Source organism: Moschus berezovskii, chromosome 13 (assembly GCF_049115385.1).
Source record: "Moschus berezovskii isolate FMDL1 chromosome 13, NW_MosBer_1.0, whole genome shotgun sequence".
NCBI lineage: Eukaryota > Metazoa > Chordata > Mammalia > Artiodactyla > Moschidae > Moschus > Moschus berezovskii.
Genome location: NC_142472.1, coordinates 48683951 through 48828129, shown reverse-complemented (window position 1 = coordinate 48828129; position 144179 = coordinate 48683951).

The following is a 144179-nucleotide window of genomic DNA, read 5'->3' as shown; positions in this document are numbered from 1 at the left end:
CCCCTTCATGACTCCCTCCCCAAGATTGGTCTCTGTCTCTAAATCCTTTGTCTCTTTTTACATCTTTATCTTTAGTCCTACCTCATTTTGAAGAGATTGGTTTATCTTTCTGGGTATCTGGGGTCCTCTACTAGTGATCAGAAGTTATTTTATGGAATTTGCTCCACATGCAGATGATCTTTTGATGTGTTTATGGTGGAGAAACTGGTCTCCCCATTCTCTTCTCCCACCATCTTGAGTGAAATAATTCTTAATTAAATTTTTATCACAATCAGCTATAATGGACAGATAATAAGTATTTATTCAACTTGTTTGTAAAAGACAAATATAAATTAAAGCAGTCGTATTATAGAACTATTGTGGGATATTTTATTTTGCAAAGAGGAATACAATGGCATCCGCTATCCCACATGTTCTTTTGCATTTCATTAAGTGAAATCTATTTTTTTTCAATCCTCTGAAGTATCAATTTGACTTAGTAACTCACTTGTAACTAATCAAATGTGGCAGAAACCTTGACAGGTAAATTCAGTAATTTGACTTTTGTATATCTGTGAGGTCATTCGACGAGTTGACTCACTGGAAAAGACTCTGATGCTGGGAAAGGTTGGGGGCGGGAGGAGAAGGGGAAGACAGAGAATGAGATGGCTGGATGGCATCACCGACTCTGTGGACATGAGTTTGAGTGAACTCCGGGAGTTGGTGATGGACAGGGAGGCCTGGCATGCTGTGATTCATGGGGTCGCGGAGAGTCGGACACGACTGAGCGACTGAACTGAACTGAACTGAACTGAGGTCGTGGCAATGCTTGAAAACAATGCTTGAGAGACACCAGGGCCAACTGCTGTCATACCCACAGTTAAGGTGGGACTGGCATCTGGTCCCATCACTTCATGGGAAATAGATGGGAAAACAGTGCAAACAGTGTCAGACTTTATTTTTTGGGACTCCAAAATCACTGCGTATGCTGATTGCAGTCATGAAATTAAAAGACGCTTACTCCTTGGAAGGAAAGTTATGACCAACCTTGATAGTATATTAAAAAGCAGAGACGTTACTTTGCCAAAAAAGGTCCTTCTAGTCAAGGCTATGGTTTTTCCCGTGGTCATGTATGGATGTGAGAGTAGGACTGTGAAGAAAGCTGGTCGCCGAAGAATTGATGCTTTTGAACTGTGGTGTTGGAGAAGACTCTTGAGAGTCCCTTGGACTTCAAGGAGATCCATTCAGTCCATTCTAAAGGAGATCAATCCTGGGTGTTCATTGGAAAGACTGATGCTGAAGCTGAAACTCCAATACTTTGGCCACCTCATGCGACGTGTTGACTCACTGGAAAAGACTCTGATGCTAGGAAAGGTTGGGGGCGGGAGGAGATGGGGACGACAGAGAATGAGATGGCTGGATGGCATCACCGACTCTGTGGACATGAGTTTGAGTGAACTCCAGGAGTTGGTGATGAACAGGGAGGCCTGGCGTGCTGTGATTCATGGGGTCGCAAAGAGTCGGACACGACTGTGTGACTGAACTGAACTGAGATCAGTGCCAAGAACAGTGTAATTTTTGAGCCAGCACCATGGGTGAAAAATGACACCCCAGAGTATACTTTCAGGTGAACAGCTCCAGGGCAGGAAAACTCAGTGTCTTTTTTCCCAGTGGGAGTACTCCAATTCTTCCTACCTCTCACCAAGTGTCAGAAACACACCTTAGAAACAGATCATGGCATCTTCGTTCTAACAAATAAGGATAAGGCAGACTCCACTCCTGATAAGGCAAAAATAACTGCAGAGCAAAGGGGAGGCCCTGCTCAAAATTCAGTACAGACTCTGTTCACCAAATCATTTCCTATCAAGGAGATAAGTATCAGCATACACTGATGAAAAAGATGGCAGACATCCATACTAAAAACACCCTTTACACCAAAAAATAGTAAACCGATACAGCCTACACAGGAATGTTCCCACATAAACTTGTTCAGTAGCTCAGTCATGTCCAGCTCTTTGCCACCCCATGGACTGCGGCACTCTGGGCTTCAAAGGCATTGGGAGGAAAAATTCACAGAGCATTTGTCTTTAAAGGCCAGCAGGGTCTGAGGGCTGGAACTCCACAGGGCTTGGAGAAATAGACATCACTATTGGATTGTACATGCAAGACCTCAGGTGCACTGGAACCCAGTACATAGAAATACTTTCATAGGAAGTGGAACTAGACATAACTAGGCATCTGGCAGGATCTCCTGGGGTTGGCTGTAGTTCACTGTGGGTGCAAAAACACTGTTGGTGTATCCCTCAGAAAATTTAGGTTGAAATGAGAATGCCTGGAGGTCTCCATTTCAGAAACAACACCCATTTACACTCAACAGACTAAAGGCTCCAGAGCTTGAATGCCTCAAGCCAAACAAACAGAAAGAAAGCAACATAGCCCATCCTATAAGAAGACAAGCTTCCTAAAATCACCCTGAGTTTTAATTACCTCAAAACACATCCCTTTACATGGTCCTGCCTATGGGAGGGCAGAAAACATTCACTCCCACCAAGAAGCCTGCACAAGCCCCCAGATCAACTTCACCTACCAAAGTTCAGAGAGACAGGAGTTCCTATGATCCTGCAGCGTGAAGAGAGGAGACTACAAACAGAAAAAGTTGACAAAATAAGACGAGAAAGAAATGTGTGCAAGCCAAGGAACAAAATAAAACTCCCAAGAACAGTGAAGAGATACATAACCTATCTCAAAAAGAATATTCTCAATGGTGAAAAATTGAAGGCCTTTCCTTTAAAATCAGGAACAAGACAGGTGTGTCCCCACTCACCACTATTATACAACATAGTTTTGGAAGTCCTAGACACAGGAGTCAGAGAATAAAAAGAAATAAAGAAATCCAGATTGAAAAAGAAGAAGCAAAGCTCCCACGTCCAGTGTCCAGTGTCCTGACTGGTTGCATCAGAAACAGGGTCCTGGGGAGTCTTAAGTTTTAGTCTGGGATGACTTGGGCCGGGTTGATCTTAACTGTTGCTGCCAAAAAGGCATATTTAGCTTTATTCTCATGGTCTTTTTTTTTGTTTGTTTTATCTCTTAGCCTCTTTTTCTCTATTATTGAACACCTTCAAGGCTATTTCTAGGAGGTTTCTTTGGGGGGGCCTCAGGGCCCTTTTCTAGCTGGCATAGTTTTTGGCAAATATTGGGGGCTGACTGGCTTATGAACTGGACATGTAGGTACAGAAGTCTGGTGGGGGTGGAAATATCCAGATTAGTGTATTTTTGGACTGCCTCAGTAAGCCATGAAAGAAAAAGGGCAGGATTTTATCTTTTTTTTTTTTTTTTTTGAGTCACTTTCCTAATCTTATCATAGTTAACATGAATGTGAGAGCTTTTTAGCATTTCTTTTAGTAAACAGATGATCAAATGATGAAGTACCAGATGTTGACATTGCCTGCTTGATATGTCTACCATGGCTCAGTTAAAGGGACTGTATTATCAGTCACCTGATTAGTCCTATCTTGGTTATGGAACTGATCAACATGAGTCTGGTTGTCTGTCATATCCGTGTCTTTTCATCAGGGGTTAAAGTGGCATTTAGGATGCAATAAAGATCATTTTAGGTTAAATGATGTTTGTCTTAGGCGGAGGAATTTTTTTGTATCTAGTAGGATTTTTTGAAAAGAATCTCAACTTTTTTTACAATTTGGCTTATATCAGAAATTGAGAAGGGCACATGAACCCATGTAGGGCCCTCTGGTCCTGCTATCTCTGAGAGGAAAAGTGTTTGTTTCAGGTCCTGGCCAATGCAGGTGGGGGGTGGGGTGGAAATCTCTTTTGGGGTTTTGGAGTCATCACTTCATGTTTTTGAGGAGGAAGGGCTAGAGGATGGGTTCTCATCTCTGGAAGCTTTTTTTTCAGGGCTGTAGGGAGGAAGTTCATCCATCTGGTCAAAATTGGGGGCTAAGGGTTTAGGGGGCCTTTCAGGAGTTTTAGATTTGGATTCTTTTGTAAAGGAGGGGAAGAGAGAGCAGAGGAGGATTTGATAGGTAGAACAGTCTTTGTAGAGAGAAGAACAGCTTTTAAGGTCTCAGAAGGCTTGAATATAGGGGACCTTCAACCATTTGCCATTCTGTTTGAGGAAGTTAGTGAGATCTGATAAAATACTGAAATTGAAAGTCTCGAACTCAGACCAGCGGTTTTGGTTCTCTAATTGGTATTGAGGGCAGATCTGTATACAGAGTTGTTTTAAGCAGTTAGCTTTGAGTTTAGTGAGTGAGAGTGGTCTGAGATTTTTGAGAACACAGGCCAGAGGGTAATCCTTTGGGACAGATTGGCTAGACCCCATAATTGAAAGGCAAGCAGAGGCTCCTATTGGGAATGCGAGTCATCACCCGTAGTTGCAATAGGAGTTAAGAGAAGAGAGCTCTGTGTCGAGGTGGAGCATCCCCTACCATCATCTACAGAGTGGCCCTAGGCCAGATGTCTCCAGGACTCGGAGAGGATTGGGTTCTAGGGGACCTCTAGAACACCATCCGGATCATACCTTAATCTAGGGGCTGGTTTGAGTGAAGTGTTGCATGTAGAGTGGTCGAATGGTAAAAGGCCTCTGTCCTGGAGTTGGTTGGTCTCATGGAAAAGAAAATGTAGAGAAAAGAGGAAGAGAAAGAAAGAGGCTAATATTCTTTGGGTTACGTGGAAAACCAATAAAGCCCTTACACAAGACTTGTACCACTCACGAAGGCACAGGGTGTCCTCTTGAGGACGTCTTGAAAGCCCAGATGGGAAAGTGAGCTTGGCAGCTTCCACACTCTGAAGAGCTGGCCGTGGAGAACAAGAAGGAACCTCAACCTCCTGGGTTTTGACACCAAAAATGTAAGGTATGAAAGTTAGAGAAGGCGAGGTTCAGAAAAAGAACGAGACCGGCATTTTACAGGAACAGATCACCTTTAATGACGCGAGAAGGGGCAGCAGTCAGATTAGCAAGCTGCTGCACTAACCTAAGAAAAGAATAAGTATAATAGGAATGTATGTGGAAAATTGCTGTCTTAAGGGGACCTATTCTTTTCCAAGGTTGTTCGGAGTAGTTATCTCTTAAATGGCTGGGACAAGGAATTTTGGAGATTGGCAAGAGACTGGACCAGCTGGGAGCTGTGCATAATCAACCTTAACGTCCATTTTTTTCTTTGGGTGAGAGAGTTTTTTGTTTTGCATAGAATGGTGGGGAGGACCTGGAGGGGAGTTTTAACTCCAGGCTATTTTGAGCCATGTAACTTTCCTTCATTTATAATTTCAGAATAAATGTTTTATTTGAAAAATATGATACTGTTTGATTTAATCAAATAATTTCAAAAGAATTGGTACAGTGTTTTAAAATGGGTAACCTAGCTCCTAACTTCATACTTGTTCTATATCAAGCTTTCCAAATTTTGATGCATTCATGAACTATTTTACAATTGTGTCAGTTATACCTCAAAAAGGTGAGAATAAGAACAAAATGATATTGCTTTAAATGTGAAAAAGTGATAAAGCCATACATATTCCAAGGGTTTCTATGAGAGCTAAATTGGTAAAGAATCCATCTACAATTCAGGAGACCCCAGTGTGATTCCTGAGTCGGGAAGATCCACTGAAGAGGGATAGCTGCCCACTCCAGTATTCTTAGGCTTCCCTTGCAGCTAAGTTGATAAAGACTTCATCTGCAATGTGGGAAACCTGGGTTGGGAAGATCCCCTGGAAAAGGGAAAGACTACCCACTCCAGTATTCTGGCCTAAGGAATTCCAAAGACTACTCTTTGCGACCCAACAGACTATACAGTTCACGGAATTCTCCAGGCCAAAATACTAGAGTGGATTCAATTCAGTCGCTCAGTCGTGACCGACTCTTTGTGACCCCATGAATCACAGCATGTCAGGCCTCCCTGTCCATTACCAACTCCCGGAGTTCACTCAAACTCAAGTCCATTGAGCTGGTGATGCCATCCAGCCATCTCATTCTCTGTCGTCCCCGTCTCCTCCCACCCCCAATCCCTCCCAGCATCAGAGTCTTTTCCAGTGAGTCACTCGTCACATGAGGTGGCCAAAGTATTGGAGTTTCACTTTCAGCATCAGTCCTTCCAATGAACATCCAGGATTGATCTCCTTTAGAATTGACTGGTTGGGCCTCCTTGCAGTCCAGGGGACTCTCAAGAGTCTTCTCCATCACCTAGTTCAAAAGCATCGATTCTTCGGCGATCAGCTTTCTTCATAGTCCAACTCTCACATTCATACATGACCACGGGAAAAACCATAGCCTTGACTAGATGGACCTTTGTTGACAAAGTAATGTCTCTGCTTTTTAATATGCTATCTAGGTTGGTCATAACTTTCCTTCCAAGGAGTAATCGTCTTTTAATTTCATGGCTGCAATCAGCATCTGCAGTGATTTTGGAGCCCAAAAAAATAAAGACTGACCCTGATTCCACTGTTTCCCCATCTATTTCCCATGAAGTGATGGGACCATGTGCCATGATCTTAGTTTTCTGAATGTTGAGCTTCAAGCCAACCTTTTCACTCTCCTCTTTCACTTTCATCAAGAGGCTTTTGAGTTCCTCTTCACTTTCTGCCATAAGGGTGGTGTCATCTGCATATCTGAGGTTATTGATATTTCTCCCGGCAATCTTGATTGCAGCTTGTGCTTCTTCCAGCCCAGTGTTCCTCCTGACGTACTCTGCATATAAGTTAAATAAGCAGGGTGACAATATACAACCTTGACACACTCCTTTTCCTATTTGGAACCAGTCTGTTGTTCCATGTCCAGTTCTAACTGTTGCTTCCTGACCTGCATACAGATTTCTCAAGAGGCAGGTCGGATGGTCTGGGATTCCCACCTCTTGGAGAATTTTCCACAGTTTATTGTGATCCACACAGTCAAAGGCTTTGGCATAGTCAATGAAGCAGAAATAGATGTTTTTTTGGAACTCTCTTGCTTTCTCCATGATCCAGCGGATGTTGGCAATTTGACCTCTGGTGACTCTGCCTTTTCTAAAACCTGCTTGAACATCTGGAAGATCACGGTTCACATATTGCTGAAGCCTGGCTTGGAGAACTTTGAGCATGACTTTACTAGCGTGTGAGATGAGTGCAATTGTGTGGTAGTTTGAGCATTCTTTGGCATTGCCTTTCTTTGGGATTGGGATATAGACTGACCTTTTCCAGTCCTGTGGCCACTGCTGAGTTTTCCAAATTTGCTGGCATATGGAGTTCAGCACTTTCACAGCATCATCTTTCAGGATTTGAAATAGCTCAATTGGAATTCCATCACCTCCACTAGCTTTGTTTGTAGTGATGCTCTCTAAGACCCACTTGACTTCACATTCCAAGATGTCTGGCTCCATGTAAGTGATCACCCCATCGTGATTATCTTCGTCGTGAAGATCCTTTTTGTACAGTTCTCTGTGTATTCTTGCCAACTCTTCTTAATATCTTCTGCTTCTGTTAGGTCCATACTATTTCTGTCCTTTATCGAGCCCATCTTCGCATGAAATGTTCCCTTGATATCTCTAAGTTTCTGGAAAAGATCTCTTGTCTTTCCTATTCTGTTGTTTTCCTCTATTTCTTTGCACTGATTGCTGAGGAAGGCTTTCTTGTCTCTCCTTGCTATTCTTTGGAACTCTGCATTCAGATGCTTATATCTTTCCTTTCCTCCTTTGCTTTTCACTTCTCTTCTTTTCACAGCTATTAGTAAGGCCTCCTCAGACAACTATTTCGCTTTTTTGCATTTCTTGTCCATGGGGATGGTCTTGGTCCCTGTCTCCTGTACAATGTCACGAACCTCCGTCCAGAGTTCATCAGACACTCTATCTATCAGATCTAGACCCTTAAATCTATTTCTTACTTCCACTGTATAATCATAGGGATTTGATTTAGGTCATATCTGAATGGTCTAATCGTTTTCCATACTTTCTTCAATTTAAGTCTGAATTTGGCAATAAGGAGTTCAGGATCTGAGCCACAGTCAGCTCCTGGTCTTGTTTTCTCTAACTGTATACAACTTCTCCATCTTTGACTGCAAAGAATATAATCAATCTGATTTTGGTGTTAACCATCTGGTGATGTCCATGTGTAGAGTCTTCTCTTGTGTTGTTGGAAGAGGGTGTTTGCTATGACCAGTGCGTTCTCTTGGCAAAACTCTATTAGCCTTTGCCCTGCTTCATTCCGTGCTAAAAGGCCAAATTTGCCTGTTAGTCCAAGTGTGTCTTGACTTCCTACTTTTGCATTCCAGTCCCCTATAATGAAAAGGACATCTTTTTTGTGTGTTAGTTCTAAAAGGTCTTGTAGGTCTTCATAGAACCGTTCAACTTCGACTTCTTCAGCATTACTCGTTGGGGCATAGACTTGGATTACTGTAATATTGAATGCTTTGCCTTGGAAACGAACAGAAATCATTCTGTCGTTTTTAAGACTGCATCCAAGTACTGCATTTCGGACTCTTTTATTGACCATGATGGCTACTCCATTTCTTCTAAGGGATTCCTGCCCACAGTAGTAGATATAATGGTCATCTGAGTTAAATTCACCCATTCCAGTCCATTTTAGTTCACTGATTCCTAGAATGTCTATGTTCACTCTTGCCATCTCCTGTTTGACCACTTCCAATTTGCCTTGATTCATGGACCTAACATTCCAGGTTCCTATGCAATATTGCTCTTTACAGCATTGGACCTTGCTTCTGTCATCAGTCACATCCACAACTGGGTATTTGTTTTGCTTTGGCTCCATTCTTTCATTCTTTCTGGAGTTATTTCTCCACTGATCTCCAGTAGCATACTGAGCAACTACTGACCTGTGGTATTCCTCATTCAGTATCCTATCATTTTGTCTTTTGATACTGTTCATGGGGTTCTCAAGGCAAGTATCCTGAAGTGGTTTGCCATTCCCTTTTCCAGTGGACCACATTCTGTCAGACCTCTCAACCATGACCCGTCCGTCTTGGGTGGCCCCACACGGCATGGCTTAGTTTCATTGAGTTAGACAGGGCTGTGGTCCATATGATCAGATCAACTAGTTTTTTGTGATTATGATTTCAGTGTGTCTGCCCTCTAATGCCCCCTCCCTACACCTACGGTCTTATTTGGGTTTCACTTACCTTGGTCTTGGAGTATCTCTTCACAGCTGCTTCAGGAAAGTGCAGCCGCTGTACCTTACCTTGGACGAGGGGTATCTCCTCAAGGCCACCCCTCCAGACCTTGAGTAAAAACTATGGTAAATATACTACTTGAATTCACCTTTGAAGAAACATGGTCTTTATAAGACAAAATAGTCCTCTTCTGCTGACCATGGGATTTGTATGGCATTTGGACTACACAGTCTGATAGTTTCTGAATCCTGAGGTCTTTGAATTCCAAGTACCTTTTATAAGTTGTTATTATTATTATTTGAGCCCTACAATGACTTTTAAAAAAATATGTTTAATTGGAGGATAATTGATTCACAGTGTTGAGTTGATTTATACCCTACAACAAAGCAAATCAGTCATAATTATATATATAATATCTTCACTCCAACTTGAGCTTTTCTCCCACAATCTTGCCAACCACCATCTCACAAGTCTAGGTCATCACAGAGCTCATTGTGTTATATAGCAACATTCCACTAGTTATCTATTTGCACATTATAATGTATATATGGGGCTTCCCCTGTGGCTCAGATAGTAAGGAATATGTCTGCAATGCAGGAGATCTAGTTTTGATCCCTGAGTTGGGAAAAGTCTATGATATTTTCTCCATTAGTCCCACCCTCTCCTTCTGACTGTATCCACAAGTCTGTTCTCTATATCGATGTCTCTATTCCTTCCCTGCAAATAGATTCATTAGCATACAATATCTTTGTTTCCCTTTCTGATTTACTTAACTCTGTATAACAGGCTGTATGTTTATCCACCTCACTACAACTGACTCAAATTCTTTTCCTTTATTGCTGAGTAATATCCTTTTGTATATATGTACCATAACTTCTTTATCCATCTATCTGTTGAAGGACATCTAGATTGCCTCTATATCCTGGCTATTGTAAGTACTGTTGAAATGAACATTGGGGTAAATTATGTCCCTTTTAATTGTGGTTTTCTCAGGGTATATGCTCATAGTGGGACTTCTGGGTCATATTTTATTTTCTTGGGCTCCAAAATCACTGCAGATGGTGACTGTGGCTATGAAATTAAAAGTCATTTGCTTCTTGGAAGAAAAGCTGTGACAAACTTAGATACCTTATTAGACCAGAGATCAAATTGCCAACATTCATTGGATCATGGAGAAAGCAAAGAAATTCCAGAAAGAAACTTATATTTCTGTTTCATCGACTATGCTAAAGATTTAGAGTATGTGCATGCAGGCTAATTCCCTTCTATCATATCTGACTCTTTGTGACCCTATGGATTGTAGCCTGCCAAGTTTCTCTGTGCTTGGGATTCTACAGGCAACAATACTATTAGAGTGTGTTGCTATGTTCTCCTTCAGGGGCTCTTTCCAACCCAGCAATCAAACCTGCATCTTTTATGTTTTTTGGATTGACAGGAGGGTTCTTTACCACCAGTGTCATCCTTGTGTGGATCACTACAGTCTGGGTCAGTCATAGCTTTACTTTCAAGGAGCAAGTGTCTTTTTATTACCTGTCTCCTGAGAAACCTGTATGTAGGACAACAAGCAACAGTTAGAACCAGACATGAAACAATGGACTGGTTCAAAATTGGAAAGGGAGTACATCAAGGCTGTATATTGTCACCCTGCTTATTTAGCTTATATACAATTAAGTTTAACATGAGATAACAGACTGGATAGTCACATGCTGAAATTAAGATTGCCAGGGGAAATATCAACAACCTCAGCTATGCAGATGATACAATTCTAATGGCCGAAATTGAAGAGGAACTAAAGAGCCACTTGATGAGTGCGAAAAAGGAGAGTAAAAATGGTAGCTTAAAATTCAACATTCAGAAACTAACATCATGGCATCAAGTCCCAGCACCTCATGCCAATTAGATGGGAAAAAGTGGAGACAGTGACAGACTTTATTTTCCTGAACTCCATAATCACTGTGGTGGAAATTGTAACCACAAAATTAAAACACTCTTGTTCTTTGAAAGAAAAGTTATGACAAACCTAGACAGTGTATTAAAATGCAACTGTGCCAACAAAGTCCATATAGCCAAAGTATGGTTTTTCCAGTAGTCATCTATGGATGTAAGAGTTGGATCATAAAGAAGTCTGAGTGCTAAAGAATTGATACTTTCAAACTGTGGTGCTAGGGAAGACACTTGAGAGTCTCTTAGACATCAAGGGGATCAAACCAATAAATCCTAAAGAAATCAACTCTGAATATTCTTTGAAAGTACTGATGCTGAAACTGAAGCTCCAATATTTTGGCCACCTGTTGAAGAGTGTTGACTCAATGCACAGACCCTTGTGCTGGGAAAGATTGAGGGCAGAAGGAGAATGGGGCAACAACAGAGAATGAGATGGTTGGATGACATCATTGACTCGTGGACATGAGTTTAGCAAACTCTGGGAAATAGTGAGGGACATGGAAGCCTGGTCTGCTGCAGTCAATAGGGTCGCAGAGTTGGACATGACTTAGCGACTGAACGGCAACAACACAAAAGTAGTTTAATTTGCAATTTTAAAAAAAATTTCCATCCTGTTCCCTGTAGCAATTGTATTAATTTATGTTCCCACCAATGGCACAAGAGGGCATCAGGTATTTCTCTGTAATTGTTGTGACCTATATTTAGAAATCACTGTGGATGCTGATTGCACCCATGAAATTAAAAGATGCTTACTCCTTGGAAGGAAAGTTATGACCAACCTAGATAGCATATTAAAAAGCAGAGACATTACTTGGCCAACCAAGGTCCATCTAGTCAAGGCTATGGTTTTTCCAGTGGTCATGTATGGATGTGAGAGTTGGACTGTGAAGAACGCTGATCACAGAAGAATGGATGTTTTTGAACTGTGGTGTTGGTGAAGACTCTTGAGAGTCCCTTGGACTGCAAGCAGATCCAACCAGTCCATTCTAAAGGAGATCAATCCTGGGTGTTCGTTGGAAGGACTGATGCTAAAGCTGAAACTCCAATACTTTGGCTACCTCATGCGAAGAGTTGACTCACTGGAAAAGACTCTGATGCTGGGAGGGATAAGGGGCGGGAGGAGAAGGGGATGACAGAGAATGAGATGGCTGATGGCATCACCGACTCTATGGACATGAATTTGAGTGCACTCCAGGAGTTGGTGATGGACAGGGAGGCCTGGCGTGCTGTGATTCATGGGGTTGCAAAGAGTCAGACACTACTGAGAGACTGAACTGAACTGAACTGACAGTTAGAAATCCCGGCCATCAACAGAAAACTGGATAAACGATTTACTTATCCTTATCCATTAGAAGGTAGACAAAATGAAAACCACAATCACAGAAAACTGATCAAACTGATCACATGGACCACAGCCTTGACTAATTCAATGTAACTATGAGCCATGCGGTGTAGGGCCATCCAAGATGGACAGGTTATGGTGGAGAATTATGAAAAAAACATGGTCCACTGGAGAAAGGAATGAGAGACCACTTCAGTATTTTACCTTTAGAGGCCCATGAACAGGATGAAAAGGCAAAAAAGTAGGACACTGAAAGATGAAATCCCCACATCAGTAGGTGTCCAATATGCTACTGGAGAACAGTGGAGAAATAACTCTAGAAAGAATGGAGAAACGGAACCAAGGCAAAACCAACACTCAGTTATGGATGTGACTGGTGATGGAAGTAGTCTGATGCAGTAAAGAACAATATTGCATAGGACCGTGGAATATTTGGTCCATGAATCAAGGTAAATTGGAAATGGTCAAACAGGAGATGACAAGAGTGAACATCAACATTTTAGGAGTTAGTGAACTGAAATGGACTGGAAGGGATGAATTTAACTCAGATGACCATGATATCTACTACTGTGGGCAAGAATAACTTAGAAGAAATGGAGTAGCCATCATAGTCAACAAAAGAGTCCAAAAAGCAGTACTTCAATATAATCTCAAAAATGACAGAATGATCTCTGTTTCTTTCCAAGGCAAATCATTCAATATTACAGCAATCCAAGCCTATGCCCCAACCAGTAATGTTGAAGAAACTGAAGTTGAATGGTTCTATGGAGACCTACAAGACCTTTTAGCACTAACACCCCCCAAAAAATGTCCTTTTTCATTATAGGGGATTGGAATGCAAATGTAGGAAGTCAAGAGATATCTGGATTAACAGGCAAATTTGCCGTTGGAGCATGGAATGAAGCAGGGCAAAGACTAATAGAGTTTTGCCAAGAGAACACATTGGTTATAGCAAACACCCTGTTCCAACAACACAAGAGAAGACTCTACACATGGACATCACCAGATGGTCAATACTGAAATCGGATTGATTATATTCTTTGCAGCCAAAGATGGAGAAGCTCTATGCAGTCAGCAAAAGCAAATCTGGAAGCTGACTGTGGCTCAGATCATGAACGTTCTTATTCCCAAGTTGAGACTTAAACTGAAGAAAGCAAGGAAAACCCTAGACTATTCAGTTATGACCTAAATAAAATCCCTTATGATTATACAGTGTAAGTGACAAATAGATTCAAGAGATTAGATCTGATAGACAGAGTGCCTGAAGAACTATGGACAGAGGTTCATGATATTGTACAGGAGGCAGAAATCAAGACCATATCCAAAAAAAAAAAGAAAAGAAATTCAAAAAGGCAAAATGATTGTCTGAGGAGGCCTTACAAATAGCTGTGAAAATAAGGGAACCTAAAGGCACAGGAGATACAACTAGTCCATTCTAAAGGAGATCAATCCTGGGTGTTCATTGGAAGGACTGATGCTAAAGCTGAAACTGCAATACTTTGGCCACCTCATGGGACGAGTTGACTCACTGGAAAAGACTCTGATGCTGGGAAAGGTTGGGGGCGGGAGGAGAAGGGGACGACAGAGAATGAGATGGCTGGATGGCATCACCGACTCTGGACATGAGTTTGAGTGCACTCCGGGAGTTGGTGATGGACAGGGAGACCTGGCGTGCTGTGATTCATGGGGTCGCGGAGAGTCAGACATGACTGAGCGACTGAACTGAACTGAACTGAACTGAAAGGCACAGGCGAAAAGGGAAGATATACCCATTTGAATGCAGAGCTCCAAAGAATAGCAAGGAAAGATAAGAAAGCCTTCCTCATTGATCAATGCAAATAAATAGAGGAAAACAATAGGATGGGAAACGCTAGAAATTTCTTAAAGAAAATTAGAGAAACCAAGGGAACATTTCATGGAAAGATGGACATAATAAAAGACAGAAATGTAATTAACCTCCAGTTAAAATAAATAAAAAAAATTTTTAAAAAGAAATGGTATGGATCTAACAGAGCTGAAGATATTAAGAAGAGTAGGCAAGGATACACAAAAGAGCTGTAAAAAAAAAAAATCTTCATGACCCAGATAATGATGATGGTGTGATCACTCACCTAGAGCCAGAAATCCTGGAATACGAAGTCAAGATGGCCTTAGGAAGTATCACTATGAACAAAGCTAGTGGAGGTGACGGAATTCCAGTGTAGCTATTTGAAATCCTAAAAGATGATCCTGAGAAAGTGCTGCACTCAATATATCAGCAAATTTGGAAAACACAACAGTGGCCACAGGACTGGAAAAAGTCAGTTTTCATTCCAATCCCAAAGAAAGGCAATGGCAAATATTGTTCAATCACCACACAATTGCACTTATCTTACATGGTAGCAAAGTAATGCTCAGAATCTTCCAAACCAGGCTTCAACAGCATGCGTACCATGACTTGGATATGTTCAAGCTGGATTCAGAAATATCAGAGGAACAAGAGATCAAATTTCCAACATCTATTTGATTATTGGAAAATAAAGAGAGTTCCAGAAAATCATCTGCTTCTGCTTCATTGACTACACCAACACCTTAGACTTTGTGGATCACAACAAACTATGAACATTTCTTAAAGAGTTGGGAATACCAGACCATCTTATCTGCCTCCTGAGAAATCTGTATGGAGGTAAAGGAGCAACAGTTAGAACTGCACTTGGAACAAAAGACTGGCTCCAAATTGGTAAAGGATTCTGTGAAGGCTGTATATTGTCACCCTGCTTGTTAAACTTATATGCAGGGTCCATCAGGTGTAATGCTGGGCTGAATGAATCACAAGCTGGAATCAAGATTGCCAGGAGAATTATCAATAACCTCAGACATGCAGATGACACCCCCCTTCTGGCAGAAAGCGAAGAAGAATTAAAGGGCCTCTTGATGGAAGTGAAAGAGGAGAGTGAAAAAGTTAGCTTAAAATTCAACAATTCAGAAAACTAAGATCATGGCATCTAGTCGGGTTAACAATGGAAACAGTGAGAGACTATATTTTGGGGCTCCAAAGTCACTGCAGGTGGTGAGTGCAGCCATGAAATTAAAAGAGTCTTACTCCTTGGAAAAAAAGCTATGATCAACCTAGACAGCATATGAAAAAGCCCAGACATAACTTTGCCGACAAAGGTTCGTCTAGTCAAAGTATGGCTTTTCCAGTAGTCATGTATGGATGGTAGAACTGGAGTATAAAGAAAGTTGAGCACCGAAGAATTGATGCTTTTGAACTGTGGTGTTGGAGAAGACTCTAAAGAGTCCCTTGGACTGAAAGGAGATCCAATCAGTCCATCCTAAAGGAAATCAGTCCTGAATATTCATTGGAAGAACTGATGCTGAAGCTGAAACTCCAATAACTTGGCCACCTAATGTGAAGAACTGACTCATTTAGGGAGGAGGGAGGTGGGAGGGGGGTTCAGGAAGGGGAACTCATGTACACCCGGGGCGGATTCATGTCAATGTATGGCAAAACTAACCAATGTAATATTGTAAAATAATTAGCAAAAAATAATAATAATAATAATGGAACTGAGTTGTTCATCAACAGAAAAAAAAAAAAAAAAAAAGAGAAAAGACCCTGATACTAGGGATGATTGATGACAGAAAGAGAAGGGGACGACAGACGATGAGTTGGTTGGATGGCATCATAGACTCAATGGACATGAGATTGAGTAAGCTCCAGGAGTCTGTGATGGACAGGGGAGCCTGCCACGTTGCAGTCAATGGGATCACGAAGAGTCGGGCATTGCTGAGTGACTGAACTAAACTGAAAATTTAGAAAGTCATCTTAAAATTTGCACTGGGGTTGATCATATACATGTACTTTTTTATTTCTTCTGGTCTCCCAGAAATCCTTCAGGATCCTTTCTGTAGCACTTGGATCCTCAGTTCAGTTCAGTCGCTCAGTCCTGTCCGACTCTCCGCGACCCCATGAATCACAGCACGCCAGGCCTCCCTGTCCATCACAAACTCCCGGAGTTCACTCAAACTCATGTCCACAGAGTCGGTGATGCCATCCAGCCATCTCATTCTCTGTCGTCCCCTTCTCCTCCCGCCCCAACCTTTCCCAGCATCAGAGTCTTTTCCAGTGAGTCAACTCGTCCCATGAGGTGGCCAAAGTATTGCAGTTTCAGCTTTAGCATCAGTCCCTCCAATGAACACCCAGGATTGATCTCCTCTAGAATGGACTGGTTACATCTCCTTGCAGTCCAACGGACTCTCAAGAGTCTTCTCCAACACCACAGTTCAAAAGCATCAACTCTTCGGTGATCAGCCTTCTTCACAGTCCAACTCTCACATCCATACATGACCACGGGAAAAACCATAGCCTTGACTAGACGGACCTTTGTTGGCAAAGTAATGTCTCTGCTTTTTAATATACTATCAAGGTTGGTCATAACTTTCCTTCCAAGGAGTAAGCGTCTTTTAATTTCATGGTTGCAATCAGCATACGCAGTGATTTTGGAGCCCCCCCAAAATAAAGTCTGACACTGTTTCCACTGTTTCCCCATCTATTTCCCATGAAGTGATGGGACCAGATGCCCTGATCTTAGTTTTCTGAATGTTGAGCTTCAAGCCAACCATTTCACTCTCCTCTTTCACTTTCATCAAGAGACTTTTTAGTTCTTCTTCACTTTCTGCCATAAGGGTAGTGTCATCTGCATATCTGAGGTTATTGATATTTCTCCCGGCAATCTTGATTCCAGCTTGCGCTTCTTCCAGCCCAGTGTTCCTCATGATGTACTCTGCATAGAAGTTAAATAAGCTAGGTGACGATATGCAGCCTTGACGTACTCCTTTTCCTATTTGGAACCAATCTGTTAGCATCAAATACTTAACTTACTTTTTAAACACCTTTAATTTTTCTAATCTATTGAAAATTATCATTACTATGACCTCTTAGCATAGGAAGTAGTCCAGAGGGAGAGAGATCTAATTATATTACATAAACTTATGTCCTTTTTTTATTACTCCAGGTTTTTCCATTGCTCTTTTTTAGTAGTTAACTGTAAATTTAAGGATTCTTAGCATTAATTTTATTTTATATTTGCTTTCTCCAGAGTTTAATTTGAACTGTGATTTATTTATTGTTTCTGCCTATCTATTCTCTTAGCCATTTATTGATCTATATGTTTGTCTACTATTTATTTATTAGCTATGAAATATTAAAACATACCACACCTAAGTAGAGAGAATGATTACTTCACAAATTAATCAACTCACAATCCATCAGTAATTACTTGCTTTAGCTTTATCTAACTTGTTTTATATTTTGTTAGCTTTTCACTGTTGAAATAGATTAGAATGTCTTCTTCTGTATATATTGTCTTTCTATAATAGTTTACATCTCTAAAAAATGGATATTTTATTGCAAAGAAGCATACTGTCATAGCTCATGAAATTAAAAGTACTTTATTGGTGTCATTTGATATCTACTTTAAATTTTTCAGTGGTTACAGAGTATGCATTCATATTTTGATTTGTTTCAGTCAATATTTCAATTGTTTGACTCTATGCCAGGTTAACTTATCCACATATCCACATACCCCTGTGTGTAAGAAATAAAAATTACTTTTAATGGTTTAACTAGATTTTAGCTCTAAAAGAAGAACTTCTTTTAGAAGTTGTGCTATGTTTCACACATTGGTCACCTTCCAAACAATAATTAATTGTCTCATTCTCAGTGATGTTAAGCTTGAATATTTAAATTTATTAACTTTTTAAATAACCTTTTATAAAGAAAAGGCACATTAAGAAGATTTGCTTGAATTAGATTTTCTTAGGACTTCCGAAAACTTCTGATTTTTGGTTCTTCCCACAATTATTACCTCGACCGCTGTAAAGAATAATTTTTCTCATCAGCTAGGGCTCTTTTGTTATCCATAAGTACAGTTACTTCCGAAAAGGCAAGATAAACTTTTAATTATTTACCTTTGCTTGACACTTTCATTACAATATTAGTGATGTAACTACAATCTAGTTGCTTCCCACAGTAAAAGTGGAGTTTTATATATTCAATCTAAGTCAACTTAGGTCATTTTTTAATGCTCAAATCACTTCTTTGATCAAATGAACCTTTTTAGTCTATCTTTGAAATGTTAATTGCTTTGCGGAATAGATATCCTGGTCTCATTTCATACATCTTGACAATACCCAGGATTTGCCGTTTCTTCAAAAGGAGTGTTGGCTCCTTTAGGTGGGAAATATATCTTGTGACCTTCTCAAAGCACTAGTCATGCTTGTTTCTGCTGAGTTATTATTGCTTCTTCGTCTTTACATGGATAGAACGAAACATTTATCTTTTGAAGGATGCAAGTCCCTAAAAATATCTCAAATTTGAATTTTAAGGGGTTTAGTTAAATTATTTAATTTTAAACTTTCTTTGCTGTTATGCTTATGTCTTGGTTCTGAATAGAATTAATAAAGTTCTTTATCTGCATATATGTACATATATATATATGAAGGATAGATACATTTCTAAATATGAAAATAAATACCAACAATAAAACTATAGATTTAAGTAAGCATTGTTCTTGCCTTTTCTGCATGTTAATTTTATGCCTTACTATTTAATTGAATTCTGTTACTCTTTGCAGTCATTTCTTCATATATATTTTTTTTTCCAAAATTTCAGTTTGCTCACTATCACAGAGCTTTATAATTTTTGTATTTCAATCAGTATCTCTACAGTTGTTTTGTCTAGTTACACTGGCTGAAATTCCCAACAACTCTTCATATATTCGTTGCAAAAGCATTTACTATAGTGCAACAGGTGTGGTAAATTTCAATTCATAAGTGTCAATAGCATCTGAATTTTAAAAATTAGATTGACATACAGTTGATTAACAATGTTGTGTTAGTTTCAGGTGTACAGCAAAGTGATTTTATTATATATTTACATGTATTTATTCTTTTTCAAATTATTTTCCCCTTTAAGTTATTACAGAATGTCGAGCAGAGTTCTCTGTGTTATACTGTTTGCTATCTATTTAAAATATATCAGTATCTACTTGGCAATTCCAAATGTTATTTGTTTGCTATCTATTTAAAATACATTAGTGTCTGCTTGGCAATTCCAAATGTCCAGTTGATCTCTCTCCCAACCTTGCTTGTACTACCTCTTTTTTCTTTTTGTAAATTCTCCACCCTCATTTCCTTATATTGTTTCTCTTCTATGCTACCAAAATATTTGTACTTAATTCCTTATATGTCTGATGTCCACACTGCCTCTTTAGGCTGTATTTATTGTTTTTGTTTTTTAACAAGCCTTGCAATTCTTTTGTTGTTGAAAGTAGTGCAGAGTGTACTGGGCTGAAGACACTGAGGTAAAAAAAGGTTTTACTATGAGACTTAATATTAATCTCACTAAGAATTACACTGTGTTTATTGTTTGCTGTATCTTGATACAAAAGCTAAAATTTTCTCTAGTGGTTTTTGTCTCCGTTGTTATCTTTGTGTGTCCCTACAGACACACTGTTTTTTCTTTTGTGTGTGGTGAATTGATACATGTTTTATTTTTAAATAATTTTATATTTAGAGAAGTGTCAGAAAAATAATAGGAAGACTTCTTGTATACACTTTAAACTAGCTACCACTAATGTTAACATCTTTTATAACCATGTACTTTTTATCAAAATTAAGAAATCAATATTTGTATAATAATATTAAGTTAACTAAAGGAAGGCTTTACTACCATTTTATCAGTTTTCCCACAGCAGGCTTTATTTTTTTTTTATTGGAGGCTAATTATTTTACAATATTATATTGGTTAGTTTTGCCATACATTGACATGAATCCGCCCCAGGTGTACATGAGTTCCCCCTCCTGAACCCCCTACCACCTCCCTCCTCCCCTTATCCTCCCTCTGGGTCAACCCCACACAGCAGCCCCGAGCATCCTGTAAAATGCATCGACCCTGAACTGGCGATTCGTTTCACATATGATAATATACATGTTTCAATGCCATTCTCCCAAATCATCCCACCCTCACCCTCTCCCACAGAGTCCCAAAGACTGTTCTATACATCTGTGTCTCTTTTGCTGTCTCGTATACAGGGTTATCATTTCCATCTTTCTAAATTCCATATATATGCATTAGTATACTGTATTGGTGTTTTTCTTTCTGGCTTACTTCTCTCTGTATAATAGGCTCTAGTTTCATCCACCTCATTAGAACAGATTCAAATGCATTCTTAATAATGGCTGAGTAATACTCCACTGTGTATATGTACCAAAGCTTTCTTATCCATTCATCTGCAGATGGACATCTAGGTTGCTTCCATGTCCTCGCTATTATAAACAGTGCTGCAATGAACATTGGAGTACATGTGTCTCTTTCAATTCTGGTTTCCTCGGTGTGTATGCCCAGGAATATGATTGCTGGATCATATGGCAGTTCTATTTCCAGTTTTTTGAGGAATCTCCACACTGTTCTCCATAGTGGCTGTACTAGTTTGCATTAGCACCAACAGTGTAAGAGGGTTCCCTTTTCTCCACACCCTCTCCAGCATTTATTGCATGTAGACTTTTGGATAGCAGCCATTCTGACTGGTGTGAAATGGTGTCTCATTGTGGTTTTGATTTGCATTTCTCTGATTATGAGGGATGTTGAGCATTTTTTCATGTGTTTGTTCAGTTCAGTTCAGTTGCTCAGTCGTGTCCGAGTCTTCGCGACCCCACAAATCAGAGCACACCAGGCCTCCCTGTCCATCACCAACTCCCGGAGTTCACTCAAACTCATGTCCACAGAGTCGGTGACGCCATCCAGCCATCTCATTCTCTGTCGTCCCCTTCTCCTCCCGCCCCAACCTTTCCCAGCATCAGAGTCTTTTCCAGTGAGTCAATTCATCGCATGAGGTGGCCAAAGTATTGCAGTTTCAGCTTTAGCATCAGTCCTTCCAAGAATACCCAGGATTGATCTCCTCTAGTATGGACTGGTTGGATCTCCTTGCAGTCCAGCGGACTCTCAAGAGTCTTCTCCAACACCACAGTTCAAAAGCATCAATTCTTTGGCGATCAGCCTTCTTCATAGTCCAACTCTCACATCCATACATGACCACGGGAAAAACCATAGCCTTCACTAGACGGACCTTGGTTGGCAAAGTAATGTCTCTGCTTTTCGATATACTATCAAGGTTGGTCATAACTTTCCTTCCAAGGAGTAAGCGTCTTTTAATTTCATGGCTGCAATCAGCATCTGCAGTGATTTTGGAGCCCCAAAAAATAAAATCTGACACTGTTTCCACTGTTTTTCCATCTATTTCCCATGAAGTAATGGGACCAGATGCCATGATCTTCATTTTTTGAATGTTGAGCTTCAAGCCAACCTTTTCATTCTCCTCTTTCACCAAGAGGCTTTTTAGTTCCTCTTCACTTTCTGCCATAAGGGTGGTGTCATCTGCATATCTGAGATTATTGATATTTCTCACGGCAATCTTGATTGCAGCTTGTGCTTCTTCCAGCCCAGCGTTCCTCATGATGTACTCTGCATAGAAGTTAAATAAGCAGGGTGACAATATACAGCCTTGATGTACTCCTTTTCCTATTTGGAACCAGTCTGTTGTTCCATGTCCAGTTCTAACTGTTGCTTCCTGACCTGCATACAGGTTTCTCAAAAGGCAGGTCAGGTGGTCTGGTATTCCCATCTCTTTCAGAATTTTCCACAGTTTATTGTGATCCACACAGTCAAAGGCTTTGGCATAGTCAATGAACAGAAATAGATGGTTTTCTGGAAATCTCTCGCTTTCTCCATGATCCAGCGGATGTTGGCAATTTGATCTCTGGTGCCTCTGCCTTTTCTATAACCTGCTTGAACATCTGGGAGTTCACGGTTCACATATTGCTGAAGCCTGGCTTGGAGAATTTTGAGCATGACTTTACTAGCCTGTGAGGTGAGTGCAATTGTGTAGTAGTTTGAGCATTCTTTGGCATTGCCTTTCTTTGGGATTGGAATGAAGATTGACCTTTTCCAGTCCTGTGGTCACTGCTGAGTTTTCCAAATTTGCTGGCATATTGAGTGCAGCACTTTCACAGCATCATCTTTCAAGATTTGAAATAGCTCAACTGGAGTTCCATCACCTCCACTAGCTTTGTTCGTCGTGATGCATTCTGAGGCCCACTTGACTTCACATTCCAAGATGTCTGGCTCTAAGTCAGTGATCACATTATCATGACTATCTTGGACGTGAAGATCTCTTCGGTACAGTAGCCATCTGTATATCTTCTTTGGAGAAATGTCTGTTTAGTTCTTTGGCCCATTTTTTGATTGGGTCATTTCTTTTTCTGGAATTGAGCTGCTAGTGCTGCTTGTATATTTTGGAGATTAATCCTTTATTAGTTACTTCATTTGCTATTATTTTCTCCCATTCTGAAGGCTTTATAGTTTCCTTTGGTGTGCAGAAGCTTTTGATTTTAATTAGGTCCCATTTGTTTATTTTCGCTTTTATTTCAAATATTCTGGGAGGTGGGTCTTGGAGGATCCTGCACAGCAGGCTTTCTTTAAAGTTTTTCCAGATTTGTTTAAATACATAACATTTTATAGTATTAAGGTATATGATATGATGATTTTTATACAGTATATAGTGAAAAATATTTACAATGATAAAACTAGTTAGCATATTCTTTACCTGACATAATTACAATTTTGTTGCTGTTGTTTTCTTGTGGTAAAATTAAAGTTCTACTGCTATAATAACTTTTAAGAATGTAATACAATATTGTAGTAATACTTATCTTGTTGTTCCAGATCCCAGGAACTTATCCATCCTATGATCAATGCTTGTACCTTTCAAAAAATATCTCCTCATTCCCTCCACCTTATCAAAACTTTGTAACCATCATTCTACTTTCTATTTCTGTGAGTTTGTTGTCTTTAGATTCCACATATAAGTGAGATCATACACTATTTGTGTTTCTTTGTCTGACTTATTTCTTTTAGTATAGCACTTTCAAAGTCTCTCCAAGTTGTTACAAATGGCAAGATTCCTCCATTTCTGTGGCTGAATAATATTCCATTATCATGTGACTGCAAGGTCTGTTGGGGTCTTCAGTGGCACCTCTAGGGTCAAGGAACTTGGGATCAGGACAGCTAGTGGTGGTGGCTGGAACCAATGGTGTGCACATATTCAGCAGTATGGGGCCAACTTCAGGGGCCTGTGTAGTATCAGGTACCAATTGCAGGCACACATGTAATGGTGAAGAAGAGGGCTAACAGCAAGGATCAAGGAACAACTGTGGGCACACTGGCAGATGCAAGCTTCTGGCTGTTTGTTTGTACTTCTGTGGCTACAGACTCTCTTCATGGTCACAAGATAGATGACAGGGCACAAGTCCACTTGCCACATGTGTATGCATATGGCAGCAAAGGCCAGTAATGTGTATTGGACCAGGAGTATACAGTGCTAACTGCTGATAAGTCCAGTGATACAGGCAATGACAGGGCATAGGGCTTTATCTAGGCCCAAAGGAACTGTGGGACCCCTATGTCAGTGTACACTTCTGTGACATCACGGTCTTAGGGCACAAAGTGGTAGATGCAAGTGACAAGGGTCTGCCAGGGACATGCAAATGCACAGCTGGGGTGAGCCCAGTGGTGCAGGCAGTGGGGGTCATGGCTGTAGATGTGCACTTCTGTGGTTGCAGAATATCACATGGGCACATAGAAAATGGCAGGGCATATCTCCACGTGGTCACATGGCAGTGGGGCCACTAACAGGGTTCCAGGCTATTGATATACAAGTGTACAACTGGAAGAGCTAGGCCCAATCACACACATAGCAGTGGACGTGGCCATGGGAGGTGAGACCGGTACCTTGCATAAGAACAGTCACAGAGATCTGGACTGACTGGCAGTTAGAGACCCCATTAAAAATGACACTTTCTAGAGATTTAAACACAAACTTGTTCATATTGAGCTGCTAGAAACTCATCAATTATAGTTAAGCTCTACTTTCTCTGTTCTTGGTTCTCACAAAACAGAAAACTTCCGGAAGTTGTGAATCTTTATTTCCTTGTCTGTCTCTCCAACTCTGGGGACAGAAGTTAGACCTGACCTCAGTTATTTTATAAATCTAAGAAACCGTTGCTGTTGTTCAGTCACTCAGTCATGTACATCATTTTGTAACCTCATGGACTGCAGCATATCAGGCTTCCCTGTTCTACACAATCTCCTGGAGCTTGCTCAAACTCATGTTCATCAAAGTGGTGATGCCATCCAACCATCCCATCCTCTGTCATCCCCTTCTCTTCCTGCCTTTAATTTTTCACAGCATCAGAGTCTTTTCCAATCAATCAGCTCTTTGAATCCGTCAAAGTATTGGAGCTTCAGCTTCAGCATCAGTCCTTCCAATGAATAGTCAAGACTGATTTCCTTTATGATTGACTGGTTTGATCTCCTTGAAGCCCAAGGGATTCTTAAGAGTCTCCTGCAACACCACAGTTCAAAAGCTTAAATTCTTGGGTGTTCAGCATTCTTTATGGTCCAACTCACACATTTGTACATGACTACTGGAAAAAAAATAGCTTTGACTAGGCAGACCTTTGTTGGCAAAGTAATATCTCTGCTTTTTAATAAGCTGTCTAGATTTGTCATAGCTTTCATTCCAAGGACAAGCGTCTTTTAATTTCATGGCTGCAGTCACCATCTGCAGTGATTTTGGAGCCCAAGAAAATAAAGTCTGTCACTATTTCCATTGTTTTCCCATCTATCTGCCATGAGTAATGTGACTGGATGCCATGATCTTAGTTTTTTTATTGTTGAGTTTTAAGCCAACTTTTCTCACTCTCCGCTTTCACCTTCATTAAGAGGTTCTTTAGTTCCTCTTCACTTTCTGCCATAAATGTAGTGTCATCTGCATATCTGAGGTTATTGATATTTCTCCCAGCAATCTTGATTCCAGCTTGTGCTTCATCCAGGCTTGCATTTTGTATGATGTACTCTGTACACAATTTAAATAAGCAGGGTGACAATATACAACCTTGACATACTCCTTTCCCAATTTTAAGCCAGCCTATTGTTCCATGTCAAGTTCTAACAGAATCTAAGAAGAGTTGTCTACTTTTAGCTTGTTTTCTAATTTTTTTTCATTTAATGCACAGGGATGACAACTTTCAAGCTCCATACACAATGAACCTAAATCAAAAGTGATTCTGTATATTTAATTCCTTCTCTTTGAAATACTTTGAATTATCTCTGTTTTCCAAGCAGAATTAAATCATATCTCACAAAAGTTAATAGCTATCAATCATATTATATTATCTAAAATTATGATAATACTTACCTAACAAATATTATTATCAGAGGCTCAAAGTAAATCTCTGAAAGAATCACTTTAATATTTTAGTGTTAATAAAAACTTTATTTCCACTAAGTGCAAATATTATGTTTCCAAATTTTAAAGAAAGTTATTCAAGAAGGAAATAGATGGGGGCAGGGAAGAGAAGGAGATAATGAAGAGGAGGGAGGAGAGGAACCAAGAAAAAGAGAATGGAAAGAAGCAAAGGGGGAGAAACATCATAGAAGCTATTGATGCTGGTTATTAATAGGTTACTAGTAGCTTCCAATAGATAGAGGACCACTTCAATACAGGACGATGTCAATAAGTAAGAGATTGATAAAATATATACTGAATATTTAAACTTCATGTTCATTTCCTTTTGGAAAGATAGAGAGAAGTAATACAAAATATAAAGTGTAATTGGATCAGAGGTATGTCTTAGTAGTTGTTTTAAATAGATCATTGTTTTGTTTAAACTGAGATCAAAGGCTGAGGGTCAGAAGAATGAATGATAGTAGGCACGAGAGATTAGACATTTGATAATGTATTCTCCTGGAGGATATGAAGAAGGGTGGATTTGAAAGCATGGTATTTTAAAAAATGATGCTATTAAACTGTTTCCCCTCCTGGGAAAAGTTTACGTGTCTGTTATAAAAGGACACTTTTTCCTTTAGGCAAAATAACTAAAGCAAAACTGAGAGATGTGATTGCTTAACCAAGCATCTGAAGATATGGGGGTTGTCCGTGCACCATTTTTATGCCTATAACCTTGGAAAAGTCCTTTAGTGCTCTCTGTGTTCGTTACCGCATCAGTAATATAAATATAATAAGGATTTGGGGAAGCTTAGTGAGATAGTGTCTCTAATGTGGATTTCAAAATAAATTAAAGAAATTACTTTTTTGCATGTGCAGCCACTGGCAAGAGTGATAAAGTGAACATTTGCGGCAGGTGCTGGGTCAGAGGATCCTTTAGGGAAAAACATTCACACCTTTAAACTTGTGAATAAGCCAACATTAAAAGAACTCTAAATTTGCTATTTAGACATTGTTAACAAACTCGAAATCCATACATGGAAATAATATGGATTATACTTATTAATACAAATCTCATATTCTATTTTAAAAAGCAGGCCAAGTAATGAAAACTTTCCCAGTTTCTACACTTATCACCCTGAAAGAGCATTTAATTTAAGCATAATTATTTAGGAAAGAGTTTTGTTTTAACTTAAACGTAGTTTATTTACAATTTTGTTAATTTCTGCTGTACAGTAAAGTGACTCAATTACACATACACATGCATATTTTTTATTATTCTTTTTCACTATTGTTTATCCCAGGACACTGAATATAGTTCCCTATGCTACAGAGTGAGTGTATAATTCTTAAATTACCATTGAGTTATCTATATTGTATTCTGACTTTATTATCATTTGGGAGTTTTAGGAAAGTTTGTTTTTTCCTTCGTGTCAATATCCCAGGGAAGGATTAAATTGTAAACCAAAATTTGATGGAAGGATTGAGGCTGACAGAGAAAAAATATGATTCATTCTCTTCCTCTGTCTGTCTGTCTCTATCTCAGCCAAGTTTCTCTGGTATGAATTATTAAAAAAAAAAAAAAAAGCTCAAAAAATTGACAAATGCTTGAAGGAAATGGTTGCCTTTGTAACATTGCTGCCAAATAAAATGAGGCCTAGATATATCCATATAAGCTAAATCAGCTCCTGAATTCGAATATGCAATATAATATGTAATTTACACTTAGTCTGTTTTTGCTTCTAATCTGTTTTTCCTTTCTTGATTGCAACTGAGGAAATCTCAAATTTAGGCCACAAGAAAGAAATTCCTTAAAAGAGAAGAGTGATTATTATTTTGAAGAATGGTCTGTGCTGTGTTTGTTTCAGATATGTCTGACTCTTTGCAACCCATGGACTGTAACCCTCTAGTCTCCTCTGTCCATGGGATGTTCCTAGCAAGAATATTGGAGGGGTTGCAATTTCCTTCTCAGGGGAATTTCCTGACCTAGAGATTGAACCTGTGTCTCCTGCAAGACTCTCCTGCATTGGTGGCAGATTCTTTGCCACTTAACCATCTACTGGAAGAGTGGACTACAAAGCAATTTATACAAATTACTCAATGGATAGGATCTTTTTTTTTTTTAATTTTAAAAGAAGATTTTATTAGATTACACCTCATTAAGAGACATTCTTTGCCAACCAAGGTCCGTCTAGTCAAGGCTATGGTTTTTCCCGTGGTCATGTATGGATGTGAGAGTTGGACTGTGAAGAAAGCTGATCGCCGAAGAATCGATGCTTTTGAACTGTGGTGTTGGAGAAGACTCTTGAGAGTTCCTTATACTGCAAGGAGATCCAACCAGTCCATTCTAAAGAAGATTAATCCTGGATGTTCATTGGAGGGACTGATGCTAAAGCTGAAACTGCAATACTTTGGCCACCTCATGGGACGAGTTGACTCACTGGAAAAGACTCTGATGCTGGGAAAGGTTGGGGGAGGGAGGAGAAGGGGACGACAGAGAATGAGATGGCTGGATGGCATCACCGACTCTGTGGACATGAGTTTGAGTGTACTCCGGGAGTTGGTGATGGACAGGGAGGCCTGGCGTGCTGTGATTCATGGGGTCGCGGAGAGTAGGACACGACTGAGCGACTGAACTGAACTGAACTGAACTTAGTTAAGTCCAATTGAAAAGTAGTTTGACATGTTAGGCTGAGGGTTGTTTTTTTTTTTTTTTTAATTGGAGGCTAATTACTTTACATTATTGTAGGTTCTTAAACACCAAAGGTATGAGTAGACATTTGTGGTATAAAAAATGATTAAAAAAATACCACACCTTCAGTTCAGTTCAGTCACTCAGTCTTGTCCAACTCTGAGACACCATTGACTGGAGCATGCAAGGCCTCCCTGTTCATCACCAGCTCCCAGAGTTTACTCAAACTCTTGTCCATTGAGTCAGTGATGCTATCCATCCATCTCATCCTCTGTTGTCCCCTTCTCCTCTCACCTTCAATCTTTCCCAGCATCAGGGTCTTTTCAAATGAGTCAGTTCTTAGCATTAGGTGGCCAAAGTATCAGAGTTTCAGCTTTAGCATCAGTCCGTCCAATGAATATTCAGAACTGATTTCATTTAATATTGACTGCTTGGATCTCCTTGCTGTCCAAGGGACTCTCAAGAGTCTCCTCTAACACCACAGTTCAAAAGCATCAATTCTTTGGCGCTTAGCCTTCTTTATATAGCAACATTCATATCCGTACATGATTACTGGAAAAATCATAAATTTGACTACAGACATTTGTTGGCAAAGTAATGTCTCTGCTTTTTAATATACTGTCTAGGTTGGTCACAGCTTTTCTTCCAAGGAGCTGCAATCACTATCTGCAGTGATTTTTGAGCCACCCTATCCACCCCCCAGCACCAAAAAAAAAAGTTTGTCACTGTTTCCACTGTTTCCCCATCTATTTGCCATGAGTGAAGGAACCAGATGCAGTGATCTCAGTTTCCTGAATGTTGAGTTTTAACCCAGATTTTCTCTCTCCTCTTTCACTTTCATCAAGAGGCTGTTTAGTTCTTCTTTACTTTCTGCCATAACCGTGGTGTCATCTGCATATCTGAGGTTATATAATTCTCCCGGAAATCTTGATTTCAGCCTGTGCTTCATCCAGCCCAGCATTTCTCATGATGTAATTGGCATATGCGTTAAATAAGCAGGGTGACAATATACAGTCTTGACATAGTCCTTCCCTGATTTAGAACCAGTCTGTTGCTCCATGTCCAGTTCCAACTGTTGATTTCTGACCTGTATACAGATTTCTCAAGAGGCAGATCAGGTGGTCTGGTATTCCCATCTCTTTAAGAATTTTCTACTGTTTGTTGTGGTCCACACAATCAAAGTCTTTGGCATAGTTAATAAAGCAGAAATAAATATTTTTCTGGAAATATCTTGGTTTTTTGATAATCCAATGGATGTTAGCAATTTGATCTCTGGTTCCTCTGCCTTTTCTAAGACCAACTTAAACATCTGGAATTTCATGGTTCATGAACTGTTGAAGCCTGGCTTGGAGAATTTTGAGCATTACTTTACTAGCATGTGAGATGAATGCAATTGTGTGGTAGTTTGAGCATTCTCAGCATTGCCTTTATTAGGGACTGGAATGAAAACTGACCTTTTCCAGTTCTGTGGCCACTGCTGAGTTTTCCAAATTTGCTGGCATATTGAATGCAGCACTTTCATAGCATCATCTTTGAGAATTTGATATAGCTCAACTGGAATTCCGTCACCTCCAGTAGCTTTGTTTGTAGTGGTGCTTCCTAAGGCCTACTTGACTTCACATTCCAAAATGTCTGGCTCTCAGTTGGTGATCACACCATCGTGATTTTTCTGGGTTGTGAAGATCTTTTTTGCATAGTTATTTTGTGTATTCTTGTCACCTCTTCTTAGTATCTTCTGCTTCTGTTAGGTCCATACCAGTTCTGTCCTTTATTGTGCCCTACTTTGCATGAAATGTTTCCTTGTTATATCTAGTTTTCTTTAATAAATCTCTAGTTTTCCCCATTCTATTCCCCCCCCCCCGTTTCTTTGTATTGATCATGGAGAAAAGCTTTCTTATCTCTCCTTGCTATTCTTTGCAACTCTGCATTCAAATCCCATACCTTAGATGAGTTTTAAATATTTTAGTTTATTTTAATAATATCATTGGAACTATACATTTTTCCTACACTTGTGCTAATAATGTAATTAGAGAAGAAAGATGTTCCTTGAGTTTGTGATGTGTGTGGCATTATGAACTAAATTTCACAAACCCAAAATAACTCACGAAAACAAAATTCTGGCCAAGGAGATCTCAGATTCAGCCAACTGATGATTTCAGTCCCTTGAAAAATTTAAATTTGTTTTACTTTGCTAGATTATGAACATTTGCTTCATTTGTGCAGTGATAAGTAGTGGAATTACATTTCTAGACCAATATCATAAGTGATATTCTTCCAGAGAATACAAAATATAGTATAATAATAATAATATTAATGAAAATGTCTCTGAGTATGAATTAAAACTAAAGGTGTTTAAATATGGCTTATTTGGTAGTTCATGCCATGAAGGAAAACCTCAGCCTTTGAGATGGTTGCAAACAGACAAAGAAATAAAATTGGTTTCCATAACAGCCACCAAAAAAATAATTTGGAAAGGCAAGTAGTCTCAGGAATTTAAGTAGGAAATTGGCCAGATGAAACAGGACAACTAAGGTTGAAAGCTTTATGAAAATTCAACCCTATAGAAATAATTGTGTAGAAATCTAGGAAAAATATTAAATTCCAAGGCGACTAATGGCAAATGAGTGAAGGAGTTGAAAAGTATGAGGGAGGAATTCTGTGCAATTCAATGTTATGAATAACTTTGTATGAAAGAAAAAACGATCTCCATAAAAGGAAGACATTTTCCAGAAAACATTTGTGGAAATCACTAATAATCTGGCAGAGGACTGACAGAGAAGAAAAATAACTTTATGTGGTTCTCCAAGTCTCAAAGAAGAAAGGAGAATGTCTACTCTGACTCTATGGGATATGTGAAGGTCTCACATCAGTCCAGTTTTAACTTACCTTAGGAGAAAGTGTAGGTAAAGATAAAAGAGTGGATAAACCACAAACTCCTATCTTTAAATGTAAAAAAAAAAAAAAAAAGAGACAGTTTCAACTGGTTTACCTACTACCAAAATTCTTCATGCTCATGTCATCAAATCTACAGCATTTATTCATCAGTAAGTAATAATTCCAAGTTAGTATAGCCTTAGTGCCTATACTAATTTATTGGATTTTGGCTGCTAAATATTCCCCAGGGGACATAATCACCTCGGTTTAGCTAGGTGTAAGTTAACTCTTGGAGGATGATAGGAGAGTCTTGGCCAAAGGACAGTTTAGTGTTTCAGGATAAACTATTCCAGAGGATATTTATTGTGATAATTCCACATGTTAATAAGGTAATGCTCAAAATCCTTCAAGCTAATCTTCAGCAGTACATGAATTGAGAATTTCCAGATGTACATAGCTAGGTTTAGAAAAGGCAGAGGAATCAGAGATCAAATTGCCAACATTTATTGGATCATAGAGAAAGCAAAGGAATTTCAGAAAAAAAAATCTACTTCTGCTTCATTGCGTACACTAAAGCCTTAGACTGTATGGATCACAACAAGCTATGGAAAATTCTTAAAGTGAGGGGAATACCAGACCACCTTACTCACCTCCTGAGAAACCTGTATGCAAATCAAGAAGCAACAGTTAGAACTAGACATGGAACAATAGACCAGATTCAAAATTTGGAAAAGAATACAACAAGGTTGTATATCACCAGCCTTATTATTAAACTTATATGCAGAGTTCTGTTCAGTTCAGTTCACTCAGTCGTGTCTGATTCTTTGCAACTCCATGAATCACAGCACGCCAGGTTTCCCTGTCCATCACCAACTCCTGGAGTTCACTCAACTCACGTCCATCGAGTCGGTAATGCCATTCAGCCATCTCATTCTCTGTCATCCCCTTTTCATCCTGCCCCCAATCCCTCCCAGCATCAGAGTCTTTTCAAGGGAGTCAACACTTCGCATGAAGTGGCCAAAGTATTGGAGCTTCAGCTTTAGCATCAGTCCTTCCAATGAACACCCAGGACTGATCTCTTTTAGAATGGACTGATTGGATCTCCTTGCACTACAAGCGACGCTCAAGAGTCTTCTCCAACACCACAGTTCAAAAGCATCAATTCTTCGGCAATCAGCTTTCTTCACAGTCCAACTCTTACATCCATACGTGACCACTGGAAAAACCATAGCCTCGACTAGACGGACATTTGTTGGCAAAGTAATGTCTCTGCTCTTTAATATGCTATCTAGGTTGGTCATAACTTTCCTTCCAAGGAGTAAGCGTCTTTTAATTTCATGGCTGCAATCAGCATCCACAGTGATTTTGGAGCCCCAAAAAATGAAGTCTGACACTGTTTCCACTGTTTCCCCATCTATTTCCCATGAAGTGATGGGACCAGATGCCATGATCTTATTTTTCTGAATGTTGAGCTTTAAGTCAACTTTTTCACTCTCCTCTTTCACTTTCATCAAGAGGCTTTTTAGTTCCTCTTCACTTTCTGCCATAAGGGTGGTGTCATCTGCATATCTGAGGTTATTGTTATTTCTCCCATCAATCTTGATTCCAGCTTTTGCTTCTTCCAGCCCAGCATTCCTCATGATGTACTCTGCATATAAGTTAAATAAGCAGGGTGACAATATACAGCCTTGACATACTGCTTTTCTTATTTGGAACCAGTCTGTTGTTCCATGTCCAGTTCTAACTGTTGCTTCCTAAGTACATCATACTAAATGCCAGGCTAGATGCATCACAAACTGGAATCAAGATTACTAGGAAGAGCATCAACAAACTCAAATATGCAGATGATACCACTCTAATGACAGAAAGTGAAGAGGAGCTAAAGAGCCTCTTGATGAGGGTGAAAGAAGAGTGAAAACCTGAGTTAAGATTCAACATTTAAAAAACTAAGATCATGGCATCCAGTCCCATTACTTCATGGCAAATGTGCTGTGCTTCGTCACTCATTAATGTCTACTCTTTGCAACCCCATGACCTCTGTCCATAGGGATTCTCCAGGCAAGAATACTGGAGTGGGTAACCATGCCCTCCTTCAGGGGATCTTCCCAACCCAGGTATAAAACCTAGGTCTCTCGCATTGTAGGTGGATTCTTTACTGTCTGAGCCACCAGGAAAGCCCAATAATAGAAAGGGAAAAGGTGGAAGCAGTGGAAGAGTTTTCTTTTTTTTGGGGGGGAAGGGTTCCAAAATAACTTCAAATGGTGACTGTAGCCATGGAATTAAAATATGCTTGCTCTTTGAAAGGAAAACTATGATAAACCTGCTGCTGCTGCTGCTGCTGCCTCTAAGTCACTTCAGTCGTGTCCGACTCTGTGTGACCCCATAGACGGAAGCCCACCAGGCTCCCACTTCCCTGGGATTCTCCTGGCAAGAACACTGGAGTGGGCTGCCATTTCCCTCTGCAATGTGTGAAAATGAAAAGTGAAAGTGAAGTCGCTCAGTCTTGTCCTACTCCTAGCGACCCCACGGACTGCAGCCTACCAGGTTCCTCCATCCATGGGATTTTCCAGGCAAGAGTACTGGAGTGGCTTGCCATAGCCTTCTCTAGACAGTGTATTAAAAAACAGAGATATCACTTTGCTGACAAAGGTCCATATAGTCAAAGCTATGGGTTTTCCAATAGTCATGTTTGGATGTGAAAGCTGGAAAATGAAAAAAAAAAAAGGCTGAATGACGAAGAATTGATGCCTTCGAACTGTGGTGCTGGAGAAAACTACTGAGGGTCTCTTGGACAGGAAAGAGATAAAACAAGTCAGTCCTAAAGGAAATCAACTCTGAATATTCATTGGAAGGACTGGTGCTGAAGCTCCAATACCTGATGGGAAGTTAGATACCATCACCGACTCAATGGGCAGAAATTTGATCTAACTCTGGGAGATAGTGAAAGATGAGGATGCAGTCCATGTGGTTACAAAAAGTTGGACAAAACTTGGTGACTGAATAGTGGATGACTAAATTGTCCGTGTACCTGATAATTCAATTTGATATTATTTCTTCTGATTATTTTCTGTTTACTGTCATTTGATATTTTTTGTTAAAATATGTAAGACTTACTTTACTTATAATCATAGAAAAAGAAGAGGCACAAACTTAAATTCTAGTAGTAGTTTTTAGGGAAAGATTGTCTGAAACTAGGTGGTGATGACAGGGGCAATTATGATGGGATTTTTAAGAAAGTGACTCACAAAACATAGGGCCCACCCAGTCAGTTCCTTTCAAAAATATATGGCTTGTCATCACAATTTCAGAACCCTGGAATTTCACTTTATTCATTTTTTAACATGGTATATATTGCCCATTAATAACTGATAAACTGAGACTAATAATATCGCATTTTGAAGACCAGAGAATAGAGGGTCTCAATTTTAAACAATAGAGTACCTGGTGCTGGACTTATTTATATTATAGATGAAAGTGGACATTAAAATTCTCTAATTTTCAAAAGAAAAACGATAAACAGAATTAAAAAACACTTTTATTTTTACTTGTGAGCAGTATGAGTGAAATTCCACGAGTGGGCACATTAATGGCAGATATGTGTCAATGTGGTGATGTACCATATCAGTTCAGTTCAGTCACTCAGTCGTGTCCGACTCTCCACGACCCCATGAATCACAGCATGCCAGGTCTCCCTGTCCATCACCAACTGCCGGAGTTCACTCAAACTCATGTCCATTGAGTCGGTGATGCCATCCAGCCATCTCATTCTCTGTCGTCCCCTTCTTCTCCCGCCCCCAACCTTTCCCAGCATCAGAGTCTTTTCCAGTGAGTCAACTCATCTCATGAGGTGGCCAAAGTATTGCAGTTTCAGCTTTAGCATCAGTCCTTCCAATGAACACCCAGGATTGATCTCCTTTAGAATGGACTGGTTGGATCTCCTTGCAGTCCAAGGGACTCTCAAGAATCTTCTCCAACAACACAGTTCAAAAGCATCAATTCTTCGGCAACCAGCTTTCTTCACAGTCCAACTCTCACATCCATACATGACCACGGGAAAAACCATAGACTTGACTAGACGAACCTCAGTTGGCAAAGTAATGTCTCTGCTTTTTAATGTACTATCTAGGTTGGTCATGACTTTCCTTTCAAGGAGTACGCATCTTTTAATTTCATGGCTGCAATCAGCATCTGCAGTGATATAGAGAATGTATAATGGGAAGAACTCAAATCTATACTCATCTAAGGGAACTCAAGTATATTACATAAAAGTCTGTTTAAGAATTACTTTACAATACAAAATTTAGTGTACTTAGAAACAAAAATTTAGATATTGAGATGGACAAATATAGAAGATATAATCTTATGGAGTTGTGGTGGCAATGAAAAGTTGGGTTTTTTTGTTTGTTTTTTGTTTTAAAGTATTTTGAGGGTATAAGTTTGAACGTGTTTTGTAGGGAAACTTTTTAGTTCAGATTGTAAATTTATACTATGGGAATCATACCTTAAATATTTTATTTTATATTTTTCATCTTCCACATTATAGTACTCAGTTACTGGATGATTACTTAATTGCAAAGTGTTCTTTGAAAACATTCAAATAAAGGCATTGTCAAGTGGGAAACGAAGACTTAGAAAGTTGTTAACATTATCAAATTATTATTGAATGGAGAACGAAATAAGTTACATTTAAAAGGTCTTGCAAAACAATTTTGAGTCTTGCAAAACTATTTGAATTTATACTCAATACCAAGAGGAGACATAAAATTTTCTGGAAGTAGTCCAGAAAAAGAAAACTGAAATGTTTTAAAAGATTTTGAAGGGCATTATCTCCCATAGGAGCACATTTAGTCAATTAAAACTTAGGTGAAGTCTTTGAGAATGTATGATATCGAGAGACTATATAATCTTATTAATATTTATAAAATCATAAAAGATAAGTGTGAAAAATGTATTTCAACATAATCTTTTCTCATTTCCCTCATTTCTGTTCAGAGTCATAATGAGTAAAAGCCTTAGGAGGTATAACGTACCATCTAATCCATTATCACTTCTTATCTGATACACAATTACTAAATACTATACCAATGCCTGAGATAAGCACTTATTTTAAAGTTGAAGGAAAATGAAATTAATTTTGAAAATAAAGCAGTAGAATTTTATCTCATTTGTCTTCTAAAAATCATTAGTAACAGTAGTCTTTTCTTTTTGGATTATTTCATACACTGGCTTCAATTTACATAGAATGAATTTATTTCTCTTTTCTGTTGGTTTTTGCAAAGGAGGTTGTGTTAGCATGTGCATATCTACTACCATTTTAAATATATCTCATTTATGTACATATCAGTTCAGTTCAGTCGCTCAGTCGTGTCCGACTCTTTGTGACCCCATGAATCACAGCACGCCAGGCTTCCCTGTCCATCACCAACTCCCGGAGTTCACTCAAACTCATGTCCATCGAGTCAGTGATGCCATCCAGCCATCTCATTCTCTGTCGTTCCCTTCTCCTCCAGCCCCCAATCCCTCCCAGCATCAGAGTCTTTTCCAGTGAGTCAACTCTTCACATGAAGTGGCCAAAGTATTGGAGTTTCAGCTTTAGCATCAGTGCTTCCAATGAACACCCAGGACTGATCTCCTCTAGAATGGACTGGTTGGATCTCCTTGCAGTCCAAGGGACTCTCAAGAGTCTTCTCCACAGTTCAAAAGCATCAATTCTTCAGCGATCAGCTTTCTTCACAGTCCAACTCTCACATCCATACATGACCACTGGAAAAATCATAGCCTTGACTAGATGGACATTGGTTGGCAAAGTAATGTATATATAAAACAAATTGGTATCTTTGAAAAACAATATCGTCAGATTTAAAACAATCAGCAACTCAAAGCAATGTTAATTTTGTTTCTTGAATTTCCTTAAGAATGGCTGAAAGTGATTCATGTTTAAGTGTATGGAAAATATGTTCAGGTATTCCAAATATTATTAATGTATATTTGCTTTGTTCTCCCTAGACCTTCTTATGAGTAAGACTTTATATATATATATATTTAAAACTTTCAAGAATGAAATTACTTCAGTAAATAAGTTATTGTGGAGAAATCTTTACCTATATGCTTTTCCGTATTTGTTAAATAACTTGGTCAATATAGTTTGCTGCACAAAGGAGTGCTTATATTTAAAATTTTATATTGTATTGTTCATATGTAAAATCTCAGTGTGAATAGGTACCTGTCAAATTTCTCTGGAATATTGTGTATTCTAACAATATGTAAATATGAATTCATGTTTTTTCAAAATTATCAGTCAATTATCAATTCAGTCGCTCAAACATGTCTGACTCTTTATGATCCCATGAATCACAGCACGCCAGGCCTCCCTATCCACCACGAACTCCCAGAGTCCACCAAAACCCATGTCCATTGAGTTGGTGATGCCATCCAACCATCTAATCCTCTGTCATCCCCTTCTCCTGCCCTCAATCTTTCCAGGCATCAGGGTCTTTTCAAATGAGTCAGCTCTTCACATCAGGTGGTCAAAGTATTGGAGTTTCAGTTTCTATTTTAAAACATTTCTGTATCGCTATTTGGTTATCTCCTCTATGGTCTTCAAATATATGTATGTGTATATGTGTGTGTATAATTAATTTTTAGACCTAAATACTTCACCCCTATAATTATTACTATTTTTATTTATGACATTCCTTATTCCTTTTCTCTCTCTCTTTTTATACATACATAGACATATATATATATAAATATATAGATGCTATATATATATAATTTCAGTAAATCTACAAATATGAATATATTACATATTTATATATATTACATGTCTCTAATGTTCTTTCTTTACTGAATGCACCATCAACTTTCACTCAAAGTGAGTTCCTTGCATTTGGGAGATGAGTATTTCCTAAAATTTCTGACTTCTGTCAGTCTGACTCCCAGATCTTACTAGGTAAACCTTATAGACTATTATGTCTTTTTGCATCAGTTGGAGAAGACTCTTGAGAGTCTCTTGGACTACAAGGAGATTCAACCAGTCCATTCTAAAGGAGATCAGTCCTGGGTGTTCATTGGAAGGACTGATGCTGAAGCTGAAACTCCAATACTTTGGTCACCTCATGCAAAGAGTTGACTCATTGGAAAAGACTCTGATGTTGGGAGGGATTGGGGGCAGGAAGAGAGGAGGACGACCGAGAATGAGATGGATGGCATCACTGACTCGATGGACATGAGTTTGAGCAAACTCCTGGAGTTGGTGATGGACAGGGAGGCCTGGCGTGCTGTGATTTATGGGGTTGCAAAGAGTTGGACACGACTGAGCAACTGAACTGAACTGAATATATATACACACACACACAGACATATATATATATATATATATATATATATTGCAGTGGTCTTAAATACAGTATCTCTAAAGGCAGGTATTTATCTTTGAAATAATACTTATTTCTTGTGATAAAATATACTATTCCTTGATTTCTAGGGCCTTTTCCCCCCCTCTCTGGAAGCTACAAATATATAGTTTAAAATCTTAGTTGAAATAAATCAAGCTTCACTGAGTGCAAAATTTAAATGAATTCCATTAAAACTCTTTAGCTTTATTCAATTTTTTCAGTTTTTCGTCCTTCTTAATTTTCACATTTTAAATAGATTTGTCTTTTTCTTACTTTTATTGTTTACTGTCTCTGTATACTTATAAATATTTACTTTTATGGAGAACTGATATAATTTATAGGTGTAATTCTTAAAATATGAATAAAATGAGCATTCTCATTATTATAAACTGGAATTTCATCTTTCTGTCTCTGGTCTGTTTCATTCAAAATATGTGAAATGTTTGAAATGTGTGTATAAAATCACATTCCCCTCACTCTTTATCTTGTTGTGCATTGATGTGAAATAGGAGTTTAATAAAGGATTCTGCTTCTGGTTAAAATTTAAAAAGCCTCTGCAAAGTGCCATCAAAGATTCTCCTATTAATTAAAGAGATACATGCTAAGATACTTGCCATTTTATAAACTGAGTTGATCAAGAAAATGGTGGAGATACAGCAAACTTACCCTCTCCTACTATATAATGAACTGAAATAAATGGCCTAGAGTAATATAGTTAGAGGGTAATTTTTCTCCAAACCATTTTGCTTACTGCATGCCTCATATTTAATATGTTCTATTGGTGATGGACAGGGAGGCCTGGAGTGCTCTGATTCATGGGGTCACAAAGAGTCAGACACGACTGAACGACTGAATTGAACTGAACTGATGCATGTCTTTTAACACTTGAAACTTTGTGAATGCTGACTATAGAAAGATTGAAAAAAATTCAAAAATGCATGGAGGTATAAGAAAAAATTCCATGTTTATGTTTAAAGTTAAACATGAAACCCAGCTGACATGAAACCCCTAGCTGAGGATCTAAATATTCAGTTTTGTCATCTCAGTAGCATCTTCATATGATCTACAATAAATACTTCTGGACACAAGTTGATGTAATTGGCACCTTTCTGGCATCTAAATTTAGATAGCAGGAATTGAGAAATCTTCATCCCCATAGGTGATTTCTTAAACTTAGGCCTGAGGAATTGTTTCAGTGTCAGATAGGGAAAGCTTCAATTATTACATATGAAAGTAGATTTGTCAACATAGCTTGTCATCTTGGCATTTTTCATGAACACTGAATTCATTTTTAAAATAAGAACTGTGTAGTATAGATACATTATTTATCTATCTTTTGTCTATCTGCTAGCTCTAGTAAACTTTTTTTCTATAAGCTCTTGAAAGCCTTGGGCATTTTATTTTTCACATGTTCTATGTATTGGTACACAGTTAAAGATCATCTACTCTCCTGATTAAGGTGTGTTCAAGATCTTTATGTAGCTCCAAAAGATGCAAACACAAGAGAGATGTGAGTTTAAGTGAAAGGAAAAAGAGCAAATAGGATAGATGTTAAAATGATCTCTAATTTCTAGTTTTGGAGTTGGTCCAAGTTTAGAAGACAAACAAGAGCCAGCTGAGGACAGCTAATACAGAGAATTCCCTCAAGATTCCTGCTTGCTGTGACATTCTATAATCTAAGTCCTCTGATTCTGGAAACACATATTCTTGAAACACATTGTAGAAAAATGACCAGTTGTCAAGACTTTGCACACTGATGTGCTCTAATTATTATTTGGCATATTGGAATAAGTAGAGAATACCATTTGAAAATGATGTCATTAAAAAGCTGCTGATAAATGTTATAAAAAAAAGCCAAACAGCTAAAATTAAAACTAGCCACACCAAACATACCAACTCTTGGGATCACAATTTTTGAGCAACAAGCTCAGAATCAGTGAAATCTTGTTAGTTTCTGGTGTCAATTCTGTTTTCAGCTAGCACCAGTGTGCCATAGATTATGTCTGCAGGTGTATTTTTTCTAGCCATTACTTACTTAATATTCTGCATTTAAGAAGCCTGTTTCTAATTTTCTTTATTTAAAAAGTGAAGTGTTAATAGAGTATTTAAAATTATTATAAGCTGTTTTTCCAACATTTATCAAAATAAATACATCAGTTGCAATAGACAATTAATTAGCAAAATCTCATATCTGATTCATTTTCATGCATTGTACATTATTTAAACTAAGGAAATCAATGGCAAGTGACAGAAAAGTTTCATTGATTTATTAAACCTCAACTATTTGCTATTTGTTTAATCAAAATGAGACTCAAAAATAGTTTATAATATACAGGTTAAATTTTATTATTTTTTTAACTGTTCTGTGACTTCACTACTGTACACAGGCTTTCTATACTTGCAGTGAGTGGGGCTACTCTTTGTTGTGGTACGTTGGCTTCTCACTGCAGTGGCTTCTTTTGTCGTGGAGCACAGGCTCTAGGCATGTGGGTTCAGTAGTTGTGTCTCATGGGTTCTAAAGCATAGACTTAGTAGTGTTGTGCATGGGCTTGGCTGTTCTAAAGCATGAGGGATCTTCTCCGATCAGGGATTGAACTTGTGTCTTTGTGTTGGCAGGCAAATTCTTACTAATTGAACCATCAAGGAATTCCCTAGAGGTTAAATTCTAACAGAGTCTGTGCTTAGTTTGTGGGTGAAAATAATAATAACAATGAGTGCTAAAACAGAACTAGGATTTTCAAGAATTAATTGCAAATTTCATCAGATTTTAGACTCTTTATAAAATAAAACCACTTTAATATTATCTCTGAAATCGCGAAAGCTTACTACATGCAGAGGTGTTTATGAGTATATTTTAATTTTTGAAATATGACCCATGCTTAAACAAAAGAATTCAATATCTTAAGTGATCAGCATTAAAAGTGTTTTTGATGAATATTTGTGGTCTTTTATAAATTCTGGCTTTGAACTTTGATACAACTATTTTCCAGCTTTATGTTTCTCCACATGGCATCTATAGATTAAATTGAATCATTAATCACAATAAACATTTTCTTATAGAGTCTTTAAAGCACTTACTTTGAACTTATATAACATAGAGCTTTAAGTGCAAATAAAATTCCAGTTTTTCTAAAATGTCTTTTTTCTTACTGTAAGGAATTAGCTGTTGGTATTCTCAGCTGCAAACTCTTGACAAAGTGATTACCACCCTATAGTTGTTACAGTCACAGACTGTTAGAAGTAAGAGATTATATATTCTAACCACTCATTTTCCCATTTCACTGTCTATGGGAGCTAGTGAAAGATGGTCCTAGGCATTTCTACCCTTTTCTGTCAGTTAAAAATAATAACCAAATTCATTTCTCCCTGACAGAATGTAATTGAGATATAGGCAATGATTTGAAGAAACACTGAGAATTTTAGTATAAATCAGTTTCTTTTTCTGCACTCCCATCAAGTAAAAAGCTTGATGATTTTCTACTTGTATGAGAAATGTCAGAGAGCATACTTCTGTTTCCCAAAAGTCCTTGGTCACAACCCATCCGTTTGCTGCTGTGTTACCATAACATCTTTTATCATGCTTTGCTCAAGGACACAGAAACTGAAAGACAAAAGATAGAAAACATATAAGTATTTTTCTCAAAGGTGCTGATCATTATATGTAAACAAAGGGCAAAATATATGTCAAAATAGAGCTTCTGCAAACAGATGAAAAATAAAACTAGAGCCTTCAATTTTAGCATTTCAACTACTGAAGATTTTTGATTCATTCTCTGGCTAAATAGAATATACTACCATAAGTATTTAAAAGACACACTATATGTATTTTTAATTGAACATAGCATTTTAATATAAATATACATAGTGAAGACAGTATGTACTTATAGAAGTACAGATATCAGGAGATTTTCCCAAACACTTTATTTTTATTTCTAGGATCACCTTTACAATTTTACTTTCTTGTAAAGGACATGGGTCATATCTCTTGGAGGAAAAGAAGTAAGAAAGGTATCTGGGACAAAGAACATTTACTAGTTGTGTGTAGTTTAGAAAACATAAATAGCAAATAAGCAAGAAAGTTATCCAAAAGTCAGATTTCAATAAAGAAAACATTTGGTATTCCTTACTATATTCTCTTGGGTCCATAAGGAACTTCCTACAATTAACACTTAACAAAACTAATTTATTCAGGAAAGTGAAGCTCCCCAGAAAACATTTGGTCATCAACAGATTACATTGACTCTAATATGGTTATGGAAAGATAAATATAGCCTGGGAACAATATCATGAGCATTGGCTAAACCCACTGGGAACAGATCTTGAGCTATTTCACAGTGGTAGGTGATTATAATTCTCAGTTAAATATCTGAACATTAAAAGGACTACATAATATTTTAGAATTTTTGACTAAAAAATCAAGTGACTTTATCAGATTACATTAAGATATATCATATTTGATTAAGTTGTTAAAAACCATAATGGAGAAAAGTTAGCTAAATATTTTTAAGGAAAAGTTATCCAGTATAGTTCAGTTCAGTTCAGTCGCTCAGTCGTGTCCGACTCTTTGTGACCCCATGAATCACAGCAAGCCAGGCCTCCCTGTCCATCACCAACTCCCAGAGTTCACTCAAACTCATGTCCATCGAGTCAGTGATGCCATCCAGCCACCTCATTCTCTGTCGTCCCCTTCTCCTCCCTCCCCCAATACTTCCCAGCATCAGAGTCTTTTTCAGTGAGTCAACTCATCGCATGAGGTGGCCAAAGTATTGCAGTTTCAGCTTTAGCATCAGTCCTTCCAATGAACACCCAGGATAGATCTCCTTTAGAATGGACTGGTTGGATCTCCTTGCAGTCAAAGGGACTCTCAAGAGTCTTCTCCAGAACCACAATTCAAAAGCATCAATTCTTCTGTGCTCAGCTTTCTTCACAGTCCAAATCTCACATCCATACATGACCACTGGAAAAACCATAGCCTTGACTAGACGGACCTTTGTTGGCAAAGTAATGTCTCTACTTTTTAATATTATATCTAGGTTGGTCATAACTTTCCTTCCAAGGTGTAAACGTCTTTTAATTTCATGGCTGCAATCAGCATCCGCAGTGATTGTGGAGCCCCCCAAAATAAAGTCTGACACTGTTTCCACTTTTTCCCATCTATTTCCCATGAAGTGATGAAACCAGATGCCATGATCTTTGTTTTCTGAATGTTGAGCTTCAAGACAACCTTTTCACTCTCCTCTTTCACTTTCATCAAGAGGCTCTTTAGTTCCTCTTCACTTTCTGCCATAAGGGTGGTGTCATCTGCATATCTGCGTTTATTGATATTTCTCCCAGCAATATTGATTCCAGCTTGTGCTTCTTCCAGCCCAGCGTTCCTCATGATGTACTCTGCATATGAGTTAAATAAGCAGCCTCTTCCTATTTGGAACCAGTCTTTTGTTCCATGTACAGTTCTGACTGTTGCTTCCTGACCTGCATACAGGTTTCTCAAGAGGCAGGTCAGGTAGTCTGGTATTCCCATCTCTTTCAGAATTTTCCAGTTTATTGTGATCCACACAGTCAAAGGCTTTGGCATAGTCAATGAAGCAGAAATAGATGTTTTTCTGGAACTCTCTTGCTTTCTCCATCATCCAGCAGATGTTGGCAATTTGATCTCTGGTTCCTCTGCCTTTTCTAAAACCTGCTTGAACATCTGGGAGTTCACATTTCACATTTTGCTGAACCCTGGCTTGGAAAATTTGGAGCATGATTTTACTAGAGTGTGAGATGAGTGCAACTGTGCGGTAGTTTGAGCATTCTTTGGCATTCCCTTTCTTTGGGATTGGAATGAAGACTGACCTTTTCCAGTCCTGTGACCACTGCTGAGTTTTCCAAATTTGCTGGCGTATTGAGTGCAGCACTTTCACAGCATCATCTTTCAAGATTTGAAATAGCTCAACTCGAATAATCTGTTTAAATATAAATGTCATAAATCTTGGTATTTAATTTTTTAAATTTATTATCATTAGTTTTTCTTTATATATCAATCTTTTTTTTAAATTAGAGGATAATTGCTTTTCAATATTGTGCTAGATTCTACCATACATCTGTTAGTGATTATGGCCTTTATTGTGTTGAGATATGCTCCTGCTGTGCCTACTTTTTGGAAAGATTTTATTATAAATAGGTGTTGAATTTTGTCAAGAGTTTTCTCTGCATCTTTTGAGATGATCATATGGTTTTATCTTTCAATTTTCTAATATTGTGTATCACATTGATTGTTTTGTGTATATTGAAGAATCCTTGAATCCCTGGGATAAAGTCCACTTGGTCATGATATATGATCCTTTTTATGAGTTGTTGGATTCTGTTTGCTAGAATTTTGTTGAGGATTTTTGCATCTACATTCTTTAGTGATATTGGCCCATAAGATTCCTTTTTGTAGCATCTTTGTCTGATTTTGGTATCAGAATAATGGTGGCTTCAGAGAAGGAGTTCAGCAGTTTTCCTTCCTCCACAATTTTCTGGAAGAGTTTAAACAGGATAGACATTTCTTCTCTAAATTTTTGGCAACATTTGCTGTGAAGCCATCTGACCCTGGTCTTTTTTTATTGGAAAAATTGTTAGTACAGTTTTGATTTCTGTGCTTATGATTGGTCTGTTCATACTTTATATCTCTTTTTTGTTCAGTTTTGGAAGGCTATATTTTTCTAAGAATTAGTCCATTTCTTTGAGGTTGTCCATTTCGTTGACATATAGTTACTCATAGTATTCTGTTATGTATTTCCACATTGTCTGTTGTGACTTCTCCTTTTTCATTTCTAATTTTATTAATTGGAGTCTTCTCCTTTTTTTCTTGATGAGTTTGGCTAATGGCTTTGTCAATTTTCCTTATATTCTCAAGGAACTTGTTTTTTAGTTTTATTGCTCTTGGGTATTGTCTCCTTACTTTCGTTTTCAATTTTTTGTGCTCTGATCTTATTGTTCTTTCCTTTTACTAACTCTGGGGTTTTCAGTTCTTCTTTCTCTAGTTTGTTTAGATGTAAGGTTAATTTGTTTATTCAATGTTTTCTTGTTTCTTGAGGTAGGATTTATTGGTATAAACTTCCCTCCTAGCACTGTTTTCAATGCATCCCTTTGGCTTTGAGTTGTCATGTTTTCATTGTCATTTGTTTCCAGGTATATTTTGATTGCCTTCTTGATTTCTTCAGTGATCTGTTGGTTATTCAGAAAAAATGCTAGTGAAGTTCATTGTGTTTTTGCTTTTTATAGTTCTCTTTCTGTCATTTCTGTCTAATCTTGTAGTGATGTGGTCAGAAAAGATGCTTGGAATGATTTAAACTACTTTTTAATTTGTCATGGCTTGACTTGTGGCACAAGATCTGATCTATTCTGAGAATGTTACATGTGCACTTGGGAAAAAAGTGAAATCTACTGTCTTTGGACGACATGCCTTGTAGATATCAATTAGGCCCAACTGGTCCAATATATTGTTTAAAGCTTGTGTTCCTTATTAATTTTCTGTCTGTAGGACCTGTCCATTGTTGTGAGTAGGATATTAAAGTCTTTCATTACTATTGTGTTCCTGCTGATTTCCCCTTTAATAGGTGTTAGTACTTGCCTTATTTTTTGCAGTGCTCCTATGTTGGGTGCATATATATGTTTAGTTGTTTTGTCTTCTTCATAAATTCATCCTTTGATCATTATGTACTATCCCTCTTTGTCTCTAGTAGCAATCTTTTTTAAAGTCTATTTTATCTAATATGAGTATTGCAATTCCTTCTTTCTTTTGATTTCTATTTGCATGGACTATCTTTTTCCAACCCTTCAATTATAGTCTATAAGTGTCCCTAGGTCTGAGGTGATTCTCTTGTAGACAACAAGTACAGGTGTCTTGTTTTTGTATCCATCCATTCAGCCAACCTGTCTCTTTTGGTTGGAGAATTTATTCCATTTATATTTAAGGTAATAATTGCTATGTATGATCCTATTATCATTTAATTTATTGTTTTGACTTTGTTTTTGTAGATATTTCCTTTCTTTTTCATCTTCTGTTGAAAGAATTACCTTTAGCATTTGTTGTAAAGCTGGTTTGGTGGTGCTGAATTCTCTAAACTGTCACTTATCTGTAAAACTTTTGACTTCTCCTTAGAATCTGAATGAGATCCTTGCTTGATAAAGTAATCTTGGTTATAGGTTTCTTTCCTTTTATCACTTTAAATATATCTTACCACTCCCTTCTGCCATGCAGAGTTTCTATTGAAAGTTCAGATGGTAGTCTTTGGGGATCCCCTTTTATGTTATTTGTTGCTTTTCTCTTGCTTCTTTGAATATTTGTTCTTTGTGCTTAACTTTTACTAGTTTGATTAGTGTATGTCTTGGCATATTTCTCCTCGGGTTTATCCTGAATAGGACTCTGAGCTTCCTGGACTTGGTTGGCTATTTCCTTTCCCATGTTAGGGAAGTTTTCAACTATAATCCCTTCAAATATTTTCTCATGCCCTTTACTTTTGACTTCTTCCCTTCAGATGCCTATAATTCTAATGTTACACTTAATGTTGTTCCAGAGGTCTTCTTTCAGTTATTTCCACCATTCTATCTGCCAGCACACTTATCCATTCTTCTGCTTCAGTTACTCTGAATTTTCCCTCTAGTGTATTCCTAATTTCAGTTTTTGTGTTGTTCATTGCTAATTGTTTATTCTTTACTTCTTCTGTCATTGTTAAACATTTAATGATGTTTATTGTTAAACATCTTTTTGACCCATGTCTCCAGTCTATTTATCTATACCTCCATTTTATTTTCAAGATATTGGATCATCTTTACTATCATTATTCTGAATTCTCTTTCAGGTAGACTGCCTATTTCTTCTTCATTTGTTTAGTCTTATGGCTTTTACCATGTTCCTGCATCTGCTGCAGGTTTCTCTGTCTTTTCATTTTATTAATTTACTGTGTTTGGGGCCCCCTTTCTGCAGGCTGGAAGGTCATAGTTCCTCTTAACTCTTAAGTTGACTCCACTGAGTGGGATTGAACCAGTACTTTGTGAAGGTTTCCTGTCTGCGGGGACTTGTGCCTGTGTTCTGGTTGATGGAACTGAATCTTGTCTCTCTGAAAGGCAATGTCATATTCAGTAGTGTTTGGGGGCGTCTATGGGTTTGGTATTCCCATCTCTTTCAGAATGTTCCACAGTTTATTGTGATCCACACAGTCAAAAGTTTTGACATAGTCAATGAAGCAGAAATATATGTTTTTCTGGAACTGTCTTGCTTTCTCCATGATCCAGTGGATGTTGGCAAATTGATCTCTGGTGCTTCTGCCTTTTCTAAAACCTGCTTGAACATCTGGGAGTTCATGGTTGACATATTGCTGAAGCCTGGCTTGGAGATTTTTGAACATGACTTTACTAGCGTGTGAGATGAGTGCAATTGTGCAGTAATTTGATCATTTTTGGCATTGCCTTTCTTTGGGATTGGAATGAAGACTGACTTTTTCCAGTCCTGTGGCCACTGCTGAGTTTTCCAAATTTGCTGGTATATGGAGTGCAGCACTTTCACAGCATCATCTTTCAGGATTTATAATATCTCAATTGGAATTCCATCACCTCCACTAGCTTTGTTCGTAGTGATGCACTCTAAGGCCCACTTGACTTCACATTCCAAGATGTCTGGCTCCAGGTGAGTGATCACGGCATCGTGATTATCTTGGTCGTGAAGATCTTTTTTTGTACAGTTCTTCTGTGTATCCTTGCCACCTCTTCTTAATATCTTCTGCTTCTGTTAGGTCCATACCATTTCTGTCCTTTATCAAGCCCATCTTTGCATGAAATGTTCCCTTGATATCTCTAATTTTCTTGAAGAGATCTCTTGTTTTTCCTAATCTGTTGTTTTCTTCTATTTCTTTGCATTGATCGCTGAGGAAGGCTTTCTTATCTCTCCTTGCTCTTCTTTGGAACTCTGCATTCAGATGCTTATATCTTTCCTTTTCTCTTCTTTTCTTTTCACAGCTATTTGTAAGGCCTCTTCAGACAGCCCTTTTGCTTTTTTGCATTTCTTTTCCATTGGGATGGTCTTGGTTCCTGTCTCCTGTACAATGTCAAGAACCTCCATCCATAGTTCATCAGTGAGAGGGTAACAGGCAGGAAGGCCAGGGGTCTCCAAAGGGAGGAAATGGCCTGCACCTGTCAGACATTTTTATCTTTCTTAAGCGGCAGGAGGAAACAAACTAGCGATATTTTTTTCTTTATACAAATTTAAAAGGAAGTTTCTCTTAAAATACTGTGTTACCATAATGACACCTGGTTTCACCTGAAGTTAACTATTCTCAAACCTTGAGTTAACCAATGCATTTTTCTTATGGAAATGTTGGTCTTAAGATATGTTAATGTACTACACATTTACCCCAGATTCTTATCTTCAAGTCCTTTTCCACAAATGGCTCAGAGCCTACTTGATAAGCCTCTATGTTATACTCAGATATTGTTCCCTTAATCTATGTAAAACAAAACTATTTGTATGGTAATCTGCCCTTCTACAAGATTCAAGCCATTCTAAGCCTTAAGACATTCTTTTCTTTCATTAACAGACTGTTAGTGACTATATAACGTCCAGCTGAAGACTAGCAAGGGGGTACTCTTTCTGCCCCCTTCTGATGTCTATGTCAGAAGCTTTTTCTATCTCCTTTACCCTTTAATAAAACTTTATTACACAAAAGCTCTGAGCGATCAATCCTCATCTCTGGCCCTGGATTGAATTCTTCTCCTCCAGAGGCCAAGATCCCTGTGTCTTTGTGTCATTCCGCAACAACCTTTCATCAGGCACTCAATCAGATCTAGTCCCTTAAATCTATTTCTTACTTCCACTGTATAACCATAAGGGATTTGATTTAGGTCATATCTGAATGGTCTAGTGGTTTTCCCTACTTTCTTCAATTTCAGTCTGAATTTCCCATCACTTCATGGGAAATAGATGGGGAAACAGTGGAAGCAGTGTCAAACTTTATTTTTTGGGGCTCCAAAATCACAGCAGATGCTGATTGAAGCCATGAAATTAAAAGATGCTTACTCCTTGGAAGGAAAGTCATGACCAACCTAGATAATATATTAAAAAGCAGAGACATTACTTTGCCAACCAAGATCGGTCTAGTCAAGGCTATGGTTTTTCCCGTGGTCATGTATGGATGTGAGAGTTGGACTGTGAAGAAAGCTGATCACCGAAGAATTGATGCTTTTGAACTGTGGTGCTGGAGAAGACTCTTGAGAGTCCCTTGGGCTACAAGGAGATCCAACCAGTCCATTCTAGAGAAGATCAATCCTGGGTGTTCATTGGAAGGACTGATGCTAAAACTGAAACTCCAATACTTTGGCCACCTCATGTGATGAGTTGACTCACTGGAAAAGACTCTGATGCTGGGAGGGATTGGGGGTGGGAGGAGAAGGGGACGACAGAGAATGAGATGGCTGGATGCCATCACCAGCTCGATGGACATGAGTTTGAGTGAACTCCGGGAGTTGGTGATGGACAGGGAGGCCTGGTGTGCTGTGATTCACGGGGTTGCAAAGAGTCAGACGCAACTGAGCAACTGAACTGAACTGAACTAAATATTAATTTATATTCATTTAGTAATAACAATATGAACAGCCAGATATAACTATATGTATTAAAATATATGATGTATTTCATTTTATTAATTCAAATATTCATGAACCTAACACTCCAGGTTCCTATGCAATGTTTTTCTTTAGAGCATCAGAATTTACTTCCATCACCATTCACATCCACATCTGGGCATTGTTTTTGTTTTGGTTCTGTCTCTTCATTCTTTCAGGAGTTATTTCTCCAGTATTCAAAAACATATTGAGCACCTATTAACTTAGGGAGTTCATCTTTCAGTGTCATATCTTTTTGCCTTTTCATACTGCTCATTGGGTTCTCAAGACTAGCATACTGAAATGGTTTGTCATTCTAGTCTCCAGTGGACCACATTTTGCCAGAACTTTTCACCATGGCCCGTCCATCTTGGGTGGCACTACATGGCATGGCTCATAGTTACATTGAGTTAGAGAAGGCTGTGGTCCATGTGATCTGTTTTATTAGTATTCTGTGATTGTGGTTTTCATTCTGTCTGCCTTCTGATAAGAGGCTTATGGAAAATTCCTGATGGGAGAGACTGACTGCTGGGGAAACTGGGTCTTGTTATGATGGGCAGGGCCATACTCAGTAAATCTTTGAACCAATTTTCTGTTGATTCGTGGGGCTGTGTTTCCTCTCTGTTTGACCTGAGACCAAACTATAGTAGGGGTAACGAAGATAATGACAACCTCCTTCAAAAAGTCTTGTGCACACACTATTGTACTCAGTGCCCCTGACTCTGCAGCAGGCTATTGTCACCCCATGCCTCCACAAGAGAGTCCTGAACACTCACAGGCAAGTCTGGGTCAGTCTTTTGTGGGATCACTGCTTCTTTCTCCTGGGTCTGGTGCACACAAGGTTTTGTTTGTGTCCTCCAAGAGTCTGTTTCCCTAGTCCTGTGGAAGTTCTGTAGTCAAATTTCACTGGCCTCCAAAGTCAAATTCCCTGCCGGTTCTCAGATCCTTTGCCAAATACCCAGGTTGAGAAATCTGTTAGGGTTCCAGAACTTTCTTATCAGTGCAATAATTTATTTGGTATAATTGTTCTGTAGTTTGTGGGTCATCTGCTCTGTGGTTCTAATGTGCGGCTAATGGCAACCTTCTCCAAGAGGGGTTATGCGACATGCTGCATGACCCAGATCTGCTACACAGATCCCCTGCCCATGTGGCAGGCTGCTGCTGACCCATGCCTCCACAGGAGACACTCATACACTCAGGGCATATCTGGCTCAGTCTCTATGGGGTCTCTGGGTCCTGGTGTGCACAAGGTTTTGCCTGAGCTCTCCAAGCATCACTGCTGGGTATGGGTCAATTTAATTCAGATGACTATTATATCTATAACTGTGGACAAGAATCCTGTAGAAGAAATGGAGTAGCCCTCATTGTCAACAAAAGAGTTCAAAATTCATCATTTGGGTACAATCTCAAAAGCAGCAAAATGATCTTTGTTTATTTCCAAAGCAAACTATTCAATATCACACTAATCCAAGTCTGTGCCCCAACGACTAATACAGAAGAAGTTGAAGTTCAAGAGCTCTATGAAAACCTGGAAGACCTTTGAGAATTAACACCTAAAAAAGATGTCCTTTTCATTATAGGGGACTGGAATGCAAAAGTAGGAAGTCAAGAAATACCTGAAGTATCAGTCACATTTGGTCTTGGAGTACAGAATGAAGTAAAGCAAAGGCTAACTGTTTTGTCAAGAGAACACACTGGTCATAGTAAACACCCACTTCCAACAACACAAGAGTAGACTCTACACATGGATATCATGAGATGGTCAATATCAAAATAAAATTTATTATATTCTTTGCAGCCAAAAATGGAGAAGCTCTATACAATCAATAAAAACAAGACCAGAAGTTGTCTGTGGTTCAGATGATGAACCCCTTATTGCAAATTAAAGACTTAAACTGAAGAAAGTAGGGAAAACCACTAGACCATTCAGGTATGATATAAATCAAATCCCTTACTATTATACAGTGTAAATGACAAATAGACTAAAGGGATTAGATCTGATAGACAGAATGCCTGAAGAACTATGGACAGTTTCATGGCATTGTACAGGAGGCAGTGACCGAAACCATCCCCAAGAAAAAGAAATGCAAAAAGACAAAATGGCTGAGGAGGCCTTACAAATAGCTGAGAAAAGAAGAGAAACTAAAGGCAAAGAATAAAAGGAAAGCTATATCCTTCTGAACGCAGAGTTCCAAAGAATAGCAAGGAGAGGTAAGAAAGCCCTCCTCAATTTTCAATACAAAAAAACCAAAGGAAAACAATAGATGGGAAAGACTAGAATTACCTTCCAGAGAGTTATAGATACAAAGGAAGCATTTCATGCAAAGATGGGTACATAAAAAGACAGAAATGATATGGAACTAAAAAAAGCGTGAAATAAGAGGTGGCAAGAATACCCAGAAGAATTATACAGAAAAGATCTTCAGGACCAAGATAACCACAATGGTGTGATCACTCACCTGACATTCTGGAATGCGAAGTCAAGTGGGCCTCAGGAAGCATCAGGAACAACAAATTAGTGGAGGTGTTGTAATTCCAGTTGAGCTATTTCAAATCCTAAAAGATGATGCTGTGAAAGTGCTGCACTCAATAGGCCAGCAATTTGGAAAAGTCAGCAGTAGCCACAGGACCAGAAAAGGTAGGTTTTCATTCCAATCCCAAAGAAAGGCAATGCCAAAGAATGTTCAAATGACCACACGATTGCACTCATCTCACACACTGGCAAAGTAATGCTCAAAATTCTCCAAGTGAGGCTTCAACATTTAATGAACTAAGAATTTCAAAATGTTCAAGCTGGATTTAAGAAGGCACAGAAATCAAAGTTCAAATTACTAACATTCGTTGGATCATCAAAAAGCAAGAGAGTTCTAGAAAAAATAATCTACTTTTGATTTATTGACTACACCAAAGCCTTTGACTGTGTGGATCACAACAAACGTGGAAAATTCTTCAAGAGGTGGGAACACCTCACCACCTTACCCGTCTCCTGAGAAATATGTATGCTGGTCAAGGGGTAAAAGTTAGAACCAGACATGCAACAATGGACTGTTTCAAAATTGGGAAAGGCATACATCAAGGTGTATATTATCTCCCTGTTTATTTATCTTATATTCATAGTACATCCTGAAAAATGATGGGCTGGATGAAACACAAGCTGGAATCAAGATTGCTGGGAGAAATATCAATAACCTTGTATATTCAGATGACACCAACCTTATGGCAGAAAGCAAAGAAGAACTAAAGATCCTCTTGATGAGAGTGAAAGAGGAGAGTGAAAATGTTGGCTTAAAACTCAATTCAGAAAACTAAGATCATGGCATCCAGTCCCATCATTTCATGACAATTAGACTGGGAAACAATGGAAACAGTGAGAGACTTTATTTTCTTAGACTCCAAAATCACTGCAGATGATGACTGAAAACTTGAAATTAAAAACACGTGCTCTTTTGAAGAAAAGCTATGACAAACCTACTTAGCATATTAAAAAGAAGAAACATTACTTTGCCGACAAAGGTCCTAGTCAAAGCAATATTTTTTCCAGTAGTCAAATACGGATGTGTTAGTAGGGCTATAAAGAAAACTGGGTGCTGAAAAATTGATACTTCTGAACTGTGGTGTTGGAGAGCACTCTTGAGAGTCCCTTGGATTCAAAGGAGATCAAACCAGTAAATCTTAAAGGAAATCAGTCCTGAACATTCATTGAAAAGGCTGATGCTGAAGCTCCAATCCTTTGGCCACCTTATGGGAAGAACTGTCTCATCATACCTTGATGCTGGGAAAGATTGAAGACAGGAGAAGGGAACAACAGAGGGTAAGATGTTTGGATGCCATCACTGACTCTATTGACTTGAGTTTGAGTAAGCTCTGGGAATTTGCAAGGACAGGGAAGCCTGGAGTGCTGCATTCCGTGGGATGACAAAGAGTCAAACACGACTGAGAGAGTAAACTAAAGAAGGATTTACATTAAAACCTTAATTTTAACCTCTGAATTGATTAGAAGATTTGAGTGATATTTTAATTAGCATATTTTAAATTAGATGCTTCTTAATATAAAAATATTGTTCATTTTGCAATTTATGCCACCTTTCACCAATTTCTAGCACAATTTACTTTGCTAAATAATAAGAGCTTGTTTATAATTTGGATGTGCTTTTACTTTACAAAAAAGTAAGAAATCTCAATTAACTAGAGTCAGGAGACCAAAGGGAAAAACTCTTATACCCTGCAGAGATAACAGAACTCCACAGGAAGAAAAAAGACTCATGTGTTTGACTGGCAATGGCCCAGCCAATGAAAAACTTGGACTTTTTAAAATAGTCTTCCCAACTTCATTTTCTTCACTATAAAGAGTTCTCATTTCCTTGCTTTGCTGGGAATTTGCTCAAGGCTCACCATGGTTGCAGACCTTGAACTGCAATTCTCTACTGCTTTTGGGTAAGTCAATTTTTGCTGGAAAAATAATTGGCAGTCTATTTATTTTTAGGCCATCAATTTATTTTTATTGGAGGCCAATTACTTTACATTAATATATTGGTTGGTTTTGCCATACATTGACACGAATCCGCCCTGGGTGTACATGTGTTCCCCCTCTTGAACCCCCCTCCCACCTCCCTCTTCCCCATATCCTCCCTCCAGTTCATCCCCGTGAACCAGCCCCAAGCATCCTGTATCATGCATCGAACCTGGACTGGTGATTCATTTCACATATGATAATATACATGCTATAATACCCTTCTCCCAAATCATCCCACAAGCCAAGGAAACCAGAATTGAAAGAAACACATGTACTCCAATGTTCATTGCAGCACTGTTTATAATAGCCAAGACATGGAAGCAACTTAGATGTCCATCTGCAGATGAATGGATAAGAAAGCTTTGGTACATGTACACAATGGAGTATTTTTCAGCCATCAAAAAGAATGCATTTGAATCAGTTCTAATGAGGTGGATGAAATTGAAGCCTATTATACAGAGTGAAGTCAGCCTGAAAGAAAAACACCAATACAGTTCAGTTCAGTTCAGTCGCTCAGTCGTGTCCGACTCTCCGCGACCCCATGAATCACAGCACGCCAGGCCTCCCTGTCCATCACCAACTCCCGGAGTACACTCAAACTCATGTCCACAAAGTCGGTGATGCCATCCAGCCATCTCATTCTCTGTCATCCCCTTCTCCTCCCGCCCCCAACCTTTCCCAGCATCAGAGTCTTTTCCAGTGAGTCAACTCGTCTCATGAGGTGGCCAAAGTATTGGAGTTTCAGCTTTAGCATCAGTCCCTCCAATGAACATCCAGGATTGATCTCCTAACGCATATATATGGAATTTAGAAAGATGGTAACCTTAACCCTGTATACGAGACAGCAAAAGAGACATAGGTGCATAGAACAGTCTTTAGGCCATCAATTTAAAGTGGCAGTAATGAACAGGAAAAGGAATGGTTTGTAAGAGGAAAGCTTGGTAGACTTGTCCTGACTGTGGACACAAGGAGAGTGACATATGGTTGACAGGACTGCATTGTGTCTGCAAGGTCCATGTTGATGCCAATCATAGAATGCTTCATAGAAAATTGAGGAAGGAACTTTGGCCACCATTGACTCTAGTTTTTCTCATTCTTTTGCTGTGATAGTTGAAATTCTGTGTATTTTTTTTGTTTGTTTATTTGTTTTCAGAATTGTCCTGAAATGAAAGATCAAAGTGAGAAAGAGTCACAGTTAATCAGATAAGCAATTACAGTATAAGAATTATAATGATAAGATTATGATAATGAAAACAATCTACTTATCAATTCATCTATCTAATGTGTAATTATAGGAAAGAAGAGGCTTATGCTTATTCATTTTAGAAACTATCTTGGTCTATCTAATAAAGGAAATCTTTCTCTATGCAGAGAAAATTGGAAGGGAGCTTTCTATCAACTCCTCTATAAAGGAATGGTTGTTTCAGAGTCTGACATCCACTGGGTCAAGACTTATTAGAGTTATAGTGGGGTCACTTTATTAGATGTCAATTATGATTTAAAACACTTCATTCCTCTCTTTCATTCTTCTTTCTTCAAGGATTAATGGAAACCAGGATGTTTCACTTCCAAGAAGTCATATGCTCTCTGTTCAGTCTTCTCTCAGTCAGGAATAGGTACAGATTCTTTCCCAAGTCATGAGCTAGGCAATCAAGACCAGGTAGGAATTAAGCATAAAGGACAAATTATTAATTTCCCTCTTTACTACCAAGGCTAGTGAGGGAATCAAGCCCACAGCTTCATCCTAACACTGTGGTAACAGATTTGAAACTTGTTCAAAGGATTCAGTTATCTTGTTGTTTTGCTTCTGTAGACACAGCAGAGAGTGTGAATCTCACACCTAAGATTTGCATAATATCATGAAAATATACATCATATTCTCCAATATAACTAGCTACGTATATGTACATTTTTCTATACACTACAAGTCAAAGAGGAGAAGGGATAAACATACCACAAAAATACTAGCAGATGTCATTACTAATTAGCTATGATTTCATTCCCACATTATAATAAGCCTGTTAGATACATTGTCTTATTTAATCCACCCAACATTTCTAAATCAATCTCTATATTTACCCTTATTTATTGAATAAGATTATAGAACATCAACATGGTTAAATGATTCACTAAAACCTTGACAGGTGGCAAATGGCAATGCCAAGACTTCAAAACAGTCATTCTGATTCTAGAACTTGTGTTCTCACACTATACTAAACACAGGCCAGTGCTTTTGGCTCAGTGACTCTGAGAAAGCAGCTGCTAAGTGAAGATCTTAGAAGTTTCTCACTGTGATTCAGGAGATAACTTCTGTTCCTTCTGTTTTCTTGCTGGCAAGTGGAGTCATGCACTCCGGTACAGATTTGAAAATGTTTGCTTTTGATCATGACTATCATCTCCATGGGTGAGGTGGGCTGTGACTATGGACAGTAAGGTTGTAGATAACAAACATGACTGGGGCAGAGGTGGGTGTCCAGATTGGTCAGGAGGCATCACAGGCACAGATAATCCTTGACTAAAAAAGAAGGCTGGCAGATTGCTTCCTTACCTCCCAGGCAGCAGGGTTTCTCCTGCCTTAACTTTAGGTCCTGGCATCCAAACAGGTTTCCCTGGATACAGGAGCTTCCCTGCTTAGAGGGATTGAATCATCAAGTGTTTCTGAATTTTTTCAGACAAACTCAAAAAATAAAATGCTCTCTGAAAAATATGAAAGTTTCTATTAGTAAGAAAGTGAGCACACAGATTTTTAGTACATTATATATGACTGTGTCTAGTTTTAGTTATTTTATAGTGATCTTAAATTCAATCTTAGTAAGTTTGTAGTAGAAATATCTATATCTAGTAACACCTCTTTTGTGTATGAAAAATAGTTTTTGAAATATATTGTTTAACAAATCTTTTTATGATATTGCTATATCAGAAATTATCTAAAAATATCAACAGATTCTATTTATTTATCTTTCTAAATAAAGAATGCAAATATAGAACTTGAGCATTTATAATTCTTATTTTCAGAGTATCAACATAGAAATCATGTCTTTTCATTTTTTTCTGTTATTCACAGAACATAAAACATTGTCTTGCATATGTTTTTTTTCAGTATTCTTTGAGATAAATTTGATTTCACCTATTTCTGAGTAAGCAGTGTAAAGAGTAAATCAAATATCATTTCTGCCATTCTGATTGAATACTACTCAGTAATTCTACAGTTTTTGGTTAAATTGACTGGTCCATATATCAAAATTATTATCAAAATTATTATCATTTTGGAAAGAGAAAGATACTTTATTAAGACTACACTCTATTTAGAAAGATGCAAATGATAACCCTGTATATGAGACAGCAAAAGAGACACAGATGTATAGAACAGTCTTTGGGACTCTGTGGGAGAGGATGAGGGTGGGATGGTTTGGGAGAATGGCATTGAAACATGTATATTATCATATGTGAAACGAATCGCCAGTTCAGGGTCGATGCATGTTACAGGATGCTCGGGGTTGGTATGCAGGGATGACCCAGAGGGAGGTTAAGGGGAGAAGGGAGATGGGAGGGGAGTTTGGGAGGGGGAACTCATGTACACCTGGGGCAGATTCATGTCAATGTATGGCAAAACCAACCAATATAATATTGTAAAATAGTTAGCCTCCAATAAAAATAAAAAAAAGAATATATATATATATATATATATATAAAACTACTCTAAACTGAAAATTCCTAGTCAGGAAATTTTGAAAGTGGAGAAATCATAAAGGAAGTATGAGAGTCAGAAAAAAATGATTGTAGTCAGAAATTGGGACTCTACAACAAGAGATTCCCCCCAAAGCAGTGACCAAAATCCATGGAAAACATAAGTTTGACTTGATTTGCTGCAGTAACTTCTTAGGGAATCTAATCTGTTGAACTTAAATGGGGTGAGGCAAAGACAGGTGAGTAGTGTCAACAGAAACTTCTAGGAAATGACAAGATTTGGGTGTTGACAACACTACTTCTTGATAGTATTTTGTTAGGAGAAATTCAACAGATCTCAATTTGTTGGAAAGTGGGCTAAATAAAGCAGTTAATGTTATTGTGACTCCAGACTCTAGATTGGTTCAGGGAGAGTTTGATTCTCAGTAAGTAAAATGGAAAATAATTTTGAAATTTACAGGAATAAATGTTAGGATAGTACAGCTGGATGGATATCTAAGCCCTCTTACTTCTAACTTAGGCATAACAAATATAGGACATTAGTGGTATTCCTGCTGTGGGTGGACCTGACAAATGTCACATAAGTTAGTTGACCATCTGGGATATAACGCAGAAGTGTTTCAAAACTTAAATGATCTCTACTGTATGAAATGACATGTCAACCTCACATAGAGAGTGCATCTGCTACACAGGGACAGTAAGCATGTGTCTAATATGAAAAAAAAAAAAAAGAAAGAAAAAAAAGGTCCTAAGAAACCACATCACATATCTCAATATCTTTTCTTTTGCCTATACCTTTTATTATACATATCTTTGAGCTTAGGAGTAAAGCTTGATACTCTGAAAAATTGCCTAATTTCTGAAATTCTGATTTGACAATTTAATGTTTTATGCCAGCTCAATATAACATATTACAACTAACTAAAATAAGACCTTGTGGTCATTTCCACAATGGGTCATAATCAGCTTTTTCATTTCCTTATAATCACTTCATATCTTATTTTCACCTTTGTCTCCAATTTCATTGATGGGACAGATATATTCCCTTGATTCTATTTCTGTCATGACAGGAAAGATATATTACATTAAATCTTGCATTACCAAGCAGTTATGATTTGAAAATGAGTTATGCAATATGAAAATTACAGTCACTTTCTTTTATTATTTGAAACTAGTATGTATGTCTAATGAAAAGTACAAGCATAATAAAATATCTAACATTATATAGAAAATTCAAGATAGATTTTTTCCTACCTTCCATTTCACCATTTTCATGCTCAGTAACACCCTATTTTGTGTTCTTGGGGTGTATTGACAATTTTGCAGAACTTCTTATGGCTATATTCTCTCCATCCACAGGATGTAGAATTTTCCATCAGTAATGTGTCTCACTTCTTATCCTACTTCATTTCTCAGACTTTTTTTGAGCATCATTGCACATAGAAAGCCTTCTTGAACCACCCACATTAATTTTGAAAATAATTTATTCTTGTTATGTACTCTTACAAAATCAGATGACTCACATGATACTTTTATTTGTTAGCTAATTTATTCAGCCTATATTTATTGAGTACTTTCTATGTACTACATACTGTGTAAGTCACTGATAGTAAACCACTGGAAAGATTCAACACAACAATTTTATGAGTATTTTAATGTTATTTGATCAATGCTTGACGTTCTTATTACATGTTTTAAAATTTTTTACTTATTCATTTATTTTTGTCTGTGTTGGATCCTCACTGAACCAGGCTTCATTCTAGTTGCAGTATGTGGGGGCTATTCTTCATTGCAGTATGCAGGCTTCTCATTGCTATGGCTTCTCTTATTGCAGAGCACAGGCTGTAGGGCACAGCAGTTTCAATCGTGTCATGAGGGCTCAATAGTAGTGGTGCTCAGGCTCTAGAGCACGGGCTCAACACATGTGGCTCACAGAATTAATTTTTCAACAGTATGGGGAGTCTTCCCAGTCCCAGTACTAAACCTGTGTCTCCTGCATTGGCAGGCAGATTCTTTGCCACTGAGACATGAAAATGAAAGTCACTCAGTTGTGTCTGACTCTTGGCGACCCCATGGAATATAGAGTCCTTGGAATTCTCCAGGCCAGAATGCTGGAGTGGGTAGCCATTCCCCTCTCTAGGGAATCTTTCCAACCCAGGGATCCAACCCAGGTCTCCTCCATTGCAGGAGGATTCTTCACCAGCTAGGCCACCAGGGAAGCCCCCGTTATTGTGTTTGTTAAGAGGAACTGGATTTTTATTTAAGAGCAAAGAATTGAATCAGATTTGCTATCCTTGTTCTTCAGCACTAAGTTCATATGTTTAACAAAATAATGGATTCATTTGATTAAATATAATCATATATAATGGGAATTTTCAACTAGTCAAATTAATTGTCTTTGTTTAATTTCAATAAAATCGTCAAACTTATTTTTTTTTCTTTTGGATAACTTTAAGATGACCATCTACCATAATATTTCTCTAATTTATTTGAACAAAATAGCTGAATCAAGAAATCGCAAGATAATCTACTCTCCTTCCTTCTCAGATTGCAAAATTTATAGACTAAAAGATCAAATTCAATCTACAAGAGTCAGGATAAATAATAGTAATTAGAGGAGAAATCAATGAAATTAAGAATTATAAATCAATTTAAAAATCATAGATAAAAATGGTTCTCTAAAAAGATCTGTAAAATTGGAAGCCTCTATATTGGCTAAGCAAGATGAGAGAAAACATAATTATTATTAATATGAGAAGTTAAAGTGGTCTATCACTATACTTAACATGGACAAAAACAGTAAAGGAGTATTATGAACAACATTATCTTCAGGTGTTTGAAATGGAACAATATTTGAAAGATACAATGTAATAAAACATAAAAGAAAAAAAAATTGTGGTTGTTCAGTTGCTCAGTCATGTCCACCTCTTTGTGACCACTTGGACTACAGCATGCCAAAGACATGCCATGTCCTTCACTATCTCCTGGAGTTTTCTCAAACTCATGTCCATTGAATTGATGATGCCATCCAACCATATCTTGGTTTGTTCCATGTTTTGGTAATTATGAATAAAGTGGCTATAAATACCTCTGTGTGCCCTCATCATAGGGCAGACACATGTGCTCCAGGACAGCCTTGGGAGCAGACCTCTGTGGGTAACCCACACACAAAAGTGGAACTGAAAACAAAACTGAGCCCCAGAGGCCATGGAAATAAGGAAGAATGATATTTCTCTTTGCAGATGGTCAAATTGACACCCTGAAATCTGGCTTTGTAGACTCAGTGCGGACAGAACTTCTGAAAATATGAGTTCTTGTGTGGCTGAGACTGACCTAGATTTAGCAGCTGTAAAATTTATGGGCTGTATCATCAAAAAAGCAAGAGAGCTCCAAAAAACATCTACTTTCGCTTTATTGACTACACCAAAGCATTTGTCTTTCCAAAAGAAAACTGTGGAAAATTCTTAAAGAGATGGGAATAGCAGGCCACCTGACCTGTCTCCTGAGAAATCTGTATGCAGGTCAAGAAGCAACAGTTAGAATCAGACATGAAACAACAGACTGGTTCCAAATCGGGAAAGGAGTACATCAAAGTTGTATATTGTCACCCTGCTTATTTAACTTATAAGCGGAGTGCATCATGCAAAATGCCAAGCTGGATGAAGCACAAACTTGTATCAAGATTGCTGAGAGAAATATAAATAGCCTCAGACATGCAGGTGACACCAACCCTATGGCAGAAAGTGAAGATGAACTAAAAGGCCTCTTGATGAAAGTGAAAGAGGTGAGTGAAAAAGTTGGCTTAAAACTCAACATTCAGAAAACTAACATCATGGCATCTGGTCCCTTCACTTTATGGCAAATAGATGGGGAAACAATGGAAACAGTGACAAACTTTATTTATTTTTTTTGGCAGGGTTGGGGAGGCTCAAAAATCACTCCATATGGTGACTGCAGCCATGAAATTAAAAGAGGCTTTCTCCTTTAAAGAAAACCTATGACCAACCTCGATAGCATATGAAAAAGGAGAGACATCACTTTGCCAACAAATGTTTGTTTAGTCAAATTTATGATTCTTCCAGTAGTCACGTATGGATCTGAGAGTTGGACTATAAAGAAAGCTGAGAGCAGAAGAATTGATGCTTTTGAACTGTGGTGTTGGAGGAGACTTTGAGAGTCCCTTGGACTGCAAGGAGACCCAATCAGTCCATTCTAAAGGAAAGCAGTATTCATGGAAGGATTGATGTTGAAGCTGAGACTCCAATACTTTGGCCACCTGATGCGAAGAACTGACTCACTGGAAAAGACCCTGATGCTGGGAAAGATTGAAGGCAGGAGGAGAAGGGGACGACAGAGGATGAGATGGTTGGATGGCATCACTGACTCAATGGACATGAGTTTGAGTAAGCTCCAAGAGTTGGTGATGGACAGGGAAGCCTGGTGTGCTGCAGTCCATGGGGTCACAAAGAGTCTGACATGATTGTGTGACTGAACTGAACTGAACTGAAACTTTATGGGCACATTCATGTGAGTGGTAGGCCAGGCTATAGTCTTAGCTGTCCTCATAGCACCCACAGCAGGTCCAGATCCATTATTGCAATCCTGGGACCTTACTTTGGTAAATTTTTGCTGGTGACTTGGTGATACAATATCCAAAATACAACAAGGCCCTTTGCCAGTATATCCACAGTTAAGATGGGGCCAAGAGCAGTGCCAACAATAGTGGAACCTGAGAGTTTGTATAATGGGAACAGGTGATACAACAGAGCACCTCCCCACATGAGCAGTTCCACAGCTCGGTGGTTTCCCTCTCACTGGGAGTGCTCCAGTCCCACCTGACTCACCACATATCAGAAATAACTAAGAAAAAGATATGTGGCCTTTTACTCGAACAAATATGGAACAGATCCCACCTCTGACAGGGCAGTGAAAACCACAGAGCTAAGGAGAGGCCCTGCTTAATATCTAGAGCAGACTACCATCACTACAACAAAAAATATTAAATCCTTGTAGACTATATAGGGATGAAATTGAAAGTGCTAGTCACTCAGTGGAGTCCCACTCTTTGTGACCACATGGACTGTAGCCACTAGGCTCCTCTCTCCATGGAATTCTCCAGGTAAGAATACTGGATTGGGTTACCATTCTCTTCTCCAGGGTATCTCCCCAACCCAAGGATCAAAACTGGGGTCTCCTACATTGCAGAATGATTCTTTACTATCTGTGTCACCAGGGAAGCCCAAAGAGAGCTCAAGGATCCCTGAATGCCAGGCCTCCTGGAAGAAGTGGGGAAGGTGGGAAGCTATCACCAGGTGACAGACTCACTTTGCCCCCTAAGAGGACACCAAGGGCCCAGGCTTTGTCCAGGAGGGGTGCAGTGCCACTTGGAGAACTGAGGGGGCATCCCCTCTTGCAGCTCCTGTGCTGGTGTATGGAGAGTGGGACTAGGGACATGGGTTTGTTGCTTTGAGGCAGGTAGACACAATCTCAACTTCGCTCAAACAGGAATAGGTGACATGGACACAGTGGCCAACTGGGCCAGGACAGGAAATTTGTCACCACTTCCACATTTTCCCCTTCTATTTGCCATGAAGTAATGGGACCAGATGTCATGATCATACTTTATTTCAATATTTATTTTTTAACCGGCTTTTTCACTCTCCTCTTTCACCCTCACCAAGTGGTTCTTTTGTTCCTTTTTGCTTTCTGCCATTAGAATGTTATCACCCACATATCTAAGGTTGTAGTTTCTCCTATCTTTCTTAATTCCAGCATGTAACTCATTCAGCCCAGCATTTCTCATGTTGTTGTGCTCAGTGTATAAGTTAAAGACACAGATAAATCTGTCGTACTCTTTTCTCAATCTTGCAGTCCGCATGCTAGTGTACCAAGAGAGGGTCTGGTCACTTTGAGGCAGGCAGACACACTCTCATCTTCGCCCCCACAGGAATAGGTAGCACAGATACAGCGGCTGATTGGGCCAGGACAGCTGAACCAGTGAGTTGTTCCATACAGGGTTCTAACTGTTGCTTCTTGACCCACATACAGGTTTCTCAGGAGACAGGTGAGATGGTCCAGTATCCCCATCTCTTTAAGAGCTTTCCATAGTTTATTATCATCCACTCAGTCAAAGACTTTAGGGTAGTCAATGAAACAGAGGTAGATGTTTTTCTGGAATCCCCTTGCTTTCTCTATGCTCAGGTAATGTTAGCAATTTTTTCTCTAGTTCCTCTGCCTTTTCTAAACCTAGCTTGGACTTCTGGAATTTCTTGGTTCATGTAATGCTGAAGCCTATCATACAATATTTTATGCATGACCTTACTAGCATGGGAGAGGTATGTAATTTTCAAGTGGTTTGATCATTCTTTCAGTTCAGTTCAGTTCAGTCATTCAGTCGTGTCTGACTCTTTGCCATCCCATGAATGCCAGGCCTCCCTGTCCATCACCAACTCCCAGAGTTCACTCAAACCCATGTCCATCAAGTCGGTGATTCCATCCAATCATCTCATCCTCTGTCATCCCCTTCTCCACCTGCCCTCAATCCCTCCCAGGATCAGAGTCTTTTCCAGTGAGTCAAATCTTCACATGAGGTGGCCAAAGTATTGGAGTTTCAGTTTTAGCTTCAGTCCTTCCAATGAACACCCAGCACTGATCTCCTTTAGAATGGACGGCTTGAATCTCCTTGCAGTCCAAGGGACTCTCAAGAGTCTTCTCCAACACTACAGTTCAAAAGCATCAATTCTTCAGCGATCAGCTTTCTTCACAGTCCAACTTTAACATCCATACATGACCACTGGAAAAACGATAGCGCTGACTAGACGGATCTTTGTTGGCAAAGTAATGTCTCTTCTTTTTAATATGCTATCTAGGTTGGTCATAACTTTCCTTCCAAAGAGCAAGCGTCTTTTAATTTCATGGCTGCAATCAGCATCTGCAGTGATTGTGGAGCCCAAAAAAATAAAGCCTGACACTGTTTCCCCATCTATTTCCCATGAAGTGATGGGACCAGATGCCATGATCTTTGTTTTCTGAATGTTGAGCTTCAAGCCAACTTTTTCACTCTCCTCTTTCACTTTCATCAAGAGGCTTTTTAGTTCCTCTTCACTTTCTTCTGTAAGGGTGGTGTCATCTGCATATCTGAGGTTATTGATATTTCTCCCGGCAATTGATTCCAGCTTGTGCTTCTTCCAGTCCAGCGTTCCTCATGATTTACTCTGCATATAAGTTTAATAAGCAGGGTGACAATATATAGCCTTGACGTACTCCTTTTCCTATTTGGAACTAGTCTGTTGTTCCATGTCCAGATATAACTGTTGCTTCCTGACCTGCATACAGGTTTCTCAAGAGGCAGGTCAGGTAGTCTGGTATTCCCATCTCTTTCAGAATTATCCACAATTTATTGTGATACACACAGTCAAAGACTTTGGCATAGTCAATAAATCAGAAATAGATGTTTTTATGGAACTCTCTTGCTTTTTCCATGATCCAGAGGATGTTAGCAATTTGATCTCTGGTTCCTCTGCCTTTTCTAAAACCAGCTTGAACATCTGGAAGTTCACGGTTCACATATTGCTGAACCCTGACTTGGAGAAATTTTGAACATGACTTTACTAGCGTGTGAGATGAGTGCAATTATGCGGTAGTTTGATCATTCTTGGGCATTGCCTTTCTTTGAGATTGGAATGAAGACTGACATTTTCCAGTCCTGTGGCCACTGCTGGGTTTTCCAAATTTGCTTGTATATTGAGTGTAGCATTTTCACAGCATCAACTTTCAGGATTTGAAATAGCTTAACTGGAATACCATCACCTCCACTAGTTTTGTTCGTAGTGATTCTTTCTAAGGCATTCTTAGTACTGGCCTTCTTAGGAATTGGGACAAGGATTGACCTTTTCCAGCCCTATGGTCACTGCTGGGTCTTCCAGATTTGCTGACATATTGAGTGCAACACTTTGAAAACATCATCTTTAGGGTTTTGAATAGCTCTCCTTGAATTCCATCACATCTACTAGCTTTATTGACAACAGTATTTCCTAAGGCTCACTTTACTTCACACTTCAGAATATCTGGCTTTGGGTGACTGACCACACCATTGTGGCTATACTGTTCATTAAGATCATTTTTGTATAATTCTGTGTATTCTTTCTATCCCTTCTTGATCTCTTCTCCTTCTACTAGGTCTCTACTGTTTATTGTGCCCATCTTTGCATGAAATGTTCCCTTGATATTTCCAATTTTTCTGAAGAGATCTCTAGTCTTTCTCCTTCTGTTGTTTTCATCTACTTTTGTGTCTTATTTGTTGAAGAAGGTCTTCTTGTCTCTTCTTGCTATTCTTTGGAACTCTGCATTAAGTTGGGTGTACCTTTCCCTTCTTCCTTAGTTTTTGCTTGTTTTCTTTATTCAACTATTTGTAAAGCCTCCTCAAATAATCGCTTTGCCTTCTTGCTTTTCTTTTTCAATAGGATGGCTTTATTTCACTGCCTCCTGTACAATATTATGGAATTCTGTCAATAGTTCTTCAGGCACACTGTTTACTACATCTAATCCCTTGAATCTATTCATCACTTCCACTGCAAAAGAATCCTGAGAGCCCCTTGGATAGCAAAGAGATCAAACCACTCGATCTTAAAGGAAATCAACCCTGATGCTAAAGCTGAAGCTCCATTATTTTGTTCATCTGATAGTGACATTCAACTCATTGGAAAAGTCCCTGACGCTGGGAAAGATTGGGGGCAGAAGGGGAAGAGGGTGTCAGAGGATGAGATAACTGGATTGCATCACTGATGAAATGGCCATGAACTTGGGCAAGCTCTGGGAGATGGTGAGGGACAGGGAGGCCTGGCATACAGCAAACCATGGGGTCACAAAGAGACAGATATGACTAGATGACTGAACAACAACAACAACAACCATATGGTGGACTGATCATCTAGACAAAAATAAAAGGAAATAAGCCTTAAATGAAACATTAGATGAGAGAGAATTAGTTTATGTCTATGAGATATTCCATTTGAAAGCAGCAGAATATAATTTCTTTTCAAGTACACATGAAGCATTTTCTAGGCTAGATCACATCTTAGGTCACAAATCAAGCCTTCCTATATTTAAGAAAATTGAAATTATGTATTTTCTGCCCAAAATGATATGAGACTAGAAATCAATTTTTAAAAACTGCAAAAAACACATGGAGACTGCACAATATGTTCTAAACAGCCAATAGATCACTGAAGAAATCAAAGAGGAAATAAAAAACTACCTAGAGGCAAAACAAAAAAACAAACACAGTGATCCAAATTCTATAGGACACAGGAAAATTGTTGTAAGAGGGAAGATTTTACCAATATAATCTCACCTCTAGAAAAAAAAAAATCAAAGAAACAACCTAACCTTACACCTAAAGCAACCAGAAAAATAAGAACAAATGAAAGTTAAAATTAGTAGAAGGAAAGGAATAATATCAGACTAGAGTTAAAAAAGAAAAAAAAAAAACAGTAGCAGAGATCAATGAAAAAAAAAGTTAGTTCTTTGAGAAGATAAACAAGAATGGGAAAGCTTTAGCTAGACTTGTTAAGAAAATAAGAACACTCAAATCAATAAGATTAAAAATCAAAAATTTGAAGTTACAATGAATACTGTAGAAATACAAAGAATCATAAGACCCTAAGATCAGGAACAAGCCAAGGATGTATGCACTCAACATGCACTCATACCACTCTTATTCAACATCATTTTGAAAGTCATAGTCGTGTCATCAGTGACAAAAAAAATAAATAAATAAAAGTACCCAAATTTGAAAAGAAAAATTAAAACTTCATATGACCTGATTTTATATAGAAAATCATAAATAGGCTACCAGAAAATTACTAGAGCTCATCAATTAATTTGGTAATGTTTCAGGATACAAAATTAATGCACAGAAATAACTTGTTTTCCTATACACTATAAATGAAAGAGCAGAAAGTGAAATTAAGGAGACAATACCGTTTACCATCACATCAAAAAGAATATCCAGAAACTAAGCTATATAAAGAAGCAAAAGAACCTGTTCTCAGAAAACTAAAAGATAATGATAAAAGAAATCAATATTATAAAAATGAATACATAATCCAAAATAATCTACAAATTCAATCTCATTCTTATCAAACTACCATGGGTGTTTTTCAGAAATTAGAGCAAAAATTTTGATAATTTGTATGAAAACACAAAAGATCCTGAATATCCAAATCAACCTTGAGAAAGAAAAATGGAGCTGGAGGGACTCAGATTCCTTGACATCTGGTTATATTACAAAGCTACAATCATCAAAACATTATGGTACTGATTCATGCAGTCACAAAGAGTCACAAAGAGTCGGACACGACTGAGCGACTGAACCGAAGTGAACTGAAAGGGGGGAGGGATAAATTGGAAGGCTATAATTGACATATAAACAGTACTCTATAAAATAGTTAATAAGAACCTACTATATTGCACAGTGAACTCTCTATGCAGTACTCTGTATTGTCATATATGGGATTAGGATATAAAATATGAGTGGATATATATATATATAGAATTATATATATGATTCACTTTCTGTACATCAGAAGCTAACACAACATTGTAAATTAATTGTACTCCAATAAACAATTTAAACTGGAATTCCATAATTTAAGAGATAAGAGACAAATAAGATTAACCAGATTTAAACACAATTTTACTGACATTTTGCAGACATAATTTTGTGCTTAATATTGACTATTGCTAGAATAAGTACAGACCTTTAAAAATGCTTAAGAATAACAATGCAACTATATGTTATTTTACAGTAAACAATTTATGGGAAGCTCTGAGGATGAGGGTCATTGTGTTGCCTCATTGATGGAGAAATTGAGGTTGGAAGATTTCACTGCTTTAACATAAGTGTATAACAGAGGCAGGACCTAATACCAACACCCATAACTTGGTAAACATGATTTGCAATTATTATAGACTCATTTAACAAGTAGCAGCAATATATTGTGATTTTTTTTGAAGAAATAGACTGTAAAGAGGAAATTATAATCACAGTCCAACAGTAAAAAATGTCCAACAGAAAAAAAGAGCAATTGCAGTTCTCGTTTTAAATTCATTTCTTCATATCATTGTCATTCATGAATGCATTTACTAACACATAAATGCTAATATAATTATTAACTTAATATGTGCATTGAATTTCGATATATGCATTGAATTTAACGTGTATTGAATTTAATATGTGTATTGAATTTCAATATATGTATTGAAAGAGTTGTGTCAATTATGATGATGATGATAAAGGGTAATGACTATTTCTTCTTAAATTATGTAAAATATTCACGCTAAATTGAAAATAATAAAAATAAATGTAAATTTATTGTTGATACTTGTGATCATAACATTTTATTTAAAATTGAAAATTTATGTCATTCTAATTCAAACTTTTAACATTTTGAGAAAAAAAAATACAGCATAGAGTGATTAAATGATTTACCTATATTCTTACAGATATTTATTATTATTTACATATCTATCAGAGTTGCTCAATGTAGATACCAATTAAAAGGGTTTATAAGCATAAGAAGTTATCTAAATTAATGTATCTCAAAGTAATTGCAGACATTACTCTTATAGCTTTCTGCTCTTTCTTTCTAGTGCCTGTTGACAACTTAATAGAACTGAAATAGAGCATATTCAGTTAGCCAATGAATCCTAATGTGTTTCTAAGAGTCTGGAAATGAATTAAATATATGAGGGTCATTAATAAAGTGGGCTCTGGACTCAGACTCAGTTATGTTCAGTTCAGTCGCTCAGTCGTGTCTGACTCTCCGCGACCCAATGAATCACAGCATGCCAGGCCTCCCTGTCCATCACCAACTCCTGGAGTTCACTCAAACTCATGTCCACAGAGTCTGTGATGCCATCCAGCCATCTCATTCTCCATTGTCCCCTTCTCCTCCCGCCCCCAACCTTTCCCAGCATCAGAGTCTTTTCCAGTGAGTCAACTCGTCCCATGAGGTGTCCAAAGTATTGGTTTCAGCTTTAGCATCAGTCCTTCCAATGAACACCCAGGATTGATCTCCTTCAGAATGGACTGGTTGGATCTCCTTGCAGTACAAGGGATCTCAAAAGTCTTTTCCAGCACTACAGTTCAAAAGCATCAGTTCTTCGGTGATCAGCTTTCTTCACAGTCCAACTCTCACATCCATACATGACCTGGGGAAAAACCATAGCCTTGACTAGACTGACCTTGGTTGCAAACTAATGTCTCTGCTTTTAAATATGCTATCTAGGTTTGTCATAACTTTCCTTCCAAGGAGTAAGTGTCTTTTAATTTCATGGCTCCAATCAGCATCTGCAGTGATTTTAGAGCCCAAGAAAATAAAGTCTGACACTGTTTCCACTGTTTTTCCATCTATTTCCCATGAAGTGATGGGACCAGATGCCATGATCTTTGTTTTCTGAATGTTGAGCTTCAAGCCCATTTTTTCACTCTCCTCTTTCACTTTCATCAAGAGGCCCTTGAGTTCCTCTTCACTTTCTTCCGTAAGGGTGGTGTCATCTGCATATCTAAGGTTATTGATATATCTCACAGCAATCTTGATTCCAGCTTGTGCTTCTTCCAGCCCAGCGTTCCTCATGATGTACTCTGCATATAAGTTAAATAAGCAGGGTGACAATATACAGCCTTGACATACTCCATTTCCTATTTAGAACCAGTCTGTTGTTCCATGTACAGTTCTGACTATTGCTTCCTGACCTGCATACAGGTTTCTCAAGAAGCAGGTCATCGTATTCCCATCTCTTTCAGAATGTTCCACAGTTTATTGTGATCCACACAGTCAAAGGTTTAAGCATAGTCAATGAAGCAGAAATAGATGTTTTTCTGGAACTCTCTTACTTTCTCCATGATCCAGTGGATGTTGGCAATTTGATCTCTGGTGCCTCTGCCTTTTCTAAAACCTGCTTGAACATCTGGGAGTTCACGGTTCACATATTGCTTGTCTTCAAATCTCAACTCTCCTACTTTCTAACATGAGCTAGTATTATACATATGTTTAAAGTCTTGGATGCCAGAGACAGACTGCCTAGATGTAAAAGCAAGCTTCACAATTTATAAGTTTTGCAGCCTAGAGCAAGTTACAAAATCCTCTGTACTTCATTTTTTCTCCTTTGACAAAATGGAAAACGTAGTAGTACTCACTTCATACAATTTTATGTTCACTTAAAATGAGTTAATATGCTATTTAGGTTGGTCATAACTTTCCTTCCAAGGAGTAAGCATCTTTTAATTTCCTGGCTGCAACCAGCATCTGCAGTGGTTTTGGAGCCCCCCCAAAATAGTCTGACACTGTTTCCACTGTTTTCCCATCTATTTCCCATGAAGTGATGGGACCAGATGCCATGATCTTCGTTTTCTGAATGCTGAGCTTCAAGCCAACATTTTCACTCTCCTCTTTCACTTTCATCAAGAGGCCTTTGAGTTCCTCTTCAGTTTCTGCCATAAGGGTGGTATCATCTGCATATCTGAGGTTATTGATATTTCTCCTGGCAATCTTGATTCCAACTAGTGCTTTTTCCAGCCCAGTGATCCTCATGATGTACTTTGCATATAAGTTAAATAAGCAGGGTAACAATATACAACCTTGACACACTCCTTTTCCTATTTGGAACCACTCTGTTGCTCCATGTCCAGTTCTAACTGTTGCTTCCTGCCCTGCATACAGGTTTCTCAAGAGGCAGGTCAGGTGGTCTGGGAATCCCATCTCTTTCAGAATGTTTCACAGTTTATTGTGATTGACACAGTCATAGGCTTTGGCATAGTCAATGAAGCAGAAATAGATGTTTTTCTGGAACTCTCTTGCTTTCTCCATGATCCAGCAGATGTTGGCAATTTGATCTCTGGTGCCTCTGCCTTTTCTAAACTTTGCCAACCAAGGTCCGTCTAGTCAAGGCTATCGTTTTTCCCATGGTCATGTATGGATGTGAGAGTTGGACTGTGAAGAAAGTTGATCACCGAAGAATTGATGCTTTTGAACTGTGGTGCTGGAGAAGACTCTTGAGAGTCCCTTGGACTGCAAGGAGATCCAACCAGTCCATTCTAGAGATCAGTCCTGGGTGTTCACTGGAAGGACTGATGCTAAAGCTGAAACTCCTGTACTTTGGCCACCTCATGCGACGAGTTGACACACTGGAAAAGACTCTGATGCTGGGAGGCATCGGGGGTGGGAGGAGAAGGGGATGACAGAGAATGAGACGGCTGGATGGCATCACCGACTCGATGGACATGAGTTTGAGTGAACTCCAGGAATTGGTAATAGACAGGGAGGCCTGGCGTGCTGTGATTCATGGGGTCGCAAAGGGTCGGACATGACTTAGTGACTGAACTGAACTGAACTGAATATATACAGAAAGGAGAAATAAGTCCTTATACAACTAACTGATTTGTTGAGGTTAAAATGTGATTCAATCTTTATAAACAATTTCAAACTGGGGCTTGCTCTCTTTAATTTTAATGATTTATTTTCTTTAGAGAAACAATTATTATATTTCCTTGTATGTAAAAGCATTTTGGGGGAAATTTGTAAAAAATTACATACTGGCACCTATTTTTATAAAATAATTTCCATAAGATCTGATAACGGACTCAGAAACCCAACTTTTATAAAATTATTATTTTTGCATATTATATTGGTCACTCAGGCCCTTCCTGATAAAATGTATGAAAGGTTTCCATAAGGGTATATTTAAATAATACCAGGAGACAGTTATCATGGGAAGCCATCTTGAAAGCTGCCTACCATATCTCTTAATTTGCTACTTTAATTGTTCCTTCTCTTCCCTACGAAACCATAGTTTTGTTTTTTTTTTTTTGTAGTTTTTCATTTCCATATGCATAAAACCAGTGCTCAGTATTATTCATTTTAGGGGAAAACAAATTCTCCCATCAAATTCTCCTTCATAATATATCCATTGTTTTTTTGCTACTTGTCCATGCCAGACTCTATAATTAGTTGCCAACTTAGTCTGGCTTTATTTTTTCATGTTCTGTTCATTATTCAACTCACTCAAATCAGGTACCCAGCTGTATGACTTAACAGAAACATGAATTTTGAATCATTATAATTTGATGATTCCAAATTGCATAAACATTTAAAAAATTTAGTCTTCATCTTACTGTACCACTTACCAGCATTTGAGGCAGTAGATCAATCTTCTTTAAGCAGTTGCCTCTCCTTGTTTTCATTCTACTCTATGATTGTTTCTTCCTGTCTCACTTGCTAATTCTAACGTACATATACAAATTAACATTTTGAAGTTTGTGTTGCTTTCTCCTTAGTTTCAGACTTCTTACCCTCTGTCTCTGTAATCTCCTCCTTTTCTATTTGACACTGACATGACACTGAAGTTGCTCAGTCGTGTCTGACTCTTTGCTACCATATGGACTCTAGCCTACCAGGCTCCTCCATCTGTGGAATTTTCCAGGCAAGAGTACTGGAGTGGGTTGCCATTTCCTTCTCCAGGAGATCTTCCCGACCCAGGGATCAAACTCGGGTTTCCCGTATTATAGGCAGATGCTTTACCGTCTGAGCCACTTTTTCACTCTCCTCTTTCACTTTCCTCAAGAGGCTCTTTAGTTCTTCTTTGCTTTCTGCCATAAGGGTAGTGTTCCTAGCCAGGAGCTAGTTCACATTCTCCAGGGCACCTCTGATGAGGAAGAACTGTTGGGAATGGAATTCAGTGCCTCCTGATTATCAGGTCCTGTGTTAGACATTTCATGCAAATAATCTCACCATAGCCCTAGGAGGGGACTGCATAATCTCCCTTTTCAAACAGAGGACATCAAGGCTTAGTCGAGTCACTTATTCCTCTCTTTTCCACTGGCCAGGTCACAGCCTCCAAAGCAGATCTGTGAGGAGCCAGCCTTTTATCTCTCACTGGCTCAAGTTCCTAAAGCTGATAAGGAAAAAAGATAGTCTTGGGCCAGACACAGGGTAGATGTCCACCACTGATGCCACCACAGAAGCAAGTTAAATCAATGGGCAGAAGAGAGATAAGACATTGCACAAACCAGCTTTCTTTTTCGGGAGCAAAGATCAGCTAGGGAGGGGTGGAAGTGGGGGCAGTTAGGGGAGAAAGTCTGCAAATCTCTCTCCTAAACAATCAGACAGTTCAAGGCTGCTTGCTAGGAAATACATGGGCCCACTTTTTATTTCTAAGATTGGTGCTCATTTTTCAAGTAATACATTTACGGTGTTTGACCGTTTTCTGAGATTGGTTTTATTGCTAAAATCTGCATTTTAAAGATAAACCAAGACCCGGGGTCTTGCACATGTGCTTTTCTGCTATTTAGGAGCTCAGCCACAGTTCATTATTGAGAGCATGGCACTGGGATCTCTCTAGATGATCCCTCAAGGAATTCCATCGCTAATCACAACACCAAACATGTGCCCACAGACTTGCAGTGGCTTCCAAAGCCCTATATATCTGCCATTCAGTTCCCTTTTAAAGGAAAAATAATCCATGACACTTGTTAAAGATGAGTAGACAGACTCTTTCAGAGGTTACTGCAATGGGGTTTTGGAGTAAGGGCCACTAAGCTCAATACAATGATTGGGGGGAAGTTTCAGTCAAGGAATGGGGCTGGGGGCAGGAGTGGGGAGGTCAGTGGGTGGAAAATGACCGAGCAGGCCAGGGTTGTAAGATACCAGTGCTGGGGGATGAGGGATTTCATTAGCTCACAAGGGTGAGGATCTTCCCTTTAACTCATCCAGCAGGATTCGTGCTAAGACTGGACTAAAGAGGCCAAGGACAGAGCCCGTGGTCAGGGACTTGTCAGAAAGGGAACTCAGGAGGCTGAACTGAGCTTGGTCAAAGGAGACAGGCTCTTATGCAGACACTATACAGGTGATTCAAGAATATATATCTATCTACATTCTCTAATAGGTTTTTCTTCTTGACAACTCTACAACAATAGGCCAATAGTATTTCAATGGTATACAATCAATATTATCACTTTATTTTCTCTTGTTAACTTGTTCTTCTCTCAGACGTCCCCATGTCAGCAAATAGTAGTAGGCTTCATTCAGTGGTTCAAATCCAGCATTAGTTAAGTTGAACCATCCTCATGTCTTCACAACTCTATGTCCAATATATATATAAACTACATTTATTTATTTTAATATCCAGTGACATGCTCTTAGTTCATATCATGATTACTACCACACAGTATTATATTCTCTGTCTAGCACCCAGAGTGAGTTTTATAAAACAAAATATATCATGCTACTCTCAACTTAAAATCTTCAGCATTTTCTTTTTGGACTCAGGCAAGAGTTAGCATGTTAGTCCTTCCCATAGCTGAAAAGTTCATGCTTTAAATACCTTCTCTCCTCTGTCCAATATCATCTAACTTCTAGTCTTCTGTTTGCCCATTAGAATTTAGCTATAATGACCTTATCTATTCAATTTTCTCATATATATCAATCCCTTTTCATAATCTTCACACAAGTTATTTAAATCTACATTAAAAGCTTTCACTACTAGACTTTTAGGATAACAGAAAGAGAATTAGTAAGACAATAATCAGTAAGATCATTAAAATAATAGCATGTGCTTGTTAAAAAATCCAGTTCCTATAAGATAAGTGTCAAAATTCTCAGTCTGTTTGGAGATAGGGAGGCTTTCTTTGAATCTGCAAATGATGGAAAATTTATTGATCTATTGCATTTAAAATAGTAGACCTATATTTTGAGGATAACTGGCTTCATAGGTAATTCAAAACACTGTACGTCAGGAGAGATAACAGTGGACTGGAATAAGAAACTAGAAAGCTGATAAAAAGTAAAGCATATAAATTCTGGGTCTATCTTTCTGTACCCACATATTCTCTCAATTTTATCTTTGGGTCTAGCTCATTATAAATATTTAGTTAATATTTATTTCCACTGTCAAAACCTAATAATGTTTCTAACATATGAAGTAGTTCTGAAGACTTCCTCAAGTCTTCCAAATTTATCTATCATTTGGGATTCTTCTGTTGTTTTTGTATGGGCACCTCATAGTTTTCCTGACCATATAATAAAGATAAGACCTTAACATACTCTATACAAAGCAGAAACACCATGTACTCTGTACTTTAATTCTTTGTGACATCTGCTCAGACTTTCTTATCTTTTTATGCCAATCAAAATCCTTTTTCAAAAATCAAATTAAAAGTTACTACTTTTTCAACATCTCTTTTGAAAACTTGATGTTAAAAATAATCTAAGATTAACTGATTCACTTTGCTGTATACCTGAAACTGACACAGTATTTTTAATCAACTATACTCCAGTAAAAGTTAACAAAATAATTACTACCTATTTGTAATCTTTCGATTTTTTAATTGAACTTATACCAAAGTTTTTCTTTATAGATGGTCTGGAATTTGGAATAAATATATACCATTACTGTCTCCTTCACATTATTATTCCTTCGCCAATAGGAAATGGTTTTCTTTCCATGTAATTTTGCTGCATAATATAGTATCTGTCACAAGGCAGGCACTTAGCCAATGCTTAGTGAGTGCATAAATTGCTTTAATTTACAGCATGGATTAAAAGAACCTCATTATGAGACTGTACTCATGTGGAAATGGAAAATTAGGAATAAAGATTCTTATTGGTATTAGGGGATAATTTGACATATTGAAAAATTGGAATATTTCTAATAGAAACTCTTCAACTTTGTGTAATTATATTACTCCTTAAAGATGACCACACGCTAAAATTTATAATCTATATCATTAGCTAGCAACTAGGGGAAAGGTAGTCAAGTAATAAACTTACATATTCCAAGAAATCATATATTACAAAATAAAAACCATCATGGATTTAGGAGGACAAGTAGTGAAAAAAAATCTGAATTCCATCCATGACAGAATGACAGGTTTTGTGAATAGAAGAAAGCACTAAATGCACCATATTTTAAGTTCAGTGAACTTTTGAGTGTTTTTCTGAATGATATACAAATTTTGAAGGTGACAAGTGTAGGCTTCATGGTTATCCTCTCAGAAGAAAGATTGCAGGAACGACAGATAGTTGTTCACTTCTGAGTTGAGAGTCCTATCTCACTTCAGGTGAGTTGCTCAACCCATGAACCACAGCACGCCAGACCTCCCTGTCCATCACCAACTCCCTGAGTTCACTCAAACTCATATGCATAAAGTTGGTGATGCCATCCCCCATCTCATCCTCTGTTGTCCCCTTCTCCTCCTGCCCACAACACCTCCCAGCATCAGGGTCTTTTCCAATGAGTCAACTCTTCGCATGAGGTGGCCATAGTATTGAAGTTTCAGCTTTAGCATCAGTCCTTCCAAAGAACACCCAGGACTGATCTCTTTTAGAATGGACTGGTTGGATCTCCTTGCAGTCCAAGGGACTCTCAAGAGTCTTCTCCAACACCACAGTTCAAAAGCATCAATTCTTCAGCGATCAGCTTTCTTCACAGTCCAACTCTCACATCCATACATGACCACGGGAAAAACCATAGCCTTGACTAGACGGACCTTGGTTGGCAAAGTAATGTCTCTGCTTTTTAATATACTATCAAGGTTGGTCATAACTTTCCTTCCAAGGAGTAAGTGTCTTTTAATTTAATGGCTCCAATCAGCATCTGCAGTGATTTTGGAGGCCAAAAAAATAAAGTCTGACACTGTTTCCACTGTTTTTCCATCTATTTCCCATGAAGTGATGGGACCAGATGCCATGATCTTAGTTTTCTGAATGTTGAGCTTTAAGCCAACTTTTTCACTCTCCTCTTTCACTTTCATCAAGAGGCTCTTTAGTTCTTCTTAGCTATCTGCCATAAGGGTGGTGTCATCTGCATATCTGAGGTTATTGATATTTCTTCTGGCAATCTTGATTCCAGCTTGTGCTTCTTACAGACCAGGGTTTTTCATGATGTACTTGGCATATAAGTTAAATGAGCAGAGTGACAAAATACAACCTTGACGTGCTCCTTTTCCTACTTGGAACCAGTCTGTTGTTCCATGTCCAGTTCTAACTGTTGCTTTCTGACCTGCATATAGCTTTCTCAGAGTCCTATCTAGAACTTATCAATTGGTGGTCTACAAGCTAATGACCTCAGGTCAAGATTAATCTAATTATTCCTTAACCTCTAGACATTCTAAATTTTTGTAGGGAGGACAGGGTAAGGGAGAGGGAAATAACAGTATTAAGAATAAGTCTAAAAACTATTATTTGCTAAACATTATGCTTCCCCAATGGAGGAAAAAATAGAATGGGAAAGACTAGAGACCTCTTCAAGAAAATTAGAGATAACAAGGGAACATTTTATGCAAAGGTGGGCTAAATAAAGGACAGAAATGGCATGGACCCAACAGAAGCAGAAGATGTTAAGAAGAGGTGTCAAGAACACACAGAAGAACTATATAAAAAAAAGATCTTCATGACCCAGAAAACCATGATGGTGTGATCACACAACTAGAGCCATACATCCGGGAATGCAAAGTCAAGTGGGGCTTCAGTTCAGTTGCTGAGTCGTGTCTGACTCTTTGCGACCCCATGAATCACAGCACGCAAGGCCTCCCTGTCCATCACCAACTCCCGGAGTTCACTCAAACTCACGTCCATTGAGTCGGTGATGCCATCCAGCCATCTAATTCTCTGTCGTCCCCATCTCCTCCTGCCCCCAATCCCTCCCAGCATCAGAGTGTTTTCCAGTGAGTCAACTTGTCGCATGAGGTGGTCAAAGTATTGGAGTATCAGTTTTAGCATCAGTCCTTCCAATGAACACCCAGGATTGAGATAGCTCGATTGTTAAATAATCTACCTACAATGCAGGAGACCCTGGTTTGTTTCCTGGGTTGGGAAGATACCCTGGAGAAGGGAAAGGCTACCCACTCCAGTATTCTAGCCTAGAGAATTCCATGGACTGTATAATCTGTGGGTTTGCAAAGAGTCAGACATGACTGAGCAACTTTGTACTACGGCTGTTTCTCACTTCTGCAAATACAACCTAAGTCTTACTACTGCTGTGCTTATTCACTTCAGTAGTATCCGACCCTGTGCGACCCCATAGATGGCAGCCCACCAGCTCCCCCGTCCCTGGGATACTCCAGGAAAGAACACTGGAGTGGGTTGCCATTTCCTTCTCCAACCTAAGGCTTCAGTTCAGTTCAGTGAGTTCAGTCGCTCAGTCGTGCCCGACTCTCCGCGACCCCATGAATCACAGCACGCCAGGCCTCCCTGTCCATCACCAACTCCCGGAGTACACACAAACTCATGTCCACAGAGTCTATGATGCCATCCAGCCATCTCATTCTCCGTTGTCCCCTTCTCCTCCCGCCCCCAACCCTTCCCAGCATCAGAGTCTTTTCCAGTGAATCAACTTGTCGCATGAGGTGGCCAAAGTATTGTAGTTTCAGCTTTAGCATCAGTCTCTCCAATGAACATCCAGGATTGATCTCCTTTAGAATGGACTGGTTGGATCTCCTTGCAGTATAAGGGACTCTCAAGAGTCTTCTCCAACAACACAGTTCAAAAGCATCAATTCTTCGGCGATCAGCTTTCTTCACAGTCCAACTCTCACATCCATACGTGACCACGGGAAAAACCATTGCCTTGACTAGACGGACCTTGGTTGGCAAAGTAATGTCTCTGCTTTTTAATATACTATCAAGGTTGGTCATAACTTTCCTTCCAAGGGGCAAACGTCTTTTAATTTCATGGCTGCAATCAGCATCCCCAGTGATTTTGGAGCCCCAAAAAATAAAGTCTGACACTGTTTCCACTGTTTTTCCATCTATTTCCCATGAAGTGATGGGACCAGATGCCATGATCTTCGTTTTCTGAATGTTGAGCTTCAAGCCAACTTTTTCACTCTCCTCTTTCACTTTCATCAAGAGGCTTTTGAGTTCCTCTTCACTTTCTGCCATAAGGGTAGTGTCATCTGCATAACTGAGGTTATTGATATTTCTCCCAGCAATCTTGATTCCAGCCTGTGCTTCTTCCAGCCCAGCGTTCCTCATGATGTACTCTGCATAGAAGTTAAATGAGCAAGGTGACAATATACAGCCTTGACACATTCCTTTTCCTATTTGGAACCAGTCTGTTGTTCCATGTCCAGTTCTAACTGTTGCTTCCTGACCTGCATACAGGTTTCTCAAGAGGCAGGTCAGGTGGTCTGGGATTCCCATCTCTTTCAGAATGTTCCACAGTTTATTGTGATTGACACAGTCAAAGGCTTTGGCATAGTCAATGAAGCAGAAATAGATGTTTTTCTGAAACTCTCTTGCTTTCTCCATGATCCAGTGGATGTTGGCAACTTGATCTCTGGTGCCTCTGCCTTTTCTAAAACCTGCTTGAACATCTGGGAGTTCACGGTTTACATACTGCTGAAGCCTGGCTTGGAGAATTTTGAGCATGACTTTACTAGCGTGTGAGATGAGTGCAATTGTGAGGTAGTTTGAGCATTCTTTGACATTGCCTTTCTTTGGGATTGGAATGAAGACTGACCTTTTCCAGTCCTGTGGCCACTGCTGAGTTTTCCAAATCTGCTGGCATATTGAGTGCAGCACTTTTACAGCATCATCTTTCAAGACTTGAAATAGCTCAACTGGAATTCCATCACCTCCACTAGCTTTGTTCGTAGTGATGCTTTCTAAGGCCCACTTGACTTCACATTCCAAGATGTCTGGCTGTAGGTCAGTGATCACGTTATCGTGACTATCTTGGTCATGAAGATCTGACGCAAGAGACGCCGGCCCGGCGCAACGAACCAAGCAAAGAGGTTTCGGCCGTGAGGCTGCGCGGGCGCAGGATGGCCGAGAGGAGCTACTCCGCGTTCAAGGTCAGGAGGGGCGGCCTTGAGGAGATACCCCTCCTGTCCAAGGTAAGGTACAGCGGCTGCACTTTGCTGGAGCGGCTGTGAAGAGATTTTCCACGACCAAGGTAAGAGAAACCTAAGGCTTAGGAAGCATCAAAATAAACAATGCTAGTGGAGGTGATGGAACTCCAGTTGAGGTATTTCAAATCCTGAAAGATGATGCTGTGGAAGTGTTGCACTCAATATACCAGCAAATTTGGCAAACTCAGCAGTGGCCACAGGACTGAAAAAGGTCAGTTTTCATTCCAATCCCAAAGAAGGGCAATTCCAAAGAATGTTCAAACTACTGAACAATTGCAATCATCTCACACACTAGCAAAATAATGCTCAGAATTCTCCAAGCCAGACTTCAACAGTACATTTTAACGAGATTTTCAAGCTGGATTTAAAAAAGACAGAGGACCCAAAGTCCAGATTGCCAACATTCATTGGATCAAAGAAAAAGCAAGAGATTTCCAGAACGGCATCAACTTCTGCTTTTTTGATTACCCCAAAGCCTTTGACTGTGTAGACCACAACAAATTGTGGGAAATTCTTCAAGACATGGGAATACCAAACCACCTGACCTGCCACCTGAGAAACCTATATGCAGGTCAAGAAACAACAGTTAGAACTGGACATGGAATGATGGACTGGTTCCAAATTGGGAAAAGAATATGTCAAGTCTGTATATTTTCAGCCTGCTTATTAACTTATGCACAGATTACATCATGAGAAATGCTAGGCTGGATGAAGCACAAACTGAGATTAAGATTGCTGGGAGAAATACCAACAACTTCAGATATGCAGTTGAAACCACCAACAAAGGTCCATCTAGTCAAAGCTATGGATTTCCAAGTAGTCATAATGGATGTGAGAGTTGGACTATGAAAAAAGCTGAGCGCCGGAGATTTGATGCTTTTGAACTGTGGTCTTGGAGAAGACTCTTTAGAGTCCTTTGGAGAGCAAGGAGATCAAATGAGTTAATCCTAAAGGAAATCAGTCCTGAATATTCATTGGAAGACCTGATGCTGAAGCTGGAACTCCGATACTTTGGCCATCTGATGGGAAGAACTGACTCATTGAAAAAGACCATGATTCTGGGATAGACTAAAGGCAGGAGAAGAAGGGGACAGCAGAGGATAGAATGGTTGGATGGCACCAACGACTAGATTGAAATGAGTTTGAGCAAGCTCCAGGAGTTGGTAATGGACATAAAAGCCTGGTAGGCTGCAGTCCATGGGTTCCAAAAGAGTCAGATATGACTGAAGGACTGAAATGAACTGATGTGTCCCCAATATATCTTCATAATCTCACTTATCTTGCATTATTTGAAAGATTTGTTTTATTATTTCTATCCTTCCTAGAGAAAACTCTGGAGTTTTGAAAGTAAAGTAATATAAATCATATCTGTAATACAGTTCAGTTCAGTTCAGTTTAGTCGCTGAGTCGTGTCCGACTCTTTGCGACCCCATGAATCACAGCACGCCAGGCCTCCCTGTCCATCACCAACTCCCGGAGTTCACTCAAACTCATGTCCATAGAGTCGGTGATGCCATCCAGCCATTTCATTCTCTGTGGTCCCCTTCTCCTCCTGCCCCCAATCCTTCCCAGCATCAGAGTCTTTTCCAGTGAGTCAACTCGTCTCATGAGATGGCCAAAGTATTGGAGTTTCAGCTTTAGCATCAGTCCTTCCAATGAACATCCAGGATATTGTGGTAGTTTATTCAAATTTAACTTTTATTTGCTAAAATATCCTTCCCTGTGGAGCCTAAAGTCATGCTCAAAATTCTCCAAGGCAGGCTTTAGCAATACATGACCCATGAACTTCCAGATGTTCAAACAGGTTTTAGAAAAGGCAGAGGAACCAGTGATCAAATTGCCAACATCCGCTGGATCATGGAGAAAGCAAGAGAGTTCCAGAAAAACATCTATTTCTGTTTCATTGACTATGCCAAAGACTTTGACTGTGTGGATCACAATAAACTGTGGAACATTCTGAAAGAGATGGGAATACCAGACCACATGACCTGCCCCTTGAGAAACCTGTATGGAGGTCAGGAAGCAACAGTTAGAACTGTACATGGAACAACAGACTGGTTCCAAATAGGAAAAGGAGTATGTCAAGCTTGTATATTGTCACCCTGCTTATTTAACTTCTATGCAGAGTACATCATGAGGAACGCTGGGCTGGAAAAAGCACCAGCTGGAATCAAGATTACCAGGAGAAATATCAATAACCTCAGATATGCAGATGAAACCACCTTTATGGCATAAAGTGAAGAGGAACTCAAAAGCCTCTTGATGAAAGTGAAAGAGGAGAGTGAAAAGGTTGGTTTGAAGCTCAACATTCAGAAAACAAAGATCATGGCATCTGGTCCCATCACTTCATGGGAAATACATGGGGAAACAGTAGAAACAGTGTCAGACTTTATTTTTCTGGGCTCCAAAATCACTGGGGATGCTGATTGCAGCCATGAAATTAAAAGATGCTTACTCCTTGGAAGGAAGGTTTTGACCAACCTGGATAGTGTATTAAAAAAAGCAGAGACATTACTTTGCCAACCAAGGTCCATCTAGTCAAGGCTATGGTTTTTCCCGTGGTCATGTATGGTTGTGATAGTTGGACTGTGAAGAAAGCTGATCGCCAAAGAATTGATGCTTTTGAACTGTGGTGTTGGAGAAGACTCTTGAGAGTCCCTTGGCCTGCAAGGAGATCCAACCAGTCCATTCTAAAGGAGATCTATCTTGGGTGTTCACTGGAAGGACTGATGGTAATGCTGAAACTCCAATACTTGGCCACCTCATGCGATGAGTTGTCTCACTGGAAAAGACTCTGATGCTGGGAGGGATTGGGAGCAGGAGGAGATGGGGACATCAGAGAATGAGATGGCTAGATGACATCATGGACTTGATGCATATGAGTTTGAGCGAATTCCAGGAGTTGGTGATGGAGATGTGATTCATGGGGTTGCAAAGAGTAGGACATGACTGAGTGACTGAACTGAACTGAACTGAACTGTGGAGCCTAGGATATGTCTAGACCATATTCTGTAAGAGTTTTGGAAGAGAGATGTTAAATAGCTTCGTTCTTCTTCTCTTCATCTGGTGTGAGGAGAGCACTGGACACTTTTACAGACTTCAGATTTGTGCTGTTGTGTGTGATATCACCTTGTTGACATGCAACAATTCCAGGTCTTGCTGTTCTCCTGGACCAGATCAGTCTCATGAAAAAGGCAGTTGGATTTCCTAAAAGACACCTGCATCATCTAGGCCATCATCTTGAAAGTAGGGATAGTTCTCTGTGAATGATGAAAGATTCGTGTTCTCTGAAGAAAATTTAGTTTTGGGACCAGGCTTGATCTCTCAAGAGGTTTTTTGTAGCAGAGTTTTGTTAAAGTGAAAGAGAACAAAGAAAATTTCTGACATAGATATCAGAAGAGGGACAGAGTGCCCTGCTCGCTAGTCTTACTGCTGCTGCTCCTGCTAAGTCACTTCAGTCATGTCCAACTCTGTGTAACTCCATAGATGACAGCTCACCAGGCTCCCCGATCCCTGGGATTTTGCAGGCAAGAACACTGGAGTGGGTTGCCGTTTCCTTCTCCAATGTATCAGTGAAAAATGAAAGTGAAGTCGCTCAGTCATGTCCGACTCTTAGCGACCCCATGGACTGCAGCTCCAGGCTCCTCTGTCCATGGGATTTTCCAGGCAAGAGTACTGAAGTGGCGTGCCATTGCCTTCTCCACTCCCTAGTCTAAGCAAGGGAGCTATATACCTTATTACAGTAAAGGGTCTTACCAGATCCACAATATAAGATAACAGGATTAGAATGAACAAAAGAAACATCTTACCAGACTCACTCCCACAACATACATCTTAAGATAACAAGATTAGTTAGAAGGTCTTGTTCAGTACAGTTCAGTCTCACAGTGGTGGCCGACTTTTGCAACCCCATGAATCACAGCAAGCCAGGCCTCCCTGTCCATCATCAACTCCCAGAGTTCACTCAAACTCATGTCCATCGAGTCCATGATGTCATCCAGCCTTCTCATTCTCTATCGTCCCCTTCTCCTCCTGCCCCCAATCCCTCCCAGCATCAGAGTCTTCTCCAGTGAGTCAAGTCATCTCATAAGGTGGCCAAAGTATTGGAGTTTCAGCTTTAGCATCAGTCCTTCCAATGAACCCCTAGGACTGATCTCCTTTAGAATGGACTGGTTGGATCTCCTTGCAGTCCAAGGGACTCTCAAGAGTCTTCTTCAACACCACAGTTCAAAAGCATCAATTCTTTGGCAATCAGCTTTCTTCACAGTCCAAATCTGGCATCCATACATGACCACTAGAAAAACCATAGCCTTGACTAGATGGACCTTTGTTGGCAAAGTAATGTCTCTGCTTTTCAATATGGTATCTAGGTTGGTCATAACTTTCCTTCCAAGGAGTAAGCGTCTTCTAATTTCATTGCTGCAATCAGCAGATGCAGTGATTTTGGAGCCCAAAAAAATAAAGTCTGACACTGCTTCCACTGTTTCCCCATCTATTTTCCATGAAGTGATGGGACTTTTCATTATAGTGGACTGGAGTGCAAAAGTGGGAATGCAAGAAACACCTGGAGTAACAGGCAAATTTGGCCTTGGAGCACAGAATAAAGCAGGGCAAAGGCTGTTAGAGTTTTGACAAGAGAACGCACTGGTCATAGCAAACACCCACTTTCAACAACACAAGAAAGACTGTACACATGGATATCACCAGATGGTCAACACTGAGCTCAGATTATATTCTTTGCAGCCTAACATGGAGAAGATCTATACAGTTAGCAAAAACAACCAGGAGGTTACTGTGGCTCAGATCATGAACACTTTATTGCCAAATTCAGATTTAAATTGAAGAAAGTAGGGAAAACCACTAGACCATTCAGATATGACCTAAATAAAATCCTTTTTGGTTACACAATGGAGGTGAGACATAGTTCTAAGGGACTATATCTGATAGATAGAGTACCTGATGAACTGTGGACAGAGGATTGTGACATTGTTCAGGAGACAGGAACCAAGACCATTCCCATGGAAAAGAAATGCCAAAAACAAAATGGCTGTCTGAGGAGACCTTACAAATAGCTGTGAAAAGAAGAGAAGTGAAAGCAAAGGAGAAAAGGAAAGGTATAAGCATCTGAATGCCGAGTTCCAAAGAATAGCAAGGAGAGATAAGAAAGCCTTCCTCAGCAATCAATGCAAAAAATAGAGGAAAACAACAGAATAGGAAAGACAAGAGATCTCTTCAAGAAAATTAGAGATTCCAAGGGAACATTTCATGCAAAGATGGGCTCAATAAAGGACAGAAATGGTATTGAGCTAACAGAAGCAGAAGATATTAAGAAGAGGTGACAAGAATATACAGAATAACTGTACAAAAAAGATCTTCATGACTGAGATAATCACGAAGGTGTGATCACTCACCTAGAGCCAGACATCTTGGAATGTGAAGTCAAGTGGGCCTTAGAAAGTATCACTATGAAGAAAGCTAGTGGAGGTGATGGATTTCCAGTTAAGCTATTTAAAATCCTGAAAGATGATGATGTGAAAGTGCTGCACTCAATACACCAGCAAATTTGGAAAACTCAGTAGTGGCTGCAGGACTGGAAAAGGAAAGTTTTTATTCCAAACCCAAAGAAAAGCAATGTCAAAGAATGCTCAAACTACTGTACAACTGCACTCATCTCACACGCTAGTAAAGTCATGCTCAAGATTCTCCAAACCAGGCCTCAGCAATTCATGAACCGTGAACTTCCAGATGTTCAAGTTGGTTTTAGAAAAGGCAGAGGAACCAGAGATCAAATTGCCAACACCCGCTGGATCATGGAGAAAGCAAGAGAGTTCCAGAAAAACATCTATTTCTGCTTCATTGACTATGCCAAAGCCTTTGACTGTGTGGATCACAATAAACTGTGGAAAATTCTGAAAGAGATGGGAATACCAAACCACCTGACTTGCCTCTTGAGAAACCTGTATGCAGGTAAGGAAGCAACAGTTAGAACTGGACATGGAACAACAGACTGGTTCCAAATAGGAAAAAGAGTATGTCAACGCTGTATATTGTCACCCTGCTTATTTAACTTCTATGCAGAGTACATCATGAGGAACGCTGGGCTAGGAAAAGCACAGGTTGGAATCAAGATTGCTGGGAGAAATATCAATAACCTCAGATATGCAGATGACACTACCCTTATGGAAGAAAGTGAAGAGGAACTAAAAAGCCTCTTGATGCAAGTGAAAGAGGAGAGTGAAAAAGTTGGCTTGAAGCTTAATATTCAGAAAACTAAGATCATGGCATCTGCCCCCATCACTTCATGGGAAATAGATGGGGAAGCAGTGGATACAGTGTCAGACTTTATTTTGTTGGGCTCCACAATCACTGCGAATGCTGATTGCAGCCATGAAATCAAAAGACGCTTACTCCTTGGAAGGAAAGTTATGACCAATCTAGATAACATATTAAAAAGCAGAGACATTACTTTGTCAACAAAGGTCCGTCTAATCAAGGCTATGGTTTTTCCAGTGGTCATTTATGGATGTGAGCATTGAACTGTGAAGAAAGCTGATCGCCAAAGAACTGATGCTTTTGAACTGTGTTGTTGGAGAAGACTCTTGAGAGTTCCTTGGCCTGCAAGGAGATACAACCAGTCCATTCTAAAGGAGATGTGTCCTGGGTGTTCACTGGAAGGACCGATGCTAAAGCTAAAGCTCCAATACTTTGGCCACCTCATGGGAATTGTTGACTCACTGGGAAAGACTCTGATGCTGGGAGGGATTGGGGCAGGTGGAGAAGGGGATGACAGAAAATAAGATGGCTGGATGACATCACTGACTCGATGGACATGAGTTTGAGTGAACTCCGGTAGTTGGTGATGGACAAGGAGGCCTGGCGTGCTGTATTTTATGGGTTCACAGAGTCAGACACGACAGAGCCACTGAACTGAAGGATGTTCTCTCTCAATTTCAAGTACCGATTTTTCCTTCTTTCTCTCTTTTCTTGTCCACCTTAACTTTCCAACCACATGTCTGCTTACTTAAGTCTGCCACAGACACTACAGAATGTCTGTAGATCTTTTAGTCTGTCCCCACAATTATCTGAATCAAATTTTATAGTGAGTTTCTTATTGTATAAAACCTCTTATGATTCTACTACACTGATCAAATCATGACTGAAATATCCCTGATTTGATCAAAGTAGTTGTATCACAAGAAATTTTATACAATAAAAAACTTATTATACAGATTTTATTCAGAATGTGGGCATCCCTCATAGCTCAGTTGGTAAAGAATCCTCCTGCAATGCAGGAGGTGGTGGTTTAGTTTTTAAGCCGTGTCAACTCGTGCGACCCCATGGACTGTAGCCGGCCTGGCTCCTCTGTCCATGGGATTTTCCAGGCAAGAATACTGGAGTGGATTGCCATTTTCTTCTCCAGGGAAGCTTCCCGACCCGGGAATTGAACTCAGGTCTCCTGCATTGCAGGCAGATTCTTTATTGACTGAGCTATGAGGAAAGCCAGGAGACCCCAGTTCAATTCTTGGGTCAGGAAGATCCACTGGAGAAGGGATAGGCTACTCACTCCAGTATTTTGGGGCTTCCCTTGTGGCTGAGCTGGTAAAGAACATGTTTGCAATGCAGGAGACCTGGGTTCAATCCCTGGGTTGGGAAAATCCTCTGGAGAAAGGAAAGGCTACCCATTCCAGTATTCTGGTCTGGAGAATCCCATGTATATAGAGTTCATGTGGTCGCAAAGAGTTGGACATGACTAAGCAACTTTCACTTGACAAAATTAACTGTGGAAAATTCTTCAAGAGAATGGAATACCAGACCACCTGACCTGCCTCCTGAGAAACCTGTATGCAGGTCAGGAAGCAGCAGCTAGAACCGGACAAAGGACAAAAGACTGGTGCAAAATCGGGAAAGGAGTACATCAAAGTATATTGTCACCCTGCTTATTTAACTTATATGCAGAGTACACCACGAGAAATGCTGGACTGAATGAGGCACAAGCTGGAATCAATATTGCCAGGAGAGATATCTATAACCTCAGATATGCAGATGACAAAACCCTCATGGCAGAAAGTGAAGAAGAACTAAAGAGCCTCTTGATGAAAGTGACAGAGGAAAGTGGAAGAGAAGAGTTAAAAATTTGGCTTAAAAATAAGCATTAATAAAACTAACATCATGATATCTGATCGCATCACTTCATGGCAAATAGATGGGTAAACAGTGGAAACAGTGACAGACTTTATCTTTTTGGGTTCCAAAATGACTGCAGATGGTGACTGCAGCCAAGAAATTAAAGACGTTTGCTCCTTGGAAGAAGAAAAGTTATGACCAACCTAGACAGCGTATTAAAAACAGAGACATTACTTTGTCAACAAAGGTCTGTCTAATCAAGGTATGGTTTTTCCAGTAGTCGTGAGTGGATGTGAGAGTTGGACTATAAAGAAAGCTGAGCACCAAAGAATTGATGCTTTTGAACTGTGGTGTTGGAAAAGACTCTTGAAAGTCCCTTGGACAGCAAGGAGATCCAACCAGTCCATCCTAAAGGAGATCAGTCCTGGGTGTTTATTGGAAGGACTGATATTGAAGCTGAAACTCCAGTTCTTTGGCCAACTGATATGAAGAAATGACACATTTGAAAAGACCCTGCCATCTGTATGTTTTCTTTGGAGAAATGTCTATTTAGTTCTTTGGCCCATTTTTTGATTGGGTTGTTTATTTTTCTGGAGTTGAGCTGAAGGAGATGCTTGTATATTTTGGAGATTAATTCTTTGTCAGTTGTTTCATTTGCTATTATTTTCTCCCATCCTGAAGGCTGTCTTTTCACCTTGCTTATAGTTTCCTTTGCTGTGCAGAAGCTTTTAATTTTAATTAGGTCCCATTTGTTTATTTTTGCTTTTATTTCCAATATTCTGGGAAGTGGGTCATGGAGGATTCTGCTGAAATTTATGTCGGAGACTAACACATGAAAAAATGTGCTCAACATTCCTCATAATCAGAGAAATGCAAATCAAAACCACAATGAGACACCATTTCACACCAGTCAGAATGGCTGCTATCCAAAAGTCTACATGCAATAAATGCTGGAGAGGTTGTGGAGAAAAGGGAACCCTCTTACACTGTTGGTAGGAATGCAAACTAGTACAGCCACTATGGAGAACAGTGTGGAGATTCCTTAAAAGACTGGAAATAGAACTGCCATATGATCCAGCAATCATACTCCTGGGCATACACACCGAGGAAACCAGAATTGAAAGAGACACATGTACTCCAATGTTCATTGCAGCACTGTTTATAATAGCCAGGACATGGAAGCAACCTAGATGTCCATATGCAGACGAATGGATAAGAAAGCTTTGGTATATATACACAATGGAGTATTACTCAGCCATTAAAAAGAATGCATTTGAATCAGTTCTAATGAGGTGGATGAAACTGGAGCCTATTATACAGATTGAAGTAAGCCAGAAAGAAAAACACGAATACAGTATACTAACACATATATATGGAATTTAGAAAGATGGAAATGATAACCCTGTATACGAGACAGGAAAAGAGACACAGATGTATAGAACAGTCTTTGGGACTCTGTGGGAGAGGGCGAGGGTGGCATGATCTGGGAGAATGACATTGAAACATGTATATTATCATATGTGAAATGAATCACCAGTCCAGGTTCGAAGCATGATACAGGATGCTCGGGGCTGGTGCACGGGGATCACACAGAGGGAGGATAAGGAGCGGAGGGAGGTGGGAGGGGGGTTCAGGAAGGGGAACTCATGTACACCCAGGGCGGATTCATGTCAATGTATGGCAAAACCAACCAATATATAATATTGTAAAATAATTAGCCTCCAATAAAAAAATAAAATAAAAAAATAAAGCAATAACAACAAAAAAGTAAAGACCTTGATGCTGGGAATGATTGAAGCCTGGAGGAGAAGGAGCCAGCAGAGGATGAGATGGTTGGATGGCATCACCGACTTAATGGACATGCATTTGTGTAAACTTCAGGAGTTGGTGATGGACAGGGAGACCTGGCATGCTGCAATCCATGGGGTCCCTAAGAGTCGGGCCTGACTGAGTGACTGAACTGAATTGAACTGAATCGACAAAATTTAGTGATAGGAATTCCTAGAAAATTTAATGACATGATCTCATCAATTGGTATGAATCTGACACAAAACAGGCAGATGTTGTCATCTGTCATCAAAATAGGTCTTAGTTGTCAATCTAAAAATATGTGTTTCAAACTATATTTCAAGCCAATAAATGTGGAATAAATAATAGAGCCATATATATGTGTTATGGGGAGGGAGGTGGGTGGGGGGTTCAAGATGGGGAACACATGTAAACCCGGGGCAGATTCATGTCAATGTATGGAAAAACCAATACAATATTGTAAAGTAATTAGCCTCCAATTAAAATAAATAAATTAAAAAAAATAATAATCAATAAATAAAAATTAAAATAAAAATAATAGAGCCAGAAAAATCTCAATTTTTCAATGGCTAATGAAATAATTGCTTCAGATAAAGATTGATAATTGGTAAAAATGTTAAATGAAATATTAAGAAAGGAAGAAATGTTAAGAAAGAAGGTGGACATGGAAGCTTGCTGTCACCACTCTGACTTGCAGATCAAATCACAAAGGGGAAAACCAGATCTATATGCCCCCTTAATATGATGTAATATGAAGTTCATAACACCAGTCATGATGTATTCTTACAGAAAATATTAAACACAAATTTTAGTTTACAAGAATATGAGAAATAGAAGAACATGTGAAAAATATCATGAGGAAGTTAAAGTTCAGAATGTGAGACATTCTCTGAGATAATTGACACAGTTTCTTCAAGTCAATATTATGAAGGAGAAGACACTAAAGAGACATAATAATTGAACACATTGTATACACTTCTTTTGAAAACTAACATGAATAAACAAATAAAAAAATAACAAAATTGAGATTACTAAAATAATTTAACAGATAATGAATGAGAGATTAACATTAATCTTTCATTTATAATAATATCATTGTGTTTGTCAAATAATTATTTTTTAAACAGATGAATAATGAAATATGTAAGGTGAAAAACATGATCTGAGCTTAGAATTTTCTTATCATCATCATCATCAACAACATAAATTAGATGAAGCAGGTTTTAGAAAACCTTGAGAGTTATTGAAATTGGATGATAAACATAAAAATATTCATTGTCTTATTATATTTACCTTTGTTGGATATATGAAGGATTTCATAATAAAATTTTAAAGATAGCTTTATGAATAAATTGGCTTCAGTAAGAGAAAAAGAAAAACCAGGAAACAATCCTGTTCTTGCTTAGAATTAAGCCATATTGATAGGATCATAGGAAAACAATGGATAAGCCTCAAATAGGAGTGTGTTGACCTGTATACATTACACAAAATAATTTAAGTCTTCATTTATTAAAAAATTAAAATATAAAGGCTTTTTAAAAGTATAACTATAGAAAGTAAAAAAATTATTTTAGGATTTTAATTCATATCTTTTCAGTTCAGTTCAGTCGCTCAGTCGTGTCCGACTCTCTGCGACTCCATGAATCACAGCACGCCAGGCCTCCCTGTCCATCACCAACTCCTGGAGTTCACTCAAACTCATGTCCACAGAGTCGGTGATGCCATCCAGCCATCTCATTCTCCGTCGTCCCCTTCTTCTCCTGCCCCCAACCTTTCCCAGCATCAGAGTCTTTTCCAGTGAGTCAACTCGTCGCATGAGGTGGCCAAAGTATTGCAGTTTCAGCTTTAGCATCAGTCCTTCCAATGAATACCCAGGATTGATCTCCTTTAGAATGGACTGGTTGGATCTCTTTGCAGTCCAAGGGACTCTCAAGAGTCTTCTCCAACACCACAGTTCAAAAGCATCAATTCTTCGGCGATCAGCTTTCTCCACAGTCCAACTCTCACATCCATACATGACCATGGGAAAAACCATAGCCTTGACTAGATGTACCTTTGTTGGCAAAGTAATGTCTCTGCTTTTCAATATACTATCCAGGTTGGTCGTGACTTTCCTTCCAAGAAGTAAGTGTCTTTTAATTTCATGGCTGCAATCAGCATCCCCAGTGATTTTGGAGCCCAGAAAAATAAAGTCTGACACTATTTCCACTGTTTTTCCATCTATTTCCCATGAAGTGATGGGACCAGATGCCATGATCTTCGTTTTCTGAATGTTGAACTTCAAGCCAACATTTTCACATTCGTCTTTCATTTTCATCAAGAGGCTTTTTAGTTCCTTTTCACTTTCTGCCATAAGGGTAGTGTCATCTGCATATCTGAGGTTATTGATATTTCTCCCAGCAATCTTGATTCCAGCTTGTGCTTCTTCCAGCCCAGCGTTCCTCATGATGTACTCTGCATATAAGTTAAATAAGCAAGGAGACAATATACAGCCTTGACGTACTCCTTTTCCTATTTGGAACCAGTCTGTTGTTCCATGTCCAGTTCTGACTGTTTCTTCCTGACCTGCATCCAGGTTTCTCAAGAGGCAGGTCAGGTGATCTGGTATTCCCATCTCTTTCAGAATGTTCCACAGTTTATTGTGATCCACACAGTCAAAGGCTTTGGCAGAGTCAATGAAGCAGAAATAGATGTTTTTGTGGAACTCTCTTGCTTTCTCAATGATCCAGCGGATGTAGGCAATTTGATCTCTGGTGCCTCTGTCTTTTCTAAAACCTGCTTGAACATCTGGGAGTTCACGGTTCACATATTGTTGAAACCTGGCTTGGAGAATTTGGAGCATGACTTTACTAGCATGTGAGATGAGTGCAATTGTGCGGTAGTTTGAACATTCTTTGACATTGCCTTTCTTTGGGACTGGAATGAAGACTGACCTTTTCCAGTCCTGCGGCCACTGCTGAGTTTTCCAAATTTGCTGGCATATTGAGTGCAGCACTTTCACAGCATCATCTTTCAAGATTTGAAATAGCTCAACTAGAATTCCATCACCTCCACTAGCTTTGTTCATAGTGATGCTTTCTAAGGTCCACTTGACTTCACATTCTAAGATGTCTGGCTCTAGGTCAGTGATCACATTATCGTGACTATCTTGGTCGTGAAGATCTTTTTTGTACAGTTCTTCTGTGTATCTTTTACATTTCCTAAATTAAGAATCATAATGTTCATTCAGTTCAGTTCAGTCCCTCAGTCATGTCCAAATCTTTTTGACCTTGTGACCACAGCACACTAGGTCTCCCTGTCCATCACTAACTCCAGGAGTCCACCCAAACCCATGTCCATCAAGTCGGTGATGTCATCCAACCATCTCATGCACTGTCAGCCACTTCTTTTCATGCTTCAATCTTTCCCAGCCTCAGGGTCTTTTCAAGTGAGTCAGCTCTTTGCATCAAGTGGCCAAATTATTGGAGTTTCAGTTTCAACATCAGTCCCTACAATTAAAACCCAGGACTGATCTCCTTTAGGATGGACTTGTTGGATCTCCTTGCAGAGCAAGGGACTCTCAAGAGTATTTTCCAACACCAAAGTTCAAAAGCATCAATTTTTTGATGCTCAGCTTTCGTTATAGTCCAACTCTCACATCTATACATGACCACTGGAAAAACCATAGCCTTGACAAACGGTCCTTTGTCAACAAAGTAATGTCTCTGCTTTTTAATATGCTGTCTAGGTTGGTAATAACTTACTTTCCAAGGAGTAAGTCTATTAATCTCATGGCTGCAATCACCATCTGCAGTGATTTTGGAACCAGAAAAATAAAGTCAGCCACTGTTTCCACTGTTTCCCCATCTATTTGCCATAAAGTGATGGGACAGGTTGGGATGATCTCAGTTTTCTGAATGTTGAACTTTAAGCCAACATTTTCACTTTCTTCTTTCATTTTCATTAAGAGGCTTTTTAGTTCTTCTTCACTTTCTGCCATAAGGGTGGTGTCATCTGCATATCTGAGGTTACTGATATTTCTCCCAGCAATCTTGATTCTAGCTAGTACTTCCTCCAGCCCGGCGTTTCTCATGATGTACTCTGCATATAAGTTAAACAAGCTGGGTGACAATATACAGCCTTGGCATACTTCCTTTCCTATTTGGAACTAATCTGCTGTTCCATGTCCAGTATCATTTAGTTCAGTTCAGTTCAGTTCAGTTGCTCAGTAGTGTCTGACTCTTTGCGACCCCATGAATCACAGCAAGCCAGGCTTCCCTGTCCATCACCAACTCCTGGAGTTCACTCAAACTCCTGTCCTTCGAGTCGGTGATGCCATCCAGACTTCTCATTCTCTGTCATCCCCTTCTCTTCCTGCCCTCAATCCCTCCCAGCATCAGAGTCTTTTCCAGTGAGTCAACTAGTCACATGAGGTCGCCAAAGTATTGGAATTTCAGCTTTAGCATCAGTCCTTCCAATGAACACCCAGGACTGATCTCCTTTAGAATGGACTGGTTGGATCTCCTTGCAGTCCAAAGGACTCTCAAGAGTCTTCTCCAGCACCACAGTTCAAAAGCATCAATTCTTCGGTGATCAGCTTTCTTCACAGTCCAAATCTCACATCCATACACAATCAATGGAAAAACCATATCATTGACTAGACCGACCTTTGTTGGCAAAGTAACGTCTCTGCTTTTCAATATGCTATCTAGGTTGGTCATAACTTTCCTTCCAAGGAATAAGTGTCTTTTAATTTCATGGCTGCAATCAGCATCTGCAGTGTTTGTGGAGCCCAAAAAAATAAAATCTGACACTGTTTCCACTGTTTCTCCATCTATTTCCCATGAAGTCATGAGACCAGATGCCATGCATGCAAAAATTATTTTGTATTCTGAAGGAGATCAGTCCTGGTTGTTCATTGGAAGGACTGATGTTGAAGCTGAAACTCCAATACTTTGGCCATCTCCTGTGAAGAGTTGACTCACCTGAAAATACTCTGATGCTGGGAAGGATTGGGGGCAGGAGGAGAAGGGGATGACAGAGAATGAGATGGCTGGATGGCATCACCGACTCGATGGACGTGAGTTTAAGTGAACTCCAGGAGTTGATGATGGACAGGGTGGCCTGCGGTGCTGTGATTGATGGGGTCGCAAAGAGTCAGACACGACTGAGTGACTGAACTGAACTGAAGCTGTAAATATTGAAAATATACAAAAAATATGGTAAAATAAGTAATATACATAGTGCATATACATTGTGTATTAATATATTATATATAAATTATATACACATGTACATTATATATGTAGTATGCATTATATAACCTGTACATTTATGCATTATATTTATATATCATGCACTTGTATAAAATTTATATGTGTATATGCATTTATATGAAATTTTACTCAAATAACAAGATAGTCTCCTTATTTCTACAATATATTGAGATATTTTACAGGAAAGCCTCAGCTTCTCCAATGACTGAAGGGCTAACGTAGATGTCCAAAACCTTCTAAGGTTTGTACAAAGAAGGAAAACTCTCTCTCGTCTTTTGTTCCTTCCTGTTTTTCTTCTATAATGTTTTCCCAGATACATAATTTTACTACGTGTTTCAATATAACTTAAGTATTCTTAAAATTTTCTGTAATGAGAAATACAAAGATATAAGTTGTTTTATGGCTCTCAATGAGTGGTTTGCTGCTGCAAACCTGTGTCCTAACCCTGACATGTAGAAAGATTGTAAAAGAGAGGAAAAGAAGTGAATCAAGCTAAGTACTTTCAAAATAGACTTTGAAAATGTTCCTGGGGGGAAAAAATGTGAAGCAAATGGTTATGTCTTTGCCCCAGACCATTTAAAAGTCATTGATCAACATTATGTGTATTTAAAAATTTATGTACAGATTAGTTCAGTTGCTCAGTCATGTCTGACTTTTAGGCACCCCATGGATTTCAGCACGCCAGGCCTCCCTATCCATTACCAACTGCCAGAGTTTACTCAAACTCATGTCCATTGAGTCAGTGATGCCATCCAACCATCTCATCCTCTGTCGTCCCCTTATCCTTCTGCCTTCAGTCTTTCCCAGCATCAGGGTCTTTTCAAATGAGTTATTTCTTCACATCAGGTGGCCAAAGTATTGGAGTTTCAGATTCAGCATTAAGATTTCCAGTGAATATTCAGGACTGATTTCCTTTAGGACGGACTGGTTGGATCTCCTTGTAGTCCAAGGGACTCTCAAGAGTCTTTTCCAACACCACAATTCAAAAGTATCAATTCCTTAACACTCAGCTTTCTTTATAGTCCAACTCTCACATCCATATATGACTACTGGAAAAACCATAGCTTTGACTAGCTGGACCTTTGTTTGCAAAGTAATGTGTCTTCTTTTCAATATGCTGTCTAGGTTGGTCATAACTTTTCTTCCAAGGATCAAGCATCTTTTAATTTCTCGGCTGCATTCACCATCTGCAGTGATTCAGGGGAAAAAAAAAACTAATCCATATTTTAATCTAGATTTGCTTTTATCATGAAAAAAACCCTTCATACACAAAGTTAGTGTATCTGCTTGTAGAAGATGGCATATAAAATGGCTCCCAGTGAATGCAAACTCCAACTATCCATGCCCTGGTGTAGTCGCTCCCCACCTCTGTTGTGGTCTGGATCTATCAACTCACCTCTAATAAATACACTATGACAAGAATGAAGGATATCTATTCTGAGAAACATTACTAACAGATTGTGGTTTCTGTCTTAGGTGTATTTTTTTTTTCTTTCTTGTTTTTTTTGAATGAAACTAATTGCAAAATGATGACTGCCCCGTAGAGGATGTAGAACTATGAGAGGTTCTGGGGAAAAACTACAGATGAACTGGGATGTTTAGTCCACCAAATCTTGAGGATCTGAAGTTTGCAAATAAGAACAAGAATGGGCTTAACAATTAATCTCCATTTGAGGTGTGGATGAAGTCATAGCCCCCAGTGACATGCTGAATGCAGTCTTGTGAGAGACTCGATCCAGAGTCAAAAAGATAAACCAGATGCAGATTTATAACTACAAAGTGTGTAATATTATAACTTGCTCTAAGCTACTAAATTTGAGGTAAATTGTTAAGCAGTTATATATTACTAATATCTGACTGATCTTAAATATACATTGGCCAGTGTAGAAGTCATTGCATTTTAACTAGTAATCATAAGTTTTTAGTCCTTTTAATATATTGTCTATATCTCAAAGTTGGAGAGGAGCTTAAAAGTCATGATTTCAAGTCATCCAACATAAAATTCTTGTACTTAGTTGTTCACAAATCTTGTCTCCCTTTCCTTCTGGGAACACATCTCCACTAGACTCTTATTTTCTAGCCTTCATTGTAGTGAGGTTATCTTCTTGCCATGTAGATGAATTCTGACCCTTGATTGTTGTCAGAATGAGGTTTGCTGTTTCCACATAAATACACAAACAAAATAAATTCCACTTACACTTTTGAAATTATCTATTTTATGAGCATATTCCAATATTCCAAGAATATTTGGAAGAATCACAATTCATTTTAATTATCTGGTCTTATCCTATACATGAGAGGAATTTTTACTTCCTTTATGCACATAATTATACATATAATGATCTTGATTATAGTTGTATCAAGGATTTTTGCTGTTTTGTCCATGACACATGGTAAGCTTCCTCCAAAAAGAAAAAAAAAAATCTTCCTTAAATATGTCAATAATTTTAATTAATAACCTTAATTTTGTATTTGATCAGTTAGGTATTTGTATTCAAGTGAAAGTCTTTTTATTTACTTTTCTTAAAATGCATTCTTTTACAGAAAATCCATTGTCGTAAGGTCTTGACTAGCAATATTTTTACTTACTCAGTTAATCCCTACCTTCTTTCTCTCATCCAGTACTATAAATAAGCATTTTTCTAGGATCATCATTCAAATTATTATCATCCTGTTGAACAAGACGGGACTAAGGACAGAGATTTGAGGTCTGTCACTAGGGATATCAATCTAACTTGATGCTAATCATTGAGAAACACAATCTGATTAAAATTATTTAAAAATTAACAATACAAAAATGATAGTATTATCCAAATGCAAGTCAACATGAATTGATGAAAATGAATACCTGGCATTCTAAATGAACCACAACTATTACTGTATTATTAGAAGGGTGTTTTTTCTTTATAACATTATGCTAATCTTCTATTATGAATTCCAGTTTGATAGACAAAACAGTTCCCCTAAAATCTACAGCACTTATATAACTTAAATTAAATTTAAATTGTGCTTTATAAGCCCAGAATCACAACCACAACCTTACTGGAAAGCTTATAAAAATTTGAAATGCTCCAATAATTTTAAATCTTGTAGAAGTCTGGTATCTTCCAGATTAAAGTGCTAATAAAAAATTAGCACTGAAATTTAAATCTCTATGAGCAATGCAGAATGATTTAAAAGTATTGAAGCCTTTCAATTTTTTATGAACTTTCTTATATGAACATGAATCAGCAGCTTCTTTAATAGCAAATTTTCACTTAAAAATACACAAACAACATTGTTAGACTGAAAATTTTCCTGGAGCAAATACCTGTCTTGTTTGTTCGATATGATATGAAGAAAAACAATCAAACAATTATTTAAACAATACTTCATAGAAATTATTTTTTTGAGTCCCCTCAGAGTTGAATTGCTCTCATCCAATTGATTATCTGAAGTTCCTTTGATGATAGGTACTCTACTCCAGGGAGATAAAAGCGGGGGAGAAGTAGGAACCTAGGGCTTTGAGCAAATATATAGAGTTAGTACATGGAAATCTTTACCCTACAACTATGTATTTTGAATATATCTATCATGCCCAGATCTGAGGCCCATTGGAAATACATTAAAAGCTTTAAACACAGAGTGTATGATCTAATAAGGAAAATTACCTAGTCTCTTCTTTTACAAAATAGGTACCCTATTGTCTTATTTGTATTCTTACTACAAACACTACAGTATGCTGGTTTCAATTGTGGAAATAGTTACTTTGAGATAGTCTACTTTTCTCTTCTTACCAGTTTACAGAATATACCTCTTTCATGTAGTTATAAACACAGAACTATGAAGCAGAACTATCTCCTGTATATAGGGATACACATACTCTTTACTTCTATTAACAAATTTGACTCATCTTTCCTACTCCTAAGTATAATAAAAAGCAATAACAGAGGAAAAAAGCCTTTTCACATTTATACTACTCTTCAATAAGTGTAGTATTCAGTAACAAATAATTAAGTATTAAGTAGTATTAAGAAATTCCTATCCTTTGTGTAAACTCTTGATGTTGTTTTCTTTGGAAATAGCAAAAGGTAGTTTTGAAAATTTTAGTATCTGAGACTTCTTGCAATTATGCCCTATAATTTTTAAAATAAAATACTTTTTGATACTAAAAACACTCTGGATATCCAAAGTCTGGGGTTTATTTAATATATTACCATTATAAAAGCACACTTATTGCAACAAAATGATTTTGTTTCCTAAAAACATAATTTTAAAGGAAGATATACTTCAGGCTTTATCTTCCAAGAAAAGAATATTTTTCCATTTACAGCAGTACTTGAAATTTCAATGTTCCTATCCTGAACCTCCCTCCCACCTCCTTCCACACCGTCCCCCTGGTTTGTCCCAGAGTACCAGGTTTGAGTGTCTGCTTCATACATCAAACTTGCAGTGGTCATCTATTTTACATGTATTACACATGTTTCAGTGCTTTTGAATGTAATATATATGTTCCAATGTTATTGCCTACTATACTGAGTGAAGTAAGTCAGAAAAAGAAACACAATACAGTATATTAGCATATATATATGGAATTGAGAAAGACAGTAATGATGATCAAATATGCAAGGCAACAAAAGAGACACAGATGTAAAGAATAGACTTTTAGAACTATGTTTATCTTAAAGATATAATTATATACAAGAAAAATAACAGATATCTCTTTTCATTTCTGTGAGTTTTGGCAATATACTTATGTAACTACTACTCATGTGATAGAGAACATTTTCTTCTTTATTTCCCACATTTCCTTTGATTCTTTTCCTATCAGTCTCACAACCCCACCCCCACCCCCACCCCCGCCCTTCTCCCCAGATAATCACTCGCCTTCACACAAATGAAATCATAAAATATGTACTCCTTTGGTGTCTCTTCTTTTGTTCATCGTAAAAATGTCACCTACCTTTAAGACCATTCTGAAAATTAAATTGACAAAATATGCACTTCTTAATTTCAAACTTATACTAAATGTGTAAGAAATGTCTAACAAAGTGCAACAGTTTGTTAAATCTGGATTCATTCTCTTTCAGTTATTAATGAATCCTAAACCAAACAGTGACAATTATTGCATATTTAAAAGAAAAGTACTAGGCAAAGCAAAAGATCAGAAACGAAACTGAAAAAAATATTGTGACCCTGGTCCTTATATCTTCATGGTAGAAAATTAAAAACTTAAAAATAATAAACTGACAGTAAATTTCCTTGAAAGCAACACACACAGATAAAGAGAGAAAGAAATAGAGAAGAGCAGAACAGAACAGTGCATAGGCAGAGCTTTGTTGTAGGAGTGAGTAGAAAGCTTCCTGTGAACTGTTAGTGCACTCACTTTGAGGAGTCAAAGGGGCATGCTCACTATGGACCAGGTAATAAAGTTTTGTACTAGATATCCAAGGTGAGGATAGAGAGAGGGGAAGACTTCCACGAGTGTGAGGGAAATATCTGAGTTTTAAGCATTTATCATGGCCATAAAAAATCAACATCTGTTTGCATTGTGTATTGCAAGAAATTTATGTCTCTTTCTTTCTCTTCCCTAAGGTGATCCTTGAGGGGTCAAAGCATGTAATAAGGAAATAAAGGCAGATTTAGGTAGAAGATTAAAAAATACTCCAGCCAAGACTTCCTTGTGCTCACAAGCTGCTGCTGCTTCTGCTGCTAAGTCGTTTCAGTCATGTCCGACTCTGTGCAACCCCATGGATTGCAGTACGCCAGGCCTCCCTGTCCATCATCAACTCCCAGAGTCCACCGAAACCAATGTCCATTGAGTCAGTGATGCCATCCAACCATCTCATCCTCTGTCATCCCCTTCTCCTCCTGTCCTCAATCTTTCCAAACATCAGGGTTTTTTCAAACGAGTCAGTTCTTCATATCAGGTGGCCAAAGTATTGGAGTTTCAGCTTCAGCATCAATCCTTCTAATGAATATTCAGGACTGATTTCCTTTAAGATGGACTGGTTGGATCTCCTTGCTGTCCAAGGGACTCTCAAGAGTCTTCTCCAACACCACAGTTCAAAAGCATCAATTCTTTCGCACTCAACTTTCTTTAAAGTCCAACTCTCACATCCATGCATGACTACTGGAAAAACCATAGCTTTGACTAGATGGACCTTTGTTGGCAAATTAATGGCTCTGCTTTTTAATATGCTGCTACGTTGGTCATAACTTTTATTCCAAGGAGCAAGCATCATGGAGGTCATGTTAGAACAGCACAAACTTCAACTTAAATTTCAGACTTTTACTTGCTCTTGGTTTCTCTAAGTTAAGAGTGTGTGTTTCTGTGTGTCTGTGTGTAGGTAACTGGCAAAAATGTCCTTAATTTCAAGGTGATTCCTGAGATGTTTTACAACTCTCAAATTCTCTCTACTCCTGTCAGATATAAATAATTTTTTGACTTCCTACTGGGGCTTCTTCTCCACTAGGCTTCCATGATCCTTCTGAACTGTTTTTCTTTGAAATTTCCTTCTCCTTTTTGTTGGCTTTTTCTTCTTAATTTTAGACAGTCATTTATTTCCTTCATTTACACATTTAAATATTTATTTAAACATAAAGTGATTCCCTATGAATAAAACAAATATTTTGAGAGTATTTGTATTATTTATTTTAAATAAAAAGCTAATATCATTAAAATTATCTTGAGAAATGTTTAAAAACATGGTTTTCCCTCAGTTACATCTTTAGAAAACAATTAATTTAGAAAAGTGTGTGGCTTGGTAATCTATGTTTCAAACACTTTCATGCATGATTATCTTCATCAGTCAATGGTAGAAATCATTTTATGAGACCATATTTAATTTAGCATGTCTTGAAATGTCTTGCTATCACATTTAAATGCATAACTAAATAGCATTGCTGAGCAATTCTTTGTTTGTCTCAGTATATGAGAGTACCCCCTCTGTTGGAAATATAGACTCTTCTCTAGATTAAATATTATAATAGGGCAAATCAAAATCAGAAAATAAAAGAGTGAACAATTCATGAACCTTGCAATGCCTACTGATCTCTAAAGGATTTAATGCAATAAATTTTAAAATAAATGTCCATTAAAATAAAACATTTTAAATTTATATATTTAAATGAAAGTTTTAAAAGTTTCCATTACTAAAAATGTTCTTACCTCATATTTCATCACATAATAGACAAGACTGTCTAAATACCACTAACAAAGCCTAAGCCAGCTAAAAATGTCCATAAAGCTTAACAGGAATCAAGTTATGCATTTATACCTAATGAAGCATAAAAGGACTTAATTGAGTTTGAAAATATTTGCATTTTATGAGTGGTTTATGGAAGTTGAGATATGAGCTGAGTATGCACGTTAAAAAAAAATACAGCAAAATTTTAATTGGCACATCTACACTGGAGCAAAATTTTGCCCATTAAGTGATATGTGACTATTGTGATAGAAATCTGATTTTACACTATATTCTCAAGATTGGCAACAATATTTGCTGGGTATACTATAAAAACAGGGAAAACAGGTGAAAGGAAAAAAAAATTGAGCAGACAATATATTGCTAATATATTTCCATCTCTATGTCCAAAGATCTTTCAAAAAACGTCATGAAGAAATTCTTAGATTTGGAAAAGGGGTTTCCCTGCTGGTTCAGAAGTTTTTACCTGTTTTTAGCTTGTTTTCTTCTAAAATATAAATGCATCTGAGGGAGAAAATACCTGCAATCGTCTATTAGCAATTAGTTTTCAAATTTGCCACTGAAACTAGAAATGGGTGAAAACAGTATGAATTGAAATCCACAATAAAAAACTGTATCTCTCTGTATGAATTGAACTAATAGGTCCCACAAAAATATAGTAGGAATGTGACATGAGTCAAACATTTAGTAGACTGAAGAATGCTTAAAGTAGAAAAGGGACATCCATATCTTTAGAGACAATTCAGGAATATGCTATTATTTTAATATAGAAAGAAAGTCTTACATATAAAATTTGAGCTACATTTTCCTGAATAATTTGTACATGCTATTTTGCATATCCAATACAAAAAAAATGACTTAAAAAATTAAAATTTAAAAATTTCAACAAGGAACTTTGGATTCTTTATCGTATGAGCCACCAGGGAAGCACCAATAAATCCATATAAGGTATTAGCTGTTTATTTCTCCCTTGAAATTGAATTTATGCAATTTGTATTGTAGAACATGGAAAAATGTTCACCCAAAGATGGAAGGCACTGTGATATCAAAGGTAAATATGATATATTTTGAGCATAGGAGTTACTATACTCAGGAAGTTGACAATTTATTAGGGAAAGCAAAGCATATTCAGCTTATTATATCATGAAGCAATATGATAAATGTCATTGAAGAAAAGCAAAGGTAAATTATAATCAAATTGCAAAGACTGTAAGTATTTGCAAATGATATGACCAGTAGGGATTAATTTCCACCATATATAAACATCTTATATAACTCGATATCAAAAACACAACTCAATCAAAAAAATGTACAGAGGAACCTAATAGACATATTTCCAAACAGCAAATGCAGATGGCCAAGAGGCACATGACAAGACGTTCAACATTGTTAATCATTGGTAAAATGCAAATCAAAATCACAATGAGATATCACTTTATACCTGTTAGCAAGTCTATTATCAAAAAGGCAAGGTGTAAAAAATATTGGCAAGGATTTGGCAAAAATGGAACCTTTGTATAGTGTTGTGGGAATGTAAACTTTAGTAGCTACTATAGAAAAAAGTATGGCATTTCCTCAGAAAATCACAAATAGGACTAACATACAACCCAGTAGTTCCACTCTTGGGTGTATATTCAAAAAAGACAAAATTATTAATTCAAAAAAAATATGCACCCAATGTTCATCAGTTCAGTTCTGTTCAGTTCAGTCACTCAGTCGTGTCTGACTCTCCGCGACCCCATGAATCACAGCGCTCCAGGCCTCCCTGTCCATCACCAACTCCTGGAGTTCACTCAAACCCATGTCCACATCACACAGGTAGTAAATGGTGAATCCAGGATTCAAAGTCACACAGCCTGGGGGCAGTGCTCTAAATTTTAATCTCTGTGGCTCTGCCTTGATAAAAGTATAACTGTCTTTTGAATTTGTTACATCCTTGATGCTGTCATGGTCCTGATAGGGTCCCCTCGAACCCTGGGGAGTTTAACTGTCTCTCCTATTCCTACGTGACTAGCTTTAGAGACCCAGACAACAGTTCTCTGATGAGGTAATGTCCTGGAAGCATCTAGTATATTAGGCATGTGGCAGGGACTTGATATTGTGAGTTTTTTCTTCTTTCTGTCATGGGCTCAATTTCTGATTTGTTGTTCAGTGGCTCAGTTGTGTCCGACTCTCTGTGACCCCATGGATTGCATCACACCCGGTCTCCCTGTCCTCCACTATCTCCTGGAGTTTGCTCAAACTCATGTCCATTGAGTCAGTGATGCCATCCAACCATCCAATCCTCTGTCACCTCCTTATCCTACCCTCAATCTTTCCCAGCATCATCTTTTCCAATGAGTCAGCTCTTTGCATCAAGCGGCCAAAGTATTGGAGCTTCAGCTTTAGCATCAGTCCTTCCAATGAGTATTCAGATTTGATTTCCTTTAGGGTTGATTGGTTTGATCTCCTTGCTGTCCAAAGGACTCAAGACTTTTCTCCAGCACCACGGTTTGAAAGCATCAGTTATTCGGCATCAGACTTCTTTATGGTCCAACTCTCACATCTGAACGTGACTACTGGAAAAACCATAGCTTTGACTATATGGACCTTTGTTGGTAAAGTGATGTCTCTGCTTTTTAATATGCTGTCTAGATTTGTCATAGCTTTTCTTCCAAGCCAGTGTTGATATTCAGTGGTATATGTGCATGTGTGCTAAGTAACTTCTCATAACAGCTTTATAAATCCCAAGATATGGAAACAACCTAACTGTCTATCAAGAGATGAAAGAATAAAGAAGATGTGGCATATATACACAATGGAATACTACTCAGCCATAAAAATAGAATTAATTTTTGCCATTTGAAAGCAACTTGGAAGCCATTAAATCTGACATTTACATATAAGCATATAATATCATTTATATGTGGAATCTAAAAAAATCAATAAACTAGTGAATAAAGCAAAAAAAAAAGAAGCAGACTGACAGTTTATAAAGAACAGAATAGTGGTTATCAGTGAGGTCAGGTACAGGTATGGGCTATATAGGAGTGTGGGAGTGGGAGGTACAAACTATTGATATAATATAGGCTGAAGGATGTATTGTGCAATATGGGAATATAACCAATACTTTGTAATAACTATAAATGGAAAGTAACTTTCAAAAACTGCATTAATTTTTTAAAAAATACTATAAAATGGGGTTAATACTTCAGATCTACAAAACACATATAGTCTTTTAAGAGGCAAGATTGGTGGTCAAGGATGACATTGATTAGGCACAATTAATTGCACAGCACCTGAGGCCCATAATTATCTTAGAGAACTACATAAAACATTTCATTTATTGCAAAAGTAGAAGGGAAATGGGCTTTTATATCAAAAATGTTTTAATATATAATATCAATATATTTATCTTTATGTCATGGCAGCACTAAAACATAATTTTTAGTTTTTTTCTGGAAGAATGATCTTATGAAAACAAAAGTGCCTAAGTCCTATGAAATTCACAGCTCCCCCTTTTTCTAGTTGTTCAACTTTAGCCTCTATACTTCAATTTTCTCGTCAACAAGATAGCGAAATAATTGTACTCACCTCAGAAGGTTATTTATGAGGATTAAATAGAATTTTACATGTAAAATTCCGGGAACAGTATCTGGAATATAGCAAGTAAAATATAAACCTTGGTTGTGGTAATATCTTTTTTTTGTTGTTGTTGCACTGAGTCTTCCTTGCTGCACACAGCCTCTAGTAGTTGTGGTGCTTGGACTCAGTAGTAGCTGCACGTGGGTTTATTTGTCCTGAGGCAAGTGGAATCTTAATTCCCTAATTGGGGAACTGCATCCCTTACATTGGAAGGTATATTCTTAACTACTGGACTTCCAGGCAAGTCACAGTAAGGTCATGTAATCACCCAGAAGACTGAATGGGGGTGAACAGAAGGGCAAAAGTAGTCTACATGTAATAGTAATTTTGACAGGTGAGCAATGACATTAGTTACATATAGAGGAATGATGAAATAAATCTAGCACTCATAAGGTAGAACCTTAAGCTCAGAGTTGGAAACTTCCTGTACTATAATCTTTAAAGTTAGGCAATGGATAGACACTGGATCACTAATCAACCACAGTAGGCAAGAACGTTTGAAGTGTTGAAAGACTAAAGTCAGGGGGGTAATAAAAAGAATAATTGAATAGAAATGGAAAAAAAAAGAAACAATTGAGAAAGGTTAAATCTGAGAAGCTTGAAAAAATTGATCTTGATGCTTAGAAAAGAACAGAATCAAGTTGAATTTTTTAAGAAATAGTGACTACTGCTTTCTGAAGGAAATTTAACTTGCTTCCTAATTAAGTAAAAGAGTTTACAAAGAGATATTTGATTTTTTTTCCCCTTAAACGTGGAATCTGTATTTGTCAACTTTATAACTTAATTGGGCTTTGAGGCTGACAAATTGATTTTTCTTGCTCCTAATTTATTTAATTCAGTTTTCACAATTAGGCAAGCAATTAATCAATGGTGGAGTCATTAAGATTCATTGCATTGAAACAGTGTCCTGACAGTCATTCTAAATAAGATCTGTGCAATTTATCAGAAGGCAGATATCCTGGAAAATCTTAAGTATACTGCAGGTAAGATGCTTACACTGATGATGGCTGATATTTTAGTTTTACCTGAAATTGTAAGATGAAATTGAATTGAAGTAATTAAGTTTTGCCTTGGTTCATCTTGCAATCTTATCTAGAAATAAAATGATAGTTACTTACTCATTATTAAGTCAAAAAATGACAATTTCAAAGTGTAACAATACTACAAAAGAGTAGTTGTAAGATCCATTAATTATTTATTTCCTATAGTATGGAATAATACAGTTCTAGTCAGTTAAGATTTAAGTTTAGGATATCAAGCTCATGTATATAGTATGAGAGATGTGAAAAGTTTTAAATGACATTTTACTTAAAAGCTGTGTAGCATTCTGGAAAATATCGAATATTGGGATCTGTTAAGACTGAATTTTGTGAGTTCTGCCATATAGAACCTCTGTGTTCTTGGGGAAAATTTCAAGAAATTCTGCTATAATTTCTTAGTGGTGACTGTTATTACTTTGGACTTCTCTGGTGGATCAGTGGTAAAGCATCCACCTGCCAATGTAGGAGATGTGGGTTTGATTCCTGGTTTGGGAAGATTCCCTGGAGATGGACATGGTAACCTACTCCACTGTTCTTGTCTGGGAAATTGCATGGACAGAGGAGCCTGGCGCACTGCAGTCCATGGGGTCACAAAAGACGCGAATATGATTTAGCAACTAAACAGTGTTATTTTAAGATAATATATGAAAATACTATGTAAATTGTAAACGGATATAAAATTTTTAAAGCTATTAAACTGATTTGGTCATATTTAGTATCTCTGTGTACAATTAAATGCTTTAGAGAAAAATACATTTTGTGTATTTTTTTATATTGAGCATTATTTTAGGAACATATCATCTAAATAAACCTTTCTCGAAATTTGAGATAAAATCTTATTGTTTTGGTTTTCAACTTTATCTATCTTTTTTCTATCTGTGTTTCAGTTAATTAATCCCAGGTTTAAAATACCATCTTTACCCTAAAGTTTGTTCTGCCTCGGTTCCTAGTCTCTTTTTAAAGGTCCATTTCTGCTACTGTTCGCAAACTGAATCTTTTTCATTGCTTCTGTCTATTTTCCTGAATTATTCACTCTCATATAGTTTGAAGACATTCCTGAATCTTCTGTGGTTGTCTGGCAGTCTTCAGACATTGTACTCATAGTCTGGGCTGCAGATATTCCTGAGTAGTTTCAGTTCTTTGCTATTGAATCTGAAGCTGCTTTCTCAGAGTATTCAATAGTTACAAAGAACTTGCTCATAAAGATTATTTTTAGACTATGTATGGGAATCCCCTGGTTCAGTTCAGTTCAGATAGTCTCTAAGCCATGTATGACTCTGCAACCCCACAGACTGTAGTACATCAGGCTTCCCAGTCCATTGCTAACTCCCGGAGCGTCCTCAAACTCATGTCCATCAAGTCAGTGATGCCATTAAAACATCTCATCCTCTATCATCCCCTTCTCCTCCTGCCTTCAATCTTTCCCAGCATCAGGGTCTTTTCAAATGAGTCAGTTCTTCACATCAGGTGGCCAAAGTATTGGAATTTCAACTTCAGTGTCTGTCCTTCCAATGAATATTCAGGACTGATCTTCAAGATTGACTGGTCAGAACTCCTTACAATCCAAGGGACTCTCAAAAGTCATCTCAAACACCACAGTTCAAAAACATCAACTCTTCAATGCTCAGCTTTCTTTATAGTCCAAATCTCACACCTATACATGACTTTTGGAAAAATCATAGCTTTGACTACACAGAACTTTGTTGCCAAGTAATGTCTCTGCTTTTTAATATGATGTCTAGGTTGGCCATAGCTTTTCTTTCAAGGAGCAAGAGTCTTTTAATTTCATAGCTACAGTCACCATCTGCATGATTTTGGAGCCAAGAAAATAAAGTCTGCCACTGTTTCCATTGTTTCCCCAACTATTTGCCATGAAGTGATGGGACTGGATGCCATGATCTTAGCTTTTTGAATGTTGAGCTTTAAGCCAACTTTTCCCACTCTCCTCTTTCACTTACATTAAGAGTCTCTTTAGTTCCTCTTCACTTTCTGCCATAAGTGTGGTGTCCTCTGCATACCTGAGGTTATGGATATTTCTCCTACCAATCTTGATTCCAGTTTGTGCTTCATGCAGGTCAGTGTTTCACATGATGCACTCTGCATACATGTTAAATAAGCAGGATGACACTATACAGTCTTGATGTACTCATTTTCCAATTTGGAACCAGTCTGTTGTTCCATGGTCAGTTCTAACTCTTGCTTCTTGACCTGCATACAGATTTCTCAGGAGACAGGTCAGGAGGTCTGGTATTCCCATTTCTTTAAAAATTTTCCATAGTTTGTTGTGATCCATACAGTCAAAGGCTTTGATATATTCAATAAAGCAAAAGTAAATATTTTTATATAACTCTCTTGCCTTTTTGATGATCCAGCGGATGTTGGTAATTTAATCTCTGGGTCCTCTGGCTTTTCTAAATCCAGCTTGAACATCTGGAAGTTCTCATTTAACATACTGTTGAAGCCTGACTTGGAGAACCTTGAGTATTAATTTTCTAGTGTGTGAGATGTGTGCAATTGTGTGGTAGGTTGAACATTCTTTGACATTGACTTTGTTTGGGGTTTGGAATGGAAACTGACCTTTTCCATTCCTGTGGCCACTACTGAGTTATCCACATTTGCTGGCATACTGAGTGCAGCACTTTCACAGCATCATCTTTTAGGATTTGAAATAGCTCAACAGGAATTCCGTCACCTCCACTAATTTTGTTCATAGTGATATTTTATAAGTCCCACTTGACTTTGCATTCCAGGATGTCTGGCTCTAGGTGAGTAATCACACCATCGTGGTTTATCTGGGTCATGAAGATCTTTTTTCTATAGTTCTTCTGTGTAGTCTTGCCACCTCTTCTTAATATCTTCTGTTTCTGTTACATCCATCCCATTTCTGTCCTTTATTGAGCCCATTTTTCCATGAAATCTTCCCTTGATAGCTCTAATTTTCTTGAAGAGATCTCTAGTCTTTCCCATTCTATTGTTTGTCTCTATTTCTTTGCTTTGTTCACTGAGGAAGGCTTTCTTATCTCTATTTGCTATTCTTTTAGAACTCTGCATTCAAAGGGATATATCTTTCATTTTTTCCTTTGCCTTTAGCTTATCTTCTTTTTCCAGCTATTTCTAAGGCCTCCTTGGACCACCATTTTGCCTTTTTGCATTTTGTTTCCTTGTGGATAGTCCTGATCACTATCGCTTGTACAATGTCACAAACCTCTTTCCATAGTTCTTCAGTACTCTGTCTATCGGATCTAATCCCTTGAATCTATTTGTCACTTCCACTATATAATAATAAGGGATTTTATTTGGGTCATACCTGGATGGTTTAGTGATTGTCCCTACTTTCTTCAATTTAAATTTGAATTTGCCAATAATGAGTTCCTGATCTGCGCCACAGTCAGCTCCCAGTCTTGTTTTTTGCTGACTGTATAGAACTTTTCCATTTTTTGCTGCAAAGAATATAATCAAACAATTCCCTGGTGGTCAGTGGTTAAGACTTGCTGCTTTCACTGCAGCAGCCTGGTCCAAACCCTGGTTGAGGTTCTAAGACCCTTCAAGCCTCATGCAGTGATGAAAATTAAATAAATAAAATAAAAATGATGTAATATAAATACTTTTAAAGACTTGAAATGATTATGAAACATTTTGCTACTACAGTCCAGAGTGATTTTCTGTATCTCTCATTACCAGCATAGTACTTTGTCATTTCTGCACATTTGACTAGGAGGCTGAAGCACTGTGCATGGTTTTAGTGATGCTATAATTCTTCAATGGCTTTTGTGCCTTTTAGTGCCAAAAGTCAGAATTTTACTCTTCCTTCTAAAAGAGGACATTGAGCACACTTACCAATGATATTGCATCCTGCTTGCTACATGTTAAGTGTCAGGAAATAGCGCTTTCCCTGATGAAAGTCACTGTACTTTCTAGCACAGATTAAACCACTGCCAATTTCAATTTCTCTTCTTTTGAAATTCCCCAATATCACTTGTGGAGTGCTTTTCTTTTGTTCAACTTTGTTTCAATTATACAGTCAGTATGCCCAATTTATTTTGATTCAGTATAGTGTGAGTTGTTTGTATCTATAAACTTAAATGTTGAATTATGGTTGATTCAAATGATAGAAGGCTATTTTCCTCGAGTTCCTAATCTATGAGATAATCTTCACTAAACAAGGTACCCAACTACTAGAGTTATTAAGTAATCATATATTGTTTATGTTGAATTATTTTACTGAAAACATAGTGACACAGAGTTACTATATAAAGAGATCATTTTGTGGGAATATATATATATATAATAAAAATAATAATATTATTATAATTTATATACTATTATATGTAAAATTATATTAAATATATATAATAAATACATAAAATACATATATATTATTTAAAATATATTACATATTTTATAAAATTTTTTTATATATTTTATAATTATATAATTTATATATAAATATAAATGAATATATATTGTATAATAATAAAATTAATTACATATATATTATATATATTAATTATATATAATATATAAAATAAACATAAGACGATATATATAATCTTATGTTATTTCTAAAGGTCTTCTTTAAAAACTTGAGGCCATGTTGATGCCCACTGACTTGGACTACATTTAGAGTTGTCATTAGAGTATAGCTCTGACTCAATTCTAAGCTTTCTCATAGTTTTATGCCTTATTAAGGAGCAATAAAGAATTACAATTTTCAACAAAAATGGGCTGACAGGGACCAGAGTTTGAGATACAAGTCTCCATAAATCTTTCACATATTTCTACACAACTAGGCAATAAAAAGTCACATGTTGCAGGACTAATTTTGTCAGTTCAGTTCAGTCGCTCAGTTGTGTCCAACTCTTTGCGACCCCATGAATCACAGCACCCCAGGCCTCCCTGTCCATCACCAACTCCCAGAGTTCACTCAAACTCATGTCCATTGAGTCGGTGATGTCATCCAGCCATCTCATTCTCTGTTGTCCCCTTCTCCAGCCCCCAATCCCTCCCAGCATCAGAGTCTTTTCCAGTGAGTTAACTCTTCGCATGGAGTGGCCAAAGTATTGGAATTTCAGCTTTAGCATCAGTCCTTCCAATGAACACCCAGTACTGATCTCCTTTAGAATGGACTGGTTGGATCTCTTTGCAGTCCAAGGGACTCTCAAGAGTCTTCTCCAGCACCACAGTTCAAAAGCATCAATTCTTCGGCAATCAGCTTTCTTCACAGTCCAATTGTGAAGAAACTCACATCCATACATGACCATGGGAAAAACCATAGGCTTGACTAGACGGACCTTGGTTGGCAAAGTAATGTCTCTGCTTTTTAATATGCTGTCTAGGTTGGTCATAACTTTCCTTCCAAGGAGTAACTGTCTTTTAATTTCATGGCTGCAATCAGCATCTGCAGTGATTTTGGAGCCCCCAAAAATAAAGTCTGACACTGTTTCCACTGTTTCCCCATCTATTTCCCATGAAGTGATGGGACCAGATGCCATGATCTTAGTTTTCTGAATGTTGAGCTTTAAGTCAACTTACTCACTCTCCTCTTTCACTTTCATCAAGAGGCTTTTAGTTCCTCTTCACTTCTGCCATAAGGGTGGTGTCATCTGCATATCTGAGGTTATTGATATCTCTCCCGGCAATCTTGATTCCAGCCTGTGCTTCTTCCAGCCCAGTGTTCCTCATGATGTACTCAGCATATAAGTTAAATAAGCAGGGTGACAATATACAGCCTTGACATACTCCTTTTCCTATTTGGTACCAGTCCATTGTTCTATGTCCTGTTCTAACTGTTGCTTCCTGACCTGCATACAGGTTTCTGAAGAGGCAGGTCGGGTGGTCTTGCATTCACATCTCTTTCAGAAGTTTCCACAGTTTGTTGTGATCCACACAGTCAAAGGCTTTGGCATAGTCAATGAAGCAGAAATAGATGTTTTTCTGGAACTCTCTTGCTTTCTCCATGATCCAGCAGATGTTGTCAATTTGATCTCTGGTGCCTCTGCCTTTTCTAAAACCTGCTTGAACATCTGGAAGTTCATGGTTCACATATTGCTGAAGCCTGGCTTGGAGAATTTTGATCATGACTTAACTAGTGTGTGAGATGAGTGCAATTGTGCAGTAGTTTGAGCATTCTTTGGCATTGCCTTTCTTTGGGATTGGAATGAAGACTGTCCTTTTCCAGTCCTGTGGCCACTGCTGAGTTTTCCAAATTTGCTGGCATATTGAGTGCAGCACTTTCACAGCATCATCTTTCAAGATTTGAAATAGCTCAACTGGAATTCCATCACCTCCACTAGCTTTGTTCGTAGTGATGCTTTCTAAGGCCCACTTGACTTCACATTCAAGATGTCTGGCTCTAGGTGAGTGATCACACCATCATGATTATCTTAGTCGTGAAGATCTTTTTTATATAGTTCTTCTGTGTATTCTTGCCACCTCTTCTTAATATCTTCTGCTTCTTTTAGGTCCATACCATTTCTGTCCTTTATCGAGCCCATCTTTGCATGAAATATTCCTTTGGTATCTCTAATTTTCTTGAAGATTTCTCTTGTCTTTCCTATTTTATTGTTTTCCTCTATTTCTTTTTATTGATCGCTGAGGAAGTCTTTCTTATCTCTCCTTGCTATTCTTTGGAACTCTGCATTCAGATGCTTATATCTTTCATTTTCTCCTTTGCTTTTTGCTTCTCTTCTTTTCACAGCTATTTGCTTTTTTGCATTTCTTTTAGGAATGTTCATATGAGCACAGAACTCTGAAAAGATAGAGACAAGGACTTCCTCCAAAGTAAATTTGTTTATGCTTTCAGACAGTAAAGATGAGACATTTTTCTCCCTGAAGACATTCCAAGATATAAAAAATAAGGCACTTCTCTCTTCCTTTAAGATATATTTGCTTATGTCTCAAGATAATGAAGATAATGTCTCACTAGCAGGGAGGGTGAACATTCTTTCAGGCAGTCTCAATATAATATATCTTAACCTTTGAGTTTCTTTACTGTAGCATACCTGCAGTGAGCATACAGGTACCATCTGGCTCTTACTATCTTACCCTTGGTAATCACGGTCCAGGAACCACTACCACAATGTTATTCTGATTGCTACTTTTTACTTTGAGTGATAAATGATCTCTTGTCACTGACCCAGACATCTCTTGTCTCTCTCTGTTAAGTATCTGTGAAATTGTGATGGGTTAACTTATTACTTTGGAAGAAAGATAAAATCCCAGACTCCTTTTTTGTTCCTTAATTGACAATTTAATACTAAACTTATACTTCTATCTGAAACAAATAAATTAATAAAAAGAGACAAAATACTTTTTAACAATGAGAAAAAAATGTTTACAATAGTGGAAATCAGCAAAAAAGTACAGTGGTCTCTGAAAAACAGAAAACAAATAAGTTAAGCCATATAATAGCTTTACCGTATTACCCTCTATGATTCTCCATGATACAGGAAGTGACATTCAGTGAGATCATGTGTTGAAATACCTGTACTGAGGAAATGAAGCTCAGGAGATGGTCTCCAAGAAGACCAAGGTGTCTATATTACCAAGTATAAGCTGCATAGAAAGAGAACTTCATATTTGCAAAAGATTTTCCTCAAGTATTCAGCAAAGCACTGGTTAGAGCATGCTCAAGCTGGGAGAGAGGTGTGTCATCTAAAAGGATTAGAGAAATATGGCTAGTTCTTACATAGCATCAGGGAAATGCCTGTTCCCAACAGCCATACTGGAAAAATCCATAATTTATGGGAACTTTTGTAGAAGAGTCAAAATATTTTTAATAGTTAATGGACACAACATGGCATTAGATTGAGTCTTGAACTAGATCTTCCTAATAACTTGAAACAGCAAGTCCTGAATGAATCATACCCTTTCCAAGTAATTCAGTTGCATCCCAGAATAAAAAGCATTGAATAGCTTTGTGAATATAAACATATCCAGTACCTGGTAAGTTAAAATTCACAGAGTATGACATCTAATCAAATATTATTAAGCATAAAAATATGATCCAAGAAACCATAATGAAGAGAATAATTAATCAAAACCTAACCAGAAGTGACACAGATATTGGAATTATCAGACAAGGATATTAAGACACTTATTATTAACTGTATTCCAAATGTTTAAATAGAAGCATGAAAAGTATAAAAATATCCAGTAAAATTCTAGGGATGAAACTACAATATCTGACATGAAATACATATCAGATGGGATTAAATACAAATTAGATATGGCAGAAAAAAATGATTAGTGAACTTGAAGACACAGCAATAGATATACCTAAAATGAGACAGAAAAAGGTAGAGTACAAAATAGTGAAAAAATAAAGTTTTACAACATCTATAAGGACCATAATATTCATGTAACTGGAATCCCCAAAGGGGAAGAGGAACAGAAAAAGTTTGAGGAAATAGCAGTCAATTTTTTCTAAATGAGATGCTGTGGGAAAATTAACAAGATGATCCCAGTCAGTCTCTGTTGCCCCACACTCTCATGCCCTTTTACCCCATGTTCTGTAAACCATGATTTTGCACTGTTGTTTAACAGTTGAGATCACTTATAGCACTGCATGTTCACATCATGAGATACCTGCTTGGTTAAGGTTCACCTGTATGAACTTTGTGTGGTTCAACTCTATGAGCTTCACCATGAAAGCCTTAGCTACTGCTGCATTGAGGCTACATTGGAGCAGCATCATGATTATCTTATATGAGTTTCTGGTATGGCTACATTATGGCTATGTTATGGTTATGTTGTGGCTGCTTGCTCTGGCTGCTGCATCAGCCAGGAGAAACACTGTGTAATGGCAGCCATGCCTGCCAGAAGATAATAAACTTGTCTGCAGTTCCTGGCATCTTCTTCTAGCATCTTAGTTCGTGCCTTGCCTACTCTGGGTTCAGTGAACAGTGCAGAAAATGTGAACAGCAAGACAACTGGCCTCAGGAACAGGATCAACTATACAATTTGCATAGGCATCAGGATACCCAGCAGGTAGGGGAGCCTGAGGCTACACTGGATCAAGGAAGCCAGTGGCCACCATATAGCAAGTAGTACCATGTGGCTGCAATCCTCTCAGTGTGGTCTCCAGTGGAAGACTGGGAGGCAATGAATGGTTCACCAGATACCATTGAAAAGGCATTACATGCAACAACTTCCCATTTGCCAAACAAGGTGGCACGGATTCTCGCTCGAACCGAGGGGTGGATTTTCCTGACTACCCTGAAGGTGAATATGGATCATGCCCTAAATGGTGCTATGCCAGTGTGCAATGTGCAGAGACACTTGGAAGAATTAGAGCGAAGTATATTGGCAAGAACGCCAAGGCCTTAAGGAACCCAGCATCTCTGATGGTGAGGTGGTAAGTGATGGTGATGATGAATATTATGAGACTAAGAGTGATGATGATAAACATTATGAGACTGCAGGTCTATGCTTGGCAGTGAGGCCTGTTGTATAGCAGAAAGTGAAGCAGCCGATGACCCGGCAAAGGGCAGATTTCATCAAGGGGCCCGTGTTGTGACTGATATCATGACATATCAACCACATACTCAGGCAGAGTTGATCGACTTGGGTAAACAATTTCAACAAAAGTAAGGGGAATCCTTGACCGCATGGCTTTTGAGACTTTGGGACACAAGGATGGACAGTGTGTTATGGGGATGAGATGATGAGGTAGAGTGGCTGGCATCTATAACCATTTACACCTCACTGAAACAAAGGTTGCATAATGCTAGGCTTTATGCAAGGGCCTAGCATTGCTCATGCAAGGGCATGCAAGGGCCGCCTAATCAAACACACACACTCATGGAATGGATTAATGCTGCCACGTGCATCATGCAGTTGAATACGGGAAAACTCCTGAATGCTATGAGTAAATGACATATCTATGTCCAGTTGACACAAGTGGTGAGAGAATTGGGTATGAAGCAGTTGATATTTCACCCAGATAGTAGAGTCTCAGATGATGAGCGGTTTACTGGTAACATCCAAGATGCCATTTTGAACAATGTCCCGTCACCACTTTTGGATCTCTGCTATTCTTGCACACTCTGTGAGGCGTCCCATCTATGAGATGACCTCGATGGTGGTTAGCTTGGGAAAAATAGAGGAATGACAGCAGGCAAAGGGGATTAGAAGTGTGAAGACCCCGAAGGGGGCCCAAACTGGTAAAGGCCCCATCTGGGTGATGAGAATGCAAATGTGGGCTGATTCACTAGCAGTGGGAATTAACAGAAGTAAAACTGATAGACAGGCCAATGGTCTGCTCCTAGAGCTTTAGAAGCAACTGAGACTGGAGCAGTTTACCAAGTTCGGGAAGAATGCACAGCAAGAGATACAGGTGGTTCTGTTAAAAGATTATATGGCACATAAGGTTGTTCCTCTCTATGATGCCTTTTTCCACTTTGAATAGGGCTAAGACCAAGGTACCCTCCTGAAGAGCCCAAGCAGGGACTGGAGGCCTCATGTAGAACTTTCAATTCACTGGTCACTAGCTAATGTAAAGAGAGTAATGTCCCTGGTTGACACTGGTGTCAAATTCAATCTTGTTTATGACAAGCCTTAGTAGTTTCCTGGTCCTAGTACATACATTGATGGCTATAGTGGCCGAGTGATGTAGATTTAGACTGTAAAGATTTAAGGTGTTGTCCTATGATGTAGATTGTACTACAAAATCTGTGTTTGATGATGTGGATTTAGAATAGTGTACAGTAAATGTTATAACTGTGATGCAGATTCAGTAGAACAGTATAATATAAAGGCTGTGTCCTGTGATGTGCCACTAACCTCTGAGTCTCTTGCAGATTTAGAACAGTGTGAAAGCATTTAGAATCCTGTGGGTGGGCTCTGAGTACTTCAAAGATCCCCTCTTTGAAAGTGTGGGCCTGGCACCAGTTGGGGATGTTTTTCAGGTCAAAATAATAAAAGCCTTGCAGGGGTGGAGTTGTTCCTGTGGAGGCTCTCCTGTAATATCATAAGGACAGATGGTGGATTGAACTTGCTCATGGAAGATAAAGGCACTCCACATGAGGTGGGTGGCTTTGCTAGCCCCATAAGGGCAAGGACTACAGCATGAGTTCCAGGTGATACCTGGCATTGGGCTTTGTTATATATTGGAGATGTAACTGTTTCTTTTTGTAGCTACTACTGTTGCAAGATGTAAGTTCAAGGGTCAGTGTTACTTGCCAAGGGAATATTGCAGAAAGTGGACTATGTGTAGGTTGTGAGGTAAGAGACCCTGCAGGGGTGAAATGTGGGGAAATTAACAAGATGGTGCCAGTCAGGCTCTGTCACCCCACAATCTTATGCCCTCTTGACCCATGTTCTGTAAACAATGATTTTGCTTGGTTGTGTAAAAGCTGAAATCACTTACTTATAGCATTGCACATGCACATCACAAGGTACTGTCTTGGTCACAGGCTACTTTGTGTGGTACTCCTATATGAGCTTCACCATGAAAGCCCTGGCTGCTGCTGTTCTGGGGCTACATTGGAGAGATATCATGATTATGTTATATGAAGTTATGTTATGGTTACATTATGGTTATGTTGTAACAGCTGCTACAACTGCTGTGTCAGCCAGGAGAGGGGCTGCTTAATGGTGCGTAATGTTTGCTGTGCCAGCCAGGAGATGATAAACATGTCTGCAATTCCTATGGCTCCTTGGGTCTCCTTTCAGCCTCTTAGCTTGCACCTTACTTACTCTGGGTTCAGCAAACACTGCAGACAGTGTGAAGAGCAAGACAATTGGTGTCATGAACAGGATCAGCTATACTGATGCAAATTACAAACCCACAAGTACAAGAAGCACAATAAAACCTGAACAGAAAACATTTCAGAGTATAGGAAGTTCTTGATCTCTCAGAGTCCACGTGATATATAGACAATCTGGAACATGAGAAAAAAACTCAGTTCTATTTATTTAACTGACAAAACTGAATTACCATATACTAGAAAATGTCTTAAGTTCTACATGGATTCTTTCATGTAATTCTTTTTTAAAACATTTCATTTTGCATGGGGCTATAGCTGATTAACAAACAATGTTGTGATAGTTTGAGTTGGAGAGTGAAGGGATTAGGCCATACGTATATATGTATCCATTGTGCCTCAAATTCCCTTCCCATTCAGGCTACCACATAACACTGAGTGGAGTTCCATGTATTATACAGTATTGATGGTTATCCATTTTAAATATAACAGTGTCTATAAATCTATCCCAAATACCTAACTATCCCTTGCTCCCATCCTTCCCCCAAGCAACCAGAAGTTCATTCTCTAAATCTGTGATTCTTTTTCCATTATGTAAGGGAGTTCATTTGTATCATTACTTTTTAGATATCACATAAGGGATGTCATTCAATATGAATCTTTCTGTCTTATTTCACTAATTATGACAATCTCTAGGGGGTCCATTCATGTTCCTGAAAATGACATTATTTCATTCTTTTTAATGGATGAGTAATATTACACTACCCCATGCACAAGGTCGGGGCGGCAGCCAAGAGGAGCAATGCCATGTCCAAGGAGTGGCAGCTGAGCGGGCGCAAGAGGGCCGAGAGGAGCGACTCCATGTTCAAGGTCAGGAGGGGCGACCTTGTCCAACAGAAGGAGCAATGGCTGTGCTTGGCTGAAGCAGCTGTGAAGAGGCACCCCACGTCCAAAGTAAGAGAAACCCAAGTAAGATGGTAGGTATTGTGAGAGGGCAGCAGAGGGCAGGCACACTGAAACCATAAACACAGAAAACTAGCCAATCTGATCACACGGACCACAGCCTTGTCTAACTCAAGGAAACTAAGCCATGCCGTGTGGGGCCACCCAAGCCAGATGGGTCATGGTGGAGAGATCTGACAGAATGTGGTCCACTGGAGAAGGGAATGGCAAACAACTTCAGTATTCTTGCCTTGAGAACCCCATGAACTGTATGAAAAGGCAAAATGATAGTTATACATTTCAGTTATCCTGAAAGAAGAACTCCCCAGGTTGGTAAGTGCCCAATATACTTCTGGAGATCAGTGGAGAAATAACTCTAGAAAGAATGAAGGGATAGAGCCAAAGCAAAAACAATACCCAGTTGTGGATGTGACTGGTCATAGAAGCAAGGTCCAATGCTTTAAAGAGCAATATTGCATAAGAACCTGGAATGTTAGGTCCATGAATCAAGGTAAATTGGAAGTGGTCAAATAGGAAATGGTAAGAGTGAAAGTTGACATTCTAGGAATCAGCAAACTAAAATGGACTGGAATGGGTGAATTTAACCCAGAGGACCATTATATCTACTACTGTGGGCAGGAATCCCTTAGAAGAAATGGAGAAGCCATCATGGTCAAACAGTCTGAAATGCAGTACTTGGATGCAATCCCAAAAATGACAGAATAATATCTGTTCGTTTCCAAGGCAAACCATTCAATATCACGGTATCCAACACTATGCCACAACCAGTAACTCTGAAGAAGCTGAAGCTGAACGGTTCTATGAAGACCTAGAAGACCTTTTAGAACTAACACCCAAAAAATATGTCCTTTTCATTATAGGGGACTGGAAAGCAAAAGTAGGAACTCAAGAAACACCTGGAGTAACAGGCAAATTTGGCCTTGGAGTACGGAATAAAGAACGGCAAAGACTAATAGAGTTTTGCCAAGAGAACGCACTGGTCATAGCAAACACCCTCTCCCAACAACAACAGAGAAGACTCTACACATGGACATCACCAGACGGTCAATACCAAAATCAGATTGATTATATTCTTTGTGGTCAAAGATGGAGGAACTCTATACAGTCAGCAAAAACAAGACCAGGAGCTGACTGTGGCTCAGATCATGAACTCCTTATTGCCAAATTCAGACTGAAATTGAAGAAAGTAGGGAAAACCACTAGACCATTCAGATATGACCTAAATCAAATCCCTTATGATTACACAGTGGAAGTGAGAAACAGATCTAAGGGACTAGTTCTGATAGACAGAGTGCCTGATGAACTGTGGATGGAGGTTCATGACACTGTACAGGAGACAGGGATCAGGACCATCTTCATGGAAAAGAAATGCAAAAAAGCAAAATGGCTGTCTGAGGAGGCCTTACAAATAGCTGTGAAAAGAAGAGAAGCGAAAAGCAAAGGAGAAAAGGAAAGATATAAGCATCTGAATGCAGAGTTCCAAAGAATAGCAAGGAGAGATAAGAAAACTTTCCTCAGTGATCAATGCAAAGAAAGAGAGGAAAAAACCGAATGGAAAAACTAAAGATTTCTTCAAGAAAATCAGAGATACCAAGGGAATATTTCATGCAAAGATGGACTCGAAAGGACAGAAATTGTATGGACCTAACAGAAGTGTAAGATATTAAGAAGAGGTGACAAGAATACACAGAAGAACTGTAAAAAAAATCTTCACGACCAAGATAATCATGATGTTATGATCACTCACCTAGAGCCAGATATCCTGGAATGTGAAGTCAAGTGGGCCTTAGAAAGCATCACTACGAACAAAGTTAGTGGAGGTGATGGAATTCCAGTTAATCTATTTCAATTCCTGAAAGATGATGCTGTGAAAGGGCTGCACTCAATATGCCAGCAGATTTGGAAAACTCAGCAGTGGCCACAGGACTGGAAGAGGTCAGTCTTCATTCCAATCCCAAAGAAAGGCAATGCCAAAGAATGCTCAAACTACCGCACAATTGCACTCATCTCACACTCTAGTAAAGTCATGCTCAAAATTCTCCAAGCCAGGCTTCAGCAATATGTGAACTGTAAACGTCCAGATGTTCAAGCTGGTTCTGGAAAAGGCAGAGGAATCAGAGATCAAATTGCCAATATTCACTGGATCATGGAAAAAGCAAGAGAGTTCCATAAAAACATCTATTTCTGCTTCATTGACTATGCCAAAGTTTTTGACTGTGTGGATCACAATAAACTGTGGAAAATTCTGAAACAGATGGGAATACCAGACCACCTGTTCTGCCTCTTGAGAAACCTTTTTGCAGGTCAGGAAGCAACAGTTAGAACTGGACATGGAACAACAGACTGGTTTCAAATAGGAAAAGGAGTATATCAAGGCTGTATATTGTCACCGTGCTTATTTAACTTATACACAGAGTACATCATGAGAAATATCAGGCTGGAAGAAGCACTAGCTGGAATCAAGATTTCCAGGAGAAATATCAATAACCTCAGATATGCAGATGACACAACCCTTATAGCAGAAAGCTAAGAAGAACTAAAGAGCCTCTTGATGAAAGTGAAAGAGGAGAGTGAAAAAGCTGGCTTAAAGCTCAACATTCAGAAAACTAAGGTGATGGCATCTGGTCCCATCATTCATGGCAAATAGATGGGGAAACATTTGAAACAATGGCTGACTTTATTTTTCTGCGTTCCAAAATGACAGTTGGTGATTGCAGCCATGAAATTAAAAGACACTTTGTCCTTGGAAGGAAAGTTATGACCAGCCTAGACAGCATATTAAAAAGCAGAGACATTACTTTGCCAACAAAGGTCCGTCTAGTCAATGCTATGGTTTTTCCAGTGGTCATGTATGTATGTGAGGGTTGAACTATAAAGAAAACTGAGCCCCGTGAAATTGATGCTTTTGAACTGTGGTGTTGGAGAAGACTCTTGAGATTCCCTTGGCCTGCAAGGAGATCCAACCAGTCCATTCTAAAGGAGATCAGTCCTGAATGTTCACTGGAAGGACTGATGTTCATTGGAGGGATTGATGTTGAAGCTGAAACTCCAATATTTTGGCCACCTGATGCAAACAGCTGACTCATTTGAAAAGACCCTGATGCTGGGAAAGACTGAGGCCAGGAGGAGAAGGGGACGACAGAGAATGAGATGGTTGGATGTGGTCACCAACTCGATGGACATTGGTTTGCATAGACTCTGGGAGTTGGTGATGGACAGGGAGGCCTGGCGTGCTGCGATTCATGGGGTTGTAAAGAGTCGGACACGACTGAGCTATTGAATTGAACTGAAGAATATTTTATCTATTCTCAGCAGTTAAGGCACTGTTTAAACTAGTGAAGATGGGTACATACTCTCCTGCCCTCTCTATGTCTGTATCAGAAGCTTTTTCTTTAAATTTAGCCTAAATAAAATCTACACAAAGCTCTGAGTAAGTGAAACTGTCTTTGGCCCTGCAGTTAAATATTCTCCTTTGGAGACCTCAAATCTGGCAGCACTGTTCACCATTCACCATAAGCTATCAGTGATGTTTCTGCTTTTTAAAGCACTGTCTAGGTTTGTCATGGCTTTACTTCCAAGGAGCAAGTGTCTTAAAATTTCATGGTTACACCCACCACCTACAGTGACTTTGGAGCCCAAGAAAATAATTTCTGTCACCATTTTCATTGTTTCCCCATCTATTTGCAGTAAAGTGATGAGGCTGGACACCATGATCTTAATTTTTGAATGTTGAGTTTTAAGCCACCTTTTTCTCTTTCTTCTTTCACCTTCATCAAGGGCTCTTTAGGTCCTCTTTTTTTTCTGCCATAAGTGCGGTGTCATCTGCATATCTGGATTTATTGATATTTCTCCTGGCAATCTTGACTCCAGATTCTGCTTCATCCAGCCTGTCCTTTCACATGATATACTCTGCACAGAAGTTAAATAAGTAGGGTGATAATATACAGCCTTGATGTACTCCTTTACCAATTTTGAAGTAGTTTGTTGTTCCATGTCTGACTCTGTTATGTCTGGACCTTCATTCATATTTTGCAGGAGGCAGGTCAAGTGGTCTGTTATTCCCATCTTTTTAAGAGTTTTCCAAATTTTGTTGTGATCCACACAGTCAAAGGGTTTAGCATAGTCAGTGAAGCAAAAGTAGACATTTTTCTGGAATCCTCTTGCTTTTTCTATAATCCAATGGATGTTGGCAATTTTATATCTGGTTCTTCTTCCTCTCTGTGATCCCATGGACTATAACCCACCAGGTTCCCTTCTCCATGGAATTCTTCAGGCAAGAGTACTGGAAGGGTTTGATATTCCCTTCTCCAGGGGATTTTCCTGACCCAGGTATTGAACCCAGGTCTCCCACATTTGCAGATAGATTCTTTACTATCTGAAGCAGCAGGGAAGCCTTTATCAATCACCACAATTCACTATATTAACTGAATAAAGAAGAAAATGTATGTGATTAGCTCTATAGATACAAATCAAGCATTCAGAAATCCATTTTTTTTTAATAATTAGAATTTTTTTAGGAATTAGCACTATGAAATGTGTTTTTTATTTACACACAAGGGCATCCATAGTGATTACCAGCAAAACAATTGAACTGCATATTTGGCATATGAGATAAACTGTACAGATTAAGGAGTATTAAAGCAAATCATGTGATGTTGTATTGATCATTTTCCAAAACGAAACTCAAGAGTTTTTCCACAATTCATAATAAAGTCAAGAATGGAATTATTTTGAGGATTCCACGATGGTCTATTAGTATTCTGTGCTTCTACTACAGGGAGTACAGGTTCAATGCATGGTTGGAGAAGTAAGATATTGCACATTCTATATCATTTCACAAAAAAGAGAGAGAAAAAGAGAGAAACAAAAGACAGCAAGAATTTAAAAGAGGTAATTGTTTTAAGTTAACCTGTATATTTAAAAGATACCTTTGAGGCAGAGGTTAAAAAAAGAAAGAGAGAGAGAGAAATAAAGTAACAAAAGAGAATTGCAAATTAATGTATGTCTTAAAATAACTGGGAATGTTTGTTTTCAATTCTAATCTGCTAATTGTCTGAAAACTAAAACATGTCTTGATTCTTAAAAGAGTATGATAAGAAGTGATAATTTTGTAGAAACAATTCAAATAAACTTAGTGGCTAGGTTTGTACAGCATATTTTTCCCTACTAGTATTAACTTGACATTTTTCCCTACTAGTATTAACTTGACATTTTTCCTGTCCTATATTCTCACCTCTGAAAGACGTTTGGACAGAGGTTCATGACATTGTATAGGTGGTGACCAAAATTGTCCCAAAGGAAAAGCATTGCAAAAATGAGAAGTGTTTGTCTGAGAAGGAAATAGCTGACAAAAGAATAGAAGTGAAAGGCAAAGGAGAAATGGAAAGATATCCTCAACTGAATGCAGAGTATCAGAAAATAGCAAAAGATAAAAGAAAGCCTTCTTAAGTGAACAACCTGAAGCAGTAGAGGAAAATGATAGAATAGAAAAGAAAAGAGAACTCTTCAAGAAAATTGGAGATACCAAGGGAATATTTCAGGCAAAAATGGGCGCAATAAAGGATAAAAATATCAAGGAACTAACAGAAACAGAAGATATTAAGAAGAAGTGTCAATACAAAGAATAACTATACAAAAAATTCTTAATGACTTGGATTACTATGATGGTGTGGTCACTCCTCTAGAGCCAGACATCTTGGAGTGTGAAGTCAAGTGTGGGCCTTAGGAAGCATTACTATGAAGAAAGCAAGTGTAGGTGATGAAATTCTGGCTGAGCTATTACAAATCCTAAAAGATGATGCTGTTAAAGTGCTACATTCAATATGTCATCAAATTTGGAGCACTCAGCAGTGGCCACAGGACTGGAAAAGGTCAGTTTTCATTTCAATCCCAGATAAAGGCAATGTCAAAGAATGTTCAAACTACTGTACAATTGCCCTCACTTCATGTGCTAGCAAAGTAATGCTCAAAATCCTTCAAGCAAGTCTTCAACAGCACGTTAACTGAGAACTTCCAAATATACAAACTGGATTTTGAAAAAGGAAAGGAACCAGAGATTAAATGGCCAATTTACATTAGATTATAGAAAAAGCAAGGGAATTCCAGAACAAAAAAGAAGCATCTACTTATGCTTCATTGACTATGTGACAGCCTTTGACTGTGAAGATCACAACAAATTGTGGAAAATTCTTAAAGAAATGGAAATATCAGACCACCTTACCTGCCTCCTGAAAAACCTGTATGCAGTTCAAGAAGCAACATTTAGAACTGGACACGGAACAATGGACTAGTTCAAAATTGGGAAAGGAGTACATCAAGGCTATGTATTCTCACCCTGCTTGTTTAACTTACATGCAGGATGCTGCTGCTGCTAAGTCACTTCAGTCGTGTCCGACTCTGTGCGACCCCATAGACGGCAGCCCATCAGGCTCCTCTGTCCCTGGGATTCTCCAGGCACGAATACTGGAGTGGGTTGCCATTTCCTTCTCCAATGCATGAAAGTGAAAAGTGAAAGTAAAGTCAGTCAGTCACGTCTGACTCTTCGTGACCCCATGGACTGTAGCCTACCAGGCTCCTCCATCCATGGGATTTTCCAGGCAAGAGTACTGGAGTCAGGTGCCATTTCCTTTTCCATATACGCAGAATACATCATGCAAAATCCCAGGCTGGGTGAATCAAAAGCTGGGCTCAATATTGCCAGTAGAAATATCAACAACCTCAGATACAGAGATGATGTCAATCTACTCGCAGAAATTGAAGAGGAACTAAAGAGCCTTGTGATTAGGGTGAAAGAGGAGAGTGGAAAAAGCTGACTTAAAGTTGAACATTAAAGATAAATAAATAAACTAAGATCATGGAATCTGGTCCCATTACTTCATGGCTAACAGAAATGGAAAAGGGGGAAAGAGTCACACATTTTATATTCTTGGACTCCCAAATTACTGTGGATGGTGACTGTCACCATGAAATTAGAAGACACTTGCCCCTTACAAGAAAAGCTATGACAAACCTAGACGGTGTATTAAAAAGTAGAAGCAGAGGCATCACTTTGACAACAACGGTTCAGATACTCAAGCTAAAGTTTTTCCAGGAGTCATGTATGGATGTCAGAGTTGTGCCATAAGGGAGACTGGGTGCTGAAGAATTGACATTTATGAATTTTAGTGCTGTAAAAGACTCTTAGTAATCCCTTGGTCTGCAAAAAGTTCAAACCAGTCAATCCTAAATGAAATTAACCCTGAATATTCAATGAAAGGACTGAGGCTGAAGCTGAAACTCTAATATTTTGGCCACCTGGTGTGAATAGCTGACTCTTTGGAAAAGACACTGATGCTGAGAAAGATTGAAGGTAGGAGAAGAAGCGGGTGAGAGGATGAGATGGTTGCATGACATCACTAACTCAATGGACACAAATTTGAGCGAAATCTAGGAGATACTGAGGGACAAGCAAGGCTGGTGTGCTGCAGTCCATGGGGTCACAAACAGTGAGATTCTCTCCTACATTTACCCAAATATATTTACAGTTTCACTAGGAACCTGGAAATTATTATAAATATATATATATATTTAAAATAAGTGATTATTTGTCAAATTTATGTCATAGAAAAATATTACTACATGGGTTAAACATATAGCATAAACTTCTGTTTATGAGAAATGATGTAGCACTGGTTATTTCAAGCCATATCTATGAAGGTTGAGTGTATTTGTGCATGCTTAATCACTCAGTATATCTGACTCTTTGTGACTCTATGGAGAGACAAGAATACTGTATATGAGACAGCAGATGAGACACAGATGCACAGAACAGTATTTTGGACTCTGTGGGAGAGGATGAGGGTGGGATGATTTGGGAGAATGGCATTGAAACATGTATATTATCATATGTGAAATGAATCACCAGTCCAGGTTTGATGCATGATACATGATGCTCGGGGCTGGTGCACTGGGATGACCCAGAGGGATGAAATGGGGAGGGAGGTGGAGGAGGGTTCAAGATGGGGAACACATGTACACCTGGGGCAGATTCATGTCAATGTATGGCAACACCAATACAATATTGTAAAATAATTAGCCTCCAATTAAAATAAATAAATTAAAAACAAAACTAAAAAGAAAAAAAAAGAATACTGGAACATACTGTCATGCCCTCCAAGGGATCTTCCCATCCCAGGCATCAAGCCTGTGCATTGGCAGGCAGGTTCTTTACCACTAGGGCCATCTAAGAAGCTCAAACAATATATACCTAATATATATTTTATCATAGGTAAATGACACAACCAATCTGTGTCTTGATTTCCACATCTGGAAAGAATGATAAAAACATGATTGCATTGTTAGAATTAAATGTGATCACTCATATAAAAATGTTTGACCTGGTAATATATTTTAAAATGTCATTAGGAATATATTTTACAATTTGGAAATTTCTATTTCCTAGTATACTTCATGAAAGAAATCTAAAAATAAAAAATTTAGGAAGGAGATATTTTTTCAATATTCTGAAATTAAAGACACTTGGGTATTTCAACTATCCCAAAATTTAAAAAAAAAAAGGTTTTTATTTTTTATTTAAAAATTAATGTATTTGGATAAATGGACTTTCCAACAAATTGAGTACTATTAAAGAAATGAATTTCAGCATTATTAAATTAACAACAGGGAATTAAATTAAAATATAGCATTAGTAAAATTTACAGCACAAAACCCAGCAGGAGAAGTTTTTATTCCTAATTCTTTTAGAGTCAGTAACACCCAGGAATATAGAGCACTTAATAAATCACAGGGTGTGTAAAATTAAGGACTCAAAAAAGGCTTAAATCCTCAATTCATTAAAAAAAAATTCTGCCATTAATGTGAAAAATGCAGAGAAAGTGGACAGCTTGGAAGTCAAGAAGTCCTTGTTGAATTACTTATTGACAAAAAAAAGCAACAAAGTACTTGGCTCATACTGAAATGAATGTGAATAAGCAGGATGCATAACATGCATTCCTGAAGAAATTTAAAAATTTGCTTACTCGGCTGAGTTGTATTTTAAAGCCAAGGAAGTAGACTCATTTATTAAAATAGAACCGAGTGAAAGAGACACTAAACAATAAAATGTTTTAAAAGTGACTATAATGATAAATTAATATGGCAGAAATTAATATGGTAGATTAAATAGATGGGAAAACAATGGAAACAATGGCAGACTTTCTTTTTTTGGGTTCCAAAATCACTGCAGATGGTGACTGAAGCCATGAAGTGAAGACACTTGCTCCTTGGAAGAAAAGCTATGACCAACCTAGACAGCATATTAAAAAGCAGAAACATTATTCTGATGACAAAGGTCTGTCTAGTCAAAGCTGCGGTTTTTCCAGTACTCATGTATGACTATGAAAGTTGGACAAGAAAGAAAGCTGAGTGCCAAAGAATTGATGCTTTTGAACTGTGATATTGAAGAAAGCTCTCGACAGTCCCTTGGATGGCAAGGAGACCAAACAAGTAAATTCTAAAGGAAGTCAGTCCTGAATATTCATTGGAAGGACTGATGCTGCAGCTGAAGCTCCAATACTTTGGTTTGGTCACCCAATGTGAAAAAATGACTTAGAAAAGACCTGATGCTGGGAAAGATTGAGTGTAGGAGGAGAAGGGGACAATGGAGGATGAGATGGCTGGATGGCATCACCAACTCAATGGATATGAGTTTGAGCAACTTCCAGGTGTTGGTGATGTACAGGGAAGCCTGGCATGCTACATTCCTTGGAGTCACCAACAGTCAGATACGACTAAGCAACTGAACTGAAACGAAATGAACTTTGAAAGAAAAATCAGATGCCCAGCTAATTAGATGTACAGCCAAGTAAAAACCTTGGGGTTTAATCTTGTTTATTTTTTTCATCCCATATTCCTTATATTTTTTTCTTTCTTCTTTAATCTTTCAGCAATTCTGATGTCTAAGAAAACCACTGTTTTTTCCATTTTATATACTATTCTACATACATGAAACATTCTTGTAGACTTTGTCTTTAATCACCACTTGATGATTTCTTTCCTATTCTCTATTGCTGCTAAGTCACTTCAGTCTTGTCCGACTCTGTGTGACCCCATAGACCGAAGCCCACCAGGCTCCCCCATCCCTGGGATTCTCCAGGCAAGAACACTGGAGTGGGTTGCCATTTCCTTCTCCAAGGAAGAAGTTATCTCTATTACTCTATAGCAAACATGGTACTTAGATTATTGATAAATACATAAACACAACTAGTTGAAAACCAAAACCATTATATATGCTATTCCTTATCTTCTGAACAATGCTTTCCCTTTTTATTTTTTGCTAATTTGGGAAATTTTACCAACTCTTCTCTGTCTTCTTTTCTGAAGCATAAATATTGGGGACTCCTAGACTTTTCTTAAATTTGAAGAGTTCTGGCCATTCTCTTTGATAAGTCAGTTCTAAATCTGTCAACTCTACCAGAATACTTGTTATTAACTAAAATTGTGAACAGGGCCTAATCAATTAGCTTGTTTAAAGTTTACATATTCCCTTCTTTACTAAGTTCAGTTCAGTTCAGTTCAGTCCCTCAGTTGTGTCCGACTCTCTGCGACCCCATGAATCACAGCACGGCAGGCCTCCCTCTCCATCACCAACTCCCGGAGTTCACTCAAACTCATGTCCATCAAGTCGGTGATGCCATCCAGCCATCTCATTCTCTGTCGTCCCCTTCTCCTCCCACCCCCAATCCTTCCCAGAATCAGAGTCTTTTCCAGTGAGTCAACTCGTCGCATGAGGTGGCCAAAGTATTGCAGTTTCAGCTTTAGCATCAGTCCTTCCAATGAACACTCAGGATTGATCTCCTTTAGAATGGACTGGTTGGATCTCCTTGCAGTCCAAAGGACTCTCAAGAGTCTTCTCCAGCATCACAGTTCAAAAGCGTCAATTTTTGGTGATCAGCTTTCTTCACAGTCCAACTCTCACATCCATACACGACCACGGGAAAAACCATAGCCTTGACTTGATGGACCTTGGTTGGCAAAGTAATGTCTCTGCTTTTTAATATGCTGTCTAGGTTGGTCATAACTTTCCTTCCAAGGAGTAGGTGTCTTTTAATTTCATGGCTGCAATCAGCATCTGCAGTGATTTTGGAGCCCAAAAAATAAAGTCTGACACTGTTTCCACTGTTTCCCCATCTATTTCCCATGAAGTGATGGGACCAGATGAGCCTATAGCAAATGACTACTCAATGATACTTCTGACCTTGAATTGATTGATCTGATATGTAGAATTTGTAAAAAGTCCTCATAATCTTGAGGACAAAGTTCATCCTTTTTGTTTCCTAACATGGAGAGCAACACTAAGGGACAATAGAGGATGAGATGGTTGGATGGTGTCACCGACTTGATACAAGTTTGAGCAAGCTTCTGGTGTTGATGATGGACAGGAATGCCTCACATGCTGCTGTCCATGGAGTCGCAAAGAGTAGCTCACTACTGAGTGACTGAACTGAACTGAACACAACAGTCTTAGAACACAGGTCTGTCACCTCTCCACCAACCAATCAAAAGAATGTGAGCAAACAATGGAAGGTAACAATGACTCTGTCTGTTCTCCCTCTGCCCCCGCCCCCACCCTGTAGTGTTTAACTGTGATAAACCTCTCATTTCTCCCTTTAAAAATTTCATGATTGCACAGAATCTTGAGTTTTTTCTTGTACATGATTCTAAGTTCTTCCCTGGTTGTTGGCTTCTTGAATAAGTCAGTCTTTTTGACCAACACTTGTTTTCAATTATTGCAACAAGCAGTTGAACCTGTGTTTGATAATAAACATAATTATATTAAAATATTTGAATTTACAGCTAATGCTTTTTACATATTTTAAAATATATGGGAAACAATAAATTGAAGAGACGTGGAGTTAAAACTGCTTTTGGTAAAATGAGAAATTTGTTCCTAATATATATATATGTACACACAGTTTTTAGGAAATAAAAATAAGACTTTGGAGTTCAATACTGAAACAAGTGCAGTAGAAGTCTCTAGATTTTCATTATAGACTGTCCCCGACTTACAATGTTTTGTCGGTCAACTACAATGGTACCAATATGGTACATGGTCAGTAGAAATTGTACTTTGGATTTTAAATTTTGATCTTTCTCCAGGTTACATGGTTAGATACTTAAGTTCATTCTTGTGTATTTCATAAAGAATTTGTTGCTTTGATTGTTGCTTGAAATAAATTAGTATCTACTGTATTCTATCATTTATTGTTTTGTTGTTTGTATAGAAAGATGTTAACAAGATTGACAAATAAATCTTATACACAGTAAGCTTCTTAGCTTTGCTTTTTGTTATTTTTGGTAGGTTGATTCCAAAGGTTATACTGAGTATATGATCATATCATCTGAAATTATAAGTTTTACTTTTTTAATCCTTATGGACATTTTTCTTTTTCTTTCTTTGTGATGTTGGCCAGGACCTTTAGCTCTAAATTTAACAGTAATGATTTTGTGAGGATGTTTGCTTTATTCCCAAGAGTAAATACATAATTCAACTTCAAATGCAAATTTCTCAGCTGTTTTGGATATACAAAATTAACTAAGTAAATGCATTAGTCTACTTTTCAGTTTTCTAAAAAATATGTAATCATAGATGGGTCCTAAATTTTCTTTCTTTATTTCTTTTTTATTTAATTTGAGGCAATTATAACTTTGAAGATGGTTAAACATATATTAACACATTTTTGGAAGTTTTATTCTCCATGTCATCTTAATAAAAAGCCTTCCATGTCCTGGCTATTATCGCCAGTCCAGGTTCGATGCATGATACAGGATGCTCGTGGCTGGTGCACTGGGATGAACCAGAGGGATGGTATGGGGAGGGAGGTGGTGGGGGGGTTCAGGATGGGGAACACATGTAAACCTGGGGTGGATTCATGTCAGTGTATGGCAAAACCAATACAGTATTGTAATTAGCCTCCAATTAAAATAAATAAACTGGAAAAAAATTTAAAAAAAGAAAAAGACTTCTTGATGAAGATATTTAGTATTTGCTAATACTTAATTTTACTTTTATGCAGAGTACATCATGAGGAACGCTGGGCTGGAAGAAGCACAAGCTGGAATCAAGATTGCTGGGAGAAATATCAATAACCTCAGATATGCAGATGACACCACCCTTATGGCAGAAAAGTGAAGAGGAACTAAAAAGCCTCTTGATGAAAGTGAAAGAGGAGAGTGAAAAGGTTGGTTTGAAGCTCAACATTCAGAAAATGAAGATCATGGCATCTGGTCCCATCACTTCATGGGAAATGGATGGAAAAACAGTGGAAACAGTGTCAGACTTTATTTTTTTGGGCTCCAAAATCACTGCAGATGCTGATTGCAGCCATGAAATTAAAAGACACTTGCTCCTTGGAAGAAAAGCTATGACCAACCTAGATAGCATATTAAAAAGCAGAGACATTACTTTGCCAACCAAGGTCAGCCTAGTCAAGGGAATGGTTTTTCCCGTGGTCATGTATAGATGTGAGAGTTGGACTGTGAAGAAAACTGATCACCAAAGAATCGATGCTTTTGAACTGTGGTGTTGGAGAAGACTCTTATACTGCAAGGAGATCCAACCAGTCCATTCTAAAGGAGATCAATCCTGGGTGTTCATTGGAGGGACTGATGCTAAAACTGAAACTGCAATACTTTGGCCACCTCATGCGACGAGTTGCTGCTGCTGCCAAGTCGCTTCAGTTGTGTCCGACTCTGTGCGACTCCATAGACGGGCAGCCTACCAGGCTCTCACGTCCCTGGGATTCTCCAGGCAAGAACACTGGAGTTGACTCACTGGAAAAGACTCTGATGCTAGGAAAGGTTGGGGGCGGGAGGAGAAGGGGACGACAGAGAATGAGATGGCTGGATGGCATCACCGACTCTGTGGACATGAGTTTGAGTGAACTCCGGGAGTTGGTGATGGACAGGGAGGCCTGGCCTGCTGTGATTCATGGGGTCACGGAGAGTCGGACACGACTGAGCGACTGAACTGAACTGAACTGAACTGAATTTTACTTTTAATGCTATAATTTTTAAAGGGTATTTATTTTTCCACCATTTTTCTTTATTCTGGAACAAACTGAATAAAGTGGCAATTAGCAAGTCACTAAAAATTTATTAGAACATGACAAACATGTAAGAGTGCTCTTTACTATTATTCAAATTCTTTCCAATAAGTTCTGTATGACCAATATAGAATTTTGTTATACACAATTTTATTTCATCCATACAGTTATTTTAAATACATAATGATTTTGCATTTTCTTTGTGTCTGTACTTAATAAAACTTTTTTATTCCTTATTTTGTTCACTTTTATTTTTTCACTCTTTCTTCTTTGATCCACCTAGCTAAAGATGTGTGCCCTGTATTGATAATTAAACAAACAAACAAACAAAAAGGGCCTTTAGAAAAACCTTTTTTCAGTGCTGCTCATGTTCTGTTTATTGATTCTTGCACTTTGTTTTATTATTCCTTTTATTTGCTTTTCTGTTTGTGCATTTTCCAAATTCCTGAGGTAAGTTCTAAGTTTGTATGTTTAATTGGTTTTCTTGTTACTTGTTCCCTGAAAAATGCATGTAAAGCTATACAATTCTCTCCAAGAACTGTATTTTTTTAAATTGCAATATTTCCACTCCCCTTTAATTCTGTTTTATATAACTTGTTTTATAATATATTTAGAATCTAAAGTTTAGTTTATTGTTGTAATTGATCAATAATGTCTAACCCCTTTGTGATCTCAGTGAAGTGGGTTGCCATTTCCTTCTCCAGGTGATAGTCCCAACTCAGGGATTGAATCCACATCTCCTGCAATGCAGGCACATCCTTTATCACTGAGACACAAGGACTTACCTAAAATTTATTAGCAATATATTATTTAATTCTAAACCTATAAAAATATGCTTAGCTCTTCTTTGTATAATATCAAATATTATTGCACTATGGTAAGAAAAATATTCTGGTGGCATTCACTTTTTTGGAATTAAAGCTACTTTTGCAGCTTGACAAAAGTTCTATTTTTTAGAAGTTTTCCATGTGATAAAAAAGTAATTTGTATCCCATGTTGGTATCAGAGGAGAAAACAAATCTTTTATCTTAATTTTCCAATTCTTACCCATTTTTTCCTTCATTCTAGAATATGGTTTATTTTGAAACAACAAATTTGTTGCACACTTATTCATTTTGTATTTATTACATATACTGTGGCACTTCTATTTTTCACATCAAATATTTACAATTATTAGTTTTTAAATAACTTTCTGTTCATACATTGTAAGTATATTTTGTATTATTTAAGTATATCAATGATATTTACTTTAAATTATTGCTCTTTCTGTATCACTGATTTTTTTTTTTTTCGCAGCTGATTCGTTTATTTCAGTTTCCTCTTTCTTTTAGATTGGTTTTACTCTTCCATTGCCTAGTCTTTTAACCTAGAAGTAGTATTTTAGATATGGCCAATGTGTCTGTATCTTCCAGATGTCTTAAGTGCTGAAGAGGTTAACTTCTGTGACTAATCCACTAGAAATTATCTCATTACATTATTTAAAGTAGAGATTTATAGTATTAGAAAAAGGAAGGTTGAGGAAGAGTCAGTTTCATTAATTTGTAATCCACCAGCAACTAGGTGGGGTGGAAGGTGCTGGAGAGGGAGGGAAGTAGAGAAGTGAATTCCAAAGAGCAACTCATCTGCCCACACCAATTTCGCCAAATTCCAAGTAAGTTAGTTTTGTTACTTTGAGTAACTTCACAAACACTAGGCTCTCCACAGTGCAGAAGTGGGGATTGTTCCATAGCATGGGGAAGAAGGTAAGAGCAGACCTTAAAATCTTCATTCACATCTATGCTCCCTGTACAACCTCTCGCGAAAGTTAGTTCCAAGCTGGAGCTCTCAATTAAAGGCTATAGAGCACAAAAGACCACACAATAGCCAAAGCAATATTGAGAAAGAAGATCGGGGCTGGCAGAAACAACTGCTTGACCTCAAACTCTACTACAAAGCTATGGTCATCAAAATAGTATATAGACCAATGGCACAAAAACAGAAATATAGAAAAATTGAATAATATAGAAAGCCTAGAGATAAATTCAAGCACCCATGTGCACCTTATTTTCAAAAAAAAAAAAAAAAAAAAGGCAAGAACATACAAGGCAGAAAAGATAGTCTCTTCAATAAGTGGCGCTGGGAAAATTGGACAGCAACATGTGAAAGAATGAAATTACAACACTTTCTTACACCACACACAGAAATAAACTCAAAATGGATTAAAGACATAAATATAAGATAGAAACTATAAAACTCTTAAAGGAAAACATAGGTAGAACACTTTTTGATATAAACCAAAGAAAGGTCTGCTATGACCCACCTCCTAGAGTAATGGAAATAAAGACAAAAATAAACAAATGGCACCTAATTAAACATATAAACTTTTGCACAGAGAAGGAAACAATAAATGAGGTAAAAGGACAACCCTCAGAATAGGAGAAAATAATAGGAAATGAAATAACTTTCAAAGAATTAATCTAAAAATTATGCAAGCAGTTCATGCAGCTCAGTACCAGAAAAGTAAACAACCCAATCAAAAAGTGGGCAGAAGACCTGAACAGACATTTCTCCAAAGAAGACATACAGATGGCTAATACACACGTGAAAATATGCTTAATATTGCTCATTATTAGAGAAATGCAAATCAAAACAACATGAGCTATCACCTCACACTAGTTTCAATGGCCATTATAAAGACAATATACAAAGAATAAATGCTAGAGAGGGTATAAGAAAAAGCGAACCCTCTTGCAGTGTTCGGAGAAGGTAATGGCATCCCACTCCAGTACTCTTGCCTGGAAAATCCCATGGATAGAGGAGCCTGGTAGGCTGCAGTCCATGGGGTCACGAAGAGTCAGACACGACTGAGCGATTTCGCTTTCACTTTCATGCATTGGAGAAGGAAATGGCAACCCACTCCAGTGTTCTTCCCTGGAAATTCCCAGGAACGACAGAACCTGGTGGGCTGCTGTCTATGTGGTTGCACAGAGTCGGACACGACTAAAGCGACTTCGCAGCAGCAGCTAGCACTGTTATTGGGAATGCAAATTAATATAGTCACTATGGAGAATAGTATGAAGAATCCTTAAAAAAACTGATAATAAAATTACCATATGACCCAGCAATTCCACTACTGGGCATACATCCTGAATAAACTATAGTTGAAAAAGACGCATGCACCCCATTGTTCATCACAGCACTTTTTACAATAGCTAGAACATGGAAGAAACCTAGATGTCTATCAATGTATGAATGGATAAAGAAGCTGTGATACCTATACACAATGGGATATTGTTCGGCCATATAAAGAAAAACATTTGACTCAGTTCTAGTAAGATGGATGAATCTAGAGTCTATTTTACAGAATGAAGTAAGTCAGAAAGTGAAAGACAAATACTGCACATTAACACATATACATGGAACCTAGAAGGATGGTACTTAGGAACCTATTTGCAGGGCAGCAATGGAGACGCAAAGATAGAGATCAGACTTGTGGTGACAGCAGGGGAAGAAGTAGGTGGGACAAATTGAGAGAGTAGCATTGAAACATACATTACTATATGTAAAATTAGATAGCCAGTAGAAATTTACTGTATGATGTAGGGAGTTCAAACTCAATACTCTATGGTAACCTAGAGGGGTGGGAAATGGCAGGGAGGTTTAAGAGTGGGGGGCATATGTATTCCTACGGTTGATTCATTTTGATATGTGGCAGAAACCAATATAATTGCAAAACAACTATCCTCCAATTAAAAATAAATAAATTTTTAAAAATAAAATAAAAAAAATTAAAATGAGAGTCTAAAAAAGGCTACTTCCCTGCTGGTCCCGTGGCTAAGGCTCCGTGCTCCCAAAGCAGGGGGCTCCAGGTTCGATCCCTGGTCAGGTAATTAAACAAATAAAAAAGATCTTTTATGCTGAAATTAAGACCCACGATAGCCTAAATAAACAAAAAAAAATGCATATATATATATATGTATACATTTTTTTTTTAAGGATATAAAGATCCATAGTAGTTTGCCTTAGTTTTCAGTTTCCCCAAATATTTATTCAAGGCTTTTTAGGGCATTTCTCTTATCCCTAATTATCTCTTGCCTTCACACTTTCTAAGTAGATGCTCTTCTGGAACTCTCTTGCTTTTTCTATGATCCAATGGATGTTGGAAATTTGATCTCTGGTTTCTCTGCCTTTTCTAAATCCAGCTTGGACATTTGGAATTTCTCGTTTAACATACTGTTGAAGCCTGGCTTGGAGAATTTTGAGCCTTACTTTGGTAGTGTGTGAGATGAGTGCAATTGTGTGGTAGTTTGAACATTCTTTGGCACTGCCTTTCTTTGGGATTGGAATGGAATCTGACCCTTTCCAATCCTGTGACCACTGCTGAGTTTTCAAAATTTGCTGGCATATTGTGTGCAGCACTGTAACAGCATCATCTTTTAGGATTTACAATGGCTCAGCTGGAATTCTGTCAGCTCCACTAGCTTTGTTCATAGTCATGCTTCCCAAGGCCTACTTGACTTCACACTCCAGGACGTCTGGCTCTAGGAGAGTGACCATACCTTCGTGGTTATCTGGGTCATCAAGATCTTTTTTGTATAGTTCTTCTTTGTTTTCTTGCTATCTTTTCTTAATATCTTCTGCTTCTGTTAGGTCCATACCATTTCTGTCTTTTATTGTGCCCATCTTTGCATGAACTATTCCCTTGGTATCTCTAATTTTCTTGAAGAGATCTCTAGTCTTTTCCATTGTATTGTTTTCCTCTATTTCTTTGAATTGATCACTTAGGAAGGCTCTCTTATCTCTCCTTGCTTTTCTTTGGAACTCAGCTTTCAGATGGGTATAGATTTCCTTTTCTCCTTTGCTTTTAGTTTCTCTTCTTTTTTCCAGCTATTTGTAAGGCCTTCTCAGACAATCCTTTTGCCTTTTTGCATTTCTTTTTCCTGGGGATGGTCTTGATCACTGTCTCCTCTATGATGTCATGAACCTCTGTCCATAGTTCTTCAGGCACTTTGTCTATCAGATCTAATCCCTTGAATCAATTTGTCACTTCCACTGTATAATAGTAAGGGGTTTTATTTAGGTCATACCTGAATGGTCTAGTGGTTTTCCCTAGTTTTTTCAATTTAAGTCTGTATATGTATGTATATTTGGCAATAAGGTGTTGTGCTCAGACTGAAGTTATCATCCTCCCTGGGACTGGGTCCTTCTTTCCTACAAAATAATTCAAAGATTATCTATACTTATATCCTTATCTATATCTATATACCTGTCTTCCTATCAGGTGGCTACAGAATATTCAGGGTTGATTTCCTTTAGGATTAATTGGTTTGATTCCCTTGCTGGCCAAGGGACTCTCAAGTCTTCTTCAACACCACAGGTCAAAAGCATCAACTCCTTGGCACTCATCCTTTTTTATGGTCCAGGTCTCACATCTATACATGACTACTGGAAAAAGCATAGCTTTGACTCTACGGATATTTGCTGGCAAAGTAATCTCTCTGCTTTTTAATTCGCTGTCTAGGTTTATCATAGCTTTTCTTCCAAGGGTCAACCATCTTTTAATTGTATCTATCTATATATTACACATAATATACATATATTATATATATATATACATTTGAGGAGGAGACAGGACCCTGCTTTATCACTGCACTATTTTCTTAATTGCTCCTGCTTTTTTGTTGCAGTCCCTCACTTTTCTGTTTAACAACTGCTTTCATATGCCCTCTGCAACTCAGAGATGGTAAGAAAGTTTGAAGGAAGCCTATTTTCCACAAATAAGAAATGGGTGACATGGAAATACAGAAAGTATTTGTACCCAGGATGGCTCCATATAGTCCTACTCAGTTTTATCTTCCCTAATCCAGAATTTTTAAATGCTTTGCTGTTTTTCTGCTGTCATTTTCCATTATTATATTCTAAATATTTCCTGGTGTTTTAATATGCCAGATGATATATTAAGTAACCATCATTTCCAAGATGCTTCTGCTCCAATATGTCTGATTTATATCTGAGTGTTCCTTTGATGCAAAGACAACATTCCTTGTATATTTTCATATCCATTACTCATAATTTATTCATTTATATTTACTGTATTGTGTGTTTTATTTTTCTTCTTTATTTTGCTTGAGGACATAGTAAGAAGAATTGAATTGCAAATAAGTATTTCTAATATTCACATTTATGAACATTTTTAAATCAAGGCCTCAAAATCCACTTATACTTTTTCTGAGTTTAGAAAGTGAGGATAAAATCTTGACCCTCAGAATAATTGAAGTTCTATTTTATTGATTTCTAATATTTTGTATTACTAATACACACACTGAGGTCATTTGTTCCATTGTTTTATTGAAGTTGACTTATTCATTTATCTCTGGAAACTTTAGTGTCTATTTTTTTTTTTTTTTTAATCTCTGGTGTGATAGTTTTTGGTAGTTTTTGTTGTTTTCTCATTGTGCCAAGCACTCTATGGAACTGTTAATTATCTCTGATGTAATACAAATAAAAAAACATTTTAGTTGAACTGGACTCTTAGTAGCAAAATGTTTACATTAAAAAAAAAAAAAACAAAACAGCTGAGCACTGGTACTATCTTTATTGGGATTCCCTGTTGGGTCTATCCAAGAATCCAAAACAACTTAATGACTAAATCACCAGCACCACCATTCAAGCACTGGATGCTTAAGTGGAGGCAAAGGAATAAGCTCATAAAATAAGCCTATAGAAATAGAAAATGCCCAGAATTTTCCAAAAACAAGAACATCATTTAAGTCATTTATAAAAGTAAAAGTGAAACAAAAAAGTCACACCTTAATCCAGAGTGCAAATAATAATATATTTTATTTAATAGATAGTAAATTAATAGCAATTTTTATTACTTTAGTTCATTAAAAAAAGTTTAATTTGTGTGAAAAAGATTGGAAAATAATAAAGTTATTAAGTAGGGTTGGTTTATTAGGAAAGTTTAAAAATCTATATCTTGAGGAGAACAAAATGGCAGAGGAGTAGGTATATGGGGAGTACATCTCTCTCCATGGATGCATCAGGAATACATTTATAGCTGAGAGCTGGCAGGAGTCCCTGGTCACTGGAAAGGAATATACAGATCCATGCAAAACTTGGTGGGATGAAAGAAGGAAAGGAAAAGAGGATGAGAGTGAGTAGGACTGGGCCTGTGCCAGGAAAGTGGGTGAAACTGAAACAGGGGTGAGGTCCCCACATCGAGGCCATTGTTTGGGACAAAGGAGAAGCATTTTAGTCTGTTGGACAGTACAACAGCTGATTTGTGTCAATCTGAATAGAGTGAGGACTAGTCAGACAATTCATGCTGCAGCCTTACTTACCGCAGATAGGAACACAGTTACCTAGGATGTGCTGTGGCTGAGAGCTGGAGTGTAGGGACTGGAGAGAAATCTCAGGGTGAGGACTGCTGTTGATTGTGGAGAGATGTCCCAAGGGGACATGAGGAAGGACATTGTGGTGGGAAGTACCTTTGGAGAAAAGTCTGTCAGTCAAGGAGGCAAGGCAATACTGCTGAGTCACATGGAGAAGTGGAGTCATCACTGTAGCCTATCTCTTCCCACATACCAATACCAGTAGCTGACCAATAAAGACCCCAGAGAGGGTGTCCCTTTGAGTGCCTGACATGCTGACAAATAGTAAAGGACCCTGGTTAGGGGGAACTTTTGACTGCCTGCTGTGCCAAGCAATATAGAAAGACAAGCCAGTGAATCCCTTTGAACACCAGCTTCCAAAGGCTAGAAAAAGACTCTAATAGTGCTATATCTCCTGTGCCTATACACTTGATGCCACAAGGGACCCCATGATTCAAGCAGCTGCACCATCTCCCTGCCCTATCCTCACCAGGGCAGAACTGCCAGAGGCTAGAGAAAAATCTCTAATAGTACCATATCTCCTGCACCTGTGCCACCAGCTCCCCTGTGTACCTGGCCCTGCCACAGTCACCATGATATAAGCAACTGTACTGTCTCAATGCCTAGTCCTCACTGGGGCAGACACAAGTTCCCCAGGGCAGCCTCAGGAGCTAACTCCTGTGAATGACCCACATTCGGAGATGGGGATAAAATCACAACTGAATTCTAGGGGAAGAAAGGCTAAGGAAAAGGATCAAAACCTTTCCACCACTTATACAAGCTACAGATAAATCAACACAATCAACTAGGTAGACTCTGTGTCTATGGGATATATAAAAGGACAATTAGAGTTCCCACAAAAGAAAATTTCTTATCTGTGGCAGTTGTGGACATGGGAGACAAGAATAAGCAAGAATAGGGCCAGATTGGAGTCTGATCTGTCTCCACAGCATGTCCAGACACAAGCCAGTATTGGAGGGCCTCCTAAGGAGGTGAAGGTAAACTGTGACTCACAGTGAGGGAAACGACACTGACAATTGAGATCCAGCTCAGTTCAGTTCAGTTCAGTCGCTCAGTGGTGTCCGACTCTTTGTGACCCCATGAACCACAGCATGCCAGGCCTCCCTGTCCATCACCAACTCCCGGAGTTCACTCAAACTCATGTCCATCGAGTCGGTGATGTGAAAGCATTTATTATTATTCTTATCATTTGATTTGTTCTATAGCTGTCACTCACCTGGAACCAGACATCTTGGAATGTGAAGTCAAGTGAGCCTTAGAATCACTACAAACAAAGCTAGTGGAGGTGATGGAATTCCAATTGAGCTATTTCAAATCCTGAAAGATGATACTGTGAAAGTGCTGCACTCAATATGCCAACAAATTTGGAAAACTCAGCAATGGCCACAGGACTGGAAAAGGTCAGTCTTCATTCCAATCCCAAAGAAAGGCAATGTCAAAGAATGCTCAAACTACCACACAATTGCACTCATCTCACATGCTAGTAAAGTCATGCTCAAAATTCTCCAAGCTAGGCTTCAGCAATATGTGAATTGTGAACTTCCAGATGTTCAAGCAGGTTTCAGAAAAGGCAGAGTCACCAGAGATCAAATTGCCAACATCCACTGGATCATGGAGAAA